Here is a 123,026-nt window from a genome sequence, read left to right on the forward strand (position 1 = left end):
CATATGCGGCATGCCACAAAATAAAAGAGGAATCTAGCTCGGATTAAGTATTTTCTTATTAGAATATATCGTCTTTTAATTCAGCATTTTCTCAACATAAAACACCTGTAGTGTGTATCATGAAACTGATCCGTTTCTTGACCAAAATTCGGCTAGATGTCGGTTACGTTTTGTTAGGTTTGACTTTGTTTGTATTATATATTTGGTGTGTTTGTATTTACTTTCAGATACTAGTAACCCAAATACCCTAGTAGTGGACATTATCTGCTGTAGAAATACTATCCAAAAATGGGAGAGCAATGGCAGCCTATTCAAATGCAGCCCAGACAGGGTTTGTATATCTATATCTGGAAACAAAAAAGACACAAACAAAACACTGAAACAAACATCCAGCAGTATATGGACGGGGTGTGAAGTCTGACATTTTTTATACCAGTAAAATTTGAGTTGTACCTAGATCAACCCCATGTTCCTCGTTGATATATCTAGCATATGGAACTTTCTAAGAGTCGTCTTTTTCGGTCCATCCACAAACAGAGGGGCGGAGTGGACCGAAAACCCTTGGCTTGCGAAGAAAAGAAGTTGAAGAGTAGACTAGTATTTATGGGGTCGGATACTTGAAGACTAGCTATACCTACTCTTATGATTTTAAAATCACATTATGCGATGAAATGGACAGTTGTGCTCAGCACTATAAAGCGTACCACTTCATTTCAAAATATTAATTACAAGTGTATCTATTCTTTAAGCACAATGATCGATATCAATTAGATTAGACCTAAATGTCAGATACGATGACAACAGGAACACTTTTCACCCTTTGGCGGCAAGAGCAACGCTTAACACGAGGTCAAAATGGAAACCCTGAATTCAAGTTTGGATTAAAATAAACTTAGCTTCTCATCGAGTATTCTGAATTTCGAACGCCAAGCAGCAGCTGTACTAAAATAGTTTAAGCTCTTTTTTCTCTGTATGACAACTTACATTCACCAATATATGGACCTGTTTAATCTTTGCTGTCCCTCTCAACGAAGGGACTGTAACCGGTAAGCGACCTTTCAACTTGAAATAAAAGCCTATACTTACCATAGAGTTATCACAAAAAAATTATACATGTAAAGGAATAAACGTCTAGACTGTTTGTATTATGGGAGGTAAATTTCTGCATAATCAGAAAAATAAAATAAAATTCTACTACTCTCTGGTTTTCCGTAAGCGTACCAAAAACATCCAGTTGCGAAATAAAAAAAAAAAAGGTGAAGTTTCGAAGGAGCAATATTACATGTAGCTTCGCCTTTTTCGCTCTCGTCCTCGAATTGTTGCTCCCTCATTGTAAACGAAGGAGCGATGGCATGATCAGCGTGGCCCAGATTGATAATCAAGTCATCCATCTCGGACATGCGTATGTCGCAACTTCCTCACGCATAGAAGTGAAGGGGCGAAAGAGCGAGAGTTCAAAGTTGCGAAGGTGAAGAAACTATATTAAATCGCACGTAGTTCACCCCGTCGCCTTCGCATTTTCCCTCCCTCGCCCTCACAACTTCTCATTTTCCCTCCCTCGCCCTCGCAACTTCGCATTTTCCCTCCCTCGCCCTCGCAACTTCGCACTTTCCTTCGTCGCTCACTCATTTTTGCTCCAATTTCGTTCCGCCTCATCTTCGTCCTGCAATGCGAAAAAGCAGTTGGTCTGATTAGAACACCATACAACATCCTTAAATCAACAGTACTTCTTCTACAGTCACACTGATGTTAAGTTTTGTAATTACAGGAGTGGAATGGATGAACCAGTCCGGTGGTAACACGGGGATGGATTATCTGGGAGCCCTGGACCAGATCATCGTGAAGCAGAGGATAGAGTTACTGGAAGGTGGGCACGACAGCGACACAGTCGGGGATCGTATTTAAGTTATACGATAGGTTTACTTCAATCTAATTAAAATTAGATGTTAGATCCGCTCGCGTACTCGCATATGCATGCGAGTACGCGAGCGGATCTAACATCTAATTTTATTTAGATTGGGTTTACTTCAAAATCTCGATTCTCGATGGAATGATAAGAAATTCGTGCAACAGAGGGCAGGATTTTCTTCACTCGTCATCACTGCTCTTTACAAAAGCCGATTAGGATCACTTTAAAAAATATTTGAGGTGTTATGACGCGAAAGAAAGACGTAATAACGCAAATGAAAGGCATTAAAACGAATGAAAAGGTGTTATTGTGCCTTAGAAAGGCATATTATAATGCGGAGTGAAAAGGCGTAATACCACCAAAATAAAATGCAGGCAAGATAGAGAACTCCTAGCACTATAGGGCTGTGGGGGTACCACATGGAGCCACCCGAGGGTGAAGCCACATTTCAAACCTCTCTAATGATTGAATACGGGGTGATCGAATGAAACGAAACTGATAAAGGGATAGAGAACAACAAAGTCAAACATATAGAACCCTTACTTAAAAGGGTTCATATAGGCCTGTAAGGGCAATTGAGCTTAACTGAAAGTACCTAGTTTTACATCATGTAGGTCATAATGAAGGTTAAATCGTTGAAGAGTCCAGAAAAGGAGTATGTGGGCATTTATTTCATTCAACGTAAACTGTTTATATATACATGTATATATATATATATATGTATCTTTCATTCGTATTATTACGCCTTCCCTCGCATTATAACACCTGAATCCGCGATAATACGCCTTTTTTTCGCGTTATTGTGCCTTTAATTTGCATTGATACACCTTCTTTCTTTGTTTTGCGTTAATATACCTTTGCTTCACGTTATTACGTATTTGCTTTGCGTTAATATACCTTTGCTTCACGTTATTACGCCTTTGCTTCGCGTTAATATACCTTTGCTTCACGTTAATATACCTTTGCTTCGCGTTAATATACCTTTGCTTCGCGTTATCACGCCTTTGCTTCACGTTAATATACATTTGCTTCGCGTTAATATACATTTGCTTCGCGTTATTACGCCTTTGCTTCGCGTTAATATACATTTGCTTCGCGTTATCACGCCTTTGTTTCGCGTTAATATACATTTGCTTCGCGTTATCACGCCTTTGCTTCGCGTTAATATACCTTTGCTTCGCGTTATTACGCCCTTATTTTGCGTTATACCGCCTTTGATCCGCATTACGGCTCTCGTAGTTCTCAACAATAAATTGAATGAATATTATTTTCATCAAAAACTAGTATGAAAATTGCTCTCGTTAATAACTTACTGGTAGTATTCACAGACTGTAGCTGTATTCGAACGGGAATTAAACACTTCCGCTGGTCAGAAAGATTTCCAGTAGAAATGACATTGCTGTGAATATAAAACATTTACATGTCCAATGTTTTTACCACTAGTAATGATTGTCATCTCCTGATGAATGCGATTGGTTGCGAACAATGAGAATATGAATTTTGATCAATATAATACGTTTAATTTTAACGACTGAGAGATGAAAATAGATAGATTTCGCTTTTGAAAATAAACGAGGGCATGAACTGCAATGCTTCAAAAATGATTTTTTTTTTCTCTTCATAATATATAATTGCTATAGTACGCAAATCAATTTTCCGATGATTGTCATTATATGCAATGTTCTGTTGGCAGCCTTGACCGATTTGTACTTACGATGTAAAGTTCTCTCTTTGACCGGTTTGTACTTACGGTGTAAAGTTCTCCCTCTCTCTTTTGACCGAAGGCCTCTGTGGCCGAGTGGTTAGAGCATCGTGCTCAAAATCACACAGCCTCTCACCTCTGTCGGTGCGGGTTTGAATCCCGCTCGCGCCGGTAAGTAAGAAAGTTTCCCAGTTTACTTTCGGAAGGTCAGTGGTCTCTTCCCAGGTACATCATATCTGGGTTCTCTCTTCCACCAATAAAAAACTGAGCGCCACCATATAACTGAAAAATTGTTGAGTGTGGCGGAAAACATCAATCAATCAATCTCTTTTGACCGATTTTGTACTTACAATGTAAAGTTCTCTCTTTGACAGTATTGACCGGTTTTGAGACGAGAAATAAATACGATGTCTTGAACAGCGTGGGACAGCAGTGCTTTTTTGCTCAAGAAGGTAACAGTTTCCTCTTACTCTAGGGTAAAACCAATCTAATGAAAATCAGATCCTAAAATACGCTCACAATCGCTACAATAGGAATCTTCTTACACAGAGTATACGCAATATATATATCAAAATAACAATTTAAACGAAGAATATTTCCTATATTCCTATTACACCGAGACTATTATAATTACTTTGATATATTACTTTTATGATAATAATTTACTATCATAATTACTTTGAGTAACCTCTGTTAAAGCTGCATTGCTAACTTGCTGAAATTGCTAAAAGCAAATAGGCATATTGCATGTACATGAGTGATCCGTGTAAAATGTTCCGACAATGAATACACTACTGAATGCATTTTTATTATGATTAACATGTTATCATTATTATTATTATTACACAAGTACAAATGCCGAGAGACTTGCGCAGAAGGTAGTTCTTAGCAATCTAAATCAAATCCTTTGATCCGCTCGCAAAACTCACAACGCAAGGGTAGCGAGTATGTGGATCGAACACCCAGATTTAATTAGATTGCGTTGTACATTATGGTTATATCTAGCAAGCCTTAATGCTGTGTGTTTGTATCTTTTCTTTTTAAATTTCTTTTCGTCTACAGAGTCAGACTTTTGTCACAGGCAATGTTGTGGACCCAACAGAGAATATGTAATGCATATTACGGATAATTCGGGTCAGGTAAGGTCTAAGCAAAACACAAACGAAACAAGGAATTTACTAGAGTATACTCGACTATATAGTATTCAAAAGAATTGAAGAAACTAGTCGAGTATACTCTTATCAACTTTCTGATATTTTTATCATATACATGTATATATATATATATGCATGCCAAAATTGTCATGCAGAGTATACAAAATTGAAAAGGAGACTGAAAACACACGTAAAAGTGCTAGGCATATTGACCGATGGTTTGTATTCAGTAGGTCTCCACACAGGTTCTCCAATGAAATGTCCTTTTTCTACGGAAAGTCCTCTGAGAGGATGTTGTAAAACCTGGGACTCACGAAAAATAAGAGTACATTGATTTTTCTACTGAAAATTTTGAAAAGAAAGAGCACTACTTAAGATAATTTGCTAGTTACGTTACACTTCCCACTCCTCTAAAAAGAAATCGGACCACACGCCCACTATATTTTGACATCTCTCAGCTCCCAATCCTATTTGCGTTTGTGGCTAAATATAGTGAAAATGTCATGGGGAACCGAGGGTACAATGTGCAGCCGGATATGAAATCAAAAACATGAACAAATACTTGCACGTGTACACTCACAGACGTGCGCACACACAGACAACCCATGTAGCGCGTTATATTCTGTGTACAGGAATTGATAATATATTTTCATGTTTTCAGGAAGTGATGAGGGTTCGTCATGACTTTGTCTGTTGTGTAGGATGTTGTTGGTGTGCCACCGACTCTTCCTGTGGATATGAAGTCCAAATCGAGGCTCCGGTCGGAAACATAATTGGTTACGCTAAACAACAGTGAGTTTAGTGCATCTTCTCATACGTAATATGAAATGATTCAAATTGATGAAAAAGCTACACATATTACTTTCGATTTGCAGAACTTCGAAATGGAAACCCCATGTTCGCGTTTTTGACGCTAACCGCCAGCCGATGTACGCCATACGGGGACCTTGTTGCTGGGGGTGTCAGACTATTTGCTGCACAGACGATATTGACTTCCCTGTAAGTTGATTGACCTCCCTGTAAGTTACTCCATTCATGATATTGACCTCCCTGTAAGTTATTCCATTCATGATATTGACCTCCCTGTAAGTTATTCCATTCAGGATATTAACTTCCTTGTAAGTTTAACTCTATCCATAATATTGACTTCCCTGTAAATAACTATATATCATATTGACTCTGATCAATGATATCGACTTCCCTGTAAGTTATCCCATTCATAATATTGACTCCATATATTTATGATATATTCAATATTATATACATTTATATTAGCTTCCCTGTAAAGAACTACATCTGTAATATTGACTCCGATCTATGATATTAACTTCCTTGTAAGCTACTCCATGTATATATAATATTATATACATATATATAATTTTAAATTCCTTGTAAATAACTACACATGGATATTGACTCCCATCTGTGATATTAACTTCCCTGTCAGTTACTACATGTGCGATATTGACTTCCCCGTTTGACAACCAGAAACAGAACCCTCATAGAAAAAAACAAAATAGTAGGCAATCTGGCACATGTTGACTTTAATCCTGTTCACGTACATACATGTACACATTTCCTGTTCACGTACATACATGTACACATTTCCTGTTCACGTACATACATGTACACATTTCCTGTTCACGTACATACATGTACACATTTTTATTCACGGCAGATCACAGACTTAACAGAGGAGAACATTTTAGGCCGGATGTTCAAACGCTGGGCCGGATGTGGACGAGAAATGTTCACCGATGCCGATACTTTTGGAGTCACGTGTATGTATTCATTTGATGTGTATGGGATTATAACACTGTCAAGCATTTTGCTATTTCAGAATCCCAGTAAACATTTTGTCTGTTTCATTGATAGTTCCCATGGATATGGCGGTTTCGAGCAAGGCGCTGCTGTTTGGCGCCATCTTCCTTGTGGTATCGTTTAAAACTTTCACAAAACTCCATCACATATTGAGAGTATACAATAATGAAAGTATAGTTTACATTCTCTGTAAAGGTGTGTTAACAGCCTTTATTGGTTTTATTTTAGGACTTTGTGTACTTTGAAAAAAATCAGAACAATAACAACAACTAATAAGGACTGGATGACCGCAATCAACACTGCAGGACTGCAATCAACACTGTAGGACCACAGTCAACACTGTAGGACAGCAGTCAACACTGCATATGTCAATTCTCTTGATTGAAACTAACATATAAAACATTCATCTACGATGTTATCATATCTTGACCTCTATATAAGCCCTCTCTATAGGTCAAAGGTCAGTTATGACAGAATGAAATTAATATAGTACATGAAAATATAACAAGATGATTGAAGAAGAAAAAAGTTTACAAATAAGAGAAAAAATGAAACAATTATAAAAAAAAAAAAAAAAAAAAAATGGAGGATATAACTATGTGTCAGTTAAGTTAAGAATATAACAATTCAATCATATAATATTTTGGATTGAATTGTTAACATCTATTCTATCGAATTGCTGCACTCAATAATTTAATTGTTGCTCTCCTCAAATTAATTGATGATATGAACACTTGAATTGATGCACGCTGTAATTTGATTGAAGGGAATCAAATTAAATTAATGCGCGCAGCAAATTCAATTACGGCACCCTTCAAGTTTCGGTCGGAGTGTTAAATCAACATAATCTCGATAATTGAAGATATTGTAACGTGTAGTGGTCACCCAGCCAAGTGCTGATCACGCTCGCCGTTGCTTAACTTGCGTGATCAAGAGAGAGATTCTACCACATCACCAGAAAAGCTAGCTCTCTAGCGAGGCAGTATAAGTTCCCTCTTATACTGTCCGCTACACTATCCTTAATTATTTGAAAATATCATCAATTCAATTATTGCACTCGCATCAATTCAATTGATCAGCATATCAATGTGATGAAATTGTTGCTCGCAAAATTTAATTTGGAGCTCTGTATAAATAATTTTATGATGTCTTTGATTCAGTTGAAGATATCCTTAATTATTTACAACTATGGAGTGCCAAATAAACGATAATTTGGGTTCCGGGTTGTTAAAACTTAGATACCTGTGTATATAATTATTGTCATCAAATTAATAGTAATAATTACTCTGTTGTTAATAACATTTGCCTTCAACATAGTACCCGGAACATTAAATATTACCATAATTTGAGTTCCGGATTACCAAAAATATAATTCATTGTCTGAGAATGATAGCAATTACTCTGCTGTTAAGAATTTTTCTTCAGCTATTGTTCCCGGAACGTTTTTTTTTTTTTTTATATAATTTTTTTTTTTTTTGTGGTCACATACAATACATCAGACACTTACACAAACATACCTTTCATACATGCTTCAATCTCCCTGTGGTTTAGGTTACTTGCTGTACAATAGTGAAAGTAATAATAGTAACAATAATACATGTACTAAAAATAATTACAAGTACAGGAACGTTTAATATAGCCATACCGGTTCCGCAGTGGAATGATCAGCCAAAAAACACAGATGGCCATCTAAAATTGTTTACGGGAAAACCCTTCTTCATGGAAGTCAATTTAGCCTTATATTTATGCATAGAATATATTATTTATATAAATTCTTGCAAAATACAGGTCCATGCCATATGCACAATATGTAATGCACATAGTATATCCCCCCCCAAACCCCGTATCAAATACGGACGTCTATTCAACAGGTATCGGAGATGTGCACTTACCGAAAATATTAGATTCTCTTTATTCTGATAAATCCACGAAACAAAATGATAAACTCCATTTGTATCTCGTTAGAACTTTACAACACGTTGTCATTCCATTATACAGACTGCGACATATAAAAGGAAATGTATAAACGAAAATATAGTTTTATTGTTTCTTTGGGAACCACATAATTATTTACGGTCTCTGTATGTCGATATTCATTGATTGAACAGGAGAGAGAGAGAGAGAGAGAGAGAGAGAGAGAGAGACTGTCTTACTTCGATGTACAATATATCATTTCACGGAAGGAAAGAAAATCGATCACTGATATAATGGTAAGCTTACAAGCATTAAAAAATTCCAACTATTTAAAAATTTGTGATTGACAATATATTAAAAACTTACAGAAGTTGATGCTTATAATTGAATTCATTACAAATTTAAAAAAAAAACAATATCAGTTTAAGCTGTGCATGTAGAAAATACTGACTTTGTATGTTAGAATAACGGATAAAAGTAAATTGTCAAAAAAGTGGGGAGAGCAGACCAGCCCAGCCTCCCTGCCCACCCAACCCCCTGTATACGTGCCTGAAACAACATACCAATTCGTGTTGAAAGAAAGGTGCATACCTGCATTTCATTAAATTCCAAAGGAGCTCGAATTTATGTCTCCCACTATTAATTATTTTGTATGCAAGATTCGTTCCCGAATTTAGAATCATGCTTTCAGTCAGAGCAGAAATGAATTCATTTTGAAGTACATCTAGTTTGAATGCAAATGTGGGGTTCCTTCTTTAAATTTCATCAGACTCATTAGAACCCCCTCCCCCAAACTATGCAGCTTTGGTTTTATTGATATCTAAATCGGCATATGAATCCGGATATAAATTATGTTTTTTCGTGATCATATAGATATCGATACTAGAAAATGTTTATACTCTTGCCTTTTGCATATCCTACTAATACATTACAGTAGAGTGACACTGTATCATATCAAATAAAACCTCAACACGAATTTTACTGATTTACAAACTGAATAAAAACATCTTATCGAATACATTTGAATTTGACGGTCTATTTTCAAAATATATCCATTGCGCCAGATCTACGAAATGAAAATAATCATTATGGCATGTTACAGAAACGTTAAAACACACATATGCTATAGTCCTGCAATGCATGCATGCGATTTTTCTGAATACATGTATTTATGTATTCGTGAATGAAGTTCCTACGCTTAAAACTATCTTGGCCTTTATGCATTTTGTTTTGTGATTTTGGTTTACCATTCCCTACACTGTGTAAATGAAGGAAAACTTGGTAAAGGGTGCCATTCTACACCATAACATTAGTACGCATGCATGTGTTGAAAAGCAAAATGTACATGTAATAACCAGACATGTATCGTCATTTTTCATGGGGGTGGGGGTGTACAACAGGAAAGGAAAAAAATGGAAAATTGGATTCTTCAAAATTTCTTGCCATTCAAACTAATAATTAAAAAAGATGAACGAAAACAGCAATAAAATAAAACAAAACACCCAAACAAACGAAGATGTTTTGTCCGATGTTCAAAGTCCTAATGTAGGGGTGAAGGGTTAAAAGAGTCTTTTACTTTGACTGCCTCAATAATTTCCCCCTACACTTCATTTTCTTCCATCGTTGGGGGTGGGATGGGGTGGTTAGAGTCCTCTAGCATGAGTGCCTCATAATATCTTAATTTTCTTAACTGGTGGTGGTGTGTGTTTTCTACTATCATATCAGGACTTTCAAGCTGGGGTCAAGTTTGGGGGGGGGGGGGGTGTCACCCAATATATTTTTTACTTGGCATTACAAAATAACGGCCTCTCACTTCTGTCGGCGCGGGTTCGAAACCCGCTCGCGCCGGTAAGTGAGAAAGTTTCCCAGTTTACTTTCGGAAGATCGGTGGTCTCTTCCCTGGTACATTGTATCTGGTTTCTCTCTTCCACCAACAAAAACTGGGCGCCACCAGATAACTGACAAATTGTTGAGTGTGGCGGAAAACATCAAAAAACAAACAAACAAAATAACAAAAAAAAAATGGATATTGTTATCAAAGGTGGGGGACAGACACTATTGTCCCCTCCCCTTGATTCTATGTACCTTTGTACTTGACCTTTGTATTTGGAAGAGGGCCTACATAGGCTATGCCTGTTGCCCAATCCTGTTGAGTTTCTCAATAAAATATGTTTAAATAAAAAAAAATTCGATGTGCTTGATAACTACGCATATGATAAACTCAATTATTACATTTTGCATTACTACAATTTGCGTCGAGTCAGGGCCGTAAATTAACCTTCAATTTGAAGGAGGCAGGAAATTAGGCCCAGGCCCCCAGACGCTGAGCACATTTTGTGCACACTGAACACGTTTCGTGCAAAATCCTTGATTCTAGGGCCTTCTAAGATGTTATTTGACTAACTCATTCTAAAAGAAAGATTTGGAATGCTTTTTAAGGGAGGTATCATGTTCTTAGTTATTGGAAACAACATAAATTCTAATAAACTTTAAATTTTAATTTTTTTTGGCTCAAAAGTTGGAGGAGGCAGCTGCCTCCTCCGCCTCCATGTAATTTACGGCCCTGCGAGTTCAACGCAGAATGTAATAAAGCAAAATGGCACAGATATATAAGATCTATTGAGCGCGGAATTTGCATAAAATGAAGTAATTGAAAATAACATTATTTAAAGATATGTTTAATTTTTAATTATTGCGTGCTTTAAATGAATCAAATAAATCTGTATTATCAATTAATGAGAGCAATATTGAGTTACTGTTCTCTTATATTGAATTAAAGATATCATTTGTCTTAATAAGAGCGCGATTATTATAAGATCATCGTTTGAATCCCCCCCCCCCTCTCTCTCTCTCTCTCATCCCATACATTCGTGCAGTGTTGTATATGCAAATTATCTATGAACAAACAATTTATGTACCTAAATGATTTCCTGATTTATAAATCTGTAATACTCTGACAAGTTAATCATATGGTATAAGGATTCATGCACAATACAGGGTAAATATTTTACTCTGATACTTCCCCTGATTGAAGATAGCTGATCGGCACGGGCTAAGTGTGTCGCAGTCTGTACAATGGTCAATGTTGTTTACTGTTGGAATACAAATGGAGTGTATCGTTTTGTTTCATGGATTATGCTAATAAAGGGAGTTTTACTACTACTTTGAGTATTTTCGACAAGTGTACACGTCCATCTCCGGTCCTTTACAGATATTGCGAGTAGACCCAGGTAAATAGTCGTCCGCATTCGATGCTTTTTCATGGCGAGCATACATGACCATGTCTTTTTTATTCGTACAGTAGCATTTATGTATTTGCATTTTGCTTGAAGTAATTGTGAATGGTATAAATTTTATACCCTTTGCTTATTCCATTTCATCAATAGATCTAGATAATAGATAAAACATTTCTCCGCGTTTTTGTATAGTTTTGATATTTATTGCAAATGTACGGACATTCACGTAATGAAAACACATTCTATATTTATTCATCCAAAGATTTTAGAATGATTTACTACTGTACGATATGTTTATTGTAATTTTCAGTCCTGCATGGTGTTTCAAAACGTGATTTCATTATCAGTATCGGAGATGTACGTGTTACCTGTCGAAGCTGCCCGCACAGGTAAATCCAAGACACTGATGTGAAGTGAAGCGTAGCAAAACTCGTCCCCTTATATACTGCAATTTGACTAATCTTACCCTTATATAAAAAGTCTTTTATCGTTTTATATACCATGCGAACCCTGATACATATAACAATAGAATATCCAACTAATATGGCGGATTAGCAAAGAAATATGGCGGACATATAGAATTATACTATATTTATTAATTCATGTCAGCTTTAATGTACTACATGGTATGGAGAGGAAAGCATGAGCAGGAAAATAGACAATATGAACTCTGATAAACTACATTGGAGAAGTGTTCACAAGCTATTTAACACCCTCCACCCCTCTTAGATCCACTATAACTTCAGGAAAACAATTGGATCCCCATGTCTCTACAATATGTACATCTGCAAATGGCATTGAAGTGTTTTAAAAAGTTTCCAGTCCATCGGATAAGCCATATACGAGGAGAAGCGTTCACAAGCTATTTTAACATCCTCCACCCCTCTTGGATCAAGTATAACTTTAAGAAATGTCCTCCTGTAACAACAATATGCAGATCTGCAAATGACATAAAGCATCGTACAAAGTTTCAAATCAATCAGATAAACCACATAGGAGGAGGGGTGCTCACAGGCTATTTTAACATCCTCCACCCCTCTTTTAATTTAGATCCACTATAACTTTTAGGAAAATAATTGGATCCTCCTGTCCCGACAATATGCATATTTACAAAGGCAATGAAGCATTGTACAAAGTTTCATATCTATCAGATAAGGTGGCAGGGGACAGTTCCTTTGGTTTTGAAACAAGTGAATAGGGGGTATACACCAAAGTCAGATTATGACAGACTAATGAAAAATCATATTTTCCTTTTATGTCAATACTTGTATATCATATTAGTGTAGTTAATAAATTATGACCCTAAATTACATGTAATCTATAAATACTGGTGCTGGTGCACAAAACATGCTCTGAGCAGGTTCCCCTTTTTTGCTTTGATTTTCCCTCATTTGGGCTAATCTGCACCACCCCCACACCATCACAGTATCAAACATGGGGATTTAGACACTGTGCACAATCAAGAACCCTATCTGCCCTTCTCAAAAATCTACCTCGCATATGGGGCCATCCACCTATATATGAACATATATATTATGATCGGTGATATGACATTTTTAAAAACGGTTTCTATGCGAGATTTGTGTATTCCATTGAAATATATAAACTCTGAAGTTACATATTTTATCAAAAATACGTCCGAAATACCCAAGGAATTGAACATTTAAAAATACAAGAAGGGGGGTACCGGAAGTCCTGTCCACAAGCACCTGTGGACATGACACCTACATGTTGTATATTAACATTTTTATGAAGCACTCAGCTACATTTGACATGCATCCTAAAATCATTGTATACATTTTTACACATGTAATATCACTTCAAATATGGGGTATTTCCATTTTTTTTAAAAAGTTGACCCGGGCCTATAGTGCGAAACTGTCCCCTGCTACCTAAGCCATATAGGAGAAGTGTTCAGGTATCGCACCGGTAATTATTTTCACTAGATATTACTATAGAGGAAAAAAATTCATTAAAAATCAGTTTACAGAATTGATGCCGAATAACGCAGTCAGAAACGTTCTATGTTACCTATCTCGTCTGCCGACACCAGAAAAACACCACCCTACGCGGCATTTTCGAAAATAAATTACCCTCAAATCCACGTGTTTTTCACACGTGTGTAAACAGCCGGAATACACCTCAGAAAGTAGCCTCAGCTACCAACAGCAAATAGTTCCTTTGTATACACCTGGTTATTTCTACAAATTACACAAAATTTCCTAATCAGGGGTGCAAAAATTAAGAGAAAAGAAAAAGAGGAAATGAGAAAAATCGCGCAAGGAAAAAAATATTTCTTTAAATATATGGAACTACAATTTTGATTGGACAATTACCGGTGTGATACCTTCGCAAGGGTATCGGACAACTAATTGAATGATAACTCACCGCCTAAGTAAAACTCACCGACGCGACAAGTCGAAGAAAGACAACTCATGGATGACGACAACTCAAGAAAAAAAGATTTGAACACTTTTCATTGTTTTGTTGTAGTTCATCAATGTCACCCGATACACAGGGGCTCGGTTGTCAGATATTGAAGTTTTGTATTATTTGTTCCCGAATAATAAATTGAAGTTTTGCATGATTTGTGTCCGAATAATAAATTATATAAATAAAATCCACCACCAAAATCCACTTTTTTGGAGGTTTTAAAAAAGGTGTATCATGTGTACATTAAAAAAATTTAATGTACACATGATACACCTTTTTTAAAACCTCCAAAAAAGTGGATTTTGGTGGTGGATTTTATTTATATAATTTATTATTCGGACACAAATCATGCAAAACTTCAATTTATTATTCGGGAACAAATAATACAAAACTTCAATATCTGACAACCGAGCCCCTGTGACCCGATACACACTTCAACTGTCATTACAAAAGTATCAACCATGGCAAACTGGCAACCCCGTTACTCCATATGGACCCCGCACAATATTTTTAGAAGGGTGACATAGACCTTTTCGTGTATTGTCGATATATCGCACCCCGACACTTACAAATGTATTCCCTCTCTCAAAGGAGATTTAGAACAGCCCAGAACGGATATAGTTTGAAGTTCCATCGTGCGTGGTGAAGAGATCGATCTTTTCTGCAAGAAGGATTTTTAATATTTATCTAGGAATGGTATATATACAAAGCTAGGAAATTACAAGAAACAAAAAAGAATTATACTATTGTATCTTCACTTTCTTCAAGGGTAGAAAGTATTCTCTTTAGAGAAGTCGAGAGGCATAGCCTCATCAACCATGAAGGCTTTGCCTCTCGACTTCTCTAAAGAGAATTGGGTAGAAAGTTGAAACTATTTAAAATGCATTTAGGGTTTGGCACATAATATTTCTTATTGAAACATTGAATATTATATTAAATGAGGTAATAAGATACATAGACAAAATTATCATTGCTGTATTTTTTTCCGTAGTTTGGATGAGTGTCGATAAATTGTCTTATCTACTTTAGGAATTGTCGTATCGATGAGTCGTCGTATCGATGAACTTTTTCGATGAGTTGTCATAGATCCGTTCACAAGATTTTGTGACAGACAGACGGACGGACAGAAAATACAAAAACTATGTCTCCCCCTGGAGATACACGACAAAGATTGGTGAACAACGTCTTTAAAAATATCCTTCACCATCGCGGACTCTCAAAAATTTGGTAAAATAATTCCTGTAATCCAAACTGGCTAAAATCAAATGTAAAACTTACTTTACTCGATCAATTTAAACAAAAATGGAATTCCGTCTTTCAAATTTCATTTTAAAAATACGAATTATAGAATGTACAAGGTTGAACTAAAATTTGAAAAATATCTAAATATCCTTCTTTATTTCCGTGAGCCACGGACTCATTGGATATACATAAATACAATTATACAAACAAACCGAAATGGAATTGTGGAAAGTGAGAAGACAACAATAATGTGACGACGATGTACAAGGTCACGTGACAAGGTGTAACAACTGCTATCACACCATATGAGAGTTTCGTAGCTTAGTTGCATACTGTAAAAAAAAAAAAAATTCAAAATTAATCATTTCTTTGGTATGTTTAACACTGAGTAGTTTAATCAGTTTGTAAACACTGGGTTTTGTATAATAGAATTTCTTAACATATTTTTTCTCAAGTCATTATATAGAGGGCATTTTGAAATAAAGTGGAACTCATCCTCTACATCATTTAGCTCACAAACAGTACATAACCGTCGTTCTCTGACTATATTATTATGTCTTCAAACTTCAACATTCAATTTATGAGATGAAGTTCTAAAACGAGTAATAAAATATGTTTGAACTGGTATAATCACCATTTACCTATCGAAAGTGGACGCTGGCGAAATGAACCCAAACAAACAAGACTTTGTAACAAATTATGCGTGTAAAATTGGTGATGAATTTAATTGCAAGTCTCTGACTGATGTAAGGAAACAATATTTATCACCAAAAAAAAAATACGCTTTAAAAATATTATCACATTTAAAGATATAATAAATTCAAACAAGCAATCTTCTCTCCGAAAATTGCATGCGCTTCTTTAAATAAGAAATAATAAAACGTGCTTACCAACACCATGACAACTCGAATCTTAAAATTGCAATATGTACTCTATCTTCATAATCACGCATGCTTTAAAACACTTAACGATTTGTTACCATCACTTTTATGTAAAATCATACAACTGTGATGAGATAAATCATAAATAAAAACCAGTTCCGTTCATAGAATAGGTAAAGCTTGCAAGCCCCATGTCTTTCGGTTTCTCCCATGAACGTCTACTCACCAAAAACAACATCTCATCACGACGGGGGTGATACCCCAAGCTACCTGTACCACCTTGGTTCCCCAATTATCAAATTAATCTCGTCAATACCCAATTACAGGTGTCGGAACTCCAACTGAAACAACTTACCCGCCGGATGAAGTATAATGAGAGTGTGATTGTGTTAAAGGACTATGGAGATAATTGTGCCGGACACGGAGTGATATACCGTACAATGAAAACACTTAGTGAGTGCAATTCTGTCGCTGTGGGGGAGAAGTGAGGAGGAGGGCGACAGGAGGTAGCGACCATGTCAACCACCAGGTATATATATATATATATACCGGACAGCCCAGTCCACATCGTCAATCTGATTTTGGCAAAGCTAGCATCAAATTCTTCATAGATCAACCATTGGAAACTTTCTTCAGCACCTTGTTCCGACTGTACGTACCTCAGCTTCAGAATGGAAGACAAGTTTCTTTACCCTGGCAGCAGACGCATCCCACAGAGCTACCGGGAGTTCTATAGTATATATCAGACGGACATGCAGCAACAGGATCCCTCCACTCAAACCTACAGTACACCTCCCGCCATCACTTTCCAAGGAGACCAGTCAAACAGTTCATCCCAGTCACAGACCAACGAAACAGCCACACAGCCCTCATCTTCCCATTTCTTCAACCAAAGGCAGACCATTCCCATTTTCAGCCAACTCCAGGATGTCCTTGTGGAGGAATGTCTTCAAACAAGCATTCCTTCCACTATGATCCAGACTATGACAGAAGACTACAACAACAATGCACACAGTGTCTCTTATCAGCAAAACAAAAGTTATCCAGCAACACAGTCCAACTACACAGCCTGCTCTCAGCCTCAGTCTCAGAAATCCCCTACCAATTCTCACTTACACGTTTTTAGAAAAAGTGCCTCCTCTGAACAGGAAATGGATTCCGAGATTAACATTGAATCCAGTCTATTATTCCAAGGAGACAATGGTGTTGACCTGCTCAAACAGGCCACCTACTTAAGTGGAATCACTGCGGAAGATGTTGCTGCTTTCCTTAACGACACATCGTCTCCTAGTGTTTCTCCTGAAGCCTACCCACCTGCTACTGCTTTAGCCCCAGTGCACCATGAGTTGGATACCGCTCTATTTGAAACGGCCTTTACTTCTACAAACTTGTCCCATTCAAGCCTTAGTGACGTTAGCCCTATTAGAGGAGAGGAAAACATGGCAACACCAGAGGGCATTCATCAAAGTAATCCCCTCAAAAGAATAAGAGAAGACGAGAAGAACACAGGAAGCAAGAGAGGAAGAATGGATTCTATTTGATATTCAACACTAATCTCATTCCTGTTACATACAACTTGTACATTATCTAGGTATGTCTGTTCATCCTTCTGTTAATCTCATTCCTGTTACATACAAATTCTACATTATCTAGGTATGTCTGTCCATCCTTCTGTTTCTATAGGTTAACTTGTACATTATCTAGGTATGTCTGTCCATCCTTCTGTTTCTATAGGTTAACTTGTACATTATCTAGGTATGTCTGTCCATCCTTCTGTTTCTATAGGTTATCTTGCATTACATCTACTAAAATATTTCAAATGTGCCATATGTAAAATAATCCACAATTATTCAAAATTTGTATTATGTATTTAAACCACTGTTGTCATTTTTCAGTATAAAATAAATTTTTAAAAAATGTATCAGTCAACTATTTCATTGATATATCTAAAATGTGTGTAGGTACATCTTCGTTAGCCAAGGCTTCACAATCGTTTTGGTAGTCGACTAATAATTTTGGACTTAATTATTACCGTTGACCTTTATGTCATGTTTTACAATAGTTATGAAACACATCTATAAATCGATACTAAAGCTACGTTGGTGTTTCTGGGAATAACATTGTGTCATCTGCATAGAGTGTAACAAATAACATTAAATAAACATTTAAATAAGCGATGATTAAAAATCGCTTTAAAATCCGAAATTCTATGATTTTTTGCTACTTCATTCATCATCATTATCCAGGTAAATTTTCCCCTTAGGTGGACCCTTAAATAATTAGATGTTTGGAGGAGTCGATGTTCTGGGAACACTGTAAGTTAAAGGCAATCGTAACAACTCGGCTATTTCCGTAACCGACAAATGGCCGAGTTGTTACGATTGGTGATTTGCCGATTCTTCCATCGTTTGTTTACGAGGTTATTTGTCGGTTACGGAAATGGCCGAGTTGTTACGATTGAGTTAAAGGAAGAACCATCTATAAATGGTCTATTAAAAACACATCCTAACTATTGTTATCAAAACACCTTAGCATATTTGACAATGACAATATCTTTATTCTGATTTACAGTGTAGAGAAATAAACAAAGTGAACGTAATATAGATGTTCATGTAAGTCATGGGATAAAGGCACATTTTAAAAGAGAGAGAGAAAAAAAACCAACACACTAGAACACAGTGTTGTCAGTGGGTGGATTGATTAACCTGGAGAACTCTCTCAGAAATGATCTTGATAAATTTACTTAAATAGATTAATTTACTTCTGTTTTGTGTATTAAAAAGTTGTTCAAATTTAAAGATATTCGGGTTTTTATAGTAATAGCTTGCTATGAGTAATGCCCTTGGTTGTTTTATAAAATTATCATTACAATTGAACAGATAATGAAATTCATCCCCTATCTCTTTCATATTACATAATTGACATAGTCTATTTTCTCTGGGTTGACCACACCATCTACTTGTTTCTATAGGTAGTGTAGTATTACATGTGTTAGAAGATACCAGTCCACAGAAAAATCAAAACACTAGGTGCTAGACCTTTAGATAGATACAGTAAGAAGTATCTCAGATACTGCCTCGTCATATAGGAACAACTTTCAATGTTTCCTTATTCACCTCTTTTCATTTTCTGATCAATTATTGGGATATTTCTCCGACGTCAGATAGGTGATGACACCTATCGTTCGAGATGGAATGAAAAAAAAAAAATCCACCAAATATAGCGGTTCACATATTGAAACCCAGGCCGGTGTAGAGGCAAATTTTGACTCCCATAGAATAATGACCGGGGGTCATTTTTCGGCGTCGAAAAGTGACCCCCGGTCATTATTCGACGTCGAATAATGACCCCTTTTGCCCGTAGAAAAAATGTCTTTTCCAAAAAATCAGTCCATTTCACGTTTAGAAAAATGACCCCCGTAGAATAATGACCCCTTGTAAATTTTAGTAAGGATTATTTCTCTGGTAATGCCTAAGTCCAACATTGTCATATTATAAGTAAATCTATCATTCATATGAAACGTAACCAGATTAAAACATATTAGGAATTGTAATTTTGTTTCAAAAATAAGAATTTACTTGTTTTAACAAAATAGTGACTCGTACCAAATAAAGTGTCTAGTCACAACGAGTTATATTCGTTATTACGATTAAATACATGCATATTTATATCGAGATACATGCAATCGTCTTGCCATAAAGGGAATATGGAATATGGGTTCAGGCGTGGAAGGGGCTCTATAGTTATATTTGTAAACATGCATTAGTTTATTCTACACTTAGGACCATAACATGCAAACAGAGTGCATAATTGATTTGATATACACAGAGTAGCTACTACGTTACCATAATTGTGAAATCCTTGTCCCCATGTGTTATTAAGGTTAGAGTGTTATGCTAACCCATTCAGAATTGCATATAGTCAATGTAGCTATAAATATCTTACAAAGAATATGGAGAATGATATCAAATGTCAGACTTTGCAGACAAATACTCGTCAAGACTTTGCTTAAGAATGCAGACAAATACTCGTCAAGACTTTGCTTAAGAATGCAGACAAATACTCGTCAAAAACATTCCTTATCAAACTTGAATTGTTAATGTTGTTATGAATATACATGCATAACATAGAGCTACATGTAGCCTGTTTTGGATTTTCTCCGAGACTATTCTTAGCGGTTTATACATATGGAAGATCGACTTATCCTATCTCATTCACACTTGCTTGGCTGATGTGATTGTGGATATATGGCACATCTTATGATACCATTATGGCATGAAATTATGTAATGTTATTTGTAATAAATATATAATATACAGAATAGTAGGTTATCATATAATTTTGTATCGTACAATATCGTATCATATCACATTGTAAACATATATTCTGATGTTATATTGATACATATGATGTTATTCCATTTACAGTAATCATATTATGATATTGAATCATATGCTGTGATATAGTACTATGATATGAATCGAAAAGCAAAATGTCTATCATATAAGAAATGAAGAATGAAGTGCAATTGCTCTGATGGTATATTCTACGATGCACTTAACACGCATGATAGGGAATTTGTCTGCAGAGCAATCGCACTTCATAATGTCATGCTCAACGATAAAACATTTATTGAATTGACATATTTGCTTCGTGGACCATTGTATGGGTCGGTTATGATAAATATTGAAGGGAACATTTTTAAATCACATTTTGAACGTAATTTCATGAAGAAATCCGTCTACATATCTGTTTTATAATTTAAGTATATGGTTTTGTAACTTCCTCAAAGGCCTCTATCACGTTCCACCTTATATGTGTCTATGAGCAAGGGGATGGGGGGGGGGGAGTACTCGAACTGAGTCAAATATTTGTGGATGACGTTATTTGCAAACAATCCAAGAGTTTGGGTGCAATTCACTAATTAAAAGGAAATTTGAGACATAGAGGAGCAGGCAGAGGAATACGTAACTATGTATCAACAACAGGTGTATTTTCAAATGAAACCAACGAAATGAATAATTCCGGGAGCATTCCTCATGAAATTACTTTACACTTCCCTTGTCGCTCTTTTTATACACTTTATATACTTTGCTTGCATGCCATTTCCTACTTACTTCATTAATCAAGTTTCATATATTTTCATGTCTCCCGAGGAAAATTTTGAAGAATTCAAGATTCATGGCCTCTGGAGGGTCTTCCGACTGTAATGACTCAAAATTGTTTTATTTGTGGGTACTAACTAAAAATTCCAATCTGATAAAAATGATATCCTCCATCTGCTCCTTTGTTTTTATGTTGTAGAGACAATATGAAAACAAAGGAGCGGATCGGGGATCTTATTCTAATCAGATTGTAAAAAATCCTTACTTAAGGGGGGGGGGGGCACAACCATACTTCTTCCCCCTTTGAAAAGTGTGGGGGCATATGTCCCGGCTGTACCTTCCCCTACTCCCCTGTACTGTGTACAACATACTGCAATGGGGGATCCCCATCTAATATAAATGAGATATAACTATTTTCACCGTGAGAACATTTTTCTTGTAACTAACAATTTTATGACGGTTTAAAACGTAACTCGGTCAAAAAAAATGTAGTACGGAGAGAATAGGTTATGTACATGCAAGAAATAATGCTTTGAGTGCCGAGAACCTGCATATTAGAATTGAGTCTTTTTTTAACCGTGGTATATTCTCATCTGGTCAATCTATGTTAATTTTGTGTTAAAAAGTGAGGGGGCACAAACCCACGTGTCCCCCCCCCCCCATCTTCCAAAAGTGAGGGGACACGTGCCCCCGTCCCCTTGTCCTACATCCCTGATAGGCATAAATTATCCAGTGAAATGCTATAGTCTACCCAAAGTTATCGTTCGCATACTCACTAATACCTCTATCAACACTTACTCATTTTTCAAAATTCTTGATAAACGATAATGATGCGTAAATGAAATAAGCTATTGACTTCAGTTGCAAAAAATGGATGTCAATTCATCAGTTTTAAGAAGATTTCACGCCTCTCTGTGACACAAGCAGTATTGTATTTAGACGCAGCCCTTTTTTATGTGTGTGTTTGATTATACAAGATCTATACATGTAAATAGATAGCATAAATGCATTGGTAGATTCAGAGGGAGGTGTGGAGGTTTTATAGGTTGTACCTCTGCCTATCGTTACAAAATGTTGCTTAATGAGGTAAAAATAACACATTTTGAGAATGGAACTCCCCTTTTGAAAACTAAAATATATGGTAGAACCCCTTTTTGAAAATTCCCTGGATCCGTCCCTGAAATATGCGGGTTTTCTCCAGTTGTAATTGGTCATGGAACTTACAGTGGGTTTTCCTCAAATTTAATGAACTAGTTCTTACTTTTATTTATCAACCGTGAAAAAAAAATTACACATGGAATAAATTTGATAAGAGGAGCAGCAGGAATGATAACTCTGGGTAAATAATGACCTGAAAACCCGTCTCAACTCCTTTAAAATAAATCATTCTGCTAAGAAAGGGAGGGGGTCATTTTTCTACGGGGGTAATTATTTTTCAGGTATGACACGCAAAATAATGACGCCTGGGTCTTTTTTCTACAAAATTATCCAATTTTTCTACGGCTAAGGGCAAACTCCCCGTCGACGCCTCATTACGTCACTTACGAATAGAGCAAACGAACTCTGGTGGAAGTTTGCGGCTAAGGGGTCATTTTTCGACGACGAAAAATGACCCCCGGTCATTATTCTATGGGAGTCAAAATTTGCCTCTACACCGGAACGAAGATTACAGCGAAACCCGGAATCCAAATTACGATCTTAAGGTTCCGGCCGGAACGCAAAATAACCGGAACGTAAATTATGCAACCCGAACAATCAAAATCACCCAACAATTCTTTTATTTTACTTTTACATGAAAGACCAAGGTAAAAAAAAAAATGGCACGCGACACACAGTCTTATCATGGTATACCAACATTACCAAATATTAAAAAAAGTCCCAAAAAATTTATTATTTGACCTTTACATTAAATGTCAAAGGTCATAAAAAATGGTAGCAACACGCTGTCTTATGGTAATACCCACATACCAAAAATGCCTATGTCAAAAGGCAAAAAAAGAGTTATGTCCCGAACAAACTTTGTATGAGAAGCGGAAGAATAAAAATAAGAATCCACACTAAAACAATGTGTTTTATTGTTATTTGAAGATATCATAAATTCATTTGATGCACGCAACGATTGAACTAAAGATTTTTTCAAATAATTAATGATATCTTCAATTCTGAATTACTGCGCGCATTAATTGAATTGTTGATAACATTAATTATTCTGCTGAATTGGTGAGCACTGTAATTGAATTATTGCTCTCTTCAAATGGATTGATTTCATCAACGTTACATTGAATATTGAAGGGCGCTACATTTCAATATTGAAGAGAACAATAATTCAATTAATGCCCTCATCAAATTACAGTTTTACATATATAGGAAAATATTGTCCAGAACCACTGGGACATTTCAATCAAACTTGATACATATCATCCTTAGGTTAAGGGGATTCAAGTTTGTTCAAATGAAGGGTCATGTCCCCTCTAAAGGGGAGATAATCATAAAAATAGGATGGGGTTATTTACAAATCTTCTCGAGAATCACTGGGCCAGAAAAGCTGAAATTTATATGAAAGCTTCCTGGCATAGTGGAGATTCAATTTTGGTAAAATCATGACCCCTGGGGGTAAGTTGGTACCATAATAGGGGATCAAAGTTTTACATGGGGAATATGATGGGGAAAATCTTTTAAAATTGTCTTCTCAAAAACCACCGGGCCAGAAGAGTGGATATTTAAGCGAAATCTTCTTGGTATAGAGTAGATTCAAATTTGTTCAGAACACAGCCCCTGAGCATAGGGTCACATTAGGGGATCAAAGTTTTACATGCTGATATATAGGAAAATCTTCTCCAGAACCACTGAGCCAATTTCAATCAAACTTGATATAAATCATCCTTAGGTGAAGGGGATTCAAGTTTATTCAAATGAATGGCCATGTCCCCTCTAAAGGGGAGATAATTGCAAAAATAGGGTGGGGTCATTTAAATATCTCAAGAACCACTTGGCCAACAAAAAAAAAACCACCCTAAAATTTACATGAAAGTTTCCTGACAAAGTAGGGATTCAATTTTGTAAAAAACTTATGACCCCTGGGGTGCAGGTGGGGCCAAAACTGGGATCAAAGTTTTACATGCAGAGGGAACCAAACTAAATGGCACAAAGCATCAATGAAATTTGTTAATATGAAAGGTCATACCCGTCTACAAGGGCATATGATAATTAATAAATTTATTATCAAGTTTAATAATTAATGGAATTTTTAGTCATTACCTTTGAATAGTTTTTTCTGAACCAAGCTGCTTGTATACTGATAGTTTTGCTCATGTTTCTTTATTGCTAAAAACTGCTGCTCAGGTTGTTTGGGAACAACATTTTACTTTCATCTATTTCATCTAGATGTAGGTAATATTGCACGTAAATTGGACCAAATGTTTTTTTCCAACTCTACTTGAAATGTTTACTGCCCCCCCCCCCCCCCCCCTGCATTCTCACAACAGGTACTTGCATCAACAGGAAAACTAGAAGAGAGAAAAAAAAAACATTTCTACATTTTATTTAGGATTTGTGATTAAAAGAACAAGGAGTATTTCCTCCAATAACATCACAACTTGTTTGACAAATTGTCAAATAACAACTAACAGCGTACTAACTGCACAGGCACCAATTCTGTTACATCTAAAAACTGGAAAATAACAGTTGTTCGACGATCAAGATGGACACAACAACTGGATATATGCAGAAGCACATTGTGCTGATGTGCTACCTTGCACAAAACTGGTGCTTGTATTATAAACCTAAAATAATGCTGAGACATGCATTGTTGATAATTGTAATTCTAAAAAAGTTTTATACTCGAACAAAACAAAATTATGAGTACATAAACAGCTGATGATACATACAATGTAATACTGAAAATATGGCACCACAGAATGAATATGCATTCATTTTAAAAGGCATCTTCAGAACATAAAAGGAATTTTACAACTCAGTTACACATGTTTCTTCATAAACAAAAGGAGTATGGGTAACTCATGTAACACAGTAAATACAGTTACAATCATTTACTGCTTATAAGGAAGAGCAACACCACTCTTAATACATTCAGCAATGCAACAGTAATTCAAGAAAGGATTAATATCCAAATAAACCATTCTTTGGTTTAAAAAAAAAAGTGGCTCAAACAGTCGCAGATGAGATTATATGAACATCAAAATTTGACTAAAGGGCATTTCACTCGAACAAGTACAACATCTAAAGAAAAAAAAAACTTTTCAAAAATATACTTGGCACCAACATGGGATACATGTACAACAAGATTGATGATCCTAGCCTTATCAGTACTGTTTCTTTCCACGATGACCCACAAAAGTATGACCTTGACTTCTGACATTGAGAAATAAAAGGCACCTTCCTCTCACCATGGGGAACGTATACCAATTTTGATCATCCTACTCTTATCAATGCTGTTTTTATCCTTTCCACAAGGTGCTGATAGACCCAGAGAAACTGCACTATACCACAATACAAGCTGTGATGTGAATACATGGATCAAGTTTGATCATCCTATCAGTACTGTAGTGGTGTTTCTATCTTGATTTGCACCTAGAAAGTCACAATGTAAATTGTAAGGTGCTGACAGACAAACAAACTGGGCCATACCATAATAGAACCTGTCTATGACAGGTGTATAAACATAAAGGACAAAATAATGAGTTATTCCTTTTACAAAGTTTCACTATAACCATGTTCTACTGTAATGTCTTAACGATATGTTGCATGCTCTATCATACATGTAAATAAACTGTACTAAAATGATGAATAGTGTTGTAGATACCATTGTGATAATAAACGGTGGCAATGGATAATGTGTACATGGTTTTCAAACTGAATTCTTCCTGCCACTATCACTATAATACACAGCTTAAGCCATCATCTACACAAATTTTCATTCATAAAGATATTTTTTTTTCTCCTTAACAATCTTTCATTCATGAAGTCCAAGCAGGACTGCTTAACACAATGAATCACGTGTGTGTGATGTAAATGGAATGTTTACAATGAAATGGCATACTGGATCACAGAAAAATACTGCTTTTGTCAGTTAGCAGTGTAACTTGAATGTGTATATGGAAAATTGCATAGATAAAACTGTATGGACGGAAATGCTTTACATGCTTTCATTCCCCACGCTCTTTTTGTGACATAATGATTTTAAAACATTTACACTTTATGATACTCATTTGATGTTACCAAACAGTTCGTAAATATCATGTTATTAAAAGATACAAAGCTTGTACAGCTTTACCAAGATACCCCACCCCACTGCTATCTTGCTTCAAACTTCAACAATTTTCATTGTGTATCTGGACATTTTGAACCTTCCCCCACGACTGAAAGCCACATGCAGCAGTGTATCATTTCTTCCACGTTCCTAGAGCCCGATTCTTATAACATCCTGTCTGTTTGATCAACTCTGTTGTTTTTTGACGGACATCGGCCAGGCTATGATTGCAGCATTCCGTTTGTAAGCAAACACTGGTTGTCTCCCTTGTGAACTGTGCTCCAACTTAATCACCTGCGGGATATTCATGTCAACCAGTCGAGTTTCTGCAAGAATATAAGTTCAAAGTGTGGTCATTATTATATGGCAGTAGGAAATAAAAACCAAATGAATTTGAAATAGAAATGATCTTCAGGGGCCAAAATAAAACAGCATAATTTTTAAAAAGAAAATACAAGACTAGTCTCAATATCATACAAAACAGCATATTCTGGAATTGACTAATATTCTTCACAGAACCACACAACAATAATAGATTACATTGCAAATTGTCTCCCCTTTCATCAAATCATTATGGACTTGCTTGCTGAATGATAATGGTTATCTGAATGTGACAATTTCCAAAGTTAATGCCCTTTTAGAATATTTTATGTGATATATCATTTCATAGTGCTTTTCATGGTTGACCTTGTACAAGTAATTGATGAATACAAACCTTCTCCATTGACCAATAGATAGAGACCATAGTCCTGTGGATTAGTGATTCGGAACTTGTGGGCAATCATAGAACCTGTCAAAACATAAAGGCTGACCTTGTCATCAAGATAAAAATAAATGCTGTTTCATTATCTCAGTCTTGATTCAATTTTAGCTGAAACAGGTCAAGAAATAACAATACATGTACCTATTAAAGCAATTCTATCTAGTTCAAAATAAATCAAAGAGCATAATTGTAATTACACCATCATCCACTTGCAAAGTAGGTCCATGTTTAACAGATTATGATATATAGAATATCACACTCTAATGTTGATCTCGGACCTGGGATTGGCCCCAAGAGTTGATCTCGGCCCGAGCCCTATGGGCAATCCCAGGTCCGAGATCAACATTAGAGTGTGATATTGTTTATATCATATACCTAAAACACAGCAAGTTGATAAACAATAATTTTAAAAGGGGGGGGGGTGGTATTGACCCAAACGTAAATACATGGTATACTGTACAAATGGCAACGATATATGACTATTTCATTCCTTCAGTGAATTTACTTTAATGGTTATGTTTCCAGAACTGTTGGCATTGTGAAACATGCATTGTGAAACATGCTAAAGTCTGGGTTTTGTAGCTTTATTCCATTGCTGGTCATGATAATTGGATGATTAATTATGGACATTCCTTCATGTGGTCTAGAATCTGGACTGAACTGCTTGGCTGAGAAACTCGTCACATCTATTGCTGTGTTGTTCATGTACATGTATATACTATTAAGCAGCTCCTAGGGGTTTGTTAATTAATACTAAGATTGGAAATATTAAAGTGAATTATATTTTTTTTTTTTCGGATTTACCAAACTCGCCCTTTTTCATTATTTCATATAATTTGTAAGAGTTGTGGAACTTTGTTTACGTGGCGTCATCATATGAACTGGAATGTTTACAGATATGATGCTGCTTTTTCTTTGCTTAGGGAATGTTACTTTAGACTGTTCAAAGTAAGTTTTTTTTTACCGTTTCCCATCTGTTTAGCATCTATAAGTCGTTGAAATACGTCGGAAGATATTGGTTCTGCTTTTCTCCTTTTATTGCCAAGTCCTTGGGATTTTAGATTTCAGAAATCGTTTTAAAGCAGTTTTCTACATCAAAATTGCCGTAAATTAACATTTTGATCTCCATTAGGACCGGGAATTTCTTTTTTTGAAAACGTTTTTATTTAATTTTTCTGCTTAAATTAAATTTTGTCGAGGAAGAAAGTATTACATTTGAAAAAAAAAATGTGTCTAATATCATTTTTTCATGTAGTTATGTTAGATTTTAAAAGATTAAAGAAGAAATAGCCATTTGAAATTTGAGGGTGAGACAGCCCTACCTACTTGCAGCTGTCTCACCGTAGCCAAGATAGGTGTATCAGGGCTGATACACTACTAGGTATGTGATATAAGTAAGAAAATGTCTCTGATTTTAAAAGTATCATATTCTAAGGCTATAATACCCTAACCATCATTAAAGTTATATATGCTATATGTAAGTTATACACTTTTATGCAATTCATGGGGGCCAATGTTCATGGGTAAGCAAAATTTTGCTGGTTTGTGCAAACGTAATTTTGTGGGTAAGCGATATGATTTCACTAGGAGAGATAACTCTACTTGGTTTAAAAAATGTTCGAGGACACGTAAATTCATGGGTAAGAGTGACACACAAAATCCACGAACATCAATCCCCCACGAACAATGATGATTCCACAGTATTGATAATCACGTGACATTGCAAGCATAATTTCAAAAGTAAACGTGAATGGCATGCAGGCTGTTGGCAGGACACATTCAGCGATAACAGGGTAGAGAGAACCATTTTAAACAATGGAAGGGGAGTTAATTTCATATTTAACATCAAATCACTATTCAGTATAATTACATACTGTAAAACTCATGATGTTTCTAATATTTTTCTCATGCGCTTGTGCACATCCACCAAAACATCACTCCTTCATAAATATGCATTAGAAATTCACCGTTTTCCACTTAATACATTGAGTAGACCAGTACTCCTTTACTTCCCGTACATAATTTGTCAAAATTGCCAAATCATATTATTTTTCATTGTTTATCGTACTGGCAAAATACACAGTCTGGTTTTTAACACTGAACAAAATACTGCTTAATATGGCACGTTATACCTTTAAGATAAACATCATGAAATATTTATCTATTGTATATTACACAAGCCTGAAAGTTGAATGAAAAACTCAAATAAAAAGAGTTTCTCTACACTGATAAGAAATTCAGTGACAACTTACACACATCCTTCGTATTCATGTTTGGCCGGACAGGAAGTGTTTTCCAGATGATGGAGTCTCTCAGCTCATCGGGAATGGCCACCTTTAGGAACCCCTCCATGTCTCCTAATGTCGGCACTTCCACCTGGAAAACAGTTTTCCTTTTTCAATGAAAAGATAATTTCTGATATTAAAACAGAAACTCATAAAAATGAATTGATAAACTGTTGATATAAAAACAAAGTACCAGATTGATTCCATTATAGTCAATATACATCTGTTTCCAGGAGACTGACTATTTGTTCAATACTCTTCACTATTTTACAATGTCTTGACAAACCAGCATATACATGTATACATTACCTGCTGAGAATCACGGAGTGAACCCTGCATGTTCTTGAAGTTTTTGAGGGCCAGAACAGCACTACTGAGAGAGGTAAGATAGTATCCCCCCTCCCCATTCAGTAGAGATGGATGGATTAGACCCCACATAAAGTCGGCCTCGATTTCTGCTGCCACAATCCCACACTGCACCAGAACATAAATCAGCACAGGAAGGAAGTCTACAAACATCAACACACACAGTGATCTCCGACTTCCATTTAATTAAATCACGTTTACACTCACTCTGCAAACATGCAACACACACAGTGATCTCTGACTTCCATTTAATTCAATCATGTTTACACACACTTAATTCACTTTTGTGATTTGTAAGTATTTGTATGTGGAAAAAGATCAAAATAATATCGTAGAATTCAAAATTCCCTGTAACCACTTACTGAACAAGAGAATCTTTAGAAAGCTGAATTGCATTTAACACATGAATGATATCAAGCATGTTCAACATCCAAAGACATGCAGGATAATTACCATCATGTGTTTAATTTTGAAAGACATGAATAATAATTAAATCCAGTTTTTAACATTGTATGAGATATATGATAATTACCATCTGCCCCTATTGTGACTATGCCTTCCTTTTTGTTCATATTTTGAGTCATCTGCAGAAGAAAAAAGAACAATATAATCTTAATTTAACAACTCTTCTCTAGATGTAATAGCTTTTTAAACATACAAATGATTTTAAAATAGATTATCAACTGGGTTAAAGCTTATAGGTACAAGAACCTAAAGATATTCGGATGCCAGATTAATCATACTTGGTGATATTACAACAAATAGTGTGGGTTCAAAGGTCAGAGTGAAAGGTCAAAGTCACACATGAGATATGAAGAGCAAACAGACATCCATAAGGAATCGTGAAATGGTGGCAATTACAGCCTCATCTTAATCAACAAATGATAATAGTCTTCACTTACACATTTGTAGATAGTAGATGTTGCTGCCAACAGACACTCAATTTTCTTTAGAGGTGAATAAGCCTTCTGCATGTTGTGAAGGTGCTCCTTTATGGAGTCCATGGTACCAGTGTCTGGTAGGGGTATATCAGGCTGCAATACACAAAAATAATATCAATCATTTACTGTGAAAATATGTAAATTACAGTTTTCTATCCCCCCTCCCCCCAGTTGCCAATATTTCAAACATCATTCACCCTAATGCCGATGTGTTCAATGACACTCATTCTAATGATTGCTTCAATGACATCAACCCGACATCTCACACACTTACCAATAACACCAATGTCTCTAATGACATCAACCCCACATCTCACACACTTACCCTAACATCAATGTCTCTAATGACATCAACCCAACATCTCACACATTTACCCTAACATCAATGTCTCTAATGACATCAACCCCACATCTCACACATTTACCCTAACATCAATGTCTCTAATGATATCAACCCGACATCTCACACATTTACCCTAACATCAATGTCTCTAATGATATCAACCCCACATCTCACACACTTACCCTAACATCAATGTCTCTAATGACATCAACCCCACATCTCACACATTTACCCTAACATCAACGTCTCTAATGACATCAACCCGACATCTCACACATTTACCCTAACATCAATGTCTCTAATGATATCAACCCGACATCTCACACACTTACCAATAACACCAATGTCTCTAATGACATCAACCCAACATCTCACACACTTACCAATAACATCAATGTCTCTAATGACATCAACCCGACATCTCACACATTTACCCTAACATCAATGTCTCTAATGACATCAACCCGACATCTCACACACTTACCAATAACACCAATGTCTCTAATGACATCAACCCGACATCTCACAGACTTACCAATAACACCAATGTCTCTAATGACATCAACCCCACATCTCACACACTTACCCTAACATCAATGTCTCTAATGACATCAACCCCACATCTCACACACTTACCCTAACATCAATGTCTCTAATGACATCAACCCGACATCTCACACACTTACCCTAACATCAATGTCTCTAATGACATCAACCCGACATCTCACACACTTACCCTAACATCAATGTCTCTAATGACATCAACCCCACATCTCACACACATACCCTAACACCAATGTCTCTAATGACATCAACCCGACATCTCACACACTTACCCTAACACCAATGTCTCTAATGACATCAACCCCACATCTCACACACTTACCAATAACATCAATGTCTCTAATGACATCAACCCGACATCTCACAAACTTACCAATAACACCAATGTCTCTAATGACATCAACCCCACATCTCACACACTTACCCTAACATCAATGTCTCTAATGACATCAACCCGACATCTCACACACTTACCAATAACATCAATGTCTCTAATGACATCAACCCCACATCTCACACACTTACCCTAACATCAATGTCTCTAATGACATCAACCCAACATCTCACACACTTACCCTAACATCAATGTCTCTAATGACATCAACCCGACATCTCACACACTTACCCTAACACCAATGTCTCTAATGACATCAACCTGACATCTCACACACTTACCAATAACACCAATGTCTCTAATGACATCAACCCGACATCTCACACACTTACCAATAACACCAATGTCTCTAATGACATCAACCCAACATCTCACACACTTACCCTAACATCAATGTCTCTAATGACATCAACCCCACATCTCACACACTTACCAATAACATCAATGTCTCTAATGACATCAACCCGACATCTCACACACTTACCCTAACATCAATGTCTCTAATGACATCAACCCGACATCTCACACACTTACCCTAACATCAATGTCTCTAATGACATCAACCCAACATCTCACACACTTACCCAACATCAATGTCTCTAATGACATCAACCCGACATCTCACACACTTACCAATAACATCAATGTCTCTAATGACATCAACCCCACATCTCACACACTTACCCTAACATCAATGTCTCTAATGACATCAACCCGACATCTCACACACTTACCAATAACATCAATGTCTCTAATGACATCAACCCCACATCTCACACACTTACCAATAACATCAATGTCTCTAATGACATCAACCCAACATCTCACATACTTACCTTAACATCAATGTCTCTAATGACATCAACCCCACATCTCACACACTTACCCTAACACCAATGTCTCTAATGACATCAACCCAACATCTCACACACTTACCCTAACATCAATGTCTCTAATGACATCAACCCGACATCTCACACATTTACCCTAACATCAATGTCTCTAATGACATCAACCCGACATCTCACACACTTACCCTAACATCAATGTCTCTAATGACATCAACCCGACATCTCACACACTTACCAATAACACCAATGTCTCTAATGACATCAACCCGACATCTCACACATTTACCCTAACATCAATGTCTCTAATGACATCAACCCGACATCTCACACACTTACCAATAACACCAATGTCTCTAATGACATCAACCCCACATCTCACACACTTACCCTAACACCAATGTCTCTAATGACATCAACCCGACATCTCACACATTTACCCTAACACCAATGTCTCTAATGACATCAACCCAACATCTCACACACTTACCCTAACATCAATGTCTCTAATGACATCAACCCGACATCTCACACACTTACCCTAACACCAATGTCTCTAATGACATCAACCCGACATCTCACACACTTACCAATAACACCAATGTCTCTAATGACATCAACCCGACATCTCACACACTTACCAATAACACCAATGTCTCTAATGACATCAACCCAACATCTCACACACTTACCAATAACATCAATGTCTCTAATGACATCAACCCGACATCTCACACACTTACCCTAACATCAATGTCTCTAATGACATCAACCCGACATCTCACACACTTACCCTAACATCAATGTCTCTAATGACATCAACCCAACATCTCACACACTTACCCAACATCAATGTCTCTAATGACATCAACCCGACATCTCACACACTTACCAATAACATCAATGTCTCTAATGACATCAACCCCACATCTCACACACTTACCCTAACATCAATGTCTCTAATGACATCAACCCGACATCTCACACACTTACCAATAACATCAATGTCTCTAATGACATCAACCCCACATCTCACACACTTACCAATAACATCAATGTCTCTAATGACATCAACCCAACATCTCACATACTTACCTTAACATCAATGTCTCTAATGACATCAACCCCACATCTCACACACTTACCCTAACACCAATGTCTCTAATGACATCAACCCAACATCTCACACACTTACCCTAACATCAATGTCTCTAATGACATCAACCCGACATCTCACACATTTACCCTAACATCAATGTCTCTAATGACATCAACCCGACATCTCACACACTTACCCTAACATCAATGTCTCTAATGACATCAACCCGACATCTCACACACTTACCAATAACACCAATGTCTCTAATGACATCAACCCAACATCTCACACATTTACCCTAACATCAATGTCTCTAATGACATCAACCCGACATCTCACACACTTACCAATAACACCAATGTCTCTAATGACATCAACCCCACATCTCACACACTTACCCTAACATCAATGTCTCTAATGACATCAACCCGACATCTCACACACTTACCCTAACACCAATGTCTCTAATGACATCAACCCAACATCTCACACATTTACCCAACATCAATGTCTCTAATGACACTCACCCTGACAAACACTCACCCTGACAAACACTTACCATGATAAACACTCACCCTGACAAACACTCACCCTGATAAACACTTACCCTGATAAACACTCACCCTGACAAACACTCACCCTGATAAACACTTACCCTGATAAACACTTACCCTGATAAACACTTACCCTGACAAACACTTACCCTGATAAACACTTATCCTGATAAACACTCACCCTGACAAACACTCACCCTGATAAACACTTACCCTAACACCGATGTCTCTAGCCGTCTTTGTTCTGGCATATCTGATGTTGCTGGAGAGTTTCTGTAAACTGCCATTTCTACAATCAAGAGATTTACAGAAAGGTATTGCAAATTTGACATCTATAATTACATGTATAGAGATAATAAGATGAAAAGAAATCAGGCAATTATGAAAATACATTTTTTTTAAAAATGAATGTTATCTAGATAATATCAGAGGATTTTTAGCAACAAAGTAGTGATTTGTAAATTTTGAGACACGAAAATTAAGCTTTTACATTTATGTCCAAATCAAACATCACAAAAATTCCCAGATTTACACATTTGGATTTAACAAAAATTCACAACTCATGTGAATGGTATTCTTTTAACAACCCTGAATTTTCACAGCATTGAATGAAAATGACTACCAGTAAATTATTTGCAATATTCATAAGAGCTCCTTATCTTACTAAGTCACAGAGCTTGAACAAAAGCTGACCTTGTGTATTCTGTGACAAAGAGGTTGTAGATGTGGAGTTTCAGTGGATGAAGAACACAAATATGGAGGGATCTCTCTATAATGTTGTCAATGTTGAGTATCTCATCCTTTTTCAATCGACCACGCTCACGCTCAATAAGATCTTCTAACTCACCCTCCCCATGCTTGACTAGATAATTCCTTATTCCAGTCATAAACTGACGGACCTGAGAATTAAATAAATACAAAAGTTTATTTAAATGATAAAATACAATGTATACATATGAATCTTTGAGAACAATGTCCCGAATCCGAGTATGCACAGAAATGATGCGGTGTTCGTAATCTCACATTTCTGGTGACATGATGAGGGTTGGTCTCCTGACTATCCAGAGTACACTGTATGAAGTTCTCGATGGTACAGCCAAATGTTGTGTTCTTGTCTTTAGACAGCCTACAAAATGTGACCACAATGCTACAGTGCATTTACCCACACTATAGAAAACAAGGATACTAATAAAACTGACAGATCCTCCCTGAAATGCATCTAACCAATAAACAACTTCATATGATGAATGACTCACACAATGATCAATGACTGTTAAAATATTGTTGAAATGAAGGTTTCCTTTTCATATACAAGGTATATGTTAAGTGATGTTGACCTTTACAAAATGACCTTGAGTAAACTTTACCTGAAAACCATTTCCCTATTACTCATTTCTATAATATATAATCAATACCTGTTCAAAAACTGTTGAAATAAAGCACTTATTCCCTTATAATGAAAATGTTCTGAGTGACCTTGACCTTTCCAAATTGATCTTGAGACCTTGGTCCAAAAGATCAATAACTGTTGAAGTGCTGTTGAAATGAAGTAATTTTTCATATATAAAGTAAATTTTCTGAGTGAATTTGACCTTTACAAAATGACCTTGAGTGACCTTTGTTTGAAAGTCATTTGCCTACTACTTATTTGATGTGCAATAATATATTATCAAAACATGTTCAAAAACTGTTGAAATAAAGAACTTTTTACTTATGTAAGTTATATGTTCTGAGTGACCCTGACCTTTCCAAAATAACCTTGGTCCAAGAGTCCCTGTCTCAAGGAATACTTGTGATCAAGTAAGATCAATTTCTTATAAAAAGTTTAGGAGATTGGAACTTTTATATAAAAAATTGTGACCTTGACCTTTCCAAAATGACTGTCTCAAGGAACATTTGTGATCAATTATATACATTTCTGATGAAAGGTTTAGGAGATATGAGCTCGGACTGACAGACAGACAGATATAATGGCAACTAAATTTTTTGGGGTGCATATAGAGACAACATTCATTTAAAGTTTATTCAGCTTAGTGATTAATGATGGGATAACCCATAGCTTATTTCCTTATATAGTCTTTACTTGTACAGATGGTGGCATGAGGGAGTGATTTGTATGAATGGAAATCAAAATGCCCGGAGAAAACCCACACATCCAATCAGGCTACTACCATACCTTCTCAGATAAACCAATGCCGATTGATAAACTTTGGTCATATCATATCAAAATGCTGCTAATTTTGAGCACATTGGAATTACTCAAACTTCTCATTCCTGAAAATCTGTCAGTTTCATACTACATAATTTATTCATAACTGAAAGCAGATGATGACTAACCTGCAAATGTAATCAACAATTCTGGATTCTGGGGTCTTTGGCTTTGTACCTCTATCTACCTCTGTAATCAGAAGTGAGGCTATCATTTATACTACATACACTTGATTTTCTACCAACAGACATAAGCACAGTGTTAATTCTAGCAAAAATCAAACTAAAAATTAACAAATAACTACCACAATCTCATGTACCTGCAGTTGGTGCAAGGGATGTTTGCTGATAAAATTTGCTCTCTGGGGATTTGGGGAAAGTACTAGAAAGAGTATCTCCAAAATTTCCATAACTGTGCACAGAAAGGCGATTTTCTATCACAGATTTCATGGCAGTCTTACACACATCTGGATAATCTTGTGGAGGAACTAACTCTGGTGGTATATCAGGTGGAAAATGACTAGAAGTCCCACGGTGCGGATCACACGCACGGCTCTGAAACACACTTCCTTCCGATGATGGTGGATGCACAATAACTTTCGGAGTATCCTCACAACTATCATCATCTACAACATCATCGTCATCGGACACATAGTCCAATGTACTGTCTGATAACAAGCTTTCTCTCCTTTGATGGGAGGCTTGCCATGCTTCAATCCTCTCATTCACATCCATAGTAGGAAAAAATTTCGGATTCATTAAAGCTTCAAAGGACACGTTATCCCATGGCTTACAAAACACTGTCCCGGTACTGAGGTGTGACTGGCGGTTCTGGTCCCGGGACGGATTTCTCAAGTTGTCATATTCAGAAGAACTACTTGTTTGATGCAGGGGGTTAAGGAATTGTACCGGTCGAACAGTCAACGTGGGGTTCACAGTGGATATCATGTCCTCCATCGTAGCTGTGTCGTCCGTGGATGACGATTCACAAGATGTCTTCCTCTTGTAGACTGGGAATTTCCTGAGAGTGGATGTCACTTCATGTTGCTGTTCTTGTGACAGTTCCTCCCAAGAGAACTCCCTACTTTGATGGATGGTCTGACTCACATTCCTGCTACTAGACTGTTTTTGAAAGTCAGTTTTACTCCTAGACATTTTCCTTGCGTTGTTATCTATCACAATCTTTTTGCTATCCAGACGCAATCTGCTTATTGAAGGCGGTAATACGTCTTTTTCAGGATGACTTGTTGATCTGACTTTGGCACTCTGAGTCCTCCGTAAGGCTTTGTGGTCAGCACCATTATTTGAGTTCACAGAATCGAAACTGTCAAAGGTTTGTTTTCCCTCTCCATCATCATATCCTGGGGAAAAAATGGTCTCCAGCTCCGGAGTTTGGGAGACAGCTCTTGCTTTCCTCTTGTGAATTCCCATGGCAGGTGCTGACCTTCGATTGACTTTCTTTAATTCTACATCATTCAGTGAATCAAATGGTTCTGCATAAACAGGGCTTTTAGCAGATGACAATGCGGTTGATGTTGATGAAGAGTCATCATTGACAGGAAGTGGGGAGGGTTTTGTTTTCATTTTTGGACTTGTCTGTGTCTGCACAGAACTTGTGCAAAATTTCACTTTCAAGGATTCAACATCCACATCTTCACTACGTATGGCATTTTTGATTTTGTAATCATCCAAACTCAGAGTCCTGTGAATGTTTGATTTAGGTTTTGGGGTTGGGAAGGTAGATGCATTGAGTTCACTATTCAACATTTTCTCTGGAACTTGTTTGGATGTATGGTTTTCACACAAATTTTCCTCATTCACGGATTCTTTCTCCTTGATGACTTCCTTGGCTAACACCTTCTCATTCCTCCCCCCTCTCTTGCTGGACTTTCTCTTTGGTGTAGAGGGAACAGGACTAAGGATACTATGAGAGGAAATGGAATGTCTCCATATGTCCTCATAATCCGACATCTTGTCAGACAGATTACTCTTAAAATATTGGTTCTCCTCGGGAATGTTCAATAAATCCAGAGAGGTTGTGAAATACAATGAAGTTTGAGATGGTTGATTGACTGACACACCACCTGAGTCATTAGAGAGAAGACTTTCAGCGGAACTTCCTTTCCTGGTGGGTCTCCTGTGATCCAAACCTTTCTCAACATTGTCCTCCACACTGGAGGTGGTCTGGTTTAGGCTCCCCTTACTGTGAGAGGAGTGACTGGATTTCCCAAGCGTTTCCAAGGTACTGGAGGAACCTTGCTGATGAAACATTGGTGAGGGATTTCGAGGAACACAGTGAGTGCCATTAATTATGTTAATGGGTTCACTCTTAGATTTGTGAAGGTTTGGTTTGTTAAGGGACAAATCCATCTGGGATCCTCGGTCAAACTTGTAGGATGTCCAGAAATCTACAAATTAAAAACAGTAACACCAGTCTTGTCTTAAGGCCCTTCCAATGGTATAAAAAATTACAGAAAACAATACAAACAATGCACATTACAATAATGAACTACGAACCTTGACCTAGATATGATAAGGAAGTCAATTCTTGGAGTGTCTTGGCTCTGCGGATGGTTGGAGGAAGGAGAAGTGGGCAAGGTAGTTCATCAGTCCAGTGATGGTAGTGATCCAGCAGGTGAAAAATGGAGGCAAAATAATGAAGTGACCCCTGGATCCTGAAGCCCTTGTCTGAATGCTGGATGAGATAATGGTCCACATTGGCTCGGTTTTTCTCCGGAAACTGTGCAGACAGAGCCAGGGTACTGGTCTGGCTGGAATTCCTGATGATGAAGGTCTGGAAATAAAAGCAATGTACTTCAGCATCATAATGCAACTCTACAGCAGTGAGACAACACAAAACTCGGCTGCAATAGGCTGTCTGACTACAGCAGTGAGACAACCCAAAACTCGGCTGCAGTAGGCTGTCTGACTACAGCAGTAGGACAACACAAAACTCGGCTGCAATAGGCTGTCTGACTACAGCAGTAGGACAACACAAAACTCGGCTGCAATAGGTTGTCTGACTAAGTTGTGCATGTTACCAAGTATGAAATACAACATCTACTGGGGAGCCGTCAATCACAAGTAAAGATATTTATTAGAGTTGATAAAATGATTATATCTTTAACAAGTGTTGCTATTGATTCTAGAGAAACAGTGCCTGGAATGATTATCTGTAAAACTTACCCCAGGTTCACGGTCTTTGAGGAGGTGCACCGCACCAGATCTACCTATGTCTGGCAGGTACCAGATGGGATGGGTCTTTGTCAGGCGTTCGTGAAATGAGATGTGTCGCTGTTCAAGATTGGTTTCACTGCATGTTCTGATGGGCAGGTTTACCTCCGATTCATTAATGATACTAGGAATTTCTAGGCCCTAAGGGGGAAAACAATTAATTGAAAACAATGGCATTGACATTTCTAATCATCATGTATAAGATGAATTCAGTAATGCAAGTTAAATAAATAATTCCCAGTCTGTTGTAATTTATAGAAAATCAAAACTGCACCTGAATGGGAGAATAAACAAATTTTGTTGGGAAAACAAGCTCAAAAACTGAGGTTATTTTCCAGACTGGATCATGGTGGTGAAGATGAATTGCTTATTTCTCCCACAATTCTGACACTGTGAGAATTATTATTTGTTGGTACTATTCTACAGTATAGCTCTGACATTATTTCCATGATGTGGCCCTGATGGATTTATGAGAAAGACGAACAATCAATTCTTAAATACAAAAGGATTCACACTATTTGAAAATACTACATATCAAGTATTGTGATCATCATCATCAACAGTTTCTGAAGAGATTCTTGGTATCAAACTTCTCTATCTCCTAAGAGTCAGTGCAAGAATTTTTTAAATCAAATAAAATAAATTATCATCATTTTTTTATCCTGCATTTCATGACATCATATAGCTAATCAAGATACTGACAGAGTCATTCATCAATAAAGCAATTAGCACAAAACAGCAAATCCATTACATATAAATAGGTTTGACTTGCAGGAGTCTTCTGGTTTCATTCACACATAGAGTTTAATGTGATTTCAATCCGGTTTGAATTTGTATCAAAATTTGTGTCACCCTCAATGAGGAGTACTTAGTGTAAAGTATAGCAATAACAATTCACATTAAACTGTCATGTGCATTCAAATCTTGTCTCATGCCGATTCAGAATAAATATTACAACCAGATACAGGATTTTATTGCATTGACTTGACTGACATAAAGTCGAAGATAACTAGTGTAGAGTCAATCTGCTCCCTTCTATCTATGGATACTAGGTGGTTCGTTCTAGGCTGGATTTTTCTTGGAATAGTTATTTCAATCATAAATCATAAATATTTAAAATTTTGTGATATTGAGGTTTGAAAGTTGGTATTTTGGCTAAAGAAAACACTTTTCTCCACTCTCTAATGGATTTTTAAAAAAAAAAAATGAAATTACATCAATTCAAAAGTGATAAACATGGGGAAAGATTTGCAATAGTTTACAAGACATCGCTACTATGGTTACAGGACATCGCTACTATGGTTACAAGACATCGCTACTATGGTTACAAGACATCGCTACTATGGTTACAAGACATCGCTACTATGGTTTGAAACTTACTACTTTGCAGTAGTCTAATACAGATATCAAAATTAATGCACAATAAAATGTAATGTGCATTTCTATGAACATGGCATTAGACTAAATGACCATTAAAAGATGACAATGTAACAACTTCTTTGTTTTGTGAAAACTTGGAGGGCCAATAATTTGAGCCTTAAAGCCCCAACTTGTACAAGATTTTATAGGTGAGGTATCCTTTGATTTTTGGATAACTGTGTTTGATTGGGAATGTATGTACTGATGTTGACAGTTAATGTGGACGATGTACATTTATTTGTGCAGCATACTATCAAGGAGAAGGTCAACAATGAGCACTTTTAAGTACCTTTAGACACGTGAACCATATTAGACTATATTTTTTTTACAGAATAACATACCCTGTAATCTAACACACAAGATGCTTATTCCTTCCTGCCTGTGTCCTATTACAGTGACTGCACACATTAATTCTGATTTTATAATTTATTATGGTTTCCAGTTCTTCAATGTAATTAGTCTACAACAGAAATCTGAATGTTATTTACCTGCTGTGGCTGTAACCTGAAGACGTCAAGGTGTCTCGATTTAAAAGATTCACTTTTCTCGTCGTGGGAATAGCTGTCTGTGGACGCTAGGGTCCCGAAGGCACTATCCTCTCCTACCATGTGACTGGAGTTGCATGACTGGCCCGTTCTGCAAAAAAAAAATTTTTTTTTTTTAAATTAATATCCCACAAAACCTGCAACCATCTTTTAAAAAACTGACAAAAGACAATTTTATGATTTCCTGTCTTTTTAATGAAACTAAGCACTAAATTATTTTTTTGTTATTTTTGCATTTCCTGTGAAGCCATTTCCTATATTAGCCAATGTCATCAATCATGTCATGTCTATTGTGTAAATGTGTCTGGTTACACCCACACAATATCACCGGCCAAAACTTCCTTGCCTGGCACTGACACTGGCCAAAATTCAAATGCGTAAAAATCTATACAGTGTGTCTTGCACTCCTTATATTTGCAGGTCTTTTTATTATCAATAAGAATAATTTAATAAAATGTATTATTTGTGTTTGAATTAAACTGAAATATATATATTTTCATGTACAATGTAATACTTCGCCATCCAAGTGTTTACGGTCCACTCCGCTCCGTTGATGGGCGGAATGGACTGAAAACCCTTGGCTAGCGAAGATGACTGTAATATAGCACTGCATTGCTACATTGATGAAGTGAAAGAATTAGCCTGTAACATGGACGCTCTGAAATCGTTAAACTCAGCCCAAGGCTCAATGAGCAAGACTCTTCTAAAAAGTCCGGAGATCTAAATCAAGATCTAAAATCTTAACTCAGCCATGGCTCAATGAGCAACTCTTCTAAAAAGTCCTGAGATCTAAATCAAGATCTGAAATCTTTACACATGTTCACAATTACACATCGATGGTATTAAATATAGTATTCAAATCCACAAGATCCTTTTCCACAGCCTTGCTTACATTCAAACAACAGACAAATTAAACCTAAACATATTCTCCTCATGGAAGAAGATAAATATTTTTTGAATGATCGGATGTTCACATAATGAGCACCTTACATTACGAAATGTTTATGCAATGTTCACACTTGCCATATCAACAGAGCATTGGGTTTAAAATCTGCAAGTTGTGAGTTTGAGCCTCCTTGTGGATAAATCCTATCTAGCTAACTTTCCAGCACAGTTGGTTGGCTTGGAATTTTTAAATCTATTAAAGGGTCATGAGTTCAACACACAAATGTGGTCAGTCAGTCACACACTATTACCAGTTACAGTACAAACAAAATCATTTTTAAAAATTCAAAATTGTCCTTAATATGAATTCCGAGTACAATTGGAAGAGTTAATTTATTTCACACATACACAACATATACACATGCAAGCTTCTTGATTGAGTGTATACAATGAAGTTTTAAGCTGACATTTTTATGCGAGCTTAAATTATTTTAAAACAAACCTTTTAATAGATAAACCCATTTCCCTACAGGGAAAATTGATAACTACCTCACTTTTAATGACCAAATCCTCATACTGAAATAATTGTATTCAATATATCTCTGAAACCTATCAATTATAATGATTAGAATATTGTATAAAAGTGAAGGAGTTGGTGATCAAAATCAAAACTTTCCACTGCTACACAGGAATGTTTGTAACATGCCTGAAGATCCCCCTTAATTCAAAATGTTCACTTCCTAAAATTGAAACATGAAAATTTGAACTGTTTACCTATATACTTAACCCACTCTCTTGTCAAAACAAAAGTATAAGTCTCACGATAAAATCTACAGAGTTTACACCTCACCCCATCAGAGTCGATCCATCACCAAGAGCACTAATGTACGTATCCCACACAGTCAAGAAAAATTCCAGGAGTGGGGAAACAGTGGATGATCAGAGGGGTCTGTTATTATTACGAGATAGCTCCCAAAAACACAACAATGATGTCCAAGATTGTTATCGTATGTCACAATTAATCACAGCTCCCCCCCAGGGCACCGTTCTCATGTCCACAAGTTCCTGGTCTGTCATAGGCTATCGATAAAAATCACTGCCTCAAACAAACGAACATATATTTATATTTATCTACCTGAGACTGATGTTACAGATAAGCTATATAACACTGTAATACTGTGATTCATTTCAAATTATCTCTGTGTACCTAATGAAAATATTTTGTGTTTTTGTAAAAATTATGTGACAAATTTGTAACTATTGCTTTCGTCAGATACCAAGAGCAAAAGTACTCAAGGCACATACTACTAGCCCTATATATTTAAAGTGCACCTGACAATCACACCTATAAACATTAGGTACACATTATTTACTTTACATGAATGTTACATTCTTTTGGTTAATGTTTTTTAAGACACTTTCTTTGCCTTTTCTTTTTTTTTTTTTTTTTTTTTTTTTTATCTGAAGTTTTAAGAATTCTGAATTACCTTCTTTTAAATTATGAGTGATCTTAAATGTTTTTAAGTAGACCAGTACAAATGTGGCTAATACTCTCTGCTGGGCTCATCCAAAGTAGGGCAGATTTGAAATACTATAAATTTGAAGGCCACATTCATATTTATAACTTATGAGGCCTTACGTACCTCATAACAAGAAGAGAACTAACTGCTAGGCAAATAACTGACATGCACTAGTAGATTTAGAGGGGGGGGGATATTTTTTTGTAACCCAAAATTAACAAGAGTACCGCAAACGGTATATAATGCTCCCATGAAAATGCTTACATAAGGTGTTTTTCTTAAGCCATAATTTGTAGAACTTTGCTTCAGGTAGTATCAGCCATCATCAGGCTGTGACATACAAATGTACTTTCTTTGTATAATATGAATATTTCTAAAAATGGACTAAGTTCATTTTTAATTTTCTTAAAAATTGAAGAAAATCAAAATTCTTGTCACATGCACATCTTCCATACCCATACAAATATTCTATAAAATAAGAAGGTCCTCACTTTAAAACTGTAGAAGGAAAAATAAAAGACAAATCATGTACTCTCTATGCAATATTTCCTCAAAACTGACTAAGTTCAACAACCTGTAATTTTCTCAAAAGTTGAAGAAAATCAAAATCCTTGCCACATGCACATCTTCCATACCCATATAAATACTCTGTAAACTAATAAGGTCCTCACTTCAAAACTGTGGAAGGAAAACAGACAAATCATGTACTCTCTAGGTAATAATTCCTCAAAACTGACTAAGTTCAATAACTTGTAATTTTTTTAAAAGGCATTTTCCTTTTGTCATGGTGATCAAACGTACAAAGTTGTAAGATCCTGGAGCTTATGGTTCATTTTACCTACATTGTTCAGACAGACAAACAGACAGGCGTTGCCTACTACATTACATCTTGTCTTTGACGCATGTATAAAAAAGGTCAAATACAACCTCTGGGTTAAGTATGAGTGTGTAATGTTTCCATAATGAAAAGTCTAGAGAAGGATTTTACATCATTTTCCCTGTGACTTTAACATTGTCTATACATGGCCTTGGTCTGAGAACATGACACATGCATGGGTCACAAACAACCTCTAAATCTCTAAAAATACAAAAAACAAGAATTTTTATCCAGTTTTCCTGACCTTGTTCATCATCATGTCCATATAACCTTATAGTCCAGAATTATGACACATTCTCAAGTCATAACTCGTAAGCAACATTTGCGAGATGTTTGAGTTTATCATACTTGTTGCAAAGATACATGTCTGATCAATACAAAAATTTTAAAATGTTTCTTTCCCCACTGACCATCACTTTATTGTCCACATTACTATGACCCAGGGTCAGGTCATACAATCAGGTCACACAATCAGATCACACACTGCATTTGTTTCATCTATGGATATCTCATGCTTACTTTGATACAAAGTTATTGCCACCACAAAATTTTAACATTTTCTCCTGGTGACCTTGACCTTTAAACAAATGACTCTGAACATGGGTCATAACATGCTCTCAAGTCAGAAACAACATTTGAAGTGTGCAGACTGGACACAATTTGCACTGAAAGACAGAGACAAACTCGATGAAAAGATGGGCAGAGTAATTCAATATTCCCCCTGCAAAAAACAATCCACCATCATTTAATTAAGGGTGTAACATTTCTATGGTGATGATGATGTAACTATAGGTTTGTTTTGTTCTGTTTGCTTTTCACCACACAAACTTACCCAAATGCTTTAAAGGTGACTTGATTCTCTTTTGTTGGGTATATGGTGCAAAAGTCATTCAGCAAGATGTCAAGGTCATTTGCAATGTTGTTCAGCATCTGTAAAAAACAAGATATCTTTGATATACAACAGAAAGAGTGCATATAAATCTCAATAAGTATCAAATACATGTGTACAAGTGTGGTTAAATGAGTTAATATCAGTTTTCATAAGAAAAAGAAAATTTTAAGTTTAGTCTCTATCAAGCTAAGCAATTGTCTTTCATTTAATCAAATCTTTACATGCAATTAATCTAAGGTTTATATACCAAAAACATTTTTAAAATTTTGCCATAATCTGAAGTTACATTGATTATGATGATGCTTGGATATGATCCATAAGAGTGTTTAACTTGCATGATATGAAATGTGAATATTTGTGAGTCAATGTTGAATCAGAAAATGATTAGAAATTATGACAAAGTAAAGAAATAAAATTAGAATTAAGCAAAGCAATTTAACTGATAACATGGTAAAATTAATTTCTGGATTATGCTGCAGAAAATAATTCAGAATATACAATATCAAACATTTAGTATAAGTCATAACGTGATTCTTAAAAAAAAAACAAGAGGAGCAAAAATCTAAAAGTAAAAAAAAATATTAGTTCAACTTTTGCTTTTTATTCAATAATGTATAGAAGGACCTAGAAAATCATTGCAATAAGACACCCCCTGCTCCTATTGAAGGATCTAGCAGACCCCCCTCCCTCTTATCTATATTGAAGGATCTAGCAGACCCCCCTCCCTCTTATCCATATTAAAGGATCTAGCAGACCCCCCCCCCCCCTCCTGTCTATACTGAAGGGCCTAGCAAACCATTGTAATAATAATAAGACATCCCCTATCCACATTGAAGGATCTATCACCTACCGGTATATCACGGAATGTTTGTCAATATTCTTACAAGTTTGAAACACAATTGTTAATGTATAATTTATGTCATTAATTTCCCTATTCAATAACAGTTAATATGGAAACCATAACATGGGGGGGGGGGGGGGGGGGGTTAAGTGACAATGAAAAAAATTGACTTCCCCATTTTCAAATTTCCTATCCTTGCATTAATACCACATTGGGGAGTATATATTCTACCGATTGATGCTAACTTAATTCTTTTTTTTCCCTACTCCCTCGAAAATAATGTCAAATTTTCCATGAAAGTGAAGGCTAGGATAACCATACAAAATATAGGAACCACTGTGCTTTATTCAACAGAGGTTTACATTAACAAAATAACATCTAAACAGACCTGGGTTTTCTCTTATATTTATTAAATACTTATAACACACATACATCTCTTTCCACACCTGTTTGATTACCTGAGAAAATTCTCAAAAAGTGTTTGAACACAAAATGTCTGTATAGTGGGCAAACAAATGAAATTCTCTTACCAAGACAAATTCCAGTCTATGAAAATTATGCTTTAGAAGAAAATACATAAAAAAAGTTAGAATTTGAATAGTTTCATCTCCCCCAAAAATAACATAATATCATTGGTTTCATGTTATATCCGATTCTTCACTGTATTCAACAGAAGCTATATAGCTAGTATTGTTAATATGCCAAGTTAAGTTCAGACCAAACTTTCATCAAAATATAAAGAGTCTATTATATATTTAAAAACATCGATCTTCAATATGAACAGTCTTTTGTCAAATTTTCCACATCAGACAAAAGTATAATCAAAGTGAGAATCTGTAAGACAACACCACACCAGATGGCTAATGGAGAACTCCGCAATTTCCTTTATACCGATTCTACTATTGTCGAGTTATTTGGTTCCCTTACCTTTTGGTATGCAGACTTTTGCTGGTCCTCCATCACGGCGGTGTCTTTACTGTGCAGCATTCTCGTCTAGTGATTATAGTCTGGCTTTACGGTCTGTCTGTCTGCTGGTGTGTTTCCCATATCTGGGATCTGAAGTGATTGAGATAACATACTGTTGCACTTTTGATATTGAAAAATCTAAACATTTCTGTAAATTAGACCTACATGTTCAAAGCTGGTTTGCTGGTTGTTGTTTTTTTTTCACAAGTAGATCATCTGTAATTCATAATAAAAGTGGCCCAATTAGATACAAGTTACTTGCTGATTGTTAATATCATACTTAACTTTAGCATTACCAGAGCAAAGAACAATCCATTATGTAACAAGCAGCACTTGTCCCACAAGTATATACAGATGTATTTACCGACCCTACATCAACAGCACGAACAGGAATGGTACTTCTAAGTGGTTATTATTGACACTAAATCTTTATAACCAGTACAAAACAAGAATTTTCCTTATAGACTTAATAGTATGTTCTTCTTATTTCACTTCAATATTTTTTTCTTTCTTCAAAGATTTAAAACTGTGGCCAGACAGACTTGTTGACCTTGCCTACTTACAATAAACTCCTTATGATCCATGCTGAAGAACAAAATATTGACACACAAAATTTTACTGGCTGACCCGACTAAAGACACAACGAAGAGACACCAACAATTTACCTCATTGTTAATTTCTGACTTTTTCTCCATGGATAGCCCACAATAACTGTGTTACCTGTGTAGGTACTCCCTCTTACCTTTGTCAGGTGTACAGGTATTTACTTAAGTTATTTAGGGTGTCTTTGTCTGACACTTGGGGCAAAAGACACAAAAATAAAACTACAATTTCCTGGTGTAAAACTGTTGAGAATTCTTCTCTTAGTGGATTGAACTATACATAAGAGACATTTAATAAAAAAGAAATTCCACTGAACAAGACATTAAATATTTGACTTACGATATAATTTGTCCCAGTCTCGAATTGAACAAACACAAAAAAAATCATGCAATGATAATCCACATGTTAGAGAATGTCAAGCCTGCCAATCCAATATTGCTCTTTACATTGGAAATATGAATGTGCATGTCTAACAATCCTTTACTGCAGCCTTACGAGAAAGACCAATCCTCGTAATTACTGCACTGGTACACACCAACCACCACCACAGGTAAACTCAACAAAAGCCGGAGATTTACGTAAGAATTCAGGAGCTCGATGGAAGATTTTTGCCGTCTTCTTTTTTTTTTTTTTTTTTTTGTACACTACACACAGAGACGATGGAGTCCAACCATGACTGCTTGAATAATACACTGTGACCTCAGTCAGATCATATTTTTAAAAAGCCCATTCATAAATAATATTTAAATGTTATTCATTACACATTTAGCTGTCATCAGCTGACTGGTTTGTCTGAACAGGTAAACAATCACCAAACAATGGCACAGCTGCAATACACAAATAAGAGCTGACAAAAATAATGTTAGACAGGGACCTACCAAACAACGACTTCAGGTCACCAGGAATTGTTTTACCACATGTACACTGGGGGAATGACCAGAGAGAATGTGTCCAGTAAACTTCGGTCACTAACAGGGGTATTTACTCTCCAAAGAGTAATGACCATTAGAGATTATCTAGCCTGACAAAAAAATCACTTTTTTGACACCCATGCAAAGATTTCAAAAGCTGGCACCAACACATATTCAATTCTTGTCGGGACTTGACAGATTATTTATTGTGACAAGAAAAATGAAGCCCGATTTGCACCAATATGATACAATTAATAAACCTCTCAATCAAACTCGAAAGAAGATGAAAACTTACAGAACTATATTTTCAATTTGTATTACAATGTACTAAAGTGAAGTTTTAAATGTGAAATCTTTCAGTAAATTAATACATGTATTTTTAAGCATAATTAAGTTTGCACACCTTATCTCCAGTAAACACCCTGTGAAAACAAAATTTGAGCTTTCTTTAATTCATGCATTCATTATATTGTCAGCTCAAAACAGGTGGTCCCCCATTTTCATATTGTGATAACAATTAATCTTCCTTTAGAGATATTCTTCTGGATTAAACAGACATTTATGACACACTTGATAAAATTTAATCCTTTTTCCTCGCATAATTAAAAACGTCAACAAAAAGAGTAAAAGTACACTACCGAAATCGAAACGATTTATTAGAAATTAATTCTGTCAACATGATCAACAGCCCCAATGCAATTCAATTGATAGTGTGCAATATACATATTTAAATACGGATTTGGAGATTACATGATACAGAATCACTTAACCTTGACTAGTGGCACATCAAAATTCAAAACCTTTCCCATGACTCCTTACAGCATAGGGTACTAGCTATTGGCTTCAGAAAACAATCATTGCATTTAACAGGCCTTACATGTTAATTAACAGCACATAATGAAGTCTGCTGGTCTTTTATAAGTGAGCAGTCAGTGCATCCACAGACAGGATGATTACCCGCCTGTGTGTCAGCTTGTAGGGGGATAGGAAATGTGACACATGACCTGCAATGGTAATGCCGAATTTAATCACTTTATTAATGCTTGTCAGATAGCAACGTTTTAATGGCTTTAAAATGATTTAAATGCCTTGCAAATGAAAAGCTTGCTTTGTATAATATCTACTCTGAATACATACCTTCACACTATGAAAATTTCCTTATCAATAATAAACTAGCCCATGTTCTTCATATATAAAGTTATGTCCCTTTAATCAAGCATATTAAATTTGATAATAATAATTCCTTTGCTGGGTGCACCAAAGTCAAAAAGCTCTTTATACTCTGTATCTCAGCCTCCTTTAGAAATTCCTATTATGATGCTAATATAAATGTTTTATCTCTTTCCAATACACATCAAAATAAAAATTCAGACAGACAAATAGATCATGTACTTATTCAAGAAGCAGTACAACCATAAATATATCACATAAAACTACAGCACAAGTGTACCGGAAAAAAGATTCTTAATTACCTCAGATAAACTAAAGGAGAAACAAGAAAGTATATAATTGTCTTTCTGTTCTGTTCCTTTGAAAATGTAGTGTCGTAAATAATCCAATCCTGGCAATTTACTGCAATTGTCTTAACAGAGGAGGTACAGAGGCTTCTGCCAGCTCCCCTGTTTACAGTAACTAGTCAAGGGTGTAATGGGGGGTTTGGCACAATAATCAAAAAAGCTAATGAGAAAAAGATCCACTATTTACATAAAATCTATTAATGTTACATGAATCATGCATGTTTTTACTTCTTAGTAAACCTAAGACAATTTATGATTTTGAACCAGCTTTCCTGCTCTAATGGCTATCAACAGCTAGAAGCCAAATATATAAAAAGACACCAAATATATCATCTGCAGCACAGTGATATTCCCAGAAAACCCCTAAACTAATAATCTCAAGTTCTATCTGTCCTCAGTAATCACCCACTCACTGAAGTTGATCATCTCCAGTGTAACACCCCCACCCCACCACCACCACCACCACCACCAAATAAACATTTAAAACACTAACTGTCTCTCCAGTCCTGTCTCCAGTACACACTCCTTAAATTCACAGACAGTATCGCAAACCACACAGTTTTTATAGAATTTTAAAGAAACATTTTTCAGTCATTGTGCACAAATAGAGAGGCTTAAATGCCACTCTAGTATTATAAAAGTTTCCATAGAGGTGTAATTTCAAGGCTAACCACAGACCGGGGTCTTTTGTGGCTGAGGCATGTTCCTGAACTTCAAAGACCACTCCCAAATTGAATTACCATTTTTTATCTCCAGCACATTCATAGAAAAACTGTGTTACTCAGACCGAGATCATTTTGATATTTCTCCCCCCCCCTCTATAAATTTTGTGTGATTTATACATATTACAATTGGTCCAAACACTGCTCCTGTCAGACACACACACACCTATTCTATCTGACAAGTTATCTCTTCTATCAGTATGATGAATTACACCAAGACAGTAAAATGAATTCCCTCAAGTGATTTATTTTAAGTGAATGGACAGGATGCTGTATAGGACACTGGTATTGTGGAGAGTCCTGTTAAGAGTGGACACTGGATGTGTGGAGAGTCCTGTCCAGAGTGGACACTGGTATTGTGGAGAGTTATATCAAATGTGGATACTGGTATTGTGAAGAGTCCTGTTAAGAGTGGACACTGGTAGTGTGGAGAGTCCTGTTAAGAGTGGACACTGGTAGTGTGGAGAGTCCTGTCCAGAGTGGACATTGGTACTGTGGAGAGTCCTGCCCAGAGTAAACACTGGTATTGTGGAGTCCTATCCAGAATGGACACTGGTACTATGGAGAGTTCTATCCAGAGTGGACACTGGTATTGTGGAGTCCTGTCCACAGTGGACATTGGTATTGTGGAGAGTCCTGTCCAGAGTAGACACTGGTATTGTGGAGAGTCCTGTCCAGAGTAAACACTGGTATTGTGGAGAGTCCTGTCCAGAATGGACACTGGTATTGTGGAGAGTCCTATCCAGAGTGGACACTGGTATTGTGGAGAGTCCTGTCTACAGTGGACACAGGTATTGTGGAGAGTCCTATCCAGAGTGGACACTGGTACTGTGGAGAGTCATGTCCAGAGTGGACACTGGTACTGTGGAGAGTCCTGTCCAGAGTGGACACTGGTATTGTGGAGAGTCCTAACAAACGTGGACACTAGAAACTGGAAAATTCCTAACAAAAGACTCAGGGTTGGAAATTATAGCCTGCCCGCCCGAGACGGTCTGTTTCTCAGGTGGACGGGAACAAAACTTTAGATGACAGTCCAGTGGTCGGGCTAATTTAAATAGCCAGTTCCTATTTTTAAACCGATAATTTCTATTTTTTAAGTTTTTTTTTTACCTCATTCACAAAAATGTACAGACGCTATCTGTTGTTAGATTAGGTATCGTTGTGAATAAGGTACATGTAAGACGTAGGAATTGTAATCTATTCGTTCATTGGTCTGTCTGAATGTTATAGCCAATCAGCGTTCGCAGTACAAATTACGTTCGGCATTATTACAAACGTGCGAGTGCGAGATCCGCAAGATGATGCGAAAGTTTACATGATTATGACATTGTTAGCAGGCTTATAAAAGAGGATTTATAGAGATGAATAGTTTAATGTTTAAGCATGCAAAACTTAAAAATTGCATCCTTTGCAGTTTGGGTAATGGCATTATGCTTAGATATTGTTTCAAATACTTTGTAAAAGGTGAAAATTTCCAGGGGCCTGTGTTAGAAATATTAATATTAAGCTTTATTCATAGTACATTCATAATAATGAATATTTTTCATCAGGGCTGGTAACTTTTAAAAGTAGCCAGCCCTGTGACTGACTGCTTTTTTCAGTGAATTTCCAACCCTGAAAGACTGTACTCGTACTGTGGAGATTTCTATTCATACTGAACCATGGGTCTATAAGGAAGGTTCTATAGATATTGAATACTGAAGTACATGTGGGAAGACTGTATATCTAGTAAATACTAAGGAGAGGTTCTATAGACATTGGATAATGGAGTATGTGGGGAGGTCTATAGACATTGGATAATAGGGTCTGTAGGAAGGTTCTATAGACATTGGAGTCTGTGGGAAATTTGCATGGAAAGTGAATGTTTAGTCTATGTCTAGGAGGAAGTAGTAGAGTTTGTAGCTATAGAATATTAAGTCTGTTATGAGGTTCCATAGAGTTAACAATAGGACTATGAGGTGGCTCCAGACATTGAGTGGTGGGTGGCTCCAAACATTGAGTGGTGGAGTTGGTATGGAGTTTGTATTAAGAGTGTAGTTTGTATGGAGTTTGCAGAGTGGGGTTCGTATAAAGAGTGGAGTGTGTATGGAATTTGTATAGAGACTGGAGTTGGTATGGAGTTTGTATAGAGAGTGGAGTTTGTATGGAGTTTGTATAGAGAGCGAAGTTTTTATGGAGTTTGTATAAAGAGCAGAGTTTGTACGGAGTGAAGGTGGTATAGAGTTTGTATGGAGTGTAGGTGGTATAGAGTTTGTATGGAGTGAAGGTGGTATAGAGTTTGTATGGAGTGTAGGTGGTATAGAGTTTGTATGGAGTGTAGGTGGTATAGAGTTTTGTATGGAGAGTGGAGTTTGGTATGGAGTTTGTATAGAAAGTGGAGTTGGTATAGAAAGTGGAGTTGGTATGGAGAGTGGAGTTGGTATGGAGAGTGGAGTTTGTATGGAGTGAAGGTGGTGTAGAGTTTGTATAGAGAGTGGAGTTTGTATGGAATTTGTATTGAGAGTGGAGTTTGGTATGGAGTTTGTATAGAGAGTGGAGTTGGTATGGAGTTTGTATGGAGAGTGGAGTTTGGTATGGAGTTTGTATAGAGAGTGGAATTTGTATGGAGTTTGTATAGAGAGTGAAGTTTGGGGCTGGAAGGAGCTTTTTGTTCCATTAAATTTTTGATTCATTGATATGATTTTGGGACAATTTCTTATATCAATTTGTATTTTTTAATATCATGAATCCAGTGCCCTTGGAGAAGAAAACAAAGTACCAGGGAGATCTTTTATTACTATTTGTTTACATTAAGTCTCAAGTTTTTATCTTTCCACCTATGGTGTTTAAACTGCAATAAAACATTAAAGTATTGTACTACACGTCAAATCACCTTGTCTAAGATGCTTACTGTATCTCTAAGCTGCACTGTCAGCTAAAAACTATGGCTTAACTGGTGTTTATACATCATACCATTCAACCTTGAGACTGGCTTCTTCAGATATAAAGTTGGAGAGACTCTTGAGATAGTAACCCAATTAATTATGACTACTTATGACGTGAATGGATGTTCTGTTTTCAAAACTGTACACAATCACAGGTGAACCTGCTCCTATATCTCAAAAGAGCATAATTGTTATCAGTCCCCGGTAGCCTGCTAATTGCTGTTTATCCCTCAACACTTTCCTATCTCCTCGGGCTCCCGTTTGATCCCCCATTTCAAGCCCCCTCCCTCTCTTTCCAGTGATAATATTATTAACCTCCTGACTCCCGCTGATTAAAACAATTACTAACTGCCGAGTTGAATGAAACTTCACCGCTCAAATTTACACATGGATACTTTCAATTTTCTTTCCACTGCACGTATAGGCTCTAATACTCTTAACTTGAACTGTAAAACTCAGGAGTTAATTCAATAATTGTTCATTAATTCATGGAGCAATATTATATATAATCAGGGATTGTTTTTTAAAAAATATCACAGTACGTTAATCCATCGAATGGTCCGGAAATCTCATGGTGCACCCCTTCATAATCTCATAAATTCCCAAGATCTTGTACGCCTATTCAAACATTGTATCGAAACATGTCACATTCCACATGGCCCTAACAGTTTCAAGAACGCTTCCGCCAATAATATTTTGAAACAATTGAAATATAGATGGCCTTACCTCATGTTGATGTGGACTCGGCAATGCTTAAACTTTCCAACAGAAGCAGGTGTGACATTCCTTACAAAGCTTCAGGAAATTCTCCGGAAATTGATTTAGCCACTCACCTGTCGGTTAAAAAGCCGAATTCTGCTAAAAATAGATCAGCATGGATTTAGTCGTCAGCAGACGCCTCGTTGCAGTTGACCTATGGGTCACTTCATTTAACGTTACAATAATATTGAACATGATCTAGTTAAATATTCAAGAGTATCAATCTCTTTAAAAACATCAGTAACTAATAATTAGAAGGGGGAAAATCAGAACGAAAGAAAAAAAGATCCCCCCCCCCCCCCATTTTATATCCATGTTAGCCAAGAACTGCGTGTCTCAGACCCCTCGACCTACTCAGGGGGACACATTTTCCTGAAGGTAGCTGTAACAAGGATTTAGAGTCCCTCTATAGGTCTGGTGGTCGCCGGAGTGGGGGGGGGGGGGGGGGTAGGCGGGAAGATGCTGTTTAAAACCTAGTACAATCTCGATACCACATTGGACTTTACTTTCCATTAATTAAGAAGTCAAATTACTACCACCCCCAATAGGCGGGTCCAGGAATTTGTGAAAGGGGGGGGGGGGTCTAGCACTTTATTTTTTACGTTCTTTTCACGACCTCCACCTCTACCCCATTTTGCTGGTGTACATTATATCTTGGGGGGTATCTTGAGACGGTCTCATTCACGAAAATGCTTAGGTTAATCACCACTCGTTTCCAAAGCTCTGTAGTCATTCTAATTCTAGTATATTTTAATCGCGTACTTGAACATGTTTTCGTAATGGAAAAAAAAACCCACCCAAAACACACACACACAAAGGGGGGGGGGGGGGCGCTGATTTAAAGGTTACTACCAATAGGCCGGGGGTCTGGATAAGTGGTGCAAAATCCTGCATTGTGAGCATTTCCTGGCACTTCTTTTTCACTTTCAAATTGTCTACTTCTTTTAAACAAAACTTTTATGTTACATAGTGATATACTTTTTAAGAATTTTTAAGTGATACTTGTATCTGACGAAAATATCGTAAATATATATCAGTGTATCGTCGTATTTACCCTAGAATTAAATGGTATACTGGTGTTGATAAATTGGAATGATGCAATATTACAGGTAAGTATCCATCTTTCATACAATTTTGACTCAAAGACTCGTTAAAATTGAATAACTCTTAAACTTTTTGGTCCGCTCTGGATCTGCCCTTGACCCCCCTCAACATATCGAAGGACAGAATATCAAGTGTCAGTTAACCCCCACCACAACACCCCCGTCTAATGGCTGTCTCGAATTGATATTTACGAAGAACATCTCGAACTTCTCTCAGAAGTACTATTAAATATTTGGCTTTTGATTGCTAAGTATAGAGGAAAGGTATACACTTTTATGAAGAAACTGTATTATTTCTAATAATTCTGATAACTATGGATCACATTTCACATCTTTATCTTTTTTTTTTTTTTTTTTTTTTTTTTGATTGATTGCGAATAGTAAGCATTTCCCTTCACCAATCACCAATTCTTTTCCTCGAATACCTGGAGATCCGTGGTGCGGGCAAAAAATCCTTTCACGACTTTCAGCAGTGCTTATATAACTTGTGTTAGCTCAGTGGTTGATCCAGAGGGGGGTTCGCGAGTTGCCCCCTCCCCTTTCGTCAGAAAATTTTGCTTTTAAAAATGCAAAATAACGCATTATGAGGGTGGACCCTCCCCCTTGAAAACCCAAATTAATGGTAGACCTACTCCTTTAAAAAAAAAAACTCCTTGGATCCGCCCCCAGTAGCTGTCATTTTGATGTCGGATTTTTATTTATTTATTTGGGGCGGGGTGTAAAATTGTGATTTACTATTTCAATGTTTGTGTCAGCATACCTATTCAGAGGTTCTGAATGAAGCAAAATACATATATAAGATATACAATGTATATATATATGTCTTCCATTTTTATACAATGCTGTATATATTCAATAAAACCGAAATATTTATTTTGATAAGATTTTAAACTTAGTTTTAATTTCACTAATTACTGTGTGGTTAAATTGACATACAAAACTATCATCATATCATGATCATATTAATTAGCATCTTTTTACAATTTTTTTTTTCAGATTAAAAGCTAATATGGACTCTTTACATCGCGACACAACTAAAACGAATTCGATTTTGAGAGAGAGAGAGAGAGAGAGAGAGAGAGAGAGAGAGAGAGAGAGAGAGAGAGAGAGAGAGAGAGAGGTGGGTCAATAACATAACAGGATGGACCCCCCCCCCTTTCCAATCAAAGAGAGGGCGTTGCCATCTTTCACTTTCGAATCGGAACGCAGATCTCAAAATAAGCGCAAAACAACTTTCTTTGGTCTCATTTACGTCTATGCACTGGTATCTGAAATTTAATCAGTAAACAGATATAAGTACAAGCAAGAAATGTTTGTAAAACATGTATACATGCCCTCCATGGTGCAAAATTGAAAAGGGTTATACACATGCATCACTTAAATGATATTAGTGCCAAACTATTTCAAAATATTGAGCAGACAATATTATTATTATTAAAATTTATAAAGCGCACAATTTTACAATCAATGGCGCAATATCTCCCTATGTCTAGAGTGGAATGACCATGTGATCTAAAAACCAATAGGGATCATTTACTCCTTATGCTGTTCCAGTGTACCAAGTTTGGTGTTAACGAAGCAACTGATTCTTAAAATATAGGAGACAATATATTACTTTGTCTATTTTAACTCTTGACCTTTGACCAGGTAACTTCAAAACCAATAGAGGTCATGTACTCCTTAAGATGTACCAGTGTACCAAGTTTGATGTCTGTCAAGCAACAATCTAATATTAAAATTAGATCCTCTGATCCGCACACGTATATCGCTACACAAGGTCGCTACACCTTGTGTAACGATGTACGTGAGCGGATTAAAGGATATAATTTTAATTAGATTGGTCAAGCAAAGGGTTCTCAAGGTATTGGACGGACAGTATATTCTATGTCCAGTTTGACCCTATACCTTTGACCATGTGACCTCAAAATCAATAGGGATCATCTTCTCTTGAAGATGTACCAGTGGACCAAGTTTGATGTCTGTCAAGCAATGGGTTCTCAAGATATTAAGCGGACAGTGTCTCCTATGTCCAGAGTGGATTGACCCTTGACCTTTTGACCTGAAAATCTATAGGGGTCCTCTTCTACTCATAACTAATCCACATATGAAATATTACGATCAAGTGAATTGTTCTCAAGATATTGAGCGGACAACATGTGGTCTTCTGACCGACCGACATACCGACAGTTGCAAAGCAATGTGCTCCTCTTCTTCGAAGGGGGGGGGGGGGCATAAAAGAAGGGGAAAAACACTCTAAATCTATATATATAAGATAGAGCTTTTTTCTATATTATATCTACTTATCGATTAAAATTCAAATACCTGTGGTCTATGCATGGTCACTTGATCAGTTTTGCCAACAAAACCGCTCAAGATCCACCACTGAACAATTCTTATTAAGTATTTATCCGTGGCCGATAGAAAAGTGGAAATGATAGTTTGATTTAGACCTTATAAAAAGACTACTGAATTTAGAAAGAAGGATACCCTCTATATTCCATGAAAATAATCATATCGGAAAAATAAAATCTATGCATGTACCTTTCTTGGTTTTTCCTTCACTATTCAGCTTTCTTAGTAAAGTTCCGGTTTGAATTTACCGACTTTTCAATTTTACTTATTATCTAAATAGAAATCTAAAACGTCCAATGTGTGCCCTGTAACTCTCTACACAAATAATCATTTATTAACACAAAGTATAGAAAGGATTTTTGCGAAGGTAAGTACATTAAACACTCAATTACGGATGCGTGACCTCGTTACCTGCCCGTATTGGCCACGTTGACGTTAACCCCATGTCTGATGTCAATAAGACACCTGTCATTAAGCATGTTCAGGTTCTGTCTAATTCAATCCGACAGAATTCTTCTACACCAATGTTCACCTTAAAATATTTAGTCAGTATGCTATATATTACACATCAATTTCTTTGTTCTGGCTTTAAAAATGCAAGTTTGGATAAATTCAACGTACAGGTAACCCATAAACATGATAAAGAATAATATGTTTTACGGCGTGACCGTGTTTGAGGGCGAAGCAAAAAAGTTTTGGCATTAGTACCTATATCCAAAACAGGACAAAAATAACCCAAAGTTAGCACTAGGACAGAGCTGTATCAAAGCATCCTAATTTTGGACATTTGATCCGCCTATATATTGAACGCGGGAAATATAACGCAATCGATGTAAACAGTACATTGTGACGTCATATTCAGCGTCGTTATTTAGCAAAGTTACAAACATAGCGTTTGAAACACAACAAAAAACATGGCGTTAATCGTGGAGTGATTATATATGATTAAGAAAATAAGATTTACATGCTTTTACGGATTTTATGTAACATCTCAGAACGACGTGAACTAGGGTAGACGAGATTCAAAATGGAGAAATACATGTCCACGCGATAGTATTCGAATCGACGCCATTGCCCATTGGTACCAAACTTTTCAAGTTCCATAGGTATGGTTTAATTTTTCATTATTTTCCTATATTTTCCTTTTAAACATGTATATACGTGTTACCTATAGGGAGAGCTCCACTCTCACGGCCCTTTGGGCCGTGAGAGGGCTTCGCCCTCTAGTACACTGTGCTTTTGATAACAAAAAATAAGAAGCAATGTAACAAATTCTATTTTCTGTAATTTTCCATCACATATTTTCAATCATAGTTTATTAGCCATACTTGCAAGAGAAATTCATTGTTAGCAGAAACTGTAAGCTCCCCCCCCCCCCCCCCCCCAAATGTTGGTTTCCACTTTCACCTCAAAATTTTTAAGGGTCGGAAGGTAGGTAGTTTTTTCTTTCTTTTTGATTTTATAGGTTGAATTACTTTTTAATGATTTAGTATTCTACAATATTCTAGTATTCTGTGTTTCAGAATCCGTCTAGTATTAGTGCATAATAAATATAATAAATAGCTTAATATGTCTTAAGGCGTGATCGTGTTTGAGGGCGAAGCAGAAAATATTGGCATTAGTATCTAGATCCATAACAGGGCAAAAATATCTCGAATATTAGCACCTAACTTGTGAGGACAGAGCTTAATCAAATTATTCTAACTTTGACATTTTTGATCTGCCTATTTCTTGAACGCAGGAAACACTATGCAACTGATGTAAATAGTGCATTGTGACATCATATTCAGTGTCGGTGTTTAGCAAATACAAACATAGGAGACATTGTATTGTACAATCGCGTTTTAAATCGAGGAGTGATTATATATGATAAGAAAATAAGATTTACATGCTTTTACGGATTTCATGTAACATCTTAGGACGACATTAACTTGGGTACACGAGATTCAAAATGGAGAAATACGTGTCCACGCGCTAGTATTCGAATCGACGCCATTGGGATCAAAATTTTCAAATTCCATAGGTATGGTTTAATTTTTCATTGGTTTTCTATATTTTCCTTTTAAACATGCATATACGTGTTACCTACAGGGAGAGCTCCGCTCTCATGGCCCTTTGGGCCGTGAGAGGGCTTCGCCCTCTAATAAGTCAATAAATATACTATTGTTGTGAATGGAGTCTTGTTGTAGTGATGACATTCGCAAAATTTTATAGACAGCACCAAATTCCATGGTGTCATTGGACAGTCTCGGCTGAGATTCTTTGGACTGACTCTGCCGATGAACCTTCGTTTCTGGAAATTCAGTAAACTTCAGCCGGTGCTAGCAATTACTGTAAACCTATGTGCAGTATACTATTTTTATAAAATGTTTGAAAGTTAGGTGTCAGAATGGAAAAAAATGTGTTAAGGTAGTACTCTACATCGTCATAATGGCTGACTTCCTTTAAAAACATGGATAAAAAAATCGATATCAACAATATTTGACTTTTCCTTTTTCATTTAAATACCTAGCCGAGTAGCTCAGTAGGTTAGAATACCGACTGATGAACTGTAGGTCGCAGGTTCGAGTCCAGTAGGGGTTTTAAATTTTTTTCAGATTACCTTCTACTAAAACTGTATTTTTTGACAAATTAAAGTAAATTTGAAAATTTTCAACTTCAAAATATTGTTGTACATATCCTCCACTTTTCATCTACATAAAATTTCTCTGGTGTAGCATACCTCCTTAAGGTCGGCAGAAATTTTTAGGGTCGGCCAGGAAAGTGGAAACCAACATGCATTTTTTTTTTTGGTCCTAAAAACAAAAAAATATTATTTGCACTATTGCAACACATAGATTTAGTCATTAGAAATAGTGCCCACCAACACATTTTCACAAGTCAAGGTTTATTGATTCATTACCTCGCACAAACCTTTGTCATCAGTGACTATCAAAAAGTTGGGTTCGTTCTGATTGTTTCCACAAAAGAGTGGGAACCAATGAGAATGAGGTTCTATTTATAACAACGCGAAGTGAGAGATTCAAATAAAAACACATATATTGATACCTACAGTTATGGCTATTTCAATCGTTTAAGCAATAACGTCTTTAAAAGCAAAAAGGTTTCCAAACTTGATCTACTATCAATAAATGTAATTAGTGGTGTAAATATTACAATTGCATGTGTTTATCAATACAGCAGTATGAGATCGTGTCATTTGTATCCATGTATACCATAACAAGATGCAGTGATTTCATTGGATGTTTTATTTATAGTGGATTGCGTAATGGTCTAATGAGCCCAACTTTTATAAAGTATGAGGTAACAAATCAATAAACCTTGACTTCTGAAGATGGCACCAACATTCCTCATTTACTTTTGGATATTGCAAAATACTAAAATCTAGAAACTAAGGACAGTTTATTTTCATCTTTTTAAAATAATATCTTAATTGTGTGATTGTGCTGGCCATTGAAGAATTTCTGTATGTTACATAGGTGACCATTAAGGCCCATTGGCCTCTTGTTAGGCCAAAAAAATGTATATGTTGGTTTCTACTTTCACCTCAAAAGTGTTAAGGATCGGTAGGTAGGTAGTGTTTTTTTTTTTTTGTTTTTTGTTTTTATTTTATAGGTTGAATTATTTTTTAATGATTTAATTAGTATTCTACTATGCATAAAACATAATGATTGTGATTGTCTAGTAATCAAATAAGTTATAATATGGTAAACGAAAACTGTTTCGGTGTTATGGAATGTGTTAGTGCATAATGAATAACTTATTTAAAATAAGTCAATAAATATACTCTTGTTGTAGTGATGACATTCGCAAAATTTGTGAGAATGGAAAAAAATGTGTTAGGGTCGGCAGAATTTTTTAGGGTCGGTCGGGAAAGTGGAAACCAACATTTATTTTTTTTTTGGCCTTAGAGTATATGAGGAATCTCAGTCTCAAACTACATTAAGTTGTTGTTTGTGCTTCACATACAAGTGATGAGGAAAGGAACATCAACTCACGATACATATAGGATTAGTCTACCCCCGACCTTACCACAGACACTGGTCATTACGTACAAGAGAAATCAATATCCAGTTATTTTAGGAAAATTCAGGTTGGTAGGGGGTTAATTCTATAGTAAATATAGAGATTGATATCTGTCCCTGGCTGTCTTCATGATAAACTACTAGCCCAATCCAGACAATTTCTTGGGCTAGTAAAATTGCTACATAGAATTATGTAAGAGGCTAGTGAAAATTGCTAGTAGCACATGTACTTGTTGTGAAGATTACCTTCATCTTCACCATCTATTTTTATGCCCCCCTTTGAAAAAGAGGGGGCATATTGTTTTGCACCTGTCGGTCGGTCGGTCGGTCGGTCTGTAGACCATGTGTTGTCCGCTCAATATCTTGAGAACCATTCACTTGATGATAATGATATTTCATATGTGGGTTAGTTATGAGTAGAAGAGGATCCCTATTGTTTTTCAGGTCCAAAGGTCAAGGGTCAATCTACTCTGGACATAGGAATATAATGTCCGCTCAATATCTTGAGAACCCTTTGCTTGAAAGACATCAAACTTGGCACACTGGTACATCCAAAGGAGTAGATGACCCCTATTGATTTCGAGGTCATATGGTCAAAGGTCAAGGGTCAAACTGGGCATAGGAATATACTGACTATTCAATGTCTAGAGAACCCTTTGCTTGACAGACATCAAACTTGGTACGCCAGTACATCTTCAAAAGAAGATGACCCCCATTGATTTTGAGGTCACATGGTCAAAGGTCAAGGGTCAAACTGGACATAGGAATATACTGTCTGTTAAATATCTCGAGAACCCTTTGCTTGACAGACATCAAACTTGATACACTGGTACATCTTCAAGAGAAGATGACCCCTATTGATTTTGAGGTCACATGGTCAAAGGTCAAGGGTCAAACTTGACATGGGAATATACTGTCTGCTCAGTATCTTGAGAACCCTTTTCTTGACAGACATCAAACTTGGTACACTGATACGACTTCAGGAGAAGACGACCACTATTGATTTTGAGGTCACATGGTCAAAGGTCAAGGGTCACACTAGACAGGAATATACTGTCCGTTCAATATTTTGAGAACCCTTCGCTTGACAGACATCAAACTTGGTACACTGGTACATCTTCAGGAGAAAATTACCCCTATTTATTTTGAGGTCACATGTTTAAAGGTCAAGGGTCAAACTGGACATTGGAATATACTGTCTGCTCCATATCTTGAGAACCCTTTGCTTGACAGACATTAAACTTGGTACACTGGTACATCTTCAGGAGAAGATGACACCTATTGATTTTGAGGTCGCGTGGTCAAAGGTCAAGGGTTAAACTGTACATAGGAATATACTGTCCGCTCAATATCTTGAGAACCCTTTGCTTGACAGACATCAAACTTGGTACACTGGTACATCTTCAGGAGAAGATGACTACTAATTATTTTAAGGTCACATGGTCAAAAGTCAAGGGTCAAATTGGACATAGGAATATACTGTCCGTTCAATATCTTGAGAACCCTTTGCTTGACAGACATCAAACTTGGTACACTGGTACATCTTCAGGAGTTGATGACCCCTATTGATTTTTAGGTCACATGGTCAATCCACTCTTGACATAGGAAGATATTGTCTGCTCAATATTTTGAATTGATGATACTACTCTCAATTAAATGATGTGTGTGTGTATAATCCTTTTCAATTTTGCACCATGGGGGGCATATGTGTTTTACAAACATCTCTTGTTATTATCTAGGCCTTTTATTAATCCTTTTGCAAGGGTGAGACTTGGCTGTCCTATTGAAGTCGAAGGTCGTTTTTACATGGCGATCCTGTGGATTGATGTAATCTAATCCTGTATTTTACTAACTCATCCCATGTCCGCTTTGATCTGCCTAGGGCGTACATATAAGCAGACGTACATCGTGTTGTTGCTGCAAGTTCACAGCCACCGCTAGATGACAGTGTCCCCCAAGGCATAAGAAGTCCGCTACAACTTCAAGTTTCTCCTCAACAATTTTTACCTCGTCATAGGGCTACCATCAATAGGTCGATCAAGTCCATGACAGCTCAGGCACTTGTATCAGGTTTAAGAGAAGCTTTGATTCCACTACATTTCTTATGGACCCAGCATGAGCAGCTGTTACAGAAGATGGAGTTCCTGCCTGTGCCTTTTAGACAGACTACAAATGTGTACTTTCCTGAACTTCACATAGATTCCATATTCAAGCTAGATATCATCACTTTGGTCTTACCCATATTGACCTTGAGTCCTTTCTTCTTCAAGCTCTTCTTCCACTTGGTCACTCTTTCAATCAGAGACTCAATGGAAGTGTCAACAACTGCTAGATCATCAGCATGTCAAAATTCGCAGCTTGTACGAAGTTGGATTGACAACGCTTCCAGAACAACGATAAACAGCAACAGACTCAAAACAGATCCTTGATGAACACCAACATTGACATTAAACTCATCACTGTAGCCATCTCCTACTTGAATATGGGTTCTTGTATTGGAGTACATGATCTGCACAATTTGACTAACCATTCATCAATACTTAGTTTGCGCATCACCCACCAGATGATTTTTCTAGGTACTTGGTCGAAAGCCAAGTATAGGGGTTTGTTGGCTGCAATGTGTTTTTCTTGCTTTGTTGTAAGATGAATATGGCATCGTTGGTTCCTCTGCCTGGCATAAAATCAAACTTCATGAAACCAAACCTTGATATTATGAAATGATCTATGGTTTTATTTCAAACAAATAGGGATATATATTAGTTTTGTCACAGCACAGTGATGTTGATACAGTAAGGCCAATTCAACTTAATTAGTAGATTGTCATCCAGGGTCACCAAAACGAATGGGGCAGGTGGGAGGATTTTATTTTTTTAATTTTTATTTTCTGAGAAAAATAATGATGACAAATGAGTTTTTTGTCAACATAAGTGCATCATTTAAAGCCAGATGGATATCAATCTATGCTTATTTCACATACGAATTCCAGGTTAAGCTTTAATTTCAAACACAGAAAGATACCAAACTTCATCAAGATATGAAGAACATTTATCCCTTCCTTTCATTTACACGCGTCAGATATTGAGAAAACCAAATACATATATCTATTTTCGTCATGTGGTTTTTCACGTTGCTATACCAGAAATATAAACAAGAAGTGTAAATATCGGAGTCGGACATGAAAATTTTTCAGAAATCGCAAGTTTCGCTAAATTGAAAAATTCCGGGCGGGTCAATTTTTTTAGGGGCAGGAGGGGATGATAATCTATTAATTAAGTTGAATTGGCCTAATTGTAAAGTTGTCATATGATTGTAGAATCAAAAGTTTGAAGGAGAATGATACACAACCATTTAACAAGCTAAGTACTGGTGCACCTTATCTTCAGTGACAGAGGGAAGGTGCAGGATAACTTGAATTTGATTCATTGACAGCTCAAAATTTTAACTAATCAAAATCGCTCGTAATATCTGAGTTCATAAATGGCAGGTGGCTAAAAGACATAGGTGATGGATATAGAAAAAGATTGTTTTAAAAGAAATGTATAATCTCAAAGCCAAAGCAGGGATAAAGTGTGGTCACTTCTATGTTGAAAATTATGGTCAAATTTTGTGTATGAAAAATAATTTGATTTGCTTCAGGTATCATTACATATTGATACATTGTATATATATCTGGTTTGATCTCCTCAAAGACCATGTGTTTAGCTGTTTTATCAATACTGCATGATGTTATGTATTGTTATTCATATTCTCATCAGTATAAAGTCTTTGATTTTGTAAAGTATGCATGATTCATTTCATATTTTGTTTTAGACTACAGCATAAATTCAATGAGGCTTCGATACAGAAGAAAAGCGATTTTGAAGTTGGGAATAGTGGTGATCTCACTTCTTATTGCGGTGCCTGTGATTGTTCATCGCTTCGAGCGGCCTGCAGATGATGAAAATCCAGAAGTGATCAAGAAAAAACTGAGGGTATATTTATGTCTTACCAGTAGTCGTATAAACATTACTACTAAACTATAGACACAATTTTGTTGCGAGCAACGAATAGGTCTTCCATCCGATTTCTGATGAGATAAAATATGATCTTGACTGGAATAATTTACGTCATCAGTTGCAGATCGTCACATTAAATGACTGTGCTTCAATAATGCTTAGCAAATTCTTTTTCAGTTTTTAAGATATTAAGAAAATATTTTTGACCCCTCTCGGCCCTTTATTTGAGGGGCTCATCCCTAAAATTTGATTTTGCGAATATCTCTTGACAGTACATGTATCTACAAATTTTGTTCTATAATGTTAAACAAAATGTTTTTAGTTCTCTAGATATATGAAATATCCAGTTTTAGGGGCCATTCCCTGAATTCCTTAAAAGGGAAGTAAGACAAAATTTGGAGATGGCATATTGTTTAGAGTCACATTCTGACCAATTTATGTTATTTAATCCTTTACGAAATATCTCTTGTTTAAGAGATAGAAGCATCAAATTTTTTCGTATATTGCTCCCTTAAAATCCCTTATTACATGATCAATATTCATTTTCCTGACATGAGCAGTTGCAAAACATAAAAACAAACAACTTTTGCTTCAATAATGCTTACTTTTGTTGTTGTTGAGATATCTAAAAAATACTTGGTCCTTTATTTGAAGAGTTGACTGCTAAAATTTGATATCATCAAATAGGTCTTGTCTTTATCTACAAATTTTGTTCTATAATGTTTAACAAAATATTTCTAGTTTTCAAAATATATATATACAATATTCAGTTTTCGGGGCCACTCACTGAATTCCTTAAAGGACGATGTAAGACAGAATTTGAGGATTGCATATTATTTTGTACATTGTTTCCCTTGAAATCCCTTATTACGAAATCAATTTTCATTTTGCTGACATGAGCAGTTGCAAAACATGCTTTGCTTCTGTAATGTTTAACAATTTTTTTTTCCTTTTTGAGATATTTAAAAATGATTTTGACCCCTCTCTGCCCTTTATTTGAGGGACTGGCCCCTAATACTTGATATTGTCAAATAGGTCTCGTCATTATCTACAAATTTTGTTTACATCTCTTATCAAATTATCTCTCTATAAAAAGATATTGAAGAAAATGTGTGCAAAAATGCAGTATAAAATGGTGTCATTTTTTCGAGTCCTACTGAGCTCTGACGTGGTTTTTTTTTTTTGGGGGGGGGGGGGTTAAAGAAATACGCCAGTTTCAAGATAAGAGCTCTCCTGTGTAGGAGGTACATTTAGTAGAACTTTGAGTGCCTTAGTGGGACAGAGTGAACCTAGTCATTGAGGAAGACGATAAAATATGGTAAAAGCGGCTTCTCTTTAAATATGTAAATGTAGAAAATACAAAATACTATCGAAGGAAATTGTTACTAAAGTAGGAACATAAAAACATCATCATATTTGAAAGTAACATCCTGGATATGATACATACGACCAACGAAATTACGTGATATAATAAGAATTCCGTGTTTTAATTATTCCCTGAATACCTATCACTTACTTAGTTTGTGTATCAGTTGAATTCAGGTGATGAAACAGCGTATGAGAAAAATACTAAGTACATTTACTTATGCAGTGATGGATATTCATCCCACTCCCGCACATAAACAAGTTGTTTAGCGCTTTACTATGTACGAGAGTTCTTCAAAGGGAAATATCTCAAAACCAGCATATTGGAATGTGAGTCTCCACATCTATGAACTCAATTTGCTGAAAATTTTAACTCGATATCTTGAATAATATTCGAGTACACTTGGGGACAATGACCCTCTAAAAATCAGAAAAACATCAATATTTTATGTAATAATTGACGTAATCAAAAGAAAAAGAAAAAAATACCGAGTTCATATGAATATCTATCATCCCTGAAAATTTTATGAAAATCGACTGATGCATATTCAAGAAATCGCGTCCATAAGACTTGTAAGAAAAAAATAACAGAGGGAAAAATATCTTACAATAACAATGTTAAGGTCTTCCAATGGAAATGGAAGACCTTAATTTGGTAGCAAAAATTCTAGACCTACTGTTCAAAAATGGCGACATGTTTTGAACTATATAAGATAATGCTTTGATATTTCATATATAGATGCCTAGTGAAAACTCAGTGACCTTGACCTTGGACTTACCTATTATTCAAAACTAACTTTGGCTCAAACTTTTGAGCCAAGGGGAATAGGGCTTTGATATTTCATATATAGATGCCTCATGACCACTGCTAAGACTTTTGACCTCTTGACATTTACTTTGAATCTTGACATTATTTTTCGAAAACTTTTAACTGTAGCTATGTATTTTGATTCATTAGACTTTAATATTTAAAGGTACTGGTTCACAATTTTTGATAAAATATTTTTTATTTTTGATGTTAAGCATTAGAAATATAACTCATTTAATGTTGACAGTCAAAATTTTGACCTTCTGAATGCAAGAATGAAAGCAATATTTTAGCCTTAAATATGTGTTATGTAAACAAAGACTCGAGTCTTTTTATGTAAACAAACAAACAAGTGAAAAATTAATTTTGTTATACTGTATAATGCATCTTAATTTTGCATAGTCACAAATTTTAACTTTTAGATGACACCTTTTACCCCAAAAATGCTTGAAATGTGAAAGATATAATAAACTTAGATCGATATCCATTTCTTTTGAAAATTTCGTAAACAATAGCATACCGCAATCTTTGTTTACAAAACAAAGAATAAACTCTCTAAAATGAGCTTCTGTGGTGATGTATAACCTTAATTTTCATGTGAAATCTTTCAAACACATTAGACAGTAGATTTTGATCATTATTAAAAAGTGAAAAACAAAATTTTGGGTAAAATTGTGAATCAGTCCCTTTAAATTATTCAACAATAATTATGAAGCATTATCAACACTAAATTCTAAGTTAACACTTAGAGACTTGTCAGAATTGCCTGGAATTAATTTGTCATTTCGAAGAGTGTTTCACCAATCTCCTGAATACTTTGTATTAATCAATGTTTAGTAGAGTTCCCAGTGAGCTATGTTGTCTTCTGACAACTTTTGTTACACTCATTGAGATGACAATTATTATTTTTAAAAAACACTATTCAACTGAGGCTGATATCTATGGATTAATAGATGGAGGGAGTAGTGGTACATTAATAATGGCCGGGATTCTAAAAGCCTAGTACCTAAAAATGATAAGGATGTGAAACACTAGAAATGATAGTTGCAGATCTGAAACTCTGCGAGAAAATATCCAGAATTTTTCCAGTGAACTACAAATCTAGAGCAAAAGAAACTCATGTTTATGTAAGTGTGAGATAACTGGGTTCATCAGCAGTAAGAAATACATCAATCTAAAAATCCATGTAACAAAACATTTTTGACTGGATCTAGGGCTATGTAAGTGTCCTTGAGACCAAACTATTGCCTGATATGTAGCATCAGGCAATAATAAATTGTCTCTCAGACTGAGAGGATAATATTATTACTATTGCCCTCAATCCCTGTCAACAAATAGGAGATGATGTAAAAGTTTACCAATGATAATTTATCATTATACATTGTTGAAGTTTTAATACATATACTCTGATAGGTTGCAAGATACCAAGAAAAAAAACGACAGCAAAAGAATATCCAGAATGTCATGGAAAATCCAGTCGTGGTACAGAAGGGAGGAAAATATGTGGTACCGGCTGATTCGATTCATCCGGAACCAACACATGGACCAGTGGCTGTACTGAAGTCAGGCGTACAAGGAAATTTTGAACCAAACTACCCTAGCAAAAGTGGCCCAGGTAGGCAGTATGATGATAAAATGCAGCATGGAATATCATGTGTACAGATTAACTCACTAATCTGAAACAAAATGGAAACAAGGATGAAATGTCATGTAAAAACATTTTGTATGAAAACTAAACATTGTTTAGATGTATCATCCGATAATTGTAGGTATAGTATTTTTCTATCAATAAATGTTTCATCCTATGGTAGAATATACTACATAATACTAGATAATAATGGCTGACAAGCTTTTGAAATACAAGTGCATGGATACCATGCATATATTCCTTGTCCTGTTAAGTTCAGTAAATTATGGTGTTACACTGCACAAGTATGTGTTCAAGTCCAGTAGGGTGTTTTAAATTTTTTAAAAATTCTCAGTGGTTTTTTTCCTTCATTGCGAAATAAGGTAAATTTTCAAAATACATTCATATATGTTACAATATTAATACCTCACTGAATGTGATTCTGTAATTAATCCGATTATCGGTGCATTAATTTTCTCTGATAAATTTATCTCATCATTTGATGCCCCTGTAATCAGAGATTTGAAGACATTAAAGTTTTGGTCTGTCCATCTCTTTGTCTATAAAAACTTTAACCTTACCCATAACTTTTGATTGGTCGGTGTTATGGCTTTTATATTTCACATGTGTATTTCTTGTGACAAGACCTTTGTTTTCATACTAAAATTTTTTTACTTTATGACCACGACCTCAGAGTTTTACCATATGGGGGCATCAGTGTTTCACAAACACATCTTGTTTGATTTGCTATAGATGGGATATATTAATTTAGATACAAACAACCTTAATACACAAAAAAAGAGCAACATGTGTTTTAGATATAAATTCTACCCCTGAAGAAAGAGTACGGAAAACTTTGTAAATTTCACTACAATGATACAACAACCATCACTTAACAGAACATACAAGTACCGAAGAGACATATTGAAACTATTTATATGGTGGAGATACATGTTACTTCCTTCTCAGGGACGAGTGGTAGCACGGACCTACATGCCTTCACGTCTCGTCTGAACGAATTCCAGCATTATACAATCAATCTTCTCTTATTTGAAAAATCCGACAAAAGAAATCTATTTCATTGATACTACAATCTGTCACAACCTAACACATCACAGTTAAAAACATCACAATCAGCTTTAAACAACAACATAGCACTGTATAATTTCACAGACTATTATGTTAATGCATTATATAATATGAATTTCTTGTTTGTAAACGCACTATATCTTTAATTATATTATAAGAACTTGAGAAACAATGTACACCAACTACGGATATCGTATGTATTTGCGTTGTTAAGCGATTCCGCATAATAGTAGCCGCATTTTTTACTTCTGAATCAGTAAATTCATTTCATATTAAATTGTTCTGATGATGACCGCCCTAAGGTTGAAACCGGTCAACCAAATAAAATTCACACTGCATTCTCATGATGTGTTGGTGATCTGTTTTATTTCTTCAGGTTTATTAATTAATATGTTAAAACAGTGGTGATGAGGTGGTCATTATCTGTTTGATATTTTGTGAACTTTTAGAGCTCATCTTTGTACATATGTTCGTTTGTTGCATGACCGTGACTACTCTCATTCCCAGGCTTTTGATTTTCATTGATAACTGTCAATTTAAAACTCTAGGTGAAAATGGACAGCCTGTATACACGGGAATGGAGGAGAGAACAAGGGCAGACAAATCTGTCAGAGAATTTGGATTCAATATGATTAACAGTGACAAAATCTCCATGAACAGGACCATCCCGGACACCCGGGTGGAAGAGTAAGTTGATACAGTCATTGACTGAGTGATTGATTCTTATTTGGGTAACAGGTAAGTACTGGACTTGTTTTCTGTAGCATAGCAATTATTTTGATTAATATTTATAGAGCAGTGAGTCAGATAGGCTGATTGCATTGCTACAATGCAACATTGAATATAAGCAGACATGTATTTGGTAATTCTTTCTATTTCACTATGTCTTAAAATTAACTTGGCAAAAACATATATGGATTTAATAAAACTTTTCTTTTTTACATCAAACTGTTTATTTGAAAGTAAAATTTCTAATTAAACAGGAATTATTGTTGCCAAATTTGTGTATGATAGTGTCAAATGTAGTGATACAATATTGTAATCCTCGCTGGTGATACTATAGCACGGCTTTGACCTGAGCCTCAATTTGATTCTGTGACAGATGTAAATACTGGCAGTATCCTGAAGACCTACCGAGTGCCAGCGTCATTCTCGTCTTCCACAACGAGGGCTGGTCTACGCTGATGAGGACGGTGCACAGCATCATAGAAATGTCTCCCAAACAGTTCCTGCATGAGATTGTTATGGTGGATGATTTCAGTGACAAGGGTAGACCATGTTTCTAGTTCAAACTATATCTTATAGACTGGGGGCAGTGCCTGTGAATACCCTTGTATTACAAAGTTCAAATATTTTAAAACAGTTTGGATAGCTGAAACATTTCTTATATAAGTTCGAGTATCCTGAAAACATTGAATAGAGGTTATATATATATAGATATATATATACTGACATAATAACAATGATAAGATGTAGCTTTATGTATGTGACCCATTTAACATTGACTGCTATAAACATTGAATAGAGGTTATATATATATGTACTGACATGATAACAATGATAAGTATGTGACCCATTTAACATTGACTGCTATAAACTACATACTATAGATCACTTTATTATTCGCGAGAGATTTAACTACGCGTTAATTTGCGAGACTTTCCATTTGCGATTTCAAATATCTCACATTTATTTCTACTTTTGGCAAGTAAGAATGTACTCATTACCAACTGTCACAAAGGTTTTTTGTGGTATACTAGTACATATGTGTATACCATAACATATATATGTACCAGAAAACGTATTTAAAATCTCTTTATTGCCATGATGTTACCTGTGCAATTTGTAATCGATGCAAATAAAATAGACCTGCAATAAAACTAAACACAATTTTAATGAACGTATGTACTAAAGAATAGGCATCTAAAAATCATTTGCAGTTATGTTTCTTTTACGAACTTTAATTAAATAAAGTTAACTGTTATACATACAAACAACTGTTAAGATTGTCACAAGGCAAGCAGTGAAGTGCGAAATGGGTCAGTCAAAACTCCTCAATGTATATTTAGTAATTTAGATAACTCCTGCCATCACCCATGCAATTTTAATTAACTCATGTTTTTGAGCCAGCTAATCTAATGATTTTGTAACCCATTTAACATGTAGGGGTTTAATTACAGATAATCATATATCAACTCGGACATCTGTAATGCTATTGTTTTTCAATTGATCAGTGACTTTACTTGCATAAAAGTCTTCGAAAAGTCCGTTCATTGATTGTTCTAATTTTTTTTTCTTTGGAGAAAAAAAATATGCAAAATGGTTTCGTTATTTTTGAAACTACACTTTAAAATGTTATGATAAAAAATGACAACAATTACAGGTAAAATTCTTTTGATAACGTAAGAACCACTCATGTAATTACATGTACCACTTGCAAACATGGGGATAAACAAATCAGTTGAAGACATGTACGTAAAATTGATAACAGTACAGATAACGTATGTCGTACACATGAACCTATGCTAAAATATTACGATCAGAAGCACGGGAGCAGATCTATTCGCGAAATATAAGTTATTTTTAGCTGTATTCTCACGAATTATTGTATTCACGAATAAACACCAGACCCTACAAATGCGAAATAAAATACTCCCGAAAAATAAGTGATCTACAGTAAATACTTTGTGAATGCATCACTTCCAGTGTTCGTACAACAGCTCGTGTTGATTCCAGTGTTCGTACAACAGCTCGTGTTGAAAAAGTGAGAACCATACTTGACAGTGTCAGAGAATTTTAGAACACTAATTTTAGAAATTGTGAAATGTATCGTGATTCGCTTTGTAGGATTTTGTAAAGACCTCTTTTATATCGTTTTTAGCAGTGTTAATTTATATTCATAATAATAATAATTGATAATCATTGATTCCATCAAATAAGGAAGACCATTATAGTTTTACCCTGACTCAGTTTGAGAATCAATGTACATGTACTCATTCTTCTGTCCATCTTTTTCAGAGCATTTAAAGGGGAGACTGGAGGAATACATAAAACAGTTTAATGGGTTAGTCAAACTGTACAGAAACTCGGAACGCCTCGGTCTTATTGGTACAAGGACGAGGGGTGCTGAGTTAGCCACTGGGGATGTTATTGTCTTTCTGGATGCGCATTGTGAATGTAACAGAAACTGGCTCGTTCCACTGTTAGCAAGAATTCGTTATGACAGGTTAGTGTTTGAGATCTTATATAGGTTTGTTAATATCATTGTAAAGAGATCTGCAAAATTTATATAAAGTAAGTCTCGCTGTGGATTTTCTTTGCCTTCATGTGAAAGAAAGCTTTGTATAAATTTTATTACTAGGGTCTTGTAATTAGCTCACCTGGCCCCAGGATCATGAACCATCTTAAGCTTAAGTCAAAATCTGAAGGTTCAAGTGAGCTATTCTGATCACATTTTGTCCGGCGTCCGTCTGTCTGTCTGTCCGTCTGTCTGTAAACTTTTCACATTTTCGACTTCTTCTCCAGAACCACTGGACCAATTTCAACCTAACTTGGCCAAAAGCATCCTTGGGTGAAGGGCTTTCAAGTTTGTTCAAATGAAGGGCCATGTCCCTTTCAAAGGGGAGATAATCACAAAAATGCAAAAATAGGGTGGGGTCATTTAAAAATCTTCTTCTCAAGAACCACTGGGCCAGAAGAGCTGAAATTTACCTGAAAGCTTCCTGACATATTGCAGATTCAAGTTTGTTCAAATCATGGCCCCCGGTGGTAGGATGGGGCCACAAGGGGGGATCAAAGTTTTACATACAAATATATAGGGAAAAACTTTAAAAATCTTCTTCTCAAGAACCACTAAGCCAGAAAAGCTGATTTTTACATGAAAACTTTCTGACATAGTGCAGATTCAAGTTTGTTCAAATCATGGCCCCCGGGGATAAGATGGGGCCCCAAGGGGGGGATCAAAGTTTTACACACAAATATATAGGGAAAATCTTTAAAAATCTTCTTCCCAAGAACCACTGAGCCAGAAAAGCTGAGATTTATATGAAAGCTTCCTTATATAATGCAGATTCTAAATTGTTAAAATCATTGCCCCCTGGGGTAGGATGGGGCCACAATAGGGGATCAAAGTTTTACATACAAATATATAGGAAAAATCTTTAAAAATCTTCTTCTCAAGAACCACTGAGCCAGAAAAGCTGAGATTTATATGAAAGCTTCCTGATATAGTGCAGATTATAAATTGTTAAAATCATGGCCCCCAGGGGTCGGATGGGGCCACAATAGGGGGTCAAAGTTTTACATACAAATATATAGGAAAAATCTTTAAAAATCTTCTTCTCAAAAACCACTGAGCCAGAAAAGCTGAGATTTATATGAAAGCTTTATGATATAGTACAGATTCTAAATTGTTAAAATCATGGCCCCTGGGGGTCGGATGGGGCCACAATAGGGGTTCAAAATTTTACATACAAATATATAGGAAAAATCTTTAAAAATCTTCTTCCCAAGAACCACTGAGCCAGAAAAGCTGAGATTTATATGAAAGCTTCCTGATATAGTACAGATTCTAAATTGTTAAAATCATGGCCCCCAGGGATCGGATGGGGCCACAATAGGGGGTCAAAGTTTTTTTTTGTTGTTGTTTGTTTTTTTGTTTTTTTTTTGTTCTTGTTGTTGATATAGTGCAGATTCAAGTTTGTTAAAATCATGGACCCCGGGGATTGGATGGGGCCTCAAGGGGGGCATAAAAGTTTTACATACAAATTTATAGGAAAAATCTTTTAAAATCTTCTTCTCAAGAACCACTGAGCCAGAAAAGCTGAGATTTATATGAAAGCTTCCTGATATAGTGCAGATTATAAATTGTTAAGATCATGGCCCCCGGGGGTCGGATGGGGCCACAATAGGGGGTCAAAGTTTTTAAAAAATCTTCTTCCCAGAACCACTAAGCCAGAAAAGCTGAGATTTATATGAAAGCTTTCTGATATAGTTCAGATTCAGGTTTGTTAAAATCATGGCCCCCTGGGGTAGGATGGGGCCACAATAGGGGGTCAAAGTTTTACATACAAATATATAGGAAAAATCTTTAAAAATCTTCTTTTCAAGAACCATTGGGCCAAAGAAGTTCACATTTACATGAAAGCTTTCTGACATAGTGTAGATTCAAGTTTGCAAAAACCATGGCCTCCAGGGGTAGGTTTGGGGCCATAATAGGGACTACGGTTTTACATGCAAATAGATATGGAAAATCTTCTGATATGGACCAAGGTGACTCAGGTGAGCGATGTGGCCCATGGGCCTCTTGTTTTGATTATGCAATGGAACATGTTAAAACTGAGAACTCTTAAATTGTTATACTTGCTAGAGTTTGTCATGTTCAATTCCATAAATTCACACTTCTTTGAGAATCTAAAAAATTATGTGTCCTTATGATAGACATGTGGTTATCAGAGATCCTTTTGTGAATTTAATTAATTTTGATTGAAAGAAAATTCATACTTAGTCTAGGTAATTAACTTTTTGTGAACCTATTCCATTCAACTCTGAGAAATTTGCCTTTAAATGTCAACTGTTCATAAATATTTATTTATAACAAAGCTGGTTTGATGACCTGGGATCAAAATTAACTTTTTCTACCACAGGCCAAGATGAAAACCTACAAGCTAAAATTAAAGGAATGAATCAGTGCTTGTTTTCGTGGGTTTTTTTAATCAATGATTTTTTGTAAAAAAAAAAAAAAAAAAAAAAAGAAATCCCATGATTGCTGAGCCTAATGGGCCTACAGACATTGTTTGGACGAGTCAATGACATGGACCATATCGTGCAGTGTTAGTCTCTTGACCCTCATTCCACTAATCCACCACCTGTTTACTGCAGGTCTAGATTCAAAGTCTTCCAATTTCTTACATGTCTATATTTGTGATCATAATACAATGTGTGACCTTTATAGATTCTGAATTTCTAAAAAATTATAAAAGAAAAAGACAGATAGAAATGGTTGTTGAAATCAATTGTTCATGTAAAGCGTTTATATGATTCTGATTGCAAGTTTAAAGATAACAAATGATGCATCACTGTAGAAAAAATAGATATGATTTTGTAAATCACTAAGATTTTTGAGTGTCCACTATTTTGATTTACAATGTTCCAAATTAATTCGCATTTTGTGAGTATTTCTCGCTATTTTCGATCCTTTGATGACGCTTAACAGACAGCTCTAATAATCTTTTATCTCCTTGTGGCAGCTAATCTTTTATCTCCTTGTGGCAGCTAATCTTAAACAAATATGAGAGACATTAAATGACTGATTTGTGGCGAGAAACATTCTCAATGTCAAGGTTCTTGTAAATGTTGCAAAAATTTCTCGCTAGTGAATCAAAGTTGCTTTGCAGTACATGTATAATGATTAAAATTTTCATCTCAATAACTGATCAGGACTATTATGGCTGTTCCCACTATTGACGGCATAGACTGGGATAATTTCCGCTATCATCCAGTCTACGGTGCTCAACATCATCGAGGAATTTTTGAGTGGGGGTTTTTGTACAAAGAAAGTGCTGTACCAGAGAGGGAGCTGAAAAGGAGGAAACACAACAGTGAGCCATACAAGTAAGGAAAATCTCAGTACAAGTAAGGAAAATCTCAGTACAGGTAAGGAAAATCTCAGTACAAGTAAGGAAAATCTCAGTACAAGTAAGGAAAATCTCAGTACAGGTAAGGAAAATCTCAATATAGGTAAGGAAAATCTCAGTACAAGTAAGGAAAATCTCAGTACAGGTAAGGAATATCTCAGTACAAGTAAGGAAAATCTCAGTACAAATAAGGAATATCTCAGTAATAGTAAAGAATATTTCAGTACAAGTAAGGAAAATCTCAGTATAAGTAAGGAAAATCTCAGTACAGGTAAGGAAAATCCCAGTACAGGTAAGGAAAATCTCAGTACAAGTAAGGAAAATCTCGGTACAAGTAAGGAAAATCTCAGTACAGGTAAGGAAAATCCCAGTACAGGTAAGGAAAATCTCAGTACAAGTAAGGAATATCTCAGTACAAGTAAGGAAAATCTCAGTATAACTAAGGAATATCTCAGTACAAGTAAGGAATATCTCAGTACAAGTAAGGAAAATCTCAGTATAAGTAACAGGGTTCGAAATTAACTTTTTCAAGCACTTGTCCGTACAGACTAGTCACTATTGATGTTCACTAGTCCACAAAGCATTTCACTAGTCCGTCCAGTACATCATATTAAATGATCTTCATTTTATTCAACAGTATTTAATGAAACCAAACACATCACAGTTGCAATCAATTTAATTTCTGACACGTACAGAAGAAAGAGACCACCATATTTTATTTCGCATTCAAGATCTTCAGAAGCATACAATATTAACCTCCGAGTTAATCCTTTTATAACATCCATAAGTGCGTTCGAGATCGACATTCCTGTTGTTTTGGTGCTCAGATCTTAGAGCCACAGGAGTTCAAAATTTTATCAATAAAGTCGATAACATTCACTCGATTGACCAAGTCATGAGCTATAGTGTTATGAACTACTGTGTTAGAGTCGCGAATGACGAGAACATGTGCGCACAAACGTGCATGTTTTCAGACCACACTACTTGCAATTCTTGCACCTAGAATACATTCTCGTGATGTGTACTCGGCGTTCGGAATCGGCAGGAATTTGACAATTTGTGCACGTTCGAAGAACGGCGGTCTCGAATGCACTCCATGTGTTTGGAAGCTCAGGATGTCACAGTCACGCAAACACTTAACCGTGCAGGTAATTAATCGACCATAAGTTCAAACATCTAAGAGACTTGGACAAATCTTGCTAAAAATCTTTACCATATTCAAAATTGATTTCCGGATTTTCACTAGTCCGTACGGACTAGTGCTATAGAGAGTTCACTAGTCCGACACGTTTTTTACTAGTCTCGGACTTACGGACATGAGTTAATTTCGAACCCTGAGTAAGGAAAATCTCAGTAATAGTAAGGAAAATCTCAGTACAAGTAAGGAAAATCTCAGTACAAGTAAGGAAAATCTCAGTATAAGTAAGGAATATCTCAGTACAAGTAAGGAATATCTCAGTACAAGTAAGGAAAATCTCAGTAATAGTAAGGAATATCTCAGTATTAGTAAGGAAAATCTCAGTACAAGTAAGGAATATCTCAGTATAAGTAAGAAATATCTCAGTACAAGTAAGGAATATCTCAGTACAATAAGGAAAATCTCAGTATAAGTAAGGAAAATATCAGTACAAGTAAGGAAAATCTCAGTATAAGTAAGGAAAATCTCAGTACAAGTAACGAAAATCTCAGTATAAGTAAGGAATATCTCAGTATAAGTAAGGAAAATCTCAGTACAGGTAAGGAAAATCTCAGTACAAGTAAGGAAAATCTCAGTATAAGTAAGGAAAATCTCAGTATTAGTAAGGAAAATCTCTGTACACCTACATCATCTTATTGATTTACTGGTATGGATTCAGTAAAACATGCTTACAATGAACACACATACAGTAAAACATGCTTACAACAAACACACATACAGTAAAACACACTTACAGTAAAACATACTTACAATGAATACACATACAGTAAAACATGCTTAGAACGAACACACATAAAGTAGAACATACTTACAACAAACACACATACAGTAAAACACACTTACAACGAACACACATACAGTAAAACATGCTTACAACAAACACACATACAGTAAAACACACTTACAACGAACACACATACAGTAAAACATGCTTACAACAAACACACATACAGTAGAACATACTTTCAATGAACACACATACAGTAAAACACACTTACAATGAACACACATACAGTAAAACACACTTACAACGAACACACATACAGTAAAACACACTTACAACGAATACACATACAGTAAAACACACTTACAACGAATACACATACAGTAAAACACACTTACAACGAACACACATACAGTAAAACATGCTTACAATGAACACACATACAGTAAAACACACTTACAACGAACACACATACAGTAAAACACACTTACAACGAATACACATACAGTAAAACACGCTTACAACGAACACACATACAGTAAAACACGCTTACAACGAACACACATACAGTAAAACACACTTACAACGAACACACATACAGTAAAACATGCTTAGAACGAACACACATACAGTAAAACATGCTTACAACGATCACACATACAGTAAAACATGCTTACAACGAACACACATACAGTAAAACACACTTACAATGAACACACATACAGTAAAACACACTTACAACGAATACACATACAGTAAAACACGCTTACAACGAACACACATACAGTAAAACACGCTTACAACGAACACACATACAGTAAAACACGCTTACAACGAACACACATACAGTAAAACACGCTTACAATGAACACACATACAGTAAAATATGCTTACAATGAACACACATACAGTAAAACATGCTTACAATGAACACACATACAGTAAAACAAGCTTACAATGAACACACATACAGTAAAACACACTTACAATGAACACACATACAGTAAAACATGCTTACAATGAACACACATACAGTAAAACACGCTTACAATGAACACACATACAGTAGAACATACTTACAATGAACACACATACAGTAAAACACACTTACAATGAACACACATACAGTAAAACACGCTTACAATGAACACACATACAGTAAAACACACTTACAATGAACACACATATAGTAGAGCATACTTACAATGAACACACATACAGTAAAACACACTTACAACGAACACACATACAGTAAAACATGCTTACAACAAACACAAATACAGTAATACATACTTACAACGAACACACATACAGTAAAACATGCTTACAACAAACACACATACAGTAAAATACACTTACAACGAACACACATACAATAAAACACACTTACAATGAACACACATGCAGTAAAACATGCTTAAAATGAACACACATACAGTAAAACACACTTACAATGAACACACATACAGTAAAACACGCTTACAATGAACACACATACAGTGAAACACACTTACAACGAACACACATACAGTAAAACATGCTTACAATGAACACACATACAGTAAAACACACATACAGTAAAACATGCTTACAATGAATACACATACAGTGAAACATGCTTACAACAAACACACATACAGTAAAACACACTTACAATGAACACACATACAGTAAAACACACTTACAATGAACACACATATAGTAAAACATGCTTACAACGATCACACATATAGTAAAACAAGCTTACAACGAACACACATACAGTAAAATACACATACAGTAAAACACACTTACAACAAACACACATACAGTAAAATAAGCTTACAACGAAAGAAATAGATAATGAAATCTTACGAAGTATGCTTATAATGAATTGATTTTACATGGCCCTAGAGGTTCGCTATGAACTGGGTTAATTTCTGCCACCATCCAGTCTATGGTGCTCAACATCATTTTTGAGTGGGGATAGGGGGAGTTGTACAAAGAAAGTGCTGTACCAGATAGGGTTTTAATGTGCAGTACTTAATAGAATGACAACTCTTGAAGTCCTCATAGAGAATTATAATTTTTTCCTCAAACTTCAGAAAAAGATGTGATATTGTGTCGCCTGTGTTACACGCAGTGGCGACATATAGGGATCACTATCCGTCGTCCTGCGTCGTCGTCTGGCGTCGTCACAAAAAATTTCTGTCACAGTTTTCTCAAGAACCACATGGGGCAACTCCATGATATTTGGCACAGAGCATCAGTGTGGCCAACTGTATTGTGTAAGACATTTTCGAATCTGTCTCTTATCAACTTCCTGTTTGCCGGGACTTAGAATTTTTTACAGCAAAAAAAATTTCTGTCACAGTTTTCTCAAGAACCACATGGGGCAACTCCCTGATATTTGGCACAGAGCGTCAGTGTGGCCAACTGTATTGTGTAAGACATTTTCGAATCTGTCGCTTATCAACTTCCTGTTTGCCGGGACTTAGAATTTTTTACAGCAAAAAAATTTTTTGCTGAAGATTTTATTTTATGATTAACTGAAGGACAGTATTTTTATGTACAAAAGGACAGTATTTGTAATTCCCATACTGAAGGACAGTATATGTGATTTCAGAACAGCACTATTTATGATTTTTCTTGAGAAACAGTAAATTGGATATATAAAGACAACAAGACTAAGCAGTAAACCCAACAGATAATTACTTATGGTTATTACCATTGTCTTGAAGAGCACAGTAACAGGTTGATACATATTTTCAAACATATGTTTTCATTCAGTCTACATTTAATAAATGTCTTAATTTCAAACAGATTCTCCCACAAATTCCATTGCATAATAATGTCTCATCTTTCAATTTCAATTAAGTTATCGTTAAAGAATGTTTAGTAATTCTCAAAACCTTTAAAAGTAGTATTAAACTGACAAAAACCATTTGAATAATTTACTTTTTCAACATTATACGTGATATATTACATATAGAATGAACTAGCAGGCGACACATGTCTTCTGGGGAAGACTTAATACTGCGTTTTAGTAATAGTTTTAAGTATTTTTAAAAAGAGGAGATACTTCAGTAAAAGTTTTAAAATAGAGGAGAGTCTTCTGTAAAAGTTAAAAAAGAGGTGATACTTCTGTAAAAGTTAAAAAAGGTGATACTTCTGTAAAAGTTAAAAAAAAAAGGTGATACTTCTGTTAAAGTTAAAAAAGAGGTGATACTTCTGTAAAAGTTAAAAAAGAGGTGATACTTCTGTAAAAGTTAAAAAAAAGAGGTGATACTTCTGTTAAAGTTAAAAAAGAGGTGATATTTCTGTTAAAGTTAAAAAAGAGGTGATACTTCTGTAAAAGTAAAAAAAAAAAAAAAAAGGTGATACTTCAGTAAAAGTTTAAAAAAGGTGATACTTCTGTTAAAGTTAAAAAAGAGGTGATACTTCTGTTAGAGTTAAAAAAAAAAGGTGTATCACCTGTTAAAGTTAAAAAAGAGGTGATACTTCTGTTAAAGTTAAAAAAGAGGTGATACTTCTGTAAAAGTTAAAAAAAAGGTGATACTTCTGTTAAAGTTAAAAAAGAGGTGATATTTCTGTTAAAGTTATAAAAGAGGTGATACTTCTGTAAAAGTTTAAAAAAAAAAAGGTGATACTTCAGTAAAAGTTTTAAAAAAGGTGATACTTCTGTTAAAGTTAAAAAAGAGGTGATACTTCTGTTAGAGTTAAAAAAAAGGTGTATCACCTGTTAAAGTTAAAAAAGAGGTGATACTTCTGTAAAAGTTAAAAAAGGTGATACTTCTGTAAAAGTTTAAAAAAAAAAGGTGATACTTCTGTTAAAGTTAAAAAAGAGGTGATACTTCAATAAAAGTTTAAAAAGAGGTGATACTTCTGTAAAAGGTTTTTAAAAAAATGGAAATAGTTCTGTAAAAGTTTTAAAATAGAGGATTCTTCTGTAAAAATTTAATAGACATTGGGTTTTTTCTCTCCGTGTAGTAGGAAAGGATGCAACAGAGAAGTGATATCAAAAGTGATTCCACGATTTCCACGATGTAAAATTCCGGTACCTTTATCTTATTGTGGTTGTACAGATTGCACATGAATTGCTCCAATGAATTTTGATACAAATCTTGGGAGTATATTAACTTCTATCAACCTTCTGCAGCTAAAAATAGTGAATTTCAACTTTGATGCACATCTCTTTTATGGTTACATTTCTAAGAACTCCCCCCCCCCCACCCACCCACCTTGTAATGATAAGGGCATATAGTGTTACCCCTTTCCATCCATCATTTTGTCATTCGGTCTTAATTTTCTGGACTTTCTTGCTGTGCATGTAGATATTGAGCCAATATTTGGTATTTATATTAATGACTTATAGATCAAGTTCAAGTTTCATGTCAATTGACCAATTTTCATCAAAATGAACCCCAAGATGTTGAAAATGTCTAATTATTCACTGTTTTGCAGACAGCTTAAATGTGCTTGTAGAGAATAAGCTGAATTTATTGATGACTTAAGATCAAGTTTGATGACTATTTCACCAAAGTTATTGCCCCTAGACTTGTTGGCTTTTAATTATTTAAAACTGTTTTCTGGACTTTTTTTTATCTGATGTTTTTTTAGATAAGCAGAATTTTAGTGTGAACATTTATAATGATAACTTTCAAAATCAAGTTTTGCCCTTGGACTTAAACAAGTCCTAGTCAGTGCTCACTTTCTTTGTACAAACAAGAACAAATATATATTATTAATGTGACTTAGTATAAAAGTAATTGGTATTTTGATAATTCATTGCATGGTCTGCCCACCTTTTCATTTGAATTCTCTTCACAACTGATTCAAGAAAATAGAAGCTCCAATATGATATTCTGTTTTTGTTTCATTTGCACCCAATGTTATTTTCACATCTTTGGACTTTCAAATATTTCAGACTTGTATGTCACTGGGGGCATGTCATATCGACACATCTAGTTCTTGGGTGATCTGGTATTCACAATCAATGTATTTTATTTTTTCTTTGTATAGGGATGCATGCCAACAATATATTTTCATTACTTGTAAGATATGTAAATTATTTCTTCCTAAAATATTTTTAGAAATCTGTTACACTACAGCTATGTCAGACATTATAATGTGATATCTAATGCACAAGATGTTCTTATCCCAATTATTTTCTGTATGCATGTTTACAGTTTTCATGTTTTGTAAAATGATTCTACGATGTACCACATTTTTTTGCACACAGGTCCCCTACACATGCTGGAGGACTGTTTGCTATGGATCGTAAATATTTTTTTGAGCTGGGAGCTTATGACCCAGGATTGAAAATTTGGGGTGGTGAAAATTTTGAGTTATCTTTCAAGGTATGCTATACTTTTGCATTTGTAAAACTCGTGCCTACAAAAACGTTATCTCTACACTTGACCGAAAATAAAAAGGAGTCAGATACCAGTCATGCAGGTTACATTTAGTGATGAAATTCTCTCGCTCATGAAATACAAAATGTGCTTGTGTTGAAATATGTTATACAAAATGATAGACTGAGTGGATTCCTAAACAAAACTATTGTAGATCTAGTGACTCTCTGAATTCTCTTTTACAAACAGATCTGGCAGTGTGGTGGCAGTATTGAGTGGGTCCCTTGCTCGAGAGTCGGGCATGTATACAGGAATCATATGCCTTATGGATTTGGAAAAATCGATGTCAAAATTCCAGTCATCAGTTTGGTAAATATTTGTTTAAATTCAACATATGTGCGTAAAACATTTTCCCTGTACATTATTTGCCGTAAACTTCATTGTGAGAGAGGATGTAGTAGTGGGACTATTGATGTATGTGTGTGTGTGTGTGTATTACTAAGCTCGTAGACGCTCTACAGGCCACGGTTTGTGTGTGTGTGTGTATTACTAAACTCGTAGACACTGTACAGGCCACGGTGTGTGGGTGTGTGTATTACTAAACTCGTAGACACTCTACAGGCCACGGTTTGTGTGTGTGTGTGTATTACTAAACTCGTAGACACTCTACAGGCCACGGTTTGTGTGTGTGTGTATTACTAAACTCGTAGACACTCTACAGGCCACGGTGTGTGTGTGTGTGTATTACTAAACTCGTAGACACTCTACAGGCCACGGTGTGTGTGTGTGTGTGTATTACTAAACTCGTAGACACTCTACAGGCCACGGTGTGTGTGTGTATTACTAAACTCATAGACACTCTACAGGCCACGGTGTGTGTGTGTATTACTAAACTCGTAGACACTCTACAGGCCACGGTGTGTGTGTGTATTACTAAACTCGTAGACACTCTACAGGCCACATTTTTTGCTGGGTTGATTTGATACTTCACTTGTAAATTTGTTATTAAGTGAGGAAGAAGCATACTGATGGTCACTATAGGACTTCACAGATAAAACTTACATTTACTGAATGCATGCATTGTGAGGGGATGCCCCACTTTTGCAGAGCTTTTGTTGCATTTTTTATGAACTTTATTTAGGAAAATATGTCTATGATTTGTGTCCATTGAAATACACATGTATTTGTTGAAGTTTTAAAGAAGGAAATTTTCGCCTATTAAATGTTATCTGTATTGTTTATCAAAGTATAACGTAGCAACCTATATCTATCTATGCAAACTATCTATGTGCAGAATTACATGCGTGTTGTGGAGGTGTGGTTAGACCGCGAACATCGGGAATTCTTCTACACGAGAGAACCTAGTGTTCGGGGTTACCCAATAGGAGACGTCAGTAAACAGCTCAAGTTCAAAGAGGAACACCATTGTAAAGATTTCAAGTGGTTCATGGAGAATGTAGCGTACGAGGTCTACGACAGGTTTCCCAAGCTCCCTCCCAACAAAGCATGGGGAGAGGTAGGTCAAGATACTACATACAAATGGTGTTGCTATGGAAATGTATGTGAATTATACATGTATATGTGAAATTTATAGCTTGTATAAAATGGTGTTGCCAAGAATGTAGTACAAATTTGCTTTTAAAAAAGTGCAGCCAAAGAACCGTAGTCAACATTTATCATATGATGCACACATTAATTATACCCCCCGAACAAAGTTCAGGGGGTATATAGGAATCACTCTGTCTGTCTGTCCGTCTGTGCAGATTCGTGTCTGGGCCATAACTTCTTTGTTCTTTGACTTAGGCATACCATATTTGGCTCACAGGTGGATCACCATGAGACGATGTGTCAAGTACCTTCATGACCTTGACCTCAAGGTCAAAATATAAGGTTTTTTACAATGGATTCGTGTCCGGGCCATAATTTCTTTGTTCTTTGACATAGGCATACCATATTTGACACATGAGTGTATCACCATGAGACGATGTGTCATGTGCCTTCATGACCTCCATATGACCTTGACCTCAAGGTCAAAATTAAAGGTTTTTACAATGGATTCGTGTCAGGGCCATGACTTCTTTGTTCTTTGACATAGGCATACCATATTTGACACATGAGTGTATCACCATGAGACGATGTGTCGGGTACCTTCATGACCTCTATATGACCTTGAAATTTGACATCAAGGTCAAAATTCATTATAGGGTTTTGACATAGTCATACCATAAGATGTGGGTGTATCACCATGAGACTATGTGTCAAGTACATTCATGACCTCTTTAAGACCTTGACCTTTGATCTCAAGGTCAAAATTATAGGTTTATGCCATGGATTTGTGTTCGGATTATATCTTCCATTTTCTTCTACAAAGGCATACCACATTTTTACACTTAGGAAAGAGGTAATTTATACCTATTAACAACACCCTTTGGGAGATTGGGGTAAGCGGGGGTATTCTTAACGCGCATTGCTCACAGTACCTCTTGTTAATTTTTGTCGCGGGACATTTAGAAGTCCCCATGTACTCTCAATGTTGTATAATGGGTTTTTTTCTGTAACAGGTGAAGTTGAGGAAAGGTACCTCATGCATGGACACCATGGGACAGGCAGTGGGGGGAGGGGCCATTGGTCTCAGTTACTGTCATCACTTTGGGGGCAGTCAGGTAAGTACATGTATGTGGGGGGAGGGGCCATTGGTTTCAGTTACCTGTTACTCCGGGGCAGTCAGGCAAGTATCTTGTGGATGGAAGGGGGCATGTGTCTCACATCCGGGGTGGTCAGATAAGTGAATGGTGGGGCACACTCAGTCTGATTAAAATCAAACCTCTCACTTCGCGACTATCCGTATATCGAGCGAAGTGAGAGGTTTGATTTTAATCAGACTGGGGCACACTTCAAGCGGAATTATCATTTGGGAATGTAAAACCCCATATCGGAGATTAGTCAGACAACTTTATAAATTACTTTATACTATATGATACAAGATTAATTTCTTGCTCATTTGAATAAGAGGTAATCTGTGAATATGGACTATCGAATTGTATTTTAATACATGTATTGTATTATAATATTGAGAGTAAGTCACTAAGTGTTCATTACAAATGTATATATGATAGAGTGTGTTTTCTTCGTTTAGCTTTTCAGAATTAATACAAAGGGACAGATCGGGGTCGGGGAGAGGTGCATCGAGTCCCCGAATGGAAACACTCTGCATGTGGCCTACTGTGAAGTACAACCCACAGGGCCCTGGGACTATGACGAAGTAAGAACGAGATCAATTTGATAATCAAAATCTAAAATTTGGCGTTATTTCAAGATATATTTAGAAGAAAAGAAATATAAACCTAATACTGTGAATTCACCATTGCTCATTGGAGTGTCATGTACATGGCTTCCCAAAATTTTACTGGTTGGTAGGGATGCCATTTTGTGGGTTACATCAACTCTAAACCTGATTCAATTCCATAGTACACATACTGAAAAGTAGTGTTTGGATTATTGGGGATTATGATTTTTTCATGTATACTGGCATATCAATTTCCTGGATTTTTATTCCAGTATTTTAACATGCTAATTACAGTGTTTATAGTACTAATGTCTGACATACATGTATTCTGTTTTATGACAGAACATGCCTAGGTCAAATGACGTTACTTTCAATGTAAAACTTATACGGTACCAATTTTGATGCACCAGATGCGCATTTCGACAGATAATTTCTCTTCAGTGATGCTCAAGCCGAAATATTGAAAATCTGAAATAACAATAAACTTGTAAAAACTAAAAAGAAAAACAGTGTGCCAAAGACTGGAGTCAAATTCGTCTAAGGATCACAGCTATGCATGAGGGAGACAATCCTTAATTTTGAAATGAATTTCTAAATTTTATCGCAGCAATGTAACATAATTGTATTTCCATTGTGTACATTTTCAGGCAAGTGGGGTGATTAGGAACACTTATCACAATAAATGCCTGGACGGGACGAATGGGAAACTCTCACTTCAGTCCTGTACAGGGGATGACACCCAGAGCTGGGCTGTCAAGGAAACCTTCTCCTGGAAGAAATAAACAGCTTATATTGATCTGGAAACAGATCAGAAAATGTACGCAGTACTCAATGGACATTCCATATCATATGTATGTGTGTTATTAAATGAGATGTGCTGCAGCTGCTTATTGGAGGATGGAGTGATGTGTGACTGTGAATGTTTACAGAGGTTGAATTTTCAGCTTTAATTGTCCACCTATTTGTAAATCAGTCCATGATATGAAGAGGTAAATCGTAATTTCTGTGTTCCACAGTGTGGAAATGAATTTATACTGATTTATTATATACCCATCAATAATCCGTGTTTTGATATTGTTAAATTGATAGAGTGTGATCCGACTTTCCGGATCTCCACACGGTGGTGCTCTGATTCTAAGTCCTGTCTCTCTAAAACTGATGACGTCACAATGCATTAACAAACATTTTTGTGGAAAATGGTTAACATTGTTACAGACAAAACTGTACACAAAAGATAATTTTATTGTATACGATATGTTTGCTAATTAGGAATAATTCATTATCTTATGAATGTGTATTTAATATATATAGGGGGTATATAATAGATTTATCAATACTATAATAACTTGACTCGAAGAGTTGGATCACGTCTTGATGACAGGCGTGGATCATCAGATCAAACTTCAGATCTCGTTTGATCTGATGATACACACCTGTCAACTCGATATGATCTTACTCTTCAGATCAAGTTACTATAGTAATAATATATATATATATCTGTTGGGTCAGCAAAACTCTTTTTTTCCATCTTTGAATGTAAATGGATTAGCAAATACAATTTATACCTTAAGTCATGTCTGATTACAACAAAACCAAATCCAGATTAGGAATCTGGGATTTTACATTACGGTATACATTCATTCTTGAAACCAAACCTGGATTCTGGAATCGGTGAATCAACCTTAAGAGATGGTCTGAAAATGTTTTGTTGTAAATGAGTGGCATAGCCTGGGGACTTTTTGGCTCATTTTGAAAGTTCCGTCAACAAATTCCACTGATCGGAAACAAAACAAATCCCAACTGGTCATCATGTAATGGTATATCAAGAAAATGAAATTTACATTTTAGGTACTGGTATCTGATTATAACATTGCATTTGTAAATCTGGATTTTAGATCTGAATCTGGTTTTGTTGTAATTAAAAACAATGTAGGTTTGTCATTAGTCTAAACATTACGGATATTTATATGAGGTTAATTTTTCTTTAAACCTGACTTGGAATAATTAACAGCTTTATTTATGTGAGATCTGAGGCCATAGTAGATAGATCGGACACACAATTTTGGTTTTGTGTGTTGTTTTTTATTTTCTTGCCAGAATTCTTAATTAGTGCTTAGTTTACAATTATTTTTTGAATTGAGTATTAATTTGATTTTTAATATTGAGTAGGATTTTTGTTGTCACAAATTGATGCAGACTGAGAGTTCCTTTTGCTCAGTTTCTATAATCATGGAACATTTTTGAAATTGTCCAACGATTTTATGTTCTACTAGAAAACTCAAATTCCAAATTTAATCCTGAATTCTGAATTGAAACTGAAAAAAGATTCATTCACCCAGAAAGAATCTCGTACCGTTTCAGAAAAATGTTTGAAAGTCAGGTACATCACTACATTTAGACTACATTCAATCTTAAATCCACGGGGAAATTTTTCTCTAATATCTCGTACAAATAAACATTCTAACGATCTTGCTGTTAACTGACCAGGTTAAGCTGGCTCTGTTTTATAAGAGACCACTTTTTTATGGGTACATCGTGATGGTAATCCATGATACTAAGTATTGTCTTTGTTTATAGTACTTAAAACCATTAACATGTGTATATTTTAGCGGTCAAGTATTTTTGCTGTTGCTTTGCACCACTGTGGTCACTAACTTACATAATATAGAATATGCAAATTGCAAATATGTACATGTTTAACCATTTTTTAATGTTTTTAAAAATATGCATAACCTCAAATTTCATGAGTGATGATTACAAACTATTGAATCCGAGTACAAAGTGACATTTATCCAGTATTTTTACCACTCACAATTATCATAGTTGGTTAGTTCATAGATTTTATTGATTTGTGGGTAATTATATAATGTCCTATCAAAACAATCAAAAGTTTCCATTTACCTGTTTGTTACAGTTCTCGTTCTGATCAAGTTGTAAGAAATTATCAGTTAAAACTGGGGTTTTGGTATTCTGTGATTTCTCTAGTCAATTTATTAGTATATTTCATCATCATTGTAATATGTACTAAGTGTTTTTGTTTCTTTTTGTGTGTGTGTCGTGAAAGCAATACATGGACTTATATGTTCTGTACTGGGAGTTATTTCCCTTGAATCAGAAAATGTAATAATCAGAAAACTTCTGAGGTAGGATTTTTTGTTAATTTTTCGAATTTTTTTTTCTTTCTTTTTTTCCGAAAACTTGTCTTATAAGAGAAATAAATTCTGCATTGAACTAGAGAATGTTGAATATTCTATCTATATACTGTAAACCAACTTTTATTAGCAACAACTTTATTTCGCAATTTATCAGCGATAAACTTGCTCATGGTGACTAATTTTCATGACTGCGATAATCTTCAATCAGTACAAATGACATTAAGGGACTGGAGAGATGTATGTGTAAACAATGTTCTAGCGAACTTCGCAAAAATTATTGCACACAAATAAAAGTTGGTTTACAGTAAATATGGATTTTATTTTATTCATAGAGAATATATTCATATATATATATATATATATCAGATATTGATTTTCATAGAATTTATTGTACATATTGATGTTGAATGTCTTTTTGATGAGAGTATTTTCTTTCATTTGTCTTTGTGTAGTCCGTTAAGCTATAATTAGTTGTTAGATAGGTGAGGGAGAAACAATAAATTGTCATCATGGCTGACTTCCTTTTGATAGATATTAATATCAGCAATACATGTATATTTATTTTAAATATAATCGCCTAGATGGGTAGCTCAGTAGGTTATCCTGTCAACTGTTGATCTGTAGATTGTTTTTTCAAGTCCAGCTGGAGTTTTAATTTTGATCAGATTGCTTTCTAATTAAACTGGGTATTTTAACTAAAGAAGGTAAATTTTAAACTTTTAAATATGAAAATATTATTGTACATATCCTACACTTTCCATCCACATCAGATTTCTCTGGTGTGTTATTCCTCCTTAAGGTGTCAGAAGTGTTTGACAGTTCAGATTCTTCCTCCTTAAGGTGTCAGAAGTGTTTGACAGTTCAGATTCTTCCTCCTTAAGGTGTCAGAAGTGTTTGACAGTTCAGATTCTTCCTCCTTAAGGTGTCAGAAGTGTTTGACAGTTCAGATTCTTCCTCCTTAAGGTGTCAGAAGTGTTTGATAGCTCTTTCTTTTGTTTTTCATTTGGAAATCATGACATATCAATAGCAGTTAGAGTTATATTTCAAATATATTTTGTTCAGCACAATCCTCTTGCATGATAAATATTGCCTCGCTTGCACTCACATTTTGCACAGTGTTTTCTATAAGTCATAAATAGTCAAGATTTTTGTTTCCATATCGGTTGTACTTAAGTGCATGGTAGCTGAACAGGATTTCTTCGTTAATCTATATTGCATCTTCATCTCATCTTGCAATTGATAAAAGTCTCATCTAAAATGCACACAATTTGACACCTAGTGTATAGACTAATGAGGTCTCCATGACATCATTGTTAGATTTTTAGGCGCAGTAAGGTGTGAATTTATAATCGTAACCGTCTTTGATGAAGATTAAATGTTTTCATTTTGTAACATGCAGGTGATGTAAATGTTTGCACAAAATCTGTAACTCTCTTACAGGTGTCTCTGTGTATCATTTACATGGTAGTTCAATAAAAACAAAGAATCAAAATTAATTATTTTGTTGATTTTGTGTGCGGGGGTGGGTGGGGCAGACATTTCTGTTGATTTTGTGTGCGGGGGTGGGTGGATGGGGCAGACATTTCTGTTGATTTTGTGTGCGGGGGTGGGTGGGGCAGACATTTCTGTTGATTTTGTGTGCGGGGGTGGGTGGATGGGGCAGACATTTCTGTTGATTTTGTGTGCGGGGGTGGGTGGGGCAGACATTTCTGTTGATTTTGTGTGCGGGGGTGGGTGGATGGGGCAGACATTTCTGTTGATTTTGTGTGTGGGGGTGGGTGGATGGGGCAGACATTTCTGTTGATTTTGTGTGCGGGGGTGGGTGGATGGGGCAGACATTTCTGTTGATTTTGTGTGTGGGGGTGGGTGGGTGGGTGGGGCAGACATTTCTGTCTAGTTGGTTCAATGATAATATTTTAATATGCCCCCTCACCATGATGTTGTTTGTTCATATTATTCTAAAGAATTTATATATTCGATGTAAAAGACTTCTAACATCAAAACCATTTATTTCTTTTCACTGACTGAAGCAATGCTTTTGACAGTTAATTAAGTAATTTCAATATAGCTTTCAGAATGTCAATACAATTTTAACACCCACCCACCCCCCTCCCCCTTTCATACTGTCAATGGGTGTAAGAATGTCTTGAGTTTCTGTCCTGGACTGGGATGAGTTTCCTCTTACTTATTCTCCTGTATCTCGGATGTGTCAATTAAATTTAATGATGTCGATTTTTGATTCTGACTTTGTAAGGAGCAGGCACCAGGGTTACCCCCGTCTGGAGCCCCTCAGTATTGAGGTCCTCGGGGGGAATAACTGAGCTGAACTCAAGCTGTTGCATCATAGAAACACCAAAAATAAACATCTCCATCTCTCCCAGCTGTTTCCCTGGACAGGCACGAGGACCTGATAATATAATAATGGAAAAATAGTTATCGCTTTCTTAACGAAATGAGCAAGATTGATGGAAATAATTATTTGTATTGGGAAGACTTATAAAAGGCATGTGCAGGCGAACATTGGCATCTTGAGCATCGATATCTGAATACCATGGATATGTCAGAGTGAATTGAAAGTCCCAACTACATTTTCTTTAAGTATTTCAACCTCAATATCTTGGATATCTTGGAAGTTTTTTCTCATCAACATCAAGTTCTAGACAACAATGTTTGCACAGGCATGATTTTCCAGCGATTTTCAAAGACTTGCAGTCGTTACTTGTCGCATATTATAGTCCACCCAATATATTATTTATATGATTACCAGTATAGGGGGTGCAAGCTTACCAATAGAGAAAGGATAAAAAGCTTTATGTTTAATGATATGCCTGTCTTTGTCAATAAAACGCTCCGGTTTGAAGTCCTCTGGGTTCTGCCAGAACCGTGTGTCATAATGAGCGGAGTAAATATGTGGAATGATGACCGCATCTTTTGGAATCACCTTCCCATCTATCTCCACATCCTCCAAACTTGTTCTCGGAAGGCTCAAAGCACCTGCAAAATTGTCGCGCAGTTTAACTATCATTCACATTAATTTCATTCAGAGAAATCTACAAGTAAGGTACACAGCAAAATGATTTTTGAATTTTCTTTCCATTTCTAAGTAGCAGCGATACTAAATATCATTAAGTTTTCCGTTTTCCTCCTTGAAATCTTGAAATTACCTTCCTTTGCAGAGGGAGATTTTTAAAAAAAATATTTGCTTTAATATACATGTGAATAGACTGCATACCTAGCGTTGACATCCTCTGTACCTCGTTTATTGTTGCCGAGACATAAGGCATTTTTTCCCTGTCTGAAAATTTCACAGAGGCTTCAAGTCCGATCACCTGTTAAAAAACAATTTTAGTAATTATAATACTTATATAAATAACAAATCGAGGGGGGGGGGGGTTGTTGTTGTTGTTGTCAGAGACGATATTCTTATATATGTATCTATATCTATATTGATTATTGATAGAAAATAGTCTCACCCGTCTAATTTCCGATATGCATTTGATCTGAACCACGGGGTACTTGATCAGATAGAGAATAATCCACTGTAGGGCGGTAGAGGAGGTTTCAGAGCCAGCAGCATACAGGTCAAAAATGATCTGAAACAAACTCCTCTCTGGGGAGGAAAAATGAAATATTGTTACAGTAAGAGTGGTCTTTAATTAGCTGTCATTTTGTCACCAAAAATTTAATTCAGTGAAAATTACTCTATATTATATATTTCAGTAACAACATCAGTATTTAATTATTAACCCAAAGCAGGCACATAAATATGTAATTTCGGTGATTAAATAATTATTGCCTTGCAAGACAACAATTCTTCCTTGTAAACTTATTAATAACGGTTATCTACCATAGTTTTATTGGGGATCTCTTGTTTTTGTACAATATAAATGTTTTAATAGTCATTGATATATATTCCTATGCCATTGAGAGATTTTGAGGAAAAAAATGTCATCACTTTCACAGCTAATGTTCCTTTAAAATCTCAGGGGTGGATCCCGAAAAAAAATAAATTGGGGTGGTACCAAACTGGTACTTTTTTCACTCCAAAACTGCACAAAGTAACTTTCGATAGGTTTGGGGGGGTGGGTTAATTTTGAAATGGGGCCTGTAACCATAGCTATACCCCCACCCCCCACCCCGCCACTGAATATGTGACAAAAATGCTTACTGGTCAAAAACTTCTCAGTCTTATCTTGTTTAGTCTTTATGGAATCTACTGACCCGGTATAAATCATATTGATTCAACTACTAACCATGCAACTAAAAATACAACCGTGAAACACACCTGATAATTCCTCAGTCTCTGTGTCCAGTTGTTCGATGTACATATCAATAAAGTCTCGGGTAGTCTGCATCTGACGAGTAGCACGGTGGCGTTTTATTTGAAGTTGACAGTACTCATAAATTTTGTTCATGTTCTCAGAAATTTTCTGCATAAGATAATATTACTTGTACAACTGAAATTTCAAATGCTTGTTACATGTGTAATTATTTCTGCATATTTTCGCAGGTATAAGACCAAAGAAACTAGTTCTAATTGTAACGGGGACCGTTACAGATGTTCCCCAAACCTCCCCCAATTAAAAAGTGATGTCCTTGTGAATCTATAGGAAAAAATCATTTTATTTTAGCCTTTAATTACATGTAGTACGTTCAATATGGTCATTTCAGTACCAAGAAATGAAAGAAAGCGTTGCACGTGCATACACGCGCACGCGTGTATGATTCCGAATTTTTGTTGATGTCGTTCAACAGGCATTTGTATCATATACCCACAGTATGAATTTCATAACGTTTCCACCAAATATAAGGAAGTTATAGCGATTTTAAAATCGTCCAATCAGAAATCAGCACACATGCATGCACGTGCTGAGCAGTAATTCTAACCACAGCAATTTGTAAGGAGTACCAAGATACATCTAAACCCCTAATATGAATATAATTTGATGAAAAACAAAAACGTTATCGTCCTTTAAAACTTGAACATTTAAAAAACGTTGCACGCGCATGTGCGTGTGCGTTGGCATTTTTTGTTACACCAACATATAGATACACATATTGTCTACATATGCTGTGAATATCATCTCATTCGCTTCATAAATAAGATAGTTACAAACGTTTTAGCATTATCCAATCAAAATGAAGCGCACGTGCATGCGCGTGCAAATTGGTAATTTTGACCATGTAAATCAGTTAAGGGTCTCAATATCTACCTATGTTATGAATTTCAAGCCATTTCAATGAACAACAAAAAAGTTAGACTGATTCCAAAGTTAGCGTACAAATTTTGTAATGCGCGTGCACGCGCATGCGTGCGCGTGCTGGCAAAATAACTATTACTTTTCATATGTACAAATGATATACTATCATCCTATTTAGGTTTTATATCGCTTCCTTCAATATTCTGATTTTCCATTTTTTGTACCAAAATTGCAATGCACGTGCGCGCGCGTGCATGCACGTGCAAACAAAATGACTATCACTATGCACATCTACAAACGCTATACTATCATCCTGGAAAGTTTCATATCGATCCCTTTTGTAGTTTCTGAGAACACTACCGGACAAAAAAGTACCGGAGAAAAAGAATAATAATAATAATAACTAGTTCTAATTGTAACGGGGACCGTTACAGATGTTCCCCAAACCTCCCCCAATTAAAAAGTGATGTCCTTGTGAATCTATAGCAAAAAATCATTTTATTTTAGCCTTTAATTACTTGTAGTACGTTCAAAATGGTAATTTCAGTACCAAAAAATGAAAGAAAGCGTTGCACGCGCATACACGCGCACGCGTGTATGATTCCGAATTTTTGTTGATATCGTTCAACAGGCATTTGTATCATATACCCACAGTATGAATTTCATAACATTTCCACCACATATAAGGAAGTTATAGCGATTTTAGAATCGTCCAATCAGAATTTCGCACACGTGCATGCACGTGATGAGCAGTAATTCTAACTACAGCAATTTGTAAGGAGTACCAAGACACATCTAAACCATTAATATCAATAGAATTTGATGAAAAACAAAAACGTTATCGTCCTTTAAAAATTGAACATTTAAAAAACGGTGCACGCGCATGCGCGTGTGTGTTGGCATTTTTTTGTTACACCAATATATAGATACACATATTGTCTACGTATGCTGTGAATATCATCTCATTCGCTTCATAAATAAGATAGTTACAAACGTTTTAGTATTATCCAATCAAAATGAAGTGCACGTGCATGCGCGTGCAAATTGGTAATTTTGACCATGCAAATCAGTTAAGGGTCTCAATATCTACCTATGATATGAATTTCAAGCCATTTCAATGAACAACAAAAAAGTTAGACTGATTCCAAAGTTAGTGTACAAATTTTGTAATGCGCGTGCACGCGCATGCGTGCGCGTGCTGACAAAATAACTATTATTTTTCATATGTACAAATGATATACTATCATCCTATTTAGGTTTTATATCGCTTCCTCCAATATTCTGATTTTCCATTTTTTGTACCAAAATTGCAATGCACGTGCGCGCGCGTGCATGCACGCGTAGACAAAATGACTATCACTATGCACATCTACAAACGCTATACTATCATCCTCGAAAGTTTCATATCGATCCCTTCTGTAGTTTCTGAGAACACTACCGGACAAAAAAGTACCGGAGAAAAAGAATAATAACTAGTTCTAATTGTAACGGGGACCGTTACATATGTTCCCCAAACCTCCCCCAATTAAAAAAGCGATGTCTTTGTGAATCTATAGCAAAAAATCATTTTATTTTAGCCTTTAATTACATGTAGTACGTTCAATATGGTCATTTCAGTACCAAAAAATGAAAGAAAGCGTTGCACGCGCATACACGCGCACGCGTGTATGATTCCGAATTTTTGTTGATGTCGTTCAACAGGCATGTGTATCATATACCCACAGTGTGAATTTCATAACGTTTCCACCAAATATAAGGAAGTTATAGCGATTTTAAAATCGTCCAATCAGAATTCAGCACACGTGCATGCACGTGCTGATCAGTAATTCTAACCACAGCAATTTGTAAGGAGTAACAAGACACATCTAAACCATTAATATCAATAGAATTTGATGAAAAACAAAAACGTTATTGTCCTTTAAAAACTGAGCATTTGAAAAACGTTGCACGCGCATGCGCGTGTTAGTTGGCCTTTTTTATTACAACAATATATAGATACACGTATTGTCTACATATGCTGTGAATATCATCTCATTCGCTTCATAAATAAGATAGTTACAAACGTTTTAGCATTATCCAATCAAAATGAAGCGCACGTGCATGCGCGTGCAAATTGGTAATTTTGACCATGTAAATCAGTTAAGGGTCTCAATATCTACCTATGATATGAATTTCAAGCCATTTCAATGAACAACAAAAAAGTTAAACTGATTCCAAAGTTAGCGTACAAATTTTGTAATGCGCGTGCACGCGCATGCGTGCGCGTGCTGACAAAATAACTATTATTTTTCATATGTACAAATGATATACTATCATCCTATTTAAGTTTTATATCGCTTTCTTCAATATTCTGATTTTCCATTTTTTGTACCAAAATTGCAATGCACGTGCGCGCGCGTGCATGCACGTGCAAACAAAATGACTATCACTATGCACATCTACAAACGCTATGCTATCATCCTGGAAAGTTTCATATCGATCCCTTTTGTAGTTTCTGAGAACACTACCGGACAAAAAAGTACCGGAGAAAAAGAATAATAATAATAATAATAACTAGTTCTAATTGTAACGGGGACCGTTACATATGTTCCCCAAACCTCCCCCAATTAAAAAGTGATGTCCTTTTAAATCTATAGCAAAAAATCATTTTATTTTAGTCTTTAATTACATGTAGTACATTCAATATGGTCATTTCAGTACCAAGAAATGAAAGAAAGCGTTGCACGTGCATGCACGCGCACACGTGTACGATTCCGAATTTTTGTTGATGTCGTTCAACAGGCATTTGTATCATATACCCACAGTATGAATTTCATAACGTTTCCACCAAATATAAGAAAGTTATAGCGATTTTAAAATCGTCCAATCAGAATTCAGCACACGTGCATACACGTGCTGAGCAGTAATTCTAACCACAGTAATTTGTAAGGAGTACCAAGACACATCTAAACCATTAATATCAATAGAATTTGATGAAAAACAAAAACCTTATCGTCCTTTAAAAATTGAACATTTAAAAAACGTTGCACGCGCATGCGCGTGTACGTTGGCATTTTTTTATTACACCAATATATAGATACACATATTGTCTACTTATGCTGTGAATATCATCTCATTCGCTTCATAAATAAGATAGTTACAAACGTTTTAGTATTATCCAATCAAAATGAAGCGCACGTGCATGCGCGTGCAAATTGGTAATTTTGACCATGCAAATCAGTTAAGGGTCTCAATATCTACCTATGATATGAATTTCAAGCCATTTCAATGAACAACAAAAAAGTTATACTGATTCCAAAGTTAGTGTACAAATTTTGGAATGCGCGTGCACGCGCATGCGTGCGCGTGCTGACAAAATAACTATTATTTTTCATATGTACAAATGATATACTATCATCCTATTTAGGTTTTATATCGCTTCCTTCAATATTCTGATTTTCCATTTTTTTGTACCAAAATTGCAATGCACGTGCGCGCGCGTGCATGCACGTGCAAACAAAATGACTATCACTATGCACATCTACAAACGCTATGCTATCATCCTGGAAAGTTTCATATCGATCCCTTTTGTAGTTTCTGAGAACACTACCGGACAAAAAAGTACCGGAGAAAAAGAATAATAATAATAATAATAACTAGTTCTAATTGTAACGGGGACCGTTACATATGTTCCCCAAACCTCCCCCAATTAAAAAGTGATGTCCTTTTAAATCTATAGCAAAAAATCATTTTATTTTAGTCTTTAATTACATGTAGTACATTCAATATGGTCATTTCAGTACCAAGAAATGAAAGAAAGTGTTGCACGTGCATGCACGCGCACGCGTGTACGATTCCGAATTTTTGTTGATGTCGTTCAACAGGCATTTGTATCATATACCCACAGTATGAATTTCATAACGTTTCCACCAAATATAAGAAAGTTATAGCGATTTTAAAATCGTCCAATCAGAATTCAGCACACGTGCATACACGTGCTTAGCAGTAATTCTAACCACAGCAATTTGTAAGGAGTACCAAGACACATCTAAACCATTAATATCAATAGAATTTGATGAAAAACAAAAACCTTATCGTCCTTTAAAAATTGAACATTTAAAAAACGTTGCACGCACATGCGCGTGTACGTTGGCATTTTTTTATTATACCAATATATAGATACACATATTGTCTACTTATGCTGTGAATATCATCTCATTCGCTTCATAAATAAGATAGTTACAAACATTTTAGTATTATCCAATCAAAATGAAGCGCACGTGCATGCGCGTGCAAATTGGTAATTTTGACTATGTAAATCAGTTAAGGGTCTCAATATCTACCTATGATATGAATTTCAAGCCATTTCAATGAACAACAAAAAAGTTAGACTGATTCCAAAGTTAGTGTACAAATTTTGGAATGCGCGTGCACGCGCATGCATGCGCGTGCTGACAAAATAACTATTATTTTTCATATGTACAAATGATATACTATCATCCTATTTAGGTTTTATATCGCTTCCTTCAATATTCTGATTTTCCATTTTTTGTACCAAAATTGCAATGCACGTGCGCGCGCGTGCATGCACGTGCAAACAAAATGACTATCACTATGCACATCTACAAACGCTATACTATCATCCTGGAAAGTTTCATATCGATCCCTTTTGTAGTTTCTGAGAACACTACCGGACAAAAAAGTACCGGAGAAAAAGAATAATAATAATAATAATAACTAGTTCTAATTGTAACGGGGACCGTTACAGATGTTCCCCAAACCTCCCCCAATTAAAAAGTGATGTCCTTGTGAATCTATAGGAAAAAATCATTTGATTTTAGCCTTTAATTACATGTAGTACGTTCAATATGGTCATTTCAGTACCAAGAAATGAAAGAAAGCGTTGCACGTGCATACACGCGCACGCGTGTATGATTCCGAATTTTTGTTGATGTCGTTCAACAGGCATTTGTATCATATACCCACAGTATGAATTTCATAACGTTTCCACCAAATATAAGGAAGTTATAGCGATTTTAAAATCGTCCAATCAGAAATCAGCACACGTGCATGCACGTGATGAGCAGTAATTCTAACCACAGCAATTTGTAAGGAGTACCAAGATACATCTAAACCCCTAATATGAATAGAATTTGATGAAAAACAAAAACGTTATCGTCCTTTAAAAATTGAACATTTAAAAAACGTTGCACGCGCATGCGCGTTGGCATTTTTTGTTACACCGACATATAGATACACATATTGTCTACATATGCTGTGAATATCATCTCATTCGCTTCATAAATAAGATAGTTACAAACGTTTTAGCATTATCCAATCAAAATGAAGCGCACGTGCATGCGCGTGCAAATTGGTAATTTTGACTATGTAAATCAGTTAAGGGTCTCAATATCTACCTATTACCTGAATTTCAAGCCATTTCAATGAACAACAAAAAAGTTAGACTGATTCCAAAGTTAGCGTACAAATTTTGTAATGCGCGTGCACGCGCATGCGTGCGCGTGCTGGCAAAATAACTATTATTTTTTATATGTACAAATGATATACTATCATCCTATTTAGGTTTTATATCGCTTCATTCAATATTCTGATTTTCCATTTTTTGTACCAAAATTGCAATGCACGTGCGCGCGCGTGCATGCACGTGCAAACAAAATGACTATCACTATGCACATCTACAAACTCTATACTATCATCCTGGAAAGTTTCATATCGATCCCTTTTGTAGTTTTTGAGAACACTACCGGACAAAAAAGTACCGGAGAAAAAGAATAATAATAATAACTAGTTCTAATTGTAACGGGGACCGTTACAGATGTTCCCCAAACCTCCCCCAATTAAAAAGTGATGTACTTGTGAATCTATAGCAAAAAATCATTTTATTTTAGCCTTTAATTACATGTAGTAAGTTCAATATGGTCATTTCAGTACCAAAAAATGAAAGAAAGCGTTGCACGCGCATACACGCGCACGCGTGTATGAATCCAAATTTTTCTTGATGTCGTTCAACAGGCATGTGTATCATATACCCACAGTGTGAATTTCATAACGTTTCCACCAAATATAAGGAAGTTGTAGCGATTTTAAAATCGTCCAATCAGAATTCAGCACACGTGCATGCACGTGCTGAGCAGTAATTCTAACCACAGCAATTTGTAAGGAGTACCAAGACACATCTAAACCATTAATATCAATAGAATTTGACGAAAAACAAAAACGTTATCGTCCTTTAAAAATTGAACATTTAAAAAACGTTGCACGCGCATGCGCGTGTGTGTTGGCATTTTTTTGCTACACCAATATATAGATACACATATTGTCTACGTATGCTGTGAATATCATCTCATTCGCTTCATAGATAAGATAGTTACAAACGTTTTAGTATTATCCAATCAAAATGAAGCGCACGTGCATGCGCGTGCAAATTGGTAATTTTGACCATGCAAATCAGTTAAGGGTCTCAATATCTACCTATGATATGAATTTCAAGCCATTTCAATGAACAACAAAAAAGTTAGACTGATTCCAAAGTTAGTGTACACATTTTGTAATGCGCGTGCACGCGCATGCGTGCGCGTGCTGGCAAAATAACTATTATTTTTCATATGTACAAATGATATACTATCATCCTATTTAGGTTTTATATCGCTTCCTTCAATATTCTGATTTTCCATTTTTTGTACCAAAATTGCAATGCACGTGCGCACGCGTGCATGCACGTGCAAACAAAATGACTATCACTATGCACATCTACAAACGCTATACTATCATCCTGGAAAGTTTCATATCGATCCCTTTTGTAGTTTCTGAGAACACTACCGGACAAAAAAGTACCGGAGAAAAAGAATAATAATAATAATAATAATAATAATAATAAGAAACAGAGTAAAAACAATATGTTCCCAAACTTTGTTTGGGGAACATAATAACTAGTTCTAATTGTAACGGGGACCGTTACATATGTTCCCCAAACCTCCCCCAATTAAAAAGTGATGTCCTTGTGAATCTATAGGAAAAAATCATTTTATTGTAGCCTTTAATTACATGTAGTACGTTCAATATGGTCATTTCAGTACCAAGAAATGAAAGAAAGCGTTGCACGTGCATACACGCGCACGCGTGTATGATTCCGAATTTTTGTTGATGTCGTTCAACAGGCATTTGTATCATATACCCACAGTATGAATTTCATAACGTTTTCACCAAATATAAGGAAGTTATAGCGATTTTAAAATCGTCCAATCAGAAATCAGCACACGTGCATGCACGTGCTGAGCAGTAATTCTAACCACAGCAATTTGTAAGGAGTACCAAGATACATCTAAACCCCTAATATGAATAGAATTTGATGAAAAACAAAAACGTTATCGTCCTTTAAAAATTGAACATTTAAAAAACGTTGCACGCGCATGCGCGTGTACGTTGGCATTTTTTGTTACACCAACATATAGATACACATATTGTCTACATATGCTGTGAATATCATCTCATTCGCTTCATAAATAAGATAGTTACAAACGTTTTAGCATTATCCAATCAAAATGAAGCGCACGTGCATGCGCGTGCAAATTGGTAATTTTGACCATGCAAATCAGTTAAGGGTCTCAATATCTACCTATGATATGAATTTCAAGCCATTTCAATGAACAACAAAAAAGTTAGACTGATTCCAAAGTTAGCGTACAAATTTTGTAATGCGCGTGCACGCGCATGCGTGCGCGTGCTGGCAAAATAACTATTATTTTTCATATGTACAAATGATATACTATCATCCTATTTAGGTTTTATATCGCTTCCTTCAATATTCTGATTTTCCATTTTTTGTACCAAAATTGCAATGCACGTGCGCGCGCGTGCATGCACGTGGAAACAAAATGACTATCACTATGCACATCTACAAACGCTATACTATCATCCTGCAAAGTTTCATATCGATCCCTTTTGTAGTTTCTGAGAACACTACCGGACAAAAAAGTACCGGAGAAAAAGAATAATAATAATAATAACTAGTTCTAATTGTAACGGGGACCGTTACATATGTTCCCCAAACCTCCCCCAATTCAAAAGTGATGTCCTTGTGAATCTATAGCAAAAAATCATTTTATTTTAGCCTTTAATTACGTGTAGAACGTTTAATATGGTCATTTCAGTACCAAAAAATGAAAGAAAGCGTTGCACGTGCATACACGCGCACGCGTGTATGATTCCGAATTTTTGTTGATGTCGTTCAACAGGCATTTGTATCATATACCCACAGTATGAATTTCATAACGTTTCCACCAAATATAAGGAAGTTATAGCGATTTTAAAATCGTCCAATCAGAAATCAGCACACGTGCATGCACGTGCTGAGCAGTAATTCTAACCACAGCAATTTGTAAGGAGTACCAAGATACATCTAAACCCCTAATATGAATAGAATTTGATGAAAAACAAAAACGTTATCGTCCTTTAAAAATTGAACATTTAAGAAACGTTGCACGCGCATGCGCGTGTGCGTTGGCATTTTTTGTTACACCAACATATAGATACACATATTGTCTACATATGCTGTGAATATCATCTCATTCGCTTCATAAATAAGATAGTTACAAACGTTTTAGCATTATCCAATCAAAATGAAGCGAACGTGCATGCGCGTGCAAATTGGTAATTTTGACCATGTAAATCAGTTAAGGGTCTCAATATCTACCTATGATATGAATTTCAAGCCATTTCAATGAACAACAAAAAAGTTAGACTGATTCCAAAGTTAGCGTACAAATTTTGTAATGCGCGTGCACGCGCATGCGTGCGCGTGCTGGCAAAATAACTATTATTTTTCATATGTACAAATGATATACTATCATCCTATTTAGGTTTTATATCGCTTCCTTCAATATTCTGATTTTCCATTTTTTGTACCAAAATTGCAATGTACGTGCGCGCGCGTGCATGCACGTGCAAACAAAATGACTATCACTATGCACATCTACAAACGCTATACTATCATCCTGGAAAGTTTCATATCGATCCCTTTTGTAGTTTCTGAGAACACTACCGGACAAAAAAGTACCGGAGAAAAAGAATAATAATAATAATAATAACTAGTTCTAATTGTAACGGGGACCGTTACATATGTTCCCCAAACCTCCCCCAATTAAAAAGTGATGTCCTTGTGAATCTATAGGAAAAAATCATTTTATTTTAGCCTTTAATTACATGTAGTACGTTCAATATGCTCATTTCAGTACCAAAAAAAATGAAAGAAAGCGTTGCACGCGCATACACGTGCACGCGTGTATGATTCCGAATTTTTGTTGATGTCGTTCAACAGGCATTTGTATCATATACCCACAGTGTGAATTTCATAACGTTTCCACCAAATACAAGGAAGTTATAGCGATTTTAAAATCGTCCAATCAGAATTCAGCACACGTGCATGCACGTGCTGAGCAGTAATTCTAACCACAACAATTTGTAAGGAGTAACAAGACACATCTAAACCATTAATATCAATAGAATTTGATGAAAAACAAAAACGTTATCGTCCTTTAAAAATTGAAAATTTAAAAACGTTGCACGCGCATGCGCGTGTGCGTTGGCATTTTTTTTTTACACCAATATATAGATACACATATTGTCTACATATGCTGTGAATATCATCTCATTCACTTCATAAACAAGATAGTTACAAACGTTTTAGTATTATCCAATCAAAATGAAGCGCACGTGCATGCACGTGCAAATTGGTAATTTTGACCATGCAAATCAGTTAAGAGTCTCAATATCTACCTCTGATATGAATTTCAAGCCATTTCAATGAACAACAAAAAAGTTAGACTGATTCCAAAGTTAGTGTACAAATTTTGTAATGCGCGTGCACGCGCATGCGTGCACGTGCTGACAAAATAAATATTATTTTTCATATGTACAAATCATATACTATCATCCTATTTAGGATTTATATCGCTTCCTTCAATATTCTGATTTTCCATTTTTTATACCAAAATTGGAATGCACGTGCGCGCGCGTGCATGCACGTGCAAACAAAATGACTATCACTATGCACATCTACAAACGCTATACTATCATCCTGGAAAGTTTCATATCGATCCCTTTTGTAGTTTCTGAGAACACTACCGGACAAAAAAGTACCGGAGAAAAAGAATAATAATAATAATAATAATAATAAGAAACAGAGTAAAAACAATATGTTCCCAAACTTTGTTTGGGGAACATAATAATAATAATAATAAGAAGAAGAAACAGAGTAAAAACAATATGTTCCCAAACTTTGTTTGGGGAACATAATAATAATAATAATAATAATAAGAAACAGAGTAAAAACAATATGTTCCCAAACTTTGTTTGGGGAACATAATAATAATAATAATAAGAAGAAACAGAGTAAAAACAATATGTTCCCAAACTTTGTTTGGGGAACATAATAACTAGTACTTATTGTAACGGGGACCGTTACAGATGTTCCCCAAACATTCCCCCATTTAGCAAGTGGTGTCATTTATTTCAGTACAAGTGGTTTTGACTATTGCAAATTGTGAAACATGTGAATATGTAACTATCTTATAACGTTCAGTCCATTTCATACTAGTTCAAATCAGTTATAAAGATCTGAGAGTTTTGTGCACGTGCACGTACGTGCATGCACGTGCATATGAATAATTCGACCATCTCGATACATTAGAAGTCTTACTATATGAGTACAAGAGAAGTTTTACAACTTTTCAATGAAAAACGAGAAATTAACGGCAACTCAAAACTACAAAGACCGAAATCAATGCACGTGCATACACGTGCGTGTGAGTACCACACAGCAATTTTGTTGATACTATTCAATAGACATTTGAATAATATACTTACTATATGAATTTGGTATCGATTGCTTCACTCATAAGAAAGTTATTGGGATTTCAAAATCGTCCAATCAGAATTAAGCGCACGTGCATGCGCGTGCAGGGAAGTGATTTTGAGACTGTTAGTAAATTGAGAGGCCCAAAACATACCTACAACCTAATTTTCAAACCTATTCATTGCAATCTCAAAATGTTATAGACCAATACTTAAATTTAGACATCAAAAATTACAATGCACGCGCATTCACGCACACGCGATTTTGATAATGGAAAATTTGTTGACATCATTTCATAGACATTCATATCATAGATCCTCAGGGTAAATTTGAATTCATTTCAGTTTTTAATTCAATAGTTATGACCATTTTAGTACCCGAAAAATGAAAGAAAAGATATGCACGTGCATACACGGTCACGTGAGTATGACTCAGCATCAATGTTGATGTCATTCAATAGACATTTGATAGATATACTTACAGTATAAATTTCATATTGTTTCCATCATTTATAAGAAAGTTATGGCGATTTGAAAATCGTCCAATCACAATTTAGCACACGTGCATGCACGTGCCGGATGGTAATTATGACTATACACTTTTGTTAAGAATATCAAGATACATATACAATACAAGATTGAAAAGATTTTGACAAAAAACAAAAAAGTTATGGTCATTGAAAGAATTGAACCTTCAAAAGACAATGCACGTGCGTGCGCATGCGCGTTTGCAATTTTTATTACATCGATCTGTAGATATTTGGCATGTCTACCTATCCTGTAAATATCATTAAATTTCCTTAATTGGTATGAATGTTATAAACGGTTTTGTATTATCCAATCAAATTGAAGCACACGTGCATGCGCGTTCAGAATTGAAATTTTGACGATGCCAAACGGTTAAGGGTCTCAAGTTATACCTGCAATATAAATATCAAACGATTTCATTGAAAAATAAAAAAGTTAGACGCATTCCAAAATTTGTAAACAAAAAATTCAATGCACGTGCATGCACATGCATGCATTTTCAGACAAAATGACGTTCGTTCCGCACATCTACAAAGAGTATTCTATCGTCCTAAAAAGGTTTCATCTTGATCCCTTCAGTAGTTTCTGAGAACACTCGTGGACAAAAAAGGGTGACAAGAATAAAGAAAGAATAATAATAATAACTAGACACGATCTCGTTGCGAGCAACGAGTAGGTCTTCCGTCCGATTTGTTGATGCACTCGGAGTTAAAAAAAAAAAAAAAAAAAAAGACAAATGAGTCCCAATTTAGTTTCCGACTTTAAGACACTTTAGATATAATCAATTTTTCATATCATAAGCTTCTGAAGCAAAGTTGCGGTGAAATTCGTTTGAAATTCGACTCTCCAGGCGAGCCATAAGGCCCGCGGGCCTATTTCTTGATGTCATTTGTTAGCCCTCTATAGACTCAACAACTTTAGTTCTATATGTCTTTACAAAATATTTACCTGTAAAAAGTTATTGAGATCGACCGATATCGACAAAAAATCGACTCTACAGGCGAGCCATTAGGATCATAGGCCTATTTCTTGATATCAATCGATAGATCTCGATAAACTGAACAACTTTTGTTCAATATGTCCTTACAAAATATTTACCAGTTACAAGTTTTTGAAATCGACAGATATCGACAAAAATCGACTCTACAGGCGAGCCATGAGGCCCACAGACCCATTTTTTGATATTGATCGATAGGTTATGACACATTGAACAACTTTTGTTCAATAATGCTTTTCAAAAAATATGTCGTTTTAAAGATATGAGGCGTCAAATATTTACGATTTTGGCCCTTAAAATCTCTAATTACGTAACATATGACCTACTTTTTGATTTGATAAGATCAAGCTCGTTGAGATGAACATTTCCGCTTCTACAACTTATTATAAAATATTAATAGTTTCTGAGATATTCTCAAAAACATTTGGACCCTTCGGAACCCCTAATTTAAAGGGCCAGCCCGTTTTGCTTGATATCGTAAGAAAGGCCTTGTCATTTTAAACATTTTTTGCTCAACAAGTATTTAGAAATTCTTTACCGTTCTCGAGTTATCTCTGCAATAAATATTTAGGGGCCAAACTGTAGCTCCCTAACGGGGCCACATAGGGAAAAAACGAAATGTACATATTGTTTAGATTATCATTCTGAACAACTTTTGATCAATAATGCTTTTCAAAATATTTGTCGTTTTCAAGATATGAGGCGTCAATTATTTATGATTTTGGCCCTTAAAATCCCTTATTACGTAACATATGACCTACTCTTTGATTTGATAAGAACAAGCTCGTTTAGATGAACATTTCCGCTTCAATGACCTATTACAAAATATTAATAGTTTCTGAGATATTCTCATAAACCTTTGGACCCTTCTGGGCCCCTAATTTAAAGGGTCAGCCCCTTTTGCTTGATATCGTAAGAAAGGTCACGACATTTCAAACATTTTTTGTTCAACAAGTATTTAGAAATTCTTTACCGTTCTCGAGTTATTTCTAGAAGTAATTTTTAGGGGCCAAACTGTAGCTCCCTAACGGGGCCACATAGGGTAAAAACGAAATATGCATATTGTTCAGATCATCATTCTGAACAACTTTTGTTCTTTATTGCTTTTCAAAATATTTGTCGTTTTCGAGATACAAGGGGTAAAATATTTATGGTTTTGGCCCTTAAAATCCCTTATTACGTAACATATGACCTAAATTTTTATATGAATAGATTTGGATTGTTGAGATGAACATTTTTTGTTCTTTAACTTATACCAAAATATTAACGATTTTTGAGATATTTGATCTAGACTTTGAGCCCTTCTAGATCCCTAATTGAAGGGGCTAGCCCCTAAATCTTGATATTTTCGAAAAGATCTCGTAAATGTGCACAACTTTTGTTCTACATGTCTTAACAAAATATTTGCAAGAAAAAAGATATTGGAGATCAAAGGTCAAAAATCGCCGAAATCGGCGAAAAATTTTGGCATCCATTTTTTCAGGTCCAGGCGAGCGTTTAGGCAAATCGCCTCCGGTAAAATCGAATCCCCCACAAATCTTCTAAAATGTTTACTCTATCTTGTGTAGAAATTTCAAGACTCTAGCTTCAAAACTAACGGAGGAGATGTGTGGACAACAAGGCCCTTCAAAAAGTCACTAAAAGAGAGATAACTCCTGACCGGAAGTGACGTCAAGCACGAAATTTTGCAAGCAAAGTCTCGTCACCAAAAGACATCTTTCCTGAAAATTTCGTGAAAATCGATCGAGAAATGGCTGAGAAAAACGCGTGTACTACCAAGGAAAATAATAATAATAATAATAATAATAATAATGAAGAAGAAGAACGCGAACAATAATAGTAAGGTCTTCCGCAGGAGACGGAAGACCTTAATAAACAGTAGAATCACTAGAAGGTCTTCCGTTGGAAACGGAAGACCTTAATAAACAGTAGAATCACTAGAAGGTCTTCCGTTTGAAACGGAAGACCTTAATAATAATAAGAAACAGAGTAAAAACAATATGTTCCCAAACTTTGTTTGGGGAACATAATAACTAGTTCTAATTGTAACGGGGACCGTTACAGATGTTCCCCAAACCTCCCCCAATTAAAAAGTGATGTCCTTGTGAATCTATAGGAAAAAATCATTTTATTTTAGCCTTTAATTACATGTAGTACGTTCAATATGGTCATTTCAGTACCAAGAAATGAAAGAAAGCGTTGCACGTGCATACACGCGCACGCGTGTATGATTCCGAATTTTTGTTGATGTCGTTCAACAGGCATTTGTATCATATACCCACAGTATGAATTTCATAACGTTTCCACCAAATATAAGGAAGTTATAGCGATTTTAAAATCGTCCAATCAGAAATCAGCACACGTGCATGCACGTGCTGAGCAGTAATTCTAACCACAGCAATTTGTAAGGAGTACCAAGATACATCTAAACCCCTAATATGAATAGAATTTAATGAAAAATAAAAACGTTATCGTCCTTTAAAAATTGAACATTTAAAAAACGTTGCACGCGCATGCGCGTGTGCGTTGGCATTTTTTGTTACACCAACATATAGATACACATATTGTCTACATATGCTGTGAATATCATCTCATTCGCTTCATAAATAAGATAGTTACAAACGTTTTAGCATTATCCAATCAAAATGAAGCGCACGTGCATGCGCGTGCAAATTGGTAATTTTGACCATGTAAATCAGTTAAAGGTCTCAATATCTACCTATGATATGAATTTCAAGCCATTTCAATGAACAACAAAAAAGTTAGACTGATTCCAAAGTTAGCGTACAAATTTTGTAATGCGCGTGCACGCGCATGCGTGCGCGTGCTGGCAAAATAACTATTATTTTTCATATGTACAAATGATATACTATCATCCTATTGAGGTTTTATATCGCTTCCTTCAATATTCTGATTTTCCATTTTTTGTACCAAAATTGCAATGCACGTGCGCGCGCGTGCATGCACGTGCAAATAAAATGACTATCACTATGCACATCTACAAACGCTATACTATCATCCTGGAAAGTTTCATATCGATCCCTTTTGTAGTTTCTGAGAACACTACCGGACAAAAAAGTACCGGAGAAAAAGAATAATAATAATAAGAAGAAGAAACAGAGTAAAAACAATATGTTCCCAAACTTTGTTTGGGGAACATAATAAGAAACAGAGTAAAAACAATATGTTCCCAAACTTTGTTTGGGGAACATAATAACAAAATAACGCTCATAAGTTTCCCCGGTCTAATTAGAATTAGCCCCTATGTTTTATTGTTTGTTATGCCGGCATAATAAATAATAGAACATAATGGCTAATTTTGATTAGACTGTAAGTTTCCCCTGATCCGGGCACCTGACATTTTTAACTGCAAAATTTACGCTTACCTGTCAGACAAAGCTTTTAAAAGTTAGCATCTTGTAAATTGCACGTTCCTGTGAAAATACTTACCTTAGTGATGGTACAGAGTAAATACAGGACGAGTGAATGGAGAGAGAGAGAGGTGGATAGATTTGGCAGCCAATAGCAAAGAGAGAGGAAGATGAGGAGGCGGATATGGAACTGAGTCAACAAGGGTGGGTGGGGTTTTACAATGAACTCCTGGGGTCCGTAATGTGTACCTGTGCACTGACATCCACCGATTCCAAAACTGGGAAAAAAATAGACGGTTGTTGGTAACCGAAGTTTTTGAAGATGTAGTCCAAATTCTCCAACAAAACGTTAAATTCCTCGTCCTCATAGTCAAATCTACAGAATATTTCACATAAAGATATTGTATCAGTTAATAAGGGGTTATAGATGAATTAGTGTGTGCTATTGAACCGAAATGGTATATTCAAATATCAACTTTCCCTCCATTAATATTAGACACACTGTTCTAATAAATTACAAGGCCGACCAAAATAAACTCCATGTTTTCAACTCGCGAAGGTTTATTGTTGAAAGAGGAGATAAAATAATCAAACAGTAAAATTCCAAATTGAATTAAATACTGTTTTAAAATGTTAAGTAAGTAAATTTTGTTTAAAATCGGTACTATATACATTTATCAAGTCAACAAAGCTCTGTTGTATGGAGCGCCAAATTAACATAAACTCAAATAATTGAAGATATCTTCAACTATTTGAAGATATCATCAATTCATTTGATGCGCGCGACAATTGAATTAAAGATCTCTTCAAATAATTAATGATATCTTCAATTCTGAATTATTGCACGCATTAATTGAATTGATGAGAGCTTTAATTCTTCAGCTGATTTGATGCGCGCTTTAATTGAATTAATGATCTCTTCAAATGAATTAATGATATCAACAATTGAATTGATGCGCGCTACAATTCAATTGAAGAGAGCAATAATTTATATAATGCGCGCATTAAATCAATTGATGAGAGCAATATTTGAATTGATGTGCGCATTAATTCATTTGATGAGAGCAATAATTGATTTAATGCACGCATTAATTCAATTATTGCTCTCTTCAATTGAATTAATGATATCTTTAATTCATTTGAAGAGAGCAATAATTCTTTTAGAGAACAACTATATAATTAAAGATATCTTCAATTCAACATATCCACAATTGAATTAATGATATCTTTAATTGAATTGTTGCTCTCTTTAAAAGAATTGATGCGCGCATTAATTCCTTATACAAAAGCATTGTAAATGATTTAAAGATATCTTCAATTGAATTAAAGAGATCATTAAATTATTTAAACCGAGCTCTAAATTAATTATTGCAAGCAATATTTCTACTAAATTGATGCTCTCATCAAATGAATAGAAGAGAGCAGTAATTGAATTAATGCACGCATTAAATCAATTATTGCTCTCATTAATTCAATTGATGCGCGCATTAGTTCAATTGATGAGAGCAATAATTGAATTGAAGCGCGCATTAATTCATTTGATGAGAGCAATAATTGATTTAATGCACGCATTAATTCAATTAAAGAGAGCAATAATTGAATTGATGATATCTTCAAATAATTGAAGATATCTTCAATTATTTGAGTTTATGTTAATTTGACGCTCCATACTATTGAGCCTTTTAACCGACTAATGATAATTTATTTTGGGCAGCCTAACGCAATCTCTTTCGAAAATTAAGAAAGGTTATGTGACTAATAAATGAAATATCAAGGAAAATATTATTTTGTCGAACTACTAGGTGATAGAATGTCAGTCGGTAAAATATTACAGTACTGTCATCACGACTGTAAAATATTACAGTACTGTCATCCCGACAGTTTAATATTACAGTACTGTCATCCCGACTGTAAAATATTACAGTACTGTCATTCTGACTGTAAAATATTACAGTACTATCATCCCGACAGTTTAATATTACAGTACTGTCATCCCGACTGTAAAATATTACAGTACTGTCATCCCGACAGTTTAATATTACAGTACTGTCATCCCGACAGTTTAATATTACAGTACTGTCATCCCGACTGTAAAATATTACAGTACTGTCATCCCGACTGTAAAATATTACAGTACTGTCATCCCAACTGTAAAATATTACAGTACTGTCATCCCGACTGAATGTTTGTCCATGTACATGTATCTTGATGTATCATGGTTACAAGTACAAAACTACATGCATGCAGTCATTTTTATTTTTTAAATATTTTTTTCACACTTGAGTTTACTATTTATTCGAAAAATAAGATATCTCTTTAGATTAAAGAGATATCTCTTATTTTAAAGAGATATCTCCTTAAAATGAGAGATATATCTTAATCTTAAAAGATATCTCTCTAAATAAGAGATATTTCTTTCACTTAGAGAGATATCTCTTTCACTTAGAGATATATCTCATTTACTTTTAGAGATATCTTTTACACTTAAAGAGATATCTCTTTCCCTTTAAGATATATCCCTTTCACTTTGAGACTTTGAGAGATATCTCTTATACTTAAAGAGATATCTCTTTCACTTAAAGAGATATCTCTTTTACTCTGGGAGATATCTCTTTTACTTTGAGAGATATCTCCTTCACTTAAAGAGATATCTCTCTAAGAATTCCTAGAGAGATATCTCTCAAAGTATAAGGGATATCTCTTTCCGATATTTTTATTAGTTTGAATACTTAAGTAATTCTCCCTAAAACGGAAGCCCGCCAAAACAAATCTTACAATGATGGGTGGGGTGTTGCTAAAACGTGGAACGGAAAATGGAACGGAAGACGGAACGGAAAACGGAAAATATATTATGCAATAATGTTATGAGGACGTCAACATTTTGCAAAATCAAAGGGCTTATTTTGAACAAGGAATGCAGAAATTACAGAGAGAACATGAAGTCATCTTCAGAATCCACCATTTCATATTTATACCTCATACTAATGCATTATTATGTATTTTTACACGGTGTGTTTTGTGGATGAATGTGTCAACAGGCGCTTACTTAATATTTTGCATAGTAAGTTTTAATAAAAATATTAAGCAAGCGCCTGTTGGCACCATCTTTTTTCCCGGCTTTGACATCCCCCTCCCCAGATTTTGACAGTATATTGTTTCACAAATCAAGAAAAAATAAATAAGGTAACATACCCCGGTACTGAAAAAGACTTGAATTATAATTCAACGTTTTTCAAATTATATTACTTTATTCTGGCTGGTATGGTAAGAAAAGATTTTATGAGCCCATCCAATGAATAAAAGGTACACAACCCCCACCCCCCGAAAACAACATTGTAAAAGATAAAATAATTTTTTGAACAATTTCCCCAAAACATAGCCTTTTTAAAATCGAACTCGAACTACATAATTATGTTAAGATAACTGAATTTGAATTTGAATTTAGTTCTACACCTGGTACAATATACATTTATGTATCACATCAAATTTTAAAGCGAACGAGTCCGGTGAAGAAAAAAGTTTTGCCTCATTTGGGATGAATCTATGTGAGAGTTCGTACATTTACCGATATCCTGCGGAGTAGTGTTGAAACTGAAGAGATACAACAGGAAAGAAAGATGAAACAAAACCAATGTTAACTAGGGTGAAGTTTACGACCAGTAGTAAGAGGAATTAACAGATTTATTTCATAATATATGAAATAGCTAAAAAGCTAACACAGAATTTATGCTTGAATGGAATTAAAAGTCATCTCATGATTAATCCAAATATTAAGCTATACAAGTATTTAGTTTAAAAACTAACTGCCAGAAGTTCTCCCTATTTAGGATTGGAGTGCTGCGGTTACTTAGTCTCCTTATAGTTAAAAAGTGATAAATCAAACAAAAGATGTTTAACTTGTTGACTAAATAAGATCATGAATTATTATTGTTTTATACATATCACACTCCTTGTTGTAAGTACACACATACACGGTATTATGTGTAAATACGTGTACATGTGCGTTAATGACGTTTTGCCACGGAGGGGGGAGGGGGTATAAACCACGTGTGTTCTTTTCATTCTCTACCCATAGGTGTCACTGCTCGCTAACACCTCTGTCATTGCCGAAATTTCTAAATTCTTGTAAATTCTTATACTAACTTTTAACTAAATTCGATTAATCAATTTATGATGCAAAATTTTAAGATAAAGTTGTTTTATCGCTTGTAAACAATTCCCAAATTGTTGATTTTAATCAAAATGACCCCCCCCCCCCCAATTTTACCGTTATTCCGTTCCGTTTCGTTTTCCGTTCCGCGTTTTAGCAACACCCTGATGGCTGCAATCCCTTGGGAAGATTTTGCTTTTACCGCATGTGAAATGTATACATGTACAGGTAACAAAAAACAAAGACAATAAATTGATGAAATATGCGAGCTAGACTAGATTTCGCCTCTCGGCAACTTGACAATGTTACCCCAACCACCTCTTCAACCTTTCCCGCCATTTGTGCACTAGAAGTATTTTGCTTGGTTAAAAAATAGGGTTACATCATTTCAATGACAATGCAACAGGGAGAAGTCATTATGATCACCGGGGGGGGGGGGGGGTCTATAGAGATATCTCTTTAGATTAAAGAGATATCTCTTTTTGAAAATTTAAAGAGATATCTTTCAAACTTAAAAAGATATCTCTTTTTACATCGATAGAGAGATATCTCTTTACGCTAGAGAGATATTTCTTTCTCACTCAGGGATATCTCTCTAGCTTTGAGAGATATCTCTCAAAGAGAAAGAGATATCTCCCAAGCGTAAAGAGATATCTCATTTGTGTAAAGAGATATCTCTTTAAACAAAAGAGATATCTCTTGTTTAAAGAGACATATCTTTTGCTTAAAGAGATATCTCCCTAGCTTAAAAAGATATCTCTCTAACTTACAGAGATATCTCTTTAACCAATAAAGATATCTCTCTTATTTAAAGAGATGTCTTATTTTACGAATAAATAGTAAAAGGGCTTGCCATACTAGACAGCGCCGTACAGGAAATCAAGTATATCAAACACCACAATTGATATACACGATTAATGATTGTCTTTAAATAACAAGTGTTAGCAAGTAGTTTATGTGCGTCTTGCGTTACGTACAATGTCTTCGTTACAGACCCGGATCAGTGGTATTTTCATAAAAAGTTACAACGTTTATTGTTTTCTGTATAACATTTATTGTTTTCTGTATAATATTACTTACGGAAGCCGGTAAGTACCAGGATATAGAATTAATTAATATTAGTTTAATAATTTAACTGGTGGCTGCCGCTAAATATTTGTTTAAGCAGCCGTCACTTTACTTGATGCCAAGATGCAAAATGAAGACAAAATTTACCTGTCTCCGAACACAATTCCAGATATGATATTTGAAACTGCCTTCGGAATAAACTTCCTGAGGTCCATTTCAGTCGTGTTCTCTGACTGGATGGTTCTGATTAGGTGTTTGGCCTCGTTCTGGATTCTCTCCTCTATACTGGTTGTTCCAAATCCAAGATCTTTGAGTGCATTCATGGTAAATCTTCGGAGAGAATGCCATTCTTCGCCATTGCTCCATAGAACACCTACCAATAACAGAACAGCCCTGTAAGTAACCTATTTGAAAAGCACACTATTTCTCATGCCCACATATAGTAATAGGGGACCATTCCACCCCACCCCCAATCATAGAAATCGTTAACAATTTGTCCAAGAATGTATATAGTGGGTTTTTTTTAAATTTTTTTTAAATTTTTATCACTCACTCCCTGAAACTTAGGATGGCAACACGAGATCGCAAGAAAGCAGTCACGACAATGTGAGGGATTGAGAAAGTGGTCGTGACTATGCAAGGCTGTATAGAGCACCAAATTAATATAAATGCAATTAATTGAAGATACCATCAATTATTTGATGTTATCATTAATTTAATTATTGCACGCAATAATTCAAATGTAGCGCGCATCAAATCAATTATTGTTCTCAACATTTGATTTGATGCACGTACCAATTCAATTATTGCTCTCATGAAAAGGTGACGATAACAAAGAGTGATAAATCTCATAACTCCTATAAGGAATACAAAATTAAGAGTTGGGCAGATATACCAGAGGTGGGTGGTGTCAGGTGTCTAGGAGGAGTAAACATCCCTGTCGACCGATCACACCCGCCGTGAGTATTATATCTTGATCAGGTAAACAGAGTAATCCGTAGTCAAAATCAGTGTGTAAAGAACTGTATTGGCAAACTAGATCGTTATTGCGACCATAGAATTACTCTAAACAATTAAATTGATGCGCGCAACTTCAACTATTACTTCAATTGAATTATAGTGGTTGGTTTCCGTTTTTATACACACACGAACAATTAGATTGTCGAATTTTCGAGAGTCCGGACGACCTTGCCCTTCCTCGGGACAAAAGAAAATCCTTACGGTACATAAGGTGACTAAAGATGCACAAAGAACGCTAGCACTATAACTACAGTAAATTTACAAACTTATACTGCAAATTACATGTTTATTGGTTTTGGCTTGTTCATCAATGCTAGGGAGCGAATTGTGAAGACCTATTGCTGACTGAATCTTATCGTTCCATGAGCGATTACAATGCAGCATCCAAGGTGCATCTGATCTTTCTCAGTCGATCTGGCAGTCTAGAAAGAACACCAATGTCCCGAGATGAAATGCTAGGGATAAAACATGGGTGTGTGAAGAGAAATGGTGCACCGTACCTGTTTGCTGAAATAGCTTCTTGGGTAAATGAAGCCAGTTGGGTCTAAACTTGGTCTTGTCTCCGTGTTCCACCAACAACTCGTTAATGTATGTGTGTCCAAAAACAGCAACGATGGTCAGATTGGGCCCTAGTCTTAGTTGGACAATGTCTCCATACTGCTCCCGAAATTCTAGCAGACGACGATAGGTTTGGCGCGTGAATGCCAAGTCCGGAATGTTTCCAACGATTGGCCATCGCGTTGGTCCCGGGAGAGATTGCAGACGACTCCGCACTCTCTGTAGAACATAAAAGCACACCATCAGGACGAAACATAATCCTACCACCGGGTTTACCAGAACATCAAAATGCAAAACATGAAACAGCATTGTGAACAGTGTGTAGACAACTGCAGATAATAAATAAATATGATTGAGATCGTTATAAACACTTATAATTATATACACTATGTATCTAAGTAGCTCTGTGTAAGGACCCCTAGCTGTCTTCCCACGTCGCTACAGGAAATCCTGATTGAGTGATGGTATCTTCCTCAATGAACGACACTCATGCAAGATGTGTGTAACGTTATAACCGCGACCTTCAGTATTAGTACTGAGTATATCGTGTACTTTAGACTAAGTAGGTGGTACTTGTCTGTGATTGGAATGCGTGCATCCATTCACTAAATCCAGGATTAGTTCGTAACCCACCCAATATTAACCAGGGTTAACACAGAGGTATCGTGACAAAATCTGAAGAGGAGGAAAACGGCTTTAACATTTATATATAATAGCATGTGTAACAGGATGGGAGAAAATGCAACGGACCGGACCAGGATTCGAACCTGGGCCCCCTGAATCACTAGTCAGGTGCTCTACCAACTGATCTTTATCCCCTGCCAGGCATTTTCACCTGTCAGTTTCAAGGGCTGGTCTACGGCACCAAATGTAACATAGGAAAGGAGAAATTAACCCGGGACCTCTGCATTGTAACAGGAGGGGAGAAAATACAACGAACCAGACCGGTATTTGAACCCGAACCCCCAAATCTCTTTTCAACTAACAACTGAGCTATCTGGCCACCAGCGATCGATTCCCGCTTCTTTTTCTTTTAAAGTGCAAGGCCTTGTGGGCGTCGTCGCACTTGCTAATGTTAAAAGGGATACATGCGCAGGGGAGAGTCTTCATTTACAATTTAAAAACTTAATGTTTACTAATCTTTGCCAACCCTGACTTGAACAATTCAGTCAGGGGACTGGGCTCCTGTGACACTAGGTAATAATGAGTTCCACAGGCGGACCCCAGATGGAAAAAAAGATCCATTAAATGTGTCTGTTCTGGCATAAGGGATCTCCAGTCGATGTTGATGGCCTCTAATAGCAGCACCAACGGGATGGAGGAAAGGAGAAGACGGAATGGCTACCAGGGAGTGCAAGGTCTTATACATTAACAATGCTTTTGGTGCTTGTCTGCGTTGTTGTAATGATTACCATCCCAGCTGCTGAATCATAGATGTGACACTGGTAGTGGTCTGTTAGTCGGCCAGCACATATCTTGTAGCCCTGCGCTGTACACTCTCCAGTTAATTGATGTTGCAGTAGGTATATGGATCCCACACAGTACTGGCATATTCCACTTGAGGTCTGACCATTGGTGTGTAGCACGTCTCCTTGATTTTCCGGGGACAGGATGGAAGATTCCTCCGGAGAAAGGCTGTGGCGGTGTTTGCCTTCTTACACATGCACACCTGGTTTATGTGGTGATTCCAGCTAAGGTTGTTGGTAATAGTTACACCCAGGTACTTGGCTTTGCTGGTCATATTCAAGACCTGGTTGTGGATAATGTAGTTTCCCATGGTGATTTTCCCTTTCCGTGTAATGCGAATGACTCTGCATTTGTTAGGGTTGAATGCCATCAACCAATTTCTTTCCCATTCTTGGAGGCTGTCTGGGTCCCATTGTAACACTGCTGTTTCTGGACTGCTAATCTTCCGATACAAGAGGCAGACGTCTGCAAAGACACAAGCTTTTGACTTCACTTGTGCATGTAGGTCGTTGATATACACAAGAAATAGCAATGGACCTAGCACAGTCCCCTGGGGTACTCTAGAGGTTACTGGTGCTGATTCTGACATCACTACTTCCACAGCAACACGCTGGGTTCATTTGCTTAGGAATGATTCTATCCAAGATATAGCTGGGCCTCGGATTCCGTAGTGGTGTAGTTTTTTTTTTTCGCCAGCTGCTGGTCAAATGCCTTGGAGAAGTCGAGGAGCACAGCATCAATTTGGATATTGTTGTCTAGCTCCTTCGCCAGGTCTTGGGTGGTGAGGATAAGTTGAGATTGGCAGGATCGTGATTTGCAGAATCCATGCTGCATATCAGATAAGATGTTATGCCGGTGGAAGAACCGCATGATGGAGCTGTCTATAACAGATATCACTTTGCAGTTTACTGAAGTTAAAGACACTGGGCGATAGTTGTACTGTTTACTCTTGTTTCCTTCTTGAAAATTGGTGTTATAGTTATTCCAGTCTGTTGGGGTTCTGTCTTGGTGTATTGAGGCCTGGAAGACAATTGTATGTGCGGGTGTGATTTCATTGGCCATTTCCCTGAGTAAGCGGGTGGGCAGTTCGTCAGGACCACTTGTCTTATGCGGATTCAGCTTGGATAGTACTTACTTTCCTAATACCCTCTTGCTTGATGGATATACATGTATTTGACATGTCTGGAATGGTGCTTGGACCAAGGTCAGGAAATGCTGAACCATCCTCTTTAGTGAAAACAGAAGAAACCTGGTTGTTCAGCATTTCCGCCTTTTCCTTTGGGTCAGGTCTAGGAATTCCATCCTTCTTGAGTGGTGAGATACCACTGCTGTCACACTTCCGATCCTTAACCAAGGTAAACAGCTTGTTGTTTCTCTTATTGTTAAAGACCTGCCTACACTCTGCTTCACATGACTTCTGTATGGCTCGATAGTACTGCCAATCATATTGGTTTTTGGTCAACTCAGTCTTCCT

General features: G+C 35.9%; 5 protein-coding genes and 1 long non-coding RNA gene across 11 annotated transcripts; 3 read left to right on the forward strand and 3 right to left on the reverse strand.

Annotated features, from left to right (window-relative positions):
* The first annotated feature begins 1,398 nt into the window (after positions 1-1,398).
* On the forward strand, positions 1,399-7,004 carry LOC130055002 (phospholipid scramblase 1-like). The gene is made up of 9 exons (XM_056166144.1): positions 1,399-1,402; positions 1,769-1,867; positions 3,986-4,063; positions 4,674-4,750; positions 5,427-5,557; positions 5,641-5,764; positions 6,444-6,546; positions 6,641-6,699; positions 6,815-7,004. The coding sequence occupies exons 1-9, from the start codon at positions 1,399-1,401 to the stop codon at positions 6,857-6,859; spliced, it is 720 nt and encodes a 239-aa protein (XP_056022119.1). The 3' UTR covers positions 6,860-7,004.
* A 9,959-nt stretch (positions 7,005-16,963) lies between these two features.
* LOC130055003 (uncharacterized) lies at positions 16,964-17,833 on the forward strand. Its single transcript, XM_056166145.1, has one exon. The coding sequence runs from the start codon at positions 16,964-16,966 to the stop codon at positions 17,831-17,833; it is 870 nt and encodes a 289-aa protein (XP_056022120.1).
* Positions 17,834-24,922: 7,089 nt separating this feature from the next.
* LOC130054716 (uncharacterized) lies at positions 24,923-55,747 on the reverse strand. 6 transcript variants are annotated; one of them, XM_056165265.1, is made up of 18 exons: positions 55,614-55,747; positions 48,172-48,300; positions 47,775-47,804; positions 46,344-46,441; positions 42,173-42,320; positions 40,218-40,406; positions 39,549-39,825; positions 37,352-39,439; positions 37,161-37,221; positions 35,847-35,949; positions 35,517-35,722; positions 35,037-35,112; positions 30,983-31,114; positions 30,613-30,664; positions 30,024-30,223; positions 29,682-29,805; positions 27,382-27,456; positions 24,923-26,992 (listed from the first exon to the last, which is right to left on the reverse strand). In XM_056165265.1, exons 2-18 carry the CDS (start codon positions 48,229-48,231, stop codon positions 26,853-26,855), a joined length of 4,059 nt encoding a protein of 1,352 aa, XP_056021240.1. In that variant the 5' UTR covers positions 48,232-48,300; positions 55,614-55,747; the 3' UTR covers positions 24,923-26,852. The 6 variants fall into 6 exon arrangements, with proteins under 6 accessions (XP_056021240.1, XP_056021239.1, XP_056021242.1 ...); XM_056165264.1 differs by lacking the exon at positions 55,614-55,747 and adding an exon at positions 49,153-52,228; XM_056165267.1 differs by lacking the exon at positions 55,614-55,747 and adding an exon at positions 48,876-49,108.
* Positions 55,748-59,309: 3,562 nt separating this feature from the next.
* On the forward strand, positions 59,310-93,837 carry LOC130054717 (N-acetylgalactosaminyltransferase 7-like). The gene is made up of 13 exons (XM_056165271.1): positions 59,310-59,468; positions 66,937-67,097; positions 70,708-70,909; positions 72,559-72,697; positions 73,113-73,279; positions 75,029-75,236; positions 78,449-78,622; positions 85,789-85,906; positions 86,150-86,269; positions 87,195-87,416; positions 88,462-88,563; positions 89,037-89,162; positions 89,834-93,837. Exons 2-13 carry the CDS (start codon positions 66,954-66,956, stop codon positions 89,966-89,968), a joined length of 1,857 nt encoding a protein of 618 aa, XP_056021246.1. The 5' UTR covers positions 59,310-59,468; positions 66,937-66,953; the 3' UTR covers positions 89,969-93,837.
* On the reverse strand, positions 75,166-85,215 carry LOC130054719 (uncharacterized). Its single transcript, XR_008803025.1, has 2 exons — positions 84,021-85,215; positions 75,166-83,989 (listed from the first exon to the last, which is right to left on the reverse strand). It is a non-coding gene; the product is annotated as an uncharacterized LOC130054719 (long non-coding RNA).
* Positions 93,838-94,333: 496 nt separating the features above from the next.
* LOC130054718 (cytochrome P450 2C15-like) lies at positions 94,334-120,512 on the reverse strand. Its single transcript, XM_056165272.1, has 8 exons — positions 120,028-120,512; positions 118,655-118,880; positions 113,539-113,665; positions 96,627-96,771; positions 95,815-95,951; positions 95,574-95,670; positions 95,129-95,335; positions 94,334-94,748 (listed from the first exon to the last, which is right to left on the reverse strand). The coding sequence occupies exons 1-8, from the start codon at positions 120,392-120,394 to the stop codon at positions 94,561-94,563; spliced, it is 1,494 nt and encodes a 497-aa protein (XP_056021247.1). The 5' UTR covers positions 120,395-120,512; the 3' UTR covers positions 94,334-94,560.
* Between the last annotated feature and the right edge of the window lie 2,514 nt (positions 120,513-123,026).

Source organism: Ostrea edulis, chromosome 5, assembly GCF_947568905.1.
Source record: "Ostrea edulis chromosome 5, xbOstEdul1.1, whole genome shotgun sequence".
NCBI classification, from domain to species: Eukaryota; Metazoa; Mollusca; class Bivalvia; order Ostreida; family Ostreidae; genus Ostrea; species Ostrea edulis.

What these genes read in the sequence shown, in the direction of transcription:
- LOC130054716 (XM_056165265.1), bottom strand. Translation starts at nt 48,231, where the DNA reads ATGCTGCACAGTAAAGACACCGCCGTGATGGAGGACCAGCAAAAGTCT. An exon ending in AAAAGTCTGCATACCAAAAG is followed by an intron (nt 47,805 to 48,171) that starts GTAAGGGAACCA and finishes TTTCTTCTAAAG; the next exon opens with CATAATTTTCATAGACTGGA. An exon ending in ATCCCTTGCACCAACTGCAG is followed by an intron (nt 37,222 to 37,351) that starts GTACATGAGATT and finishes TTCTGATTACAG; the next exon opens with AGGTAGATAGAGGTACAAAG.
- LOC130054717 (XM_056165271.1), top strand. Translation starts at nt 66,954, where the DNA reads ATGAGGCTTCGATACAGAAGAAAAGCGATTTTGAAGTTGGGAATAGTG. An exon ending in CCCTAGCAAAAGTGGCCCAG is followed by an intron (nt 70,910 to 72,558) that starts GTAGGCAGTATG and finishes TTAAAACTCTAG; the next exon opens with GTGAAAATGGACAGCCTGTA. An exon ending in ATTTTGAGTTATCTTTCAAG is followed by an intron (nt 85,907 to 86,149) that starts GTATGCTATACT and finishes TTTTACAAACAG; the next exon opens with ATCTGGCAGTGTGGTGGCAG.
- LOC130054718 (XM_056165272.1), bottom strand. Translation starts at nt 120,394, where the DNA reads ATGCTGTTTCATGTTTTGCATTTTGATGTTCTGGTAAACCCGGTGGTA. An exon ending in GAAGCTATTTCAGCAAACAG is followed by an intron (nt 118,881 to 120,027) that starts GTACGGTGCACC and finishes TGTTATTGGTAG; the next exon opens with GTGTTCTATGGAGCAATGGC. An exon ending in GCATATCGGAAATTAGACGG is followed by an intron (nt 95,671 to 95,814) that starts GTGAGACTATTT and finishes GTTTTTTAACAG; the next exon opens with GTGATCGGACTTGAAGCCTC.
- LOC130055002 (XM_056166144.1), top strand. An exon ending in GTGCTTTTTTGCTCAAGAAG is followed by an intron (nt 4,064 to 4,673) that starts GTAACAGTTTCC and finishes TTTCGTCTACAG; the next exon opens with AGTCAGACTTTTGTCACAGG. An exon ending in ATTGGTTACGCTAAACAACA is followed by an intron (nt 5,558 to 5,640) that starts GTGAGTTTAGTG and finishes TTCGATTTGCAG; the next exon opens with AACTTCGAAATGGAAACCCC.
- LOC130055003 (XM_056166145.1), top strand. Translation starts at nt 16,964, where the DNA reads ATGGAAGACAAGTTTCTTTACCCTGGCAGCAGACGCATCCCACAGAGC.